We start from the raw sequence: 144,179 nt of genomic DNA on the forward strand, positions 1-144,179 counted from the left end.
TGGCTATATGCAAATTAGTCTGTTCCTGTCCCAGTGCATGATGGGAACAGGGCAAACCAAACTACCAAGCCAATTCTTACACTGGGAAGGAAACAAGCTTCCGGGGACCGGTTTCTGGCATTTCAGCCGTCGTCGGCCCGGCATGCTTGAATCCTGATGGTGCAATGAGCAAGGGACTCACATCTGAGTATACCCTTCCATGCTTAGGGTGGACAAAATATTTAACAACAAGGGGTGGTGATGGACAGAGTTTCTGAATTAGGCAGAATACTCTCACCCAGTCAAGAGATCAGGGCTAGATCCAACACCGTTTTTTAGCTCACTGCACCATCCCAGTTCAGAACCTGGCTATATGCAAATTAGTCTGTTCCTGTCCCAGTGCATGATGGGAACAGGGCAAACCAAACTACCAAGCCAATTCTTACACTGGGAAGGAAACAAGCTTCCGGGGAACGGTTTCTGGCATTTCAGCCGTCGTCGGCCCGGCTTGCTTGAATCCTGATGGTGCAATGAGCAAGGGACTCACATCTGAGTATACCCTTCCACGCTTAGGGTGGACAAAATATTTAACAACAAGGGGTTGTGATGGACAGAGTTTCTGAATAAAGCAGAATACTCTCACCCAGTCAAGAGATCAGGGCTAGATCCAACACCGTTTTTTAGCTCACTGCACCATCCCAGTTCAGAACCTGGCTATATACAAATTAGTCTGTTCCTGTCCCAGTGCATGATGGGTACAGGGCAAACCAAACTACCAAGCCAATTCTTACACTGGGAAGGAAACAAGCTTCCGGGGACCGGTTTCTGGCATTTCAGCCGTCGTCGGCCCGGCTTGCTTGAATCCTAATGGTGTAATGAGCAAGGGACTCACATCTGAGTATACCCTTCCACGCTTAGGGTGGACAAAATATTTAACAACAAGGGGTGGTGATGGACAGAGTTTCTGAATTAAGCAGAATACTCTCACCCAGTCAAGAGATCAGGGCTAGATCCAACACCGTTTTTTTAGCTCACTGCACCATCCCAGTTCAGAACCTGGCTATATGCAAATTAGTCTGTTCCTGTCCCAGTGCATGATGGGAACAGTGCAAACTAAACTACCAAGCCAATTCTTACACTGGGAAGGAAACAAGCTTCCGGGGACCGGTTTCTGGCATTTCAGCCGTCGTCGGCCCGGCTTGCTTGAATCCTGATGGTGCAATGAGCAAGGGACTCACATCTGAGTATACCCTTCCACGCTAAGGGTGGACAAAATATTTAACAACAAGGGGTGGTGATGGACAGAGTTTCTGAATTAAGCAGAATACTCTCACCCAGTCAAGAGATCAGGGCTAGATCCAACACCGTTTTTTAGCTCACTGCACCATCCCAGTTCAGAACCTGGCTATATGCAAATTAGTCTGTTCCTGTCCCAGTGCATGATGGGAACAGGGCAAACCAAACTACCAAGCCAATCCTTCACTTGGAAGGAAACAGGCTTCCGAGGACCGGTTTCTGGCATTTCAGTCGTCGTCGGCCTGGCTTGCTTGAATCCTGATGGTGCAATGAGCAAGGGACTCACATCTGAGTATACCCTTCCACGCTTAGGGTGGACAAAATATTTAACAACAAGGGGTAGTGATGGACAGAGTTTCTGAATTAAGCAGAATACTCTCACCCAGTCAAGAGATCAGGGCTAGATCCAACACCGTTTTTTAGCTCACTGCACCATCCCAGTTCAGAACCTGGCTATATGCAAATTAGTCTGTTCCTGTCCTAGTGCATGAGGGGAGCAGGGCAAACCAAACTACCAAGCCAATTCTTACACTGGGAAGGAAACAAGCTTCCGGGGACCGGTTTCTGGCATTTCAGCCGTCGTCGGCCCGGCTTGCTTGAATCCTGATGGTGCAATGAGCAAGGGACTCACATCTGAGTATACCCTTCCACGCTGAGGGTGGACAAAATATTTAACAACAAGGGGTGATGATGGACAGAGTTTCTGAATTAAGCAGAATACTCTCACCCAGTCAAGAGATCAGGGCTAGATCCAACACCGTTTTTTAGCTCACTGCACCATCCCAGTTCAGAACCTGGCTATATGCAAATTAGTCTGTTCCTGTCCCAGTGCATGATGGGAACAGGGCAAACCAAACTACAAAGCCAATTCTTACACTGGGAAGGAAACAAGCTTCCGGGGACCGGTTTCTGGCATTTCAGCCGTCGTCGGCCCGGCTTGCTTGAATCCTGATGGTGCAATGAGCAAGGGACTCACATCTGAGTATACCCTTCCACGCTTAGGGTGGACAAAATATTTAACAACATGGGGTGGTGATGGACAGAGTTTCTGAATTAAGCAGAATACTCTCACCCAGTCAAGAGATCAGGGTTAGATCCAACACCGTTTTTTAGCTCACTGCACCATCCCAGTTCAGAACCTGGCTATATGCAAATTAGTCTGTTCCTGTCCCAGTGCATGATGGGAACAGGGCAAACCAAACTACCAAGCCAATTCTTACACTGGGAAGGAAACAAGCTTCCGGGGACCAGTTTCTGGCATTTCAGCCGTCGTCGGCCCGGCTTGCTTGAATCCTGATGGTGCAATGAGCAATGGACTCACATCTGAGTATACCCTTCCACGCTTAGGGTGGACAAAATATTTAACAACAAGGGGTGGTGATGGACAGAGTTTCTGAATTAAGCAGAATACTCTCACCCAGTCAAGAGATCAGGGCTAGATCCAACACCGTTTTTTAGCTCACTGCACCATCCCAGTTCAGAACCTGGCTATATGCAAATTAGTCTGTTCCTGTCCCAGTGCATGATGGGAACAGGGCAAACCAAACTACCAAGCCAATTCTTACACTGGGAAGGAAACAAGCTTCCGGGGACCGGTTTCTGGCATTTCAGCCGTCGTCAGCCCGGCTTGCTTGAATCCTGATGGTGCAATGAGCAAGGGACTCACATCTGAGTATACCCTTCCACGCTTAGGGTGGACAAAATATTTAACAACAAGGGGTGGTGATGGACAGAGTTTCTGAATTAAGCAGAATACTCTCACCCAGTCAAGAGATCAGGGCTAGATCCAACACCGTTTTTTTAGCTCACTGCACCATCCCAGTTCAGAACCTGGCTATATGCAAATTAGTCTGTTCCTGTCCCAGTGCATGATGGGAACAGGGCAAACCAAACTACCAAGCCAATTCTTACACTGGGAAGGAAACAAGCTTACGGGGACCGGTTTCTGGCATTTCAGCCGTCGTCGGCCCGGCTTGCTTGAATCCTGATGGTGCAATGAGCAAGGGACTCACATCTGAGTATACCCTTTCACGCTTAGGGTGGACAAAATATTTAACAACAAGGGGTGGTGATGGACAGAGTTTCTGAATTAAGCAGAATACTCTCACCCAGTCAAGAGATCAGGGCTAGATTCAACACCGTTTTTTAGCTCACTGCACCATCCCAGTTCAGAACCTGGCTATATGCAAATTAGTCTGTTCCTGTCCCAGTGCATGATGGGAACAGGGCAAACCAAACTACCAAGCCAATTCTTACACTGGGAAGGAAACAAGCTTCCGGGGACCGGTTTCTGGCATTTCAGCCGTCGTCGGCCTGGCTTGCTTGAATCCTGATGGTGCAATGAGCAAGGGACTCACATCTGAGTATACCCTTCCACGCTTAGGGTGGACAAAATATTTAACAACAAGGGGTGGTGATGGACAGAGTTTCTGAATTAAGCAGAATACTCTCACCCAGTCTAGAGATCAGGGCTAGATCCACCACCGTTTTTTAGCTCACTGCACCATCCCAGTTCAGAACCTGGCTATATGCAAATTAGTCTGTTCCTGTCCCAGTGCATGATGGGAACAGGGCAAACCAAACTACCAAGCCAATTCTTACACTGGGAAGGAAACAAGCTTCCTGGGACCGGTTTAAGGCATTTCAGCCGTCGTCGGCCCGGCTTGCTTGAATCCTGATGGTGCAATGAGCAAGGGACTCACATCTGAGTATACCCTTCCACGCTTAGGGTGGACAAAATATTTAACAACAAGGGGTGGTGATGGACAGAGTTTCTGAATTAAGCAGAATACTCTCACCCAGTCAAGAGATCAGGGCTAGATCCAACACCGTTTTTTAGCTCACTGCACCATCCCAGTTCAGAACCTGGCTATATGCAAATTAGTCTGTTCCTGTCCCAGTGCATGATGGGAACAGGGTAAACCAAACTACCAAGCCAATTCTTACACTGGGAAGGAAACAAGCTTCCGGGGACCGGTTTCTGGCATTTCAGCCGTCGTCGGCCCGGCTTGCTTGAATCCTGATGGTGCAATGAGCAAGGGACTCACATCTGAGTTTACCCTTCCACGCTTAGGGTGGACAAAATATTTAACAACAAGGGGTGGTGATGGACAGAGTTTCTGAATTAAGCAGAATACTCTCACCCAGTCAAGAGATCAGGGCTAGATCCAACACCGTTTTTAGCTCACTGCACCATCCCAGTTCAGAACCTGGCTATATGCAAATTAGTCTGTTCCTGTCCCAGTGCATGATGGGAACAGGGCAAACCAAACTACCAAGCCAATTCTTACACTGGGAAGGAAACAAGCTTCCGGGGACCGGTTTCTGGCATTTCAGCCGTCGTCGGCCCGGCTTGCTTGAATCCTGATGGTGCAATGAGCAAGGGACTCACATCTGAGTATACCCTTCCACGCTTAGGGTGGACAAAATATTTAACAACAAGGGGTGGTGATGGACAGAGTTTCTGAATTAAGCAGAATACTCTCACCCAGTCAAGAGATCAGGGCTAGATCCAACACCGTTTTTTAGCTCACTGCACCCTCCCAGTTCAGAACCTGGCTATATGCAAATTAGTCTGTTCCTGTCCCAGTGCATGATGGGAACAGGGCAAACCAAACTACCAAGCCAATTCTTACACTGGGAAGGAAACAAGCTTCCGGGGACCGGTTTCTGGCATTTCAGCCGTCGTCTGCCCGGCTTGCTTGAATCCTGATGGTGCAATGAGCAAGGGACTCACATCTGAGTATACCCTTCCACGCTTAGGGTGGACAAAATATTTAACAACAAGGGGTGGTGATGGACAGAGTTTCTGAATTAAGCAGAATACTCTCACCCAGTCAAGAGATCAGGGCTAGATCCAACACCTTTTTTTAGCTCACTGCAACCTCCCAGTTCAGAACCTGGCTATATGCAAATTAGTCTGTTCCTGTCCCAGTGCATGATGGGAACAGGGCAAACCAAACTACCAAGCCAATTCTTACACTGGGAAGGAAACAAGCTTCCGGGGACCGGTTTCTGGCATTTCAGCCGTCGTCGGCCCGGCTTGCTTGAATCCTGATGGTGCAATGAGCAAGGGACTCACATCTGAGTATACCCTTCCACGCTTAGGGTGGACAAAATATTTAACAACAAGGGGTGGTGATGGACAGAGTTTCTGAATTAAGCAGAATACTCTCACCCAGTCAAGAGATCAGGGCTAGATCCAACACCGTTTTTTAGCTCACTGCACCATCCCAGTTCAGAACCTGGCTATATGCAAATTAGTCTGTTCATGTCCCAGTGCATGATGGGAACAGGGCAAACCAAACTACCTAGCCAATTCTTACACTGGGAAGGAAACAAGCTTCCGGGGACCGGTTTCTGGCATTTCAGCCGTCGTCGGCCCGGATTGCTTGAATCCTGATGGTGCAATGAGCAAGGGACTCACATCTGAGTATACCCTTCCACGCTTAGGGTGGACAAAATATTTAACAACAAGGGGTGGTGATGGACAGAGCAGGGCAAACCAAACTATCAAGCCAATTCTTACACTGGGAAGGGAACAAGCTTCCGGGGACCGGTTTCTGGCATTTCAGCCGTCTTCGGCCCGGCTTGCTTGAATCCTGATGATGCAATGAGCAAGGGACTCACATCTGAGTATACCCTTCCACGCTTAGGGTGGACAAAATATTTAACAACAAGGGGTGGTGATGGACAGAGTTTCTGAATTAAGCAGAATACTCTCACCCAGTCAAGAGATCAGGGCTAGATCCAACACCGTTTTTTAGCTCACTGCACCATCCCAGTTCAGAACCTGGCTATATGCAAATTAGTCTGTTCATGTCCCAGTGCATGATGGGAACAGGGCAAACCAAACTACCTAGCCAATTCTTACACTGGGAAGGAAACAAGCTTCCGGGGACCGGTTTCTGGCATTTCAGCCGTCGTCGGCCCGGATTGCTTGAATCCTGATGGTGCAATGAGCAAGGGACTCACATCTGAGTATACCCTTCCAGGCTTAGGGTGGACAAAATATTTAACAACAAGGGGTGGTGATGGACAGAGTTTCTGAATTAAGCAGAATACTCTCACCCAGTCAAGAGATCAGGGCTAGATCCAACACCGTTTTTTAGCTCACTGCACCATCCCAGTTCAGAACCTGGCTATATGCAAATTAGTATGTTCCTGTCCCAGTGCATGATGGGAACAGGGCAAACCAAACTACCAAGCCAATCCTTCACTTGGAAGGAAACAAGCTTCCGGGGACCGGTTTCTGGCATTTCAGCCGTCGTCGGCCCGGCTTGCTTGAATCCTGATGGTGCAATGAGCAAGGGACTCACATCTGAGTATACCCTTCCACGCTTAGGGTGGACAAAATATTTAACAACAAGGGGTGGTGATGGACAGAGTTTCTGAATTAAGCAGAATACTCTCACCCAGTCAAGAGATCAGGGCTAGATCCAACACCGTTTTTTAGCTCACTGCACCATCCCAGTTCAGAACCTGGCTATATGCAAATTAGTCTGTTCCTGTCCCAGTGCATGATGGGAACAGGGCAAACCAAACTACCAAGCCAATCTTACACTGGGAAGGAAACAAGCTTCCGGGGACCGGTTTCTGGCATTTCAGCCGTCGTCGGCCCGGCTTGCTTGAATCCTGATGGTGCAATGAGCAAGGGACTCACATCTGAGTATACCCTTCCACGCTTAGGGTGGACAAAATATTTAACAACAAGGGGTGGTGATGGACAGAGTTTCTGAATTAAGCAGAATACTCTCACCCAGTCAAGAGATCAGGGCTAGATCCAACACCGTTTTTTAGCTCACTGCACCATCCCAGTTCAGAACCTGGCTATATGCAAATTAGTCTGTTCCTGTCCCAGTGCATGATGGGAACAGGGCAAACCAAACTACCAAGCCAATTCTTACACTGGGAAGGAAACAAGCTTCCAGGGACCGGTTTCTGGCATTTCAGCCGTCGTCGGCCCGGCTTGCTTGAATCCTGATGGTGCAATGAGCAAGGGACTCACATTTGAGTATACCCTTCCACGCTTAGGGTGGACAAAATATTTAACAACAAGGGGTGGTGATGGACAGAGTTTCTGAATTAAGCAGAATACTCTCACCCAGTCAAGAGATCAGGGCTAGATCCAACACCGTTTTTTAGCTCACTGCACCATCCCAGTTCAGAACCTGGCTATATGCAAATTAGTCTGTTCCTGTCCCAGTGCATGATGGGAACAGGGCAAACCAAACTACCAAGCCAATTCTTACACTGGGAAGGAAACAAGCTTCTGGGGACCGGTTTCTGGCATTTCAGCCGTCGTCGGCCCGGCTTGCTTGAATCCTGATGGTGCAATGAGCAAGGGACTCACATCTGAGTTAAGGGTGGGCGTAGTGGGCGTAGTGGGGCTCCGCCGAGCTACGCGGAGAGGGCGAGAAGCTACGCCCACTCCCGCACTCCGCGTAGCCCCACTACGCACCTCCCTCCCGCTCTCCCCCGCATACATTATTTAAGCAATTAGCCTTATTAAAACAATATTAAAGCACCTACCTTGTCCGGGGCTCCTCCGGGGCTCCCTCTTGAATAGCGTCCTTTTCCTGGATACCAATGCGCATGCGCAGAAATGCGCATGCGCGGCCGCCCGCGCATGCGCATTGGTATCCAGGAAAAGGACGCTATTCAAGAGGGAGCCCCGGACGAGCCCCGGACAAGGTAAGTGCTTTAATATTGTTTTAATAAGGCTAATTGCTCAAATAATGTATCTAGGGGAGGGCGGGAGGGAGGCGGGTGGCGGCCGACTCGGCTACGCACACGGAGTGGGCGTAGTGTTGCCGGCTACGCTGTCTACGCAAAATGCGTAGAAGGCAACACTACGCCTACTCCGTGGGCGTAGCCGAATCGGGTGCCCAGGGTTAATCTGAGTATACCCTTCCACGCTTAGGGTGGACAAAATATTTAACAACAAGGGGTGGTGATGGACAGAGTTTTTGAATTAAGCAGAATACTCTCACCCAGTCAAGAGATCAGGGCTAGATCCAACACCGTTTTTTAGCTCACTGCACCATCCCAGTTCAGAACCTGGCTATATGCAAATTAGTCTGTTCCTGTCCCAGTGCATGATGGGAACAGGGCAAACCAAACTACCAAGCCAATTCTTACACTGGGAAGGAAACAAGCTTCCGGGGACCGGTTTCTGGCATTTCAGCCGTCGTCGGCCCGGCTTGCTTGAATCCTGATGGTGCAATGAGCAAGGGACTCACATCTGAGTATACCCTTCCACGCTTAGGGTGGACAAAATATTTAACAACAAGGGGTGGTGATGGACAGAGTTTCTGAATTAAGCAGAATACTCTCACCCAGTCAAGAGATCAGGGCTAGATCCAACACCGTTTTTTAGCTCACTGCACCATCCCAGTTCAGAACCTGGCTATATGCAAATTAGTCTGTTCCTGTCCCAGTGCATGATGGGAACAGGGCAAACCAAACTACCAAGCCAATTCTTACACTGGGAAGGAAACAAGCTTCCGGGGACCGGTTTCTGGCATTTCAGCCGTCGTCGGCCCGGCTTGCTTGAATCCTGATGGTGCAATGAGCAAGGGACTCACATCTGAGTATACCCTTCCACGCTTAGGGTGGACAAAATATTTAACAACAAGGGGTGGTGATGGACAGAGTTTCTGAATTAAGCAGAATACTCTCACCCAGTCAAGAGATCAGGGCTAGATCCAACACCGTTTTTTTTAGCTCACTGCACCCTCCCAGTTCAGAACCTGGCTATATGCAAATTAGTCTGTTCCTGTCCCAGTGCATGATGGGAACAGGGCAAACCAAACTACCAAGCCAATTCTTACACTGGGAAGGAAACAAGCTTCCGGGGACCGGTTTCTGGCATTTCAGCCGTCGTCGGCCCGGCTTGCTTGAATCCTGATGGTGCAATGAGCAAGGGACTCACATCTGAGTATACCCTTCCACGCTTAGGGTGGACAAAATATTTAACAACAAGGGGTGGTGATGGACAGAGTTTCTGAATTAAGCAGAATACTCTCACCCAGTCAAGAGATCAGGGCTAGGTCCAACACCGTTTTTTAGCTCACTGCACCATCCCAGTTCAGAACCTGGCTATATGCAAATTAGTCTGTTCCTGTCCCAGTGCATGATGGGAACAGGGCAAACCAAACTACCAAGCCAATTCTTACACTGGGAAGGAAACAAGCTTCCGGGGACCGGTTTCTGTTATTTCAGCCGTCGTCGGCCCGGCTTGCTTGAATCCTGATGGTGCAATGAGCAAGGGACTCACATCTGAGTATACCCTTCCACGCTTAGGGTGGACAAAATATTTAACAACAAGGGGTGGTGATGGACAGAGTTTCTGAATTAAGCAGAATACTCTCACCCAGTCAAGAGATCAGGGCTAGATCCAACACCGTTTTTTTAGCTCACTGCACCATCCCAGTTCAGAACCTGGCTATATGCAAATTAGTCTGTTCCTGTCCTAGTGCATGATGGGAACAGGGCAAACCAAACTACCAAGCCAATTCTTACACTGGGAAGGAAACAAGCTTCCGGGGACCGGTTTCTGGCATTTCAGCCGTCGTCGGCCCGGCTTGCTTGAATCCTGATGGTGCAATGAGCAAGGGACTCACATCTGAGTATACCCTTCCACGCTTAGGGTGGACAAAATATTGAACAACAAGGGGTGGTGATGGACAGAGTTTCTGAATTAAGCAGAATACTCTCACCCAGTCAAGAGATCAGGGCTAGATCCAACACCGTTTTTTAGCTCACTGCACCCTCCCAGTTCAGAACCTGGCTATATGCAAATTAGTCTGTTCTTGTCCCAGTGCATGATGGGAACAGGGCAAACCAAACTACCAAGCCAATTCTTACACTGGGAAGGAAACAAGCTTCCGGGGACCAGTTTCTGGCATTTCAGCCGTCGTCGGCCCGGCTTGCTTGAATCCTGATGGTGCAATGAGCAAGGGACTCACATCTGAGTATACCCTTCCACGCTTAGGGTGGAAAAAATATTTAACAACAAGGGGTGGTGATGGACAGAGTTTCTGAATTAAGCAGAATACTCTCACCCAGTCAAGAGATCAGGGCTAGATCCAACACCGTTTTTTAGCTCACTGCACCATCCCAGTTCAGAACCTGGCTATATGCAAATTAGTCTGTTCCTGTCCCAGTGCATGATGGGAACAGGGCAAACCAAACTACCAAGCCAATTCTTACACTGGGAAGGAAACAAGCTTCCGGGGACCGGTTTCTGGCATTTCAGCCGTCGTCGGCCCGGCTTGCTTGAATCCTGATGGTGCAATGAGCAAGGGACTCACATCTGAGTATACCCTTCCACGCTTAGGGTGGACAAAATATTTAACAACAAGGGGTGGTGATGGACAGAGTTTCTGAATTAAGCAGAATACTCTCACCCAGTCAAGAGATCAGGGCTAGATCCAACACCGTTTTTTTAGCTCACTGCACCATCCCAGTTCAGAACCTGGCTATATGCAAATTAGTCTGTTCCTATCCCAGTGCATGATGGGAACAGGGCAAACCAAACTACCAAGCCAATTCTTACACTGGGAAGGAAACAAGCTTCCGGGGACCGGTTTCTGGCATTTCAGCCGTCGTCGGCCCGGCTTGCTTGAATCCTGATGGTGCAATGAGCAAGGGACTCACATCTGAGTATACCCTTCCACGCTTAGGGTGGACAAAATATTTAACAACAAGGGGTGGTGATGGACAGAGTTTCTGAATTAAGCAGAATACTCTCACCCAGTCAAGAGATCAGGGCTAGATCCAACACCGTTTTTTAGCTCACTGCACCATCCCAGTTCAGAACCTGGCTATATGCAAATTAGTCTGTTCCTGTCCCAGTGCATGATGGGAACAGGGCAAACCAAACTACCGAGCCAATTCTTACACTGGGAAGGAAACAAGCTTCCGGGGACCGGTTTCTGGCATTTCAGCCGTCGTCGGCCCGTCTTGCTTGAATCCTGATGGTGCAATGAGCAAGGGACTCACATCTGAGTATACCCTTCCACGCTTAGGGTGGACAAAATATTTAACAACAAGGGCTGGTGATGGACAGAGTTTCTGAATTAAGCAGAATACTCTCACCGAATCAAGAGATCAGGGCTAGATCCAACACCGTTTTTTAGCTCACTGCACCCTCCCAGTTCAGAACCTGGCTATATGCAAATTAGTCTGTTCCTGTCCCAGTGCATGATGGGAACAGGGCAAACCAAACTACCAAGCCAATTCTTACACTGGGAAGGAAACAAGCTTCCGGGGACCGGTTTCTGGCATTTCAGCCGTCGTCGGCCCGGCTTGCTTGAATCCTGATGGTGCAATGAGCAAGGGACTCACATCTGAGTATACCCTTCCACGCTTAGGGTGGACAAAATATTTAACAACAAGGGGTGGTGATGGACAGAGTTTCTGAATTAAGCAGAATACTCTCACCCAGTCAAGAGATCAGGGCTAGATCCAACACCGTTTTTTAGCTCACTGCACCATCCCAGTTCAGAACCTGGCTATATGCAAATTAGTCTGTTCCTGTCCCAGTGCATGATGGGAACAGGGCAAACCAAACTACCAAGCCGATTCTTACACTGGGAAGGAAACAAGCTTCCGGGGACCGGTTCCTGGCATTTCAGCCGTCGTCGGCCCGGCATGCTTGAATCCTGATGGTGCAATGAGCAAGGGACTCACATCTGAGTATACCCTTCCACGCTTAGGGTGGACAAAATATTTAACAACATGGGGTGGTGATGGACAGAGTTTCTGAATTAAGCAGAATACTCTCACCCAGTCAAGAGATCAGGGTTAGATCCAACACCGTTTTTTAGCTCACTGCACCATCCCAGTTCAGAACCTGGCTATATGCAAATTAGTCTGTTCCTGTCCCAGTGCATGATGGGAACAGGGCAAACCAAACTACCAAGCCAATTCTTACACTGGGAAGGAAACAAGCTTCCGGGGACCAGTTTCTGGCATTTCAGCTGTCGTCGGCCCGGCTTGCTTGAATCCTGATGGTGCAATGAGCAAGGGACTCACATCTGAGTATACCCTTCCACGCTTAGGGTGGACAAAATATTTAACAACAAGGGGTGGTGATGGACAGAGTTTCTGAATTAAGCAGAATACTCTCACCCAGTCAAGAGATCAGGGCTAGATCCAACACCGTTTTTTAGCTCACTGCACCATCCCAGTTCAGAACCTGGCTATATGCAAATTAGTCTGTTCCTGTCCCAGTGCATGATGGGAACAGGGCAAACCAAACTACCAAGCCAATTCTTACACTGGGAAGGAAACAAGCTTCCGGGGACCGGTTTCTGGCATTTCAGCCGTCGTCAGCCCGGCTTGCTTGAATCCTGATGGTGCAATGAGCAAGGGACTCACATCTGAGTATACCCTTCCACGCTTAGGGTGGACAAAATATTTAACAACAAGGGGTGGTGATGGACAGAGTTTCTGAATTAAGCAGAATACTCTCACCCAGTCAAGAGATCAGGGCTAGATCCAACACCGTTTTTTTAGCTCACTGCACCATCCCAGTTCAGAACCTGGCTATATGCAAATTAGTCTGTTCCTGTCCCAGTGCATGATGGGAACAGGGCAAACCAAACTACCAAGCCAATTCTTACACTGGGAAGGAAACAAGCTTCCGGGGACCGGTTTCAGGCATTTCAGCCGTCGTCGGCCCGGCTTGCTTGAATCCTGATGGTGCAATGAGCAAGGGACTCACATCTGAGTATACCCTTCCAGGCTTAGGGTGGACAAAATATTTAACAACAAGGGGTGGTGATGGACAGAGTTTCTGGATTAAGCAGAATACTCTCACCCAGTCAAGAGATCAGGGCTAGATCCAACACTGTTTTTTAGCTCACTGCACCATCCCAGTTCAGAACCTGGCTATATGCAAATTAGTCTGTTCCTGTCCCAGTGCATGATGGGAACAGGGCAAACCAAACTACCAAGCCAATCCTTCACTTGGAAGGAAACAAGCTTCCGGGGACCGGTTTCTGGCATTTCAGCCGTCGTCGGCCCAGCTTGCTTGAATCCTGATGGTGCAATGAGCAAGGGACTCACATCTGAGTATACCCTTCCACGCTTAGGGTGGACAAAATATTTAACAACAAGGGGTGGTGATGGACAGAGTTTCTGAATTAAGCAGAATACTCTCACCCAGTCAAGAGATCAGGGCTAGATCCAACACCGTTTTTTAGCTCACTGCACCATCCCAGTTCAGAACCTGGCTATATGCAAATTAGTCTGTTCCTGTCCCAGTGCATGATGGTAACAGGGCAAACCAAACTACCAAGCCAATCTTACACTGGGAAGGAAACAAGCTTCCGGGGACCGGTTTCTGGCATTTCAGCCGTCGTCGGCCCGGCTTGCTTAAATCCTGATGGTGCAATGAGCAAGGGACTCACATCTGAGTATACCCTTCCACGCTTAGGGTGGACAAAATATTTAACAACAAGGGGTGGTGATGGACAGAGTTTCTGAATTAAGCAGAATACTCTCACCCAGTCAAGAGATCAGGGCAAGATCCAACACCGTTTTTTAGCTCACTGTACCATCCCAGTTCAGAACCTGGCTATATGCAAATTAGTCTGTTCCTGTCCCAGTGCATGATGGGAACAGGGCAAACCAAACTACCAAGCCAATTCTTACACTGGGAAGGAAACAAGCTTCCGGGGACCGGTTTCTGGCATTTCAGCCGTCGTCGGCTTGGCTTGCTTGAATCCTGATGGTGCAAGGAGCAAGGGACTCACATCTGAGTATACCCTTCCACGCTTAGGGTGGACAAAATATTTAACAACAAGGGGTGGTGATGGACAGAGTTTCTGAATTAAGCAGAATACTCTCACCCAGTCAAGAGATCAGGGCTAGATCCAACACCGTTTTTTAGCTCACTGCACCATCCCAGTTCAGAACCTGGCTATATGCAAATTAGTCTGTTCCTGTCCCAGTGCATGATGGGAACAGGGCAAACCAAACTACCAAGCCGATTCTTACACTGGGAAGGAAACAAGCTTCCGGGGACCGGTTTCTGGCATTTCAGCCGTCGTCGGCCCGGCTTGCTTGAATCCTGATGGTGCAATGAGCAAGGGACTAACATCTGAGTATACCCTTCCACGGTTAGGGTGGACAAAATATTTAACAACAAGGGGTGGGGATGGACAGAGTTTCTGAATTAAGCAGAATACTCTCACCCAGTCAAGAGATCAGGGCTAGATCCAACACCGTTTTTAAGCTCACTGCACCATCCCAGTTCAGAACCTGGCAATATGCAAATTAGTCTGTTCCTGTCCCAGTGCATGATGGGAACAGGGCAAACCAAACTACCAAGCCAATTCTTACACTGGGAAGGAAACAAGCTTCCGGGGACCGGTTTCTGGCATTTCAGCCGTCGTCGGCCCGGCTTGCTTGAATCCTGATGGTGCAATGAGCAAGGGACTCACATCTGAGTATACCCTTCCACGCTTAGGGTGGACAAAATATTTAACAACAAGGGGTGGTGATGGACAGAGTTTCTGAATTAACCAGAATACTCTCACCCAGTCTAGAGATCAGGGCTAGATCCACCACCGTTTTTTAGCTCACTGCACCATCCCAGTTCAGAACCTGGCTATATGCAAATTAGTCTGTTCCTGTCCCAGTGCATGATGGGAACAGGGCAAACCAAACTACCAAGCCAATTCTTACACTGGGAAGGAAACAAGCTTCCTGGGACCGGTTTCTGGCATTTCAGCCGTCGTCGGCCCGGCTTGCTTGAATCCTGATGGTGCAATGAGCAAGGGACTCACATCTGAGTATACCCTTCCACGCTTAGGGTGGACAAAATATTTAACAACAAGGGGTGGTGATGGACAGAGTTTCTGAATTAAGCAGAATACTCTCACCCAGTCAAGAGATCAGGGCTATATCCAACACCGTTTTTTAGCTCACTGCACCCTCCCAGTTCAGAACCTGGCTATATGCAAATTAGTCTGTTCCTGTCCCAGTGCATGATGGGAACAGGGCAAACCAAACTACCAAGCCAATTCTTACACTGGGAAGGAAACAAGCTTCCGGGGACCGGTTTCTGGCATTTCAGCCGTCGTCGGCCAGGCTTGCTTGAATCCTGATGGTGCAATGAGCAAGGGACTCACATCTGAGTATACCCTTCCACGCTTAGGGTGGACACAATATTTAACAACAAGGGGTGGTGATGGACAGAGTTTCTGAATTAAGCAGAATACTCTCACCCAGTCAAGAGATCAGGGCTAGATCCAACACCGTTTTTTAGCTCACTGCACCCTCCCAGTTCAGAACCTGGCTATATGCAAATTAGTCTGTTCCTGTCCCAGTGCATGATGGGAACAGGGCAAACCAAACTACCAAGCCAATTCTTACACTGGGAAGGAAACAAGCTTCCGGGGACCGGTTTCTGGCATTTCAGCCGTCGTCGGCCCGGCTTGCTTGAATCCTGATGGTGCAATGAGCAAGGGACTCACATCTGAGTATACCCTTCCACGCTTAGGGTGGACAAAATATTTAACAACAAGGGGTGGTGATGGACAGAGTTTCTGAATTAAGCAGAATACTCTCACCCAGTCAAGAGATCAGGGCTAGATCCAACACCGTTTTTTAGCTCACTGCACCATCCCAGTTCAGAACCTGGCTATATGCAAATTAGTCTGTTCCTGTCCTAGTGCATGATGGGAACAGGGCAAACCAAACTACCAAGCCAATTCTTACACTGGGAAGGAAACAAGCTTCCGGGGACCGGTTTCTGGCATTTCAGCCATCGTCGGCCCGGCTTGCTTGAATCCTGATGGTGCAATGAGCAAGGGACTCACATCTGAGTATACCCTTCCACGCTCAGGGTGGACAAAATATTTAACAACAAGGGGTGGTGATGGACAGAGTTTCTGAATTAATCAGAATACTCTCACCCAGTCAAGAGATCAGGGCTAGATCCAACACCGTTTTTTTAGCTCACTGCACCCTCCCAGTTCAGAACCTGGCTATATGCAAATTAGTCTGTTCCTGTCCCAGTGCATGATGGGAACAGGGCAAACCAAACTACCAAGCCAATTCTTACACTGGGAAGGAAACAAGCTTCCTGGGACCGGTTTCTGGCATTTCAGCCGTCGTCGGCCCGGCTTGCTTGAATCCTGATGGTGCAATGAGCAAGGGACTCACATCTGAGTATACCCTTCCACGCTTAGGGTGGACAAAATATTTAACAACAAGGGGTGGTGATGGACAGAGTTTCTGAATTAAGCAGAATACTCTCACCCAGTCAAGAGATCAGGGCTATATCCAACACCGTTTTTTAGCTCACTGCACCCTCCCAGTTCAGAACCTGGCTATATGCAAATTAGTCTGTTCCTGTCCCAGTGCATGATGGGAACAGGGCAAACCAAACTACCAAGCCAATTCTTACACTGGGAAGGAAACAAGCTTCCGGGGACCGGTTTCTGGCATTTCAGCCGTCGTCGGCCAGGCTTGCTTGAATCCTGATGGTGCAATGAGCAAGGGACTCACATCTGAGTATACCCTTCCACGCTTAGGGTGGACACAATATTTAACAACAAGGGGTGGTGATGGACAGAGTTTCTGAATTAAGCAGAATACTCTCACCCAGTCAAGAGATCAGGGCTAGATCCAACACCGTTTTTTAGCTCACTGCACCCTCCCAGTTCAGAACCTGGCTATATGCAAATTAGTCTGTTCCTGTCCCAGTGCATGATGGGAACAGGGCAAACCAAACTACCAAGCCAATTCTTACACTGGGAAGGAAACAAGCTTCCGGGGACCGGTTTCTGGCATTTCAGCCGTCGTCGGCCCGGCTTGCTTGAATCCTGATGGTGCAATGAGCAAGGGACTCACATCTGAGTATACCCTTCCACGCTTAGGGTGGACAAAATATTTAACAACAAGGGGTGGTGATGGACAGAGTTTCTGAATTAAGCAGAATACTCTCACCCAGTCAAGAGATCAGGGCTAGATCCAACACCGTTTTTTAGCTCACTGCACCATCCCAGTTCAGAACCTGGCTATATGCAAATTAGTCTGTTCCTGTCCTAGTGCATGATGGGAACAGGGCAAACCAAACTACCAAGCCAATTCTTACACTGGGAAGGAAACAAGCTTCCGGGGACCGGTTTCTGGCATTTCAGCCATCGTCGGCCCGGCTTGCTTGAATCCTGATGGTGCAATGAGCAAGGGACTCACATCTGAGTATACCCTTCCACGCTCAGGGTGGACAAAATATTTAACAACAAGGGGTGGTGATGGACAGAGTTTCTGAATTAATCAGAATACTCTCACCCAGTCAAGAGATCAGGGCTAGATCCAACACCGTTTTTTTAGCTCACTGCACCCTCCCAGTTCAGAACCTGGCTATATGCAAATTAGTCTGTTCCTGTCCCAGTGCATGATGGGAACAGGGCAAACCAAACTACCAAGCCAATTCTTACACTGGGAAGGAAACAAGCTTCCGGGGACCGGTTTCTGGCATTTCAGCCGTCGTCGGCCCGGCTTGCTTGAATCCTGATGGTGCAATGAGCAAGGGACTCACATCTGAGTATACCCTTCCACGCTTAGGGTGGACAAAATATTTAACAACAAGGGGTGGTGATGGACAGAGTTTCTGAATTAAGCAGAATACTCTCACCCAGTCAATAGATCAGGGCTAGATCCAACACCGTTTTTTAGCTCACTGCACCATCCCAGTTCAGAACCTGGCTATATGCAAATTAGTCTGTTCCTGTCCCAGTGCATGATGGGAACAGGGCAAACCAAACTACCAAGCCAATTCTTACACTGGGAAGGAAACAAGCTTCCGGGGACCGGTTTCTGGCATTTCAGCCGTCGTCGGCCCGGCTTGCTTGAATCCTGATGGTGCAATGAGCAAGGGACTCACATCTGAGTATACCCTTCCACGCTTAGGGTGGACAAAATATTTAACAACAAGGGGTGGTGATGGACAGAGTTTCTGAATTAAGCAGAATACTCTCACCCAGTCAAGAGATCAGGGCTAGATCCAACACCGTTTTTTTAGCTCACTGCACCATCCCAGTTCAGAACCTGGCTATATGCAAATTAGTCTGTTCCTGTCCCAGTGCATGATGGGAACAGGGCAAACCAAACTACCAAGCCAATTCTTACACTGGGAAGGAAACAAGCTTCCGGGGACCGGTTTCTGGCATTTCAGCCGTCGTCGGCCCGTCTTGCTTGAATCCTGATGGTGCAATGAGCAAGGGACTCACATCTGAGTATACCCTTCCACGCTTAGGGTGGACAAAATATTTAACAACAAGGGCTGGTGATGGACAGAGTTTCTGAATTAAGCAGAATACTCTCACCGAATCAAGAGATCAGGGCTAGATCCAACACCGTTTTTTAGCTCACTGCACCCTCCCAGTTCAGAACCTGGCTATATGCAAATTAGTCTGTTCCTGTCCCAGTGCATGATGGGAACAGGGCAAACCAAACTACCAAGCCAATTCTTACACTGGGAAGGAAACAAGCTTCCGGGGACCGGTTTCTGGCATTTCAGCCGTCGTCGGCCCGGCTTGCTTGAATCCTGATGGTGCAATGAGCAAGGGACTCACATCTGAGTATACCCTTCCACGCTTAGGGTGGACAAAATATTTAACAACAAGGGGTGGTGATGGACAGAGTTTCTGAATTAAGCAGAATACTCTCACCCAGTCAAGAGATCAGGGCTAGATCCAACACCGTTTTTTAGCTCACTGCACCATCCCAGTTCAGAACCTGGCTATATGCAAATTAGTCTGTTCCTGTCCCAGTGCATGATGGGAACAGGGCAAACCAAACTACCAAGCCGATTCTTACACTGGGAAGCAAACAAGCTTCCGGGGACCGGTTTCTGGCATTTCAGCCGTCGTCGGCCCGGCATGCTTGAATCCTGATGGTGCAATGAGCAAGGGACTCACATCTGAGTATACCCTTCCACGCTTAGGGTGGACAAAATATTTAACAACATGGGGTGGTGATGGACAGAGTTTCTGAATTAAGCAGAATACTCTCACCCAGTCAAGAGATCAGGGTTAGATCCAACACCGTTTTTTAGCTCACTGCACCATCCCAGTTCAGAACCTGGCTATATGCAAATTAGTCTGTTCCTGTCCCAGTGCATGATGGGAACAGGGCAAACCAAACTACCAAGCCAATTCTTACACTGGGAAGGAAACAAGCTTCCGGGGACCAGTTTCTGGCATTTCAGCCGTCGTCGGCCCGGCTTGCTTGAATCCTGATGGTGCAATGAGCAAGGGACTCACATCTGAGTATACCCTTCCACGCTTAGGGTGGACAAAATATTTAACAACAAGGGGTGGTGATGGACAGAGTTTCTGAATTAAGCAGAATACTCTCACCCAGTCAAGAGATCAGGGCTAGATCCAACACCGTTTTTTAGCTCACTGCACCATCCCAGTTCAGAACCTGGCTATATGCAAATTAGTCTGTTCCTGTCCCAGTGCATGATGGGAACAGGGCAAACCAAACTACCAAGCCAATTCTTACACTGGGAAGGAAACAAGCTTCCGGGGACCGGTTTCTGGCATTTCAGCCGTCGTCAGCCCGGCTTGCTTGAATCCTGATGGTGCAATGAGCAAGGGACTCACATCTGAGTATACCCTTCCACGCTTAGGGTGGACAAAATATTTAACAACAAGGGGTGGTGATGGACAGAGTTTCTGAATTAAGCAGAATACTCTCACCCAGTCAAGAGATCAGGGCTAGATCCAACACCGTTTTTTTAGCTCACTGCACCATCCCAGTTCAGAACCTGGCTATATGCAAATTAGTCTGTTCCTGTCCCAGTGCATGATGGGAACAGGGCAAACCAAACTACCAAGCCAATTCTTACACTGGGAAGGAAACAAGCTTCCGGGGACCGGTTTCAGGCATTTCAGCCATCGTCGGCCCGGCTTGCTTGAATCCTGATGGTGCAATGAGCAAGGGACTCACATCTGAGTATACCCTTCCAGGCTTAGGGTGGACAAAATATTTAACAACAAGGGGTGGTGATGGACAGAGTTTCTGAATTAAGCAGAATACTCTCACCCAGTCAAGAGATCAGGGCTAGATCCAACACCGTTTTTTAGCTCACTGCACCATCCCAGTTCAGAACCTGGCTATATGCAAATTAGTCTGTTCCTGTCCCAGTGCATGATGGGAACAGGGCAAACCAAACTACCAAGCCAATCCTTCACTTGGAAGGAAACAAGCTTCCGGGGACCGGTTTCTGGCATTTCAGCCGTCGTCGGCCCAGCTTGCTTGAATCCTGATGGTGCAATGAGCAAGGGACTCACATCTGAGTATACCCTTCCACGCTTAGGGTGGACAAAATATTTAACAACAAGGGGTGGTGATGGACAGAGTTTCTGAATTAAGCAGAATACTCTCACCCAGTCAAGAGATCAGGGCTAGATCCAACACCGTTTTTTAGCTCACTGCACCATCCCAGTTCAGAACCTGGCTATATGCAAATTAGTCTGTTCCTGTCCCAGTGCATGATGGGAACAGGGCAAACCAAACTACCAAGCCAATCTTACACTGGGAAGGAAACAAGCTTCCGGGGACCGGTTTCTGGCATTTCAGCCGGCGTCGGCCCGGCTTGCTTGAATCCTGATGGTGCAATGAGCAAGGGACTCACATCTGAGTATACCCTTCCACGCTTAGGGTGGACAAAATATTTAACAACAAGGGGTGGTGATGGACAGAGTTTCTGAATTAAGCAGAATACTCTCACCCAGTCAAGAGATCAGGGCTAGATCCAACACCGTTTTTTAGCTCACTGTACCATCCCAGTTCAGAACCTGGCTATATGCAAATTAGTCTGTTCCTGTCCCAGTGCATGATGGGAACAGGGCAAACCAAACTACCAAGCCAATTCTTACACTGGGAAGGAAACAAGCTTCCGGGGACCGGTTTCTGGCATTTCAGCCGTCGTCGGCTTGGCTTGCTTAAATCCTGATGGTGCAAGGAGCAAGGGACTCACATCTGAGTATACCCTTCCACGCTTAGGGTGGACAAAATATTTAACAACAAGGGGTGGTGCTGGACAGAGTTTCTGAATTAAGCAGAATACTCTCACCCAGTCAAGAGATCAGGGCTAGATCCAACACCGTTTTTTAGCTCACTGCACCATCCCAGTTCAGAACCTGGCTATATGCAAATTAGTCTGTTCCTGTCCCAGTGCATGATGGGAACAGGGCAAACCAAACTACCAAGCCAATTCTTACACTGGGAAGGAAACAAGCTTCCGGGGACCGGTTTCTGGCATTTCAGCCGTCGTCGGCCCGGCTTGCTTGAATCCTGATGGTGCAATGAGCAAGGGACTCACATCTGAGTATACCCTTCCACGCTTAGGGTGGACAAAATATTTAACAACAAGGGGTGGTGATGGACAGAGTTTCTGAATTAAGCAGAATACTCTCACCCAGTCAAGAGATCAGGGCTAGATCCAACACCGTTTTTTAGCTCACTGCACCATCCCAGTTCAGAACCTGGCTATATGCAAATTAGTCTGTTCCTGTCCCAGTGCATGATGGGAACAGGGCAAACCAAACTACCAAGCCAATTCTTACACTGGGAAGGAAACAAGCTTCCGGGGACCGGTTTCTGGCATTTCAGCCGTCGTCGGCCCGGCTTGCTTGAATCCTGATGGTGCAATGAGCAAGGGACTCACATCTGAGTATACCCTTCCACGCTTAGGGTGGACAAAATATTTAACAACAAGGGGTGGTGATGGACAGAGTTTCTGAATTAAGCAGAATACTCTCACCCAGTCAAGAGATCAGGGCTAGATCCAACACCGTTTTTTTAGCTCACTGCACCCTCCCAGTTCAGAACCTGGCTATATGCAAATTAGTCTGTTCCTGTCCCAGTGCATGATGGGAACAGGGCAAACCAAACTACCAAGCCAATTCTTACACTGGGAAGGAAACAAGCTTCCGGGGACCGGTTTCTGGCATTTCAGCCGTCGTCGGCCCGGCTTGCTTGAATCCTGATGGTGCAATGAGCAAGGGACTCACATCTGAGTATACCCTTCCACGCTTAGGGTGGACAAAATATTTAACAACAAGGGGTGGTGATGGACAGAGTTTCTGAATTAAGCAGAATACTCTCACCCAGTCAAGAGATCAGGGCTAGATCCAACACCGTTTTTTAGCTCACTGCACCATCCCAGTTCAGAACCTGGCTATATGCAAATTAGTCTGTTCCTGTCCCAGTGCATGATGGGAACAGGGCAAACCAAACTACCAAGCCGATTCTTACACTGGGAAGCAAACAAGCTTCCGGGGACCGGTTTCTGGCATTTCAGCCGTCGTCGGCCCGGCATGCTTGAATCCTGATGGTGCAATGAGCAAGGGACTCACATCTGAGTATACCCTTCCACGCTTAGGGTGGACAAAATATTTAATAACATGGGGTGGTGATGGACAGAGTTTCTGAATTAAGCAGAATACTCTCACCCAGTCAAGAGATCAGGGTTAGATCCAACACCGTTTTTTAGCTCACTGCACCATCCCAGTTCAGAACCTGGCTATATGCAAATTAGTCTGTTCCTGTCCCAGTGCATGATGGGAACAGGGCAAACCAAACTACCAAGCCAATTCTTACACTGGGAAGGAAACAAGCTTCCGGGGACCAGTTTCTGGCATTTCAGCCGTCGTCGGCCCGGCTTGCTTGAATCCTGATGGTGCAATGAGCAAGGGACTCACATCTGAGTATACCCTTCCACGCTTAGGGTGGACAAAATATTTAACAACAAGGGGTGGTGATGGACAGAGTTTCTGAATTAAGCAGAATACTCTCACCCAGTCAAGAGATCAGGGCTAGATCCAACACCGTTTTTTAGCTCACTGCACCATCCCAGTTCAGAACCTGGCTATATGCAAATTAGTCTGTTCCTGTCCCAGTGCATGATGGGAACAGGGCAAACCAAACTACCAAGCCAATTCTTACACTGGGAAGGAAACAAGCTTCCGGGGACCGGTTTCTGGCATTTCAGCCGTCGTCAGCCCGGCTTGCTTGAATCCTGATGGTGCAATGAGCAAGGGACTCACATCTGAGTATACCCTTCCACGCTTAGGGTGGACAAAATATTTAACAACAAGGGGTGGTGATGGACAGAGTTTCTGAATTAAGCAGAATACTCTCACCCAGTCAAGAGATCAGGGCTCGATCCAACACCGTTTTTTTAGCTCACTGCACCATCCCAGTTCAGAACCTGGCTATATGCAAATTAGTCTGTTCCTGTCCCAGTGCATGATGGGAACAGGGCAAACCAAACTACCAAGCCAATTCTTACACTGGGAAGGAAACAAGCTTCCGGGGACCGGTTTCAGGCATTTCAGCCGTCGTCGGCCCGGCTTGCTTGAATCCTGATGGTGCAATGAGCAAGGGACTCACATCTGAGTATACCCTTCCAGGCTTAGGGTGGACAAAATATTTAACAACAAGGGGTGGTGATGGACAGAGTTTCTGAATTAAGCAGAATACTCTCACCCAGTCAAGAGATCAGGGCTAGATCCAACACCGTTTTTTAGCTCACTGCACCATCCCAGTTCAGAACCTGGCTATATGCAAATTAGTCTGTTCCTGTCCCAGTGCATGATGGGAACAGGGCAAACCAAACTACCAAGCCAATCCTTCACTTGGAAGGAAACAAGCTTCCGGGGACCGGTTTCTGGCATTTCAGCCGTCGTCGGCCCAGCTTGCTTGAATCCTGATGGTGCAATGAGCAAGGGACTCACATCTGAGTATACCCTTCCACGCTTAGGGTGGACAAAATATTTAACAACAAGGGGTGGTGATGGACAGAGTTTCTGAATTAAGCAGAATACTCTCACCCAGTCAAGAGATCAGGGCTAGATCCAACACCGTTTTTTAGCTCACTGCACCATCCCAGTTCAGAACCTGGCTATATGCAAATTAGTCTGTTCCTGTCCCAGTGCATGATGGGAACAGGGCAAACCAAACTACCAAGCCAATCTTACACTGGGAAGGAAACAAGCTTCCGGGGACCGGTTTCTGGCATTTCAGCCGGCGTCGGCCCGGCTTGCTTGAATCCTGATGGTGCAATGAGCAAGGGACTCACATCTGAGTATACCCTTCCACGCTTAGGGTGGACAAAATATTTAACAACAAGGGGTGGTGATGGACAGAGTTTCTGAATTAAGCAGAATACTCTCACCCAGTCAAGAGATCAGGGCTAGATCCAACACCGTTTTTTAGCTCACTGCACCATCCCAGTTCAGAACCTGGCTATATGCAAATTAGTCTGTTCCTGTCCCAGTGCATGATGGGAACAGGGCAAACCAAACTACCAAGCCAATTCTTACACTGGGAAGGAAACAAGCTTCCGGGGACCGGTTTCTGGCATTTCAGCCGTCGTCAGCCCGGCTTGCTTGAATCCTGATGGTGCAATGAGCAAGGGACTCACATCTGAGTATACCCTTCCACGCTTAGGGTGGACAAAATATTTAACAACAAGGGGTGGTGATGGACAGAGTTTCTGAATTAAGCAGAATACTCTCACCCAGTCAAGAGATCAGGGCTCGATCCAACACCGTTTTTTTAGCTCACTGCACCATCCCAGTTCAGAACCTGGCTATATGCAAATTAGTCTGTTCCTGTCCCAGTGCATGATGGGAACAGGGCAAACCAAACTACCAAGCCAATTCTTACACTGGGAAGGAAACAAGCTTCCGGGGACCGGTTTCAGGCATTTCAGCCGTCGTCGGCCCGGCTTGCTTGAATCCTGATGGTGCAATGAGCAAGGGACTCACATCTGAGTATACCCTTCCAGGCTTAGGGTGGACAAAATATTTAACAACAAGGGGTGGTGATGGACAGAGTTTCTGAATTAAGCAGAATACTCTCACCCAGTCAAGAGATCAGGGCTAGATCCAACACCGTTTTTTAGCTCACTGCACCATCCCAGTTCAGAACCTGGCTATATGCAAATTAGTCTGTTCCTGTCCCAGTGCATGATGGGAACAGGGCAAACCAAACTACCAAGCCAATCCTTCACTTGGAAGGAAACAAGCTTCCGGGGACCGGTTTCTGGCATTTCAGCCGTCGTCGGCCCAGCTTGCTTGAATCCTGATGGTGCAATGAGCAAGGGACTCACATCTGAGTATACCCTTCCACGCTTAGGGTGGACAAAATATTTAACAACAAGGGGTGGTGATGGACAGAGTTTCTGAATTAAGCAGAATACTCTCACCCAGTCAAGAGATCAGGGCTAGATCCAACACCGTTTTTTAGCTCACTGCACCATCCCAGTTCAGAACCTGGCTATATGCAAATTAGTCTGTTCCTGTCCCAGTGCATGATGGGAACAGGGCAAACCAAACTACCAAGCCAATCTTACACTGGGAAGGAAACAAGCTTCCGGGGACCGGTTTCTGGCATTTCAGCCGGCGTCGGCCCGGCTTGCTTGAATCCTGATGGTGCAATGAGCAAGGGACTCACATCTGAGTATACCCTTCCACGCTTAGGGTGGACAAAATATTTAACAACAAGGGGTGGTGATGGACAGAGTTTCTGAATTAAGCAGAATACTCTCACCCAGTCAAGAGATCAGGGCTAGATCCAACACCGTTTTTTAGCTCACTGTACCATCCCAGTTCAGAACCTGGCTATATGCAAATTAGTCTGTTCCTGTCCCAGTGCATGATGGGAACAGGGCAAACCAAACTACCAAGCCAATTCTTACACTGGGAAGGAAACAAGCTTCCGGGGACCGGTTTCTGGCATTTCAGCCGTCGTCGGCTTGGCTTGCTTGAATCCTGATGGTGCAAGGAGCAAGGGACTCACATCTGAGTATACCCTTCCACGCTTAGGGTGGACAAAATATTTAACAACAAGGGGTGGTGATGGACAGAGTTTCTGAATTAAGCAGAATACTCTCACCCAGTCAAGAGATCAGGGCTAGATCCAACACCGTTTTTTAGCTCACTGCACCATCCCAGTTCAGAACCTGGCTATATGCAAATTAGTCTGTTCCTGTCCCAGTGCATGATGGGAACAGGGCAAACCAAACTACCAAGCCGATTCTTACACTGGGAAGGAAACAAGCTTCCGGGGACCGGTTTCTAGCATTTCAGCCGTCGTCGGCCCGGCTTGCTTGAATCCTGATGGTGCAATGAGCAAGGGACTAACATCTGAGTATACCCTTCCACGGTTAGGGTGGACAAAATATTTAACAACAAGGGGTGGGGATGGACAGAGTTTCTGAATTAAGCAGAATACTCTCACCCAGTCAAGAGATCAGGGCTAGATCCAACACCGTTTTTTAGCTCACTGCACCATCCCAGTTCAGAACCTGGCAATATGCAAATTAGTCTGTTCCTGTCCCAGTGCATGATGGGAACAGGGCAAACCAAACTACCAAGCCAATTCTTACACTGGGAAGGAAACAAGCTTCCGGGGACCGGTTTCTGGCATTTCAGCCGTCGTCGGCCCGGCTTGCTTGAATCCTGATGGTGCAATGAGCAAGGGACTCACATCTGAGTATACCCTTTCACGCTTAGGGTGGACAAAATATTTAACAACAAGGGGTGGTGATGGACAGAGTTTCTGAATTAAGCAGAATACTCTCACCCAGTCAAGAGATCAGGGCTAGATCCAACACCGTTTTTTAGCTCACTGCACCATCCCAGTTCAGAACCTGGCTATATGCAAATTAGTCTGTTCCTGTCCCAGTGCATGATGGGAACAGGGCAAACCAAACTATCAAGCCAATTCTTACACTGGGAAGGAAACAAGCTTCCGGGGACAGGTTTCTGGCATTTCAGCCGTCGTCGGCCCGGCTTGCTTGAATCCTGATGGTGCAATGAGCAAGGGACTCACATCTGAGTATACCCTTCCACGCTTAGGGTGGACAAAATATTTAACAACAAGGGGTGGTGATGGACAGAGTTTCTGAATTAAGCAGAATACTCTCACCCAGTCAAGAGATCAGGGCTATATCCAACACCGTTTTTTAGCTCACTGCACCATCCCAGTTCAGAACCTGGCTATATGCAAATTAGTCTGTTCCTGTCCCAGTGCATGATGGGAACAGGGCAAACCAAACTACCAAGCCAATTCTTACACTGGGAAGAAAACAAGCTTCCGGGGACCGGTTTCTGGCATTTCAGCCGTCGTCGGCCAGGCTTGCTTGAATCCTGATGGTGCAATGAGCAAGGGACTCACATCTGAGTATACCCTTCCATGCTTAGGGTGGACAAAATATTTAACAACAAGGGGTGGTGATGGACAGAGTTTCTGAATTAAGCAGAATACTCTCACCCAGTCTAGAGATCAGGGCTAGATCCACCACCGTTTTTTAGCTCACTGCATCATCCCAGTTCAGAACCTGGCTATATGCAAATTAGTCTGTTCCTGTCCCAGTGCATGATGGGAACAGGGCAAACCAAACTACCAAGCCAATTCTTACACTGGGAAGGAAACAAGCTTCCTGGGACCGGTTTCTGGCATTTCAGCCGTCGTCGGCCCGGCTTGCTTGAATCCTGATGGTGCAATGAGCAAGGGACTCACATCTGAGTATACCCTTCCACGCTTAGGGTGGACAAAATATTTAACAACAAGGGGTGGTGATGGACAGAGTTTCTGAATTAAGCAGAATACTCTCACCCAGTCAAGAGATCAGGGCTAGATCCAACACCGTTTTTTAGCTCACTGCACCATCCCAGTTCAGAACCTGGCTATATGCAAATTAGTCTGTTCCTGTCCCAGTGCATGATGGGAACAGGGCAAACCAAACTACCAAGCCAATCTTACACTGGGAAGGAAACAAGCTTCCGGGGACCGGTTTCTGGCATTTCAGCCGTTGTCGGCCCGGCTTGCTTGAATCCTGATGGTGCAATGAGCAAGGGACTCACATCTGAGTATACCCTTCCACGCTTAGGGTGGACAAAATATTTAACAACAAGGGGTGGTGATGGACAGAGTTTCTGAATTAAGCAGAATACTCTCACCCAGTCAAGAGATCAGGGCTAGATCCAACACCGTTTTTTTAGCTCACTGCACCATCCCAGTTCAGAACCTGGCTATATGCAAATTAGTCTGTTCCTGTCCCAGTGCATGATGGGAACAGGGCAAACCAAACTACCAAGCCAATTCTTACACTGGGAAGGAAACAAGCTTCCAGGGACCGGTTTCTGGCATTTCAGCCGTCGTCGGCCCGGCTTGCTTGAATCCTGATGGTGCAATGAGCAAGGGACTCACATTTGAGTATACCCTTCCACGCTTAGGGTGGACAAAATATTTAACAACAAGGGGTGGTGATGGACAGAGTTTCTGAATTAAGCAGAATACTCTCACCCAGTCAAGAGATCAGGGCTAGATCCAACACCGTTTTTTAGCTCACTGCACCATCCCAGTTCAGAACCTGGCTATATGCAAATTAGTCTGTTCCTGTCCCAGTGCATGATGGGAACAGGGCAAACCAAACTACCAAACCAATTCTTACACTGGGAAGGAAACAAGCTTCTGGGGACCGGTTTCTGGCATTTCAGCCGTCGTCGGCCCGGCTTGCTTGAATCCTGATGGTGCAATGAGCAAGGGACTCACATCTGAGTTAAGGGTGGGCGTAGTGGGCGTAGTGGGGCTCCGCGGAGCTACGCGGAGCTACGCGGAGAGGGCGAGAAGCTACGCCCACTCCCGCACTCCACGTAGCCCCACTCCGCACCTCCCTCCCGCTCTCCCCCGCATACATTATTTAAGCAATTAGCCTTATTAAAACAATATTAAAGCACCTACCTTGTCCGGGGCTCCTCCGGGGCTCCCTCTTGAATAGCGTCCTTTTCCTGGATACCAATGCGCATGCGCAGAAATGCGCATGCGCGGCCGCCCGCGCATGCGCATTGGTATCCAGGAAAAGGACGCTATTCAAGAGGGAGCCCCGGACGAGCCCCGGACAAGGTAAGTGCTTTAATATTGTTTTAATAAGGCTAATTGCTCAAATAATGTATCTAGGGGAGGGCGGGAGGGAGGCGGGTGGCGGCCGACTCGGCTACGCACACGGAGTGGGCGTAGTGTTGCCGGCTACGCTGTCTACGCAAAATGCGTAGAAGGCAACACTACGCCTACTCCGTGGGCGTAGCCGAATCGGGTGCCCAGGGTTAATCTGAGTATACCCTTCCACGCTTAGGGTGGACAAAATATTTAACAACAAGGGGTGGTGATGGACAGAGTTTCTGAATTAAGCAGAATACTCTCACCCAGTCAAGAGATCAGGGCTAGATCCAACACCGTTTTTTAGCTCACTGCACCATCCCAGTTCAGAACCTGGCTATATGCAAATTAGTCTGTTCCTGTCCCAGTGCATGATGGGAACAGGGCAAACCAAACTACCAAGCCGATTCTTACACTGGGAAGGAAACAAGCTTCCGGGGACCGGTTTCTAGCATTTCAGCCGTCGTCGGCCCGGCTTGCTTGAATCCTGATGGTGCAATGAGCAAGGGACTAACATCTGAGTATACCCTTCCACGGTTAGGGTGGACAAAATATTTAACAACAAGGGGTGGGGATGGACAGAGTTTCTGAATTAAGCAGAATACTCTCACCCAGTCAAGAGATCAGGGCTAGATCCAACACCGTTTTTTAGCTCACTGCACCATCCCAGTTCAGAACCTGGCAATATGCAAATTAGTCTGTTCCTGTCCCAGTGCATGATGGGAACAGGGCAAACCAAACTACCAAGCCAATTCTTACACTGGGAAGGAAACAAGCTTCCGGGGACCGGTTTCTGGCATTTCAGCCGTCGTCGGCCCGGCTTGCTTGAATCCTGATGGTGCAATGAGCAAGGGACTCACATCTGAGTATACCCTTTCACGCTTAGGGTGGACAAAATATTTAACAACAAGGGGTGGTGATGGACAGAGTTTCTGAATTAAGCAGAATACTCTCACCCAGTCAAGAGATCAGGGCTAGATCCAACACCGTTTTTTAGCTCACTGCACCATCCCAGTTCAGAACCTGGCTATATGCAAATTAGTCTGTTCCTGTCCCAGTGCATGATGGGAACAGGGCAAACCAAACTATCAAGCCAATTCTTACACTGGGAAGGAAACAAGCTTCCGGGGACAGGTTTCTGGCATTTCAGCCGTCGTCGGCCCGGCTTGCTTGAATCCTGATGGTGCAATGAGCAAGGGACTCACATCTGAGTATACCCTTCCACGCTTAGGGTGGACAAAATATTTAACAACAAGGGGTGGTGATGGACAGAGTTTCTGAATTAAGCAGAATACTCTCACCCAGTCAAGAGATCAGGGCTATATCCAACACCGTTTTTTAGCTCACTGCACCATCCCAGTTCAGAACCTGGCTATATGCAAATTAGTCTGTTCCTGTCCCAGTGCATGATGGGAACAGGGCAAACCAAACTACCAAGCCAATTCTTACACTGGGAAGAAAACAAGCTTCCGGGGACCGGTTTCTGGCATTTCAGCCGTCGTCGGCCAGGCTTGCTTGAATCCTGATGGTGCAATGAGCAAGGGACTCACATCTGAGTATACCCTTCCATGCTTAGGGTGGACAAAATATTTAACAACAAGGGGTGGTGATGGACAGAGTTTCTGAATTAAGCAGAATACTCTCACCCAGTCTAGAGATCAGGGCTAGATCCACCACCGTTTTTTAGCTCACTGCATCATCCCAGTTCAGAACCTGGCTATATGCAAATTAGTCTGTTCCTGTCCCAGTGCATGATGGGAACAGGGCAAACCAAACTACCAAGCCAATTCTTACACTGGGAAGGAAACAAGCTTCCTGGGACCGGTTTCTGGCATTTCAGCCGTCGTCGGCCCGGCTTGCTTGAATCCTGATGGTGCAATGAGCAAGGGACTCACATCTGAGTATACCCTTCCACGCTTAGGGTGGACAAAATATTTAACAACAAGGGGTGGTGATGGACAGAGTTTCTGAATTAAGCAGAATACTCTCACCCAGTCAAGAGATCAGGGCTAGATCCAACACCGTTTTTTAGCTCACTGCACCATCCCAGTTCAGAACCTGGCTATATGCAAATTAGTCTGTTCCTGTCCCAGTGCATGATGGGAACAGGGCAAACCAAACTACCAAGCCAATCTTACACTGGGAAGGAAACAAGCTTCCGGGGACCGGTTTCTGGCATTTCAGCCGTTGTCGGCCCGGCTTGCTTGAATCCTGATGGTGCAATGAGCAAGGGACTCACATCTGAGTATACCCTTCCACGCTTAGGGTGGACAAAATATTTAACAACAAGGGGTGGTGATGGACAGAGTTTCTGAATTAAGCAGAATACTCTCACCCAGTCAAGAGATCAGGGCTAGATCCAACACCGTTTTTTTAGCTCACTGCACCATCCCAGTTCAGAACCTGGCTATATGCAAATTAGTCTGTTCCTGTCCCAGTGCATGATGGGAACAGGGCAAACCAAACTACCAAGCCAATTCTTACACTGGGAAGGAAACAAGCTTCCAGGGACCGGTTTCTGGCATTTCAGCCGTCGTCGGCCCGGCTTGCTTGAATCCTGATGGTGCAATGAGCAAGGGACTCACATTTGAGTATACCCTTCCACGCTTAGGGTGGACAAAATATTTAACAACAAGGGGTGGTGATGGACAGAGTTTCTGAATTAAGCAGAATACTCTCACCCAGTCAAGAGATCAGGGCTAGATCCAACACCGTTTTTTAGCTCACTGCACCATCCCAGTTCAGAACCTGGCTATATGCAAATTAGTCTGTTCCTGTCCCAGTGCATGATGGGAACAGGGCAAACCAAACTACCAAACCAATTCTTACACTGGGAAGGAAACAAGCTTCTGGGGACCGGTTTCTGGCATTTCAGCCGTCGTCGGCCCGGCTTGCTTGAATCCTGATGGTGCAATGAGCAAGGGACTCACATCTGAGTTAAGGGTGGGCGTAGTGGGCGTAGTGGGGCTCCGCGGAGCTACGCGGAGCTACGCGGAGAGGGCGAGAAGCTACGCCCACTCCCGCACTCCACGTAGCCCCACTCCGCACCTCCCTCCCGCTCTCCCCCGCATACATTATTTAAGCAATTAGCCTTATTAAAACAATATTAAAGCACCTACCTTGTCCGGGGCTCCTCCGGGGCTCCCTCTTGAATAGCGTCCTTTTCCTGGATACCAATGCGCATGCGCAGAAATGCGCATGCGCGGCCGCCCGCGCATGCGCATTGGTATCCAGGAAAAGGACGCTATTCAAGAGGGAGCCCCGGACGAGCCCCGGACAAGGTAAGTGCTTTAATATTGTTTTAATAAGGCTAATTGCTCAAATAATGTATCTAGGGGAGGGCGGGAGGGAGGCGGGTGGCGGCCGACTCGGCTACGCACACGGAGTGGGCGTAGTGTTGCCGGCTACGCTGTCTACGCAAAATGCGTAGAAGGCAACACTACGCCTACTCCGTGGGCGTAGCCGAATCGGGTGCCCAGGGTTAATCTGAGTATACCCTTCCACGCTTAGGGTGGACAAAATATTTAACAACAAGGGGTGGTGATGGACAGAGTTTCTGAATTAAGCAGAATACTCTCACCCAGTCAAGAGATCAGGGCTAGATCCAACACCGTTTTTTAGCTCACTGCACCATCCCAGTTCAGAACCTGGCTATATGCAAATTAGTCTGTTCCTGTCCCAGTGCATGATGGGAACAGGGCAAACCAAACTACCAAGCCGATTCTTACACTGGGAAGGAAACAAGCTTCCGGGGACCGGTTTCTAGCATTTCAGCCGTCGTCGGCCCGGCTTGCTTGAATCCTGATGGTGCAATGAGCAAGGGACTAACATCTGAGTATACCCTTCCACGGTTAGGGTGGACAAAATATTTAACAACAAGGGGTGGGGATGGACAGAGTTTCTGAATTAAGCAGAATACTCTCACCCAGTCAAGAGATCAGGGCTAGATCCAACACCGTTTTTTAGCTCACTGCACCATCCCAGTTCAGAACCTGGCAATATGCAAATTAGTCTGTTCCTGTCCCAGTGCATGATGGGAACAGGGCAAACCAAACTACCAAGCCAATTCTTACACTGGGAAGGAAACAAGCTTCCGGGGACCGGTTTCTGGCATTTCAGCCGTCGTCGGCCCGGCTTGCTTGAATCCTGATGGTGCAATGAGCAAGGGACTCACATCTGAGTATACCCTTTCACGCTTAGGGTGGACAAAATATTTAACAACAAGGGGTGGTGATGGACAGAGTTTCTGAATTAAGCAGAATACTCTCACCCAGTCAAGAGATCAGGGCTAGATCCAACACCGTTTTTTAGCTCACTGCACCATCCCAGTTCAGAACCTGGCTATATGCAAATTAGTCTGTTCCTGTCCCAGTGCATGATGGGAACAGGGCAAACCAAACTATCAAGCCAATTCTTACACTGGGAAGGAAACAAGCTTCCGGGGACAGGTTTCTGGCATTTCAGCCGTCGTCGGCCCGGCTTGCTTGAATCCTGATGGTGCAATGAGCAAGGGACTCACATCTGAGTATACCCTTCCACGCTTAGGGTGGACAAAATATTTAACAACAAGGGGTGGTGATGGACAGAGTTTCTGAATTAAGCAGAATACTCTCACCCAGTCAAGAGATCAGGGCTATATCCAACACCGTTTTTTAGCTCACTGCACCATCCCAGTTCAGAACCTGGCTATATGCAAATTAGTCTGTTCCTGTCCCAGTGCATGATGGGAACAGGGCAAACCAAACTACCAAGCCAATTCTTACACTGGGAAGAAAACAAGCTTCCGGGGACCGGTTTCTGGCATTTCAGCCGTCGTCGGCCAGGCTTGCTTGAATCCTGATGGTGCAATGAGCAAGGGACTCACATCTGAGTATACCCTTCCATGCTTAGGGTGGACAAAATATTTAACAACAAGGGGTGGTGATGGACAGAGTTTCTGAATTAAGCAGAATACTCTCACCCAGTCTAGAGATCAGGGCTAGATCCACCACCGTTTTTTAGCTCACTGCATCATCCCAGTTCAGAACCTGGCTATATGCAAATTAGTCTGTTCCTGTCCCAGTGCATGATGGGAACAGGGCAAACCAAACTACCAAGCCAATTCTTACACTGGGAAGGAAACAAGCTTCCTGGGACCGGTTTCTGGCATTTCAGCCGTCGTCGGCCCGGCTTGCTTGAATCCTGATGGTGCAATGAGCAAGGGACTCACATCTGAGTATACCCTTCCACGCTTAGGGTGGACAAAATATTTAACAACAAGGGGTGGTGATGGACAGAGTTTCTGAATTAAGCAGAATACTCTCACCCAGTCAAGAGATCAGGGCTAGATCCAACACCGTTTTTTAGCTCACTGCACCATCCCAGTTCAGAACCTGGCTATATGCAAATTAGTCTGTTCCTGTCCCAGTGCATGATGGGAACAGGGCAAACCAAACTACCAAGCCAATCTTACACTGGGAAGGAAACAAGCTTCCGGGGACCGGTTTCTGGCATTTCAGCCGTTGTCGGCCCGGCTTGCTTGAATCCTGATGGTGCAATGAGCAAGGGACTCACATCTGAGTATACCCTTCCACGCTTAGGGTGGACAAAATATTTAACAACAAGGGGTGGTGATGGACAGAGTTTCTGAATTAAGCAGAATACTCTCACCCAGTCAAGAGATCAGGGCTAGATCCAACACCGTTTTTTTAGCTCACTGCACCATCCCAGTTCAGAACCTGGCTATATGCAAATTAGTCTGTTCCTGTCCCAGTGCATGATGGGAACAGGGCAAACCAAACTACCAAGCCAATTCTTACACTGGGAAGGAAACAAGCTTCCAGGGACCGGTTTCTGGCATTTCAGCCGTCGTCGGCCCGGCTTGCTTGAATCCTGATGGTGCAATGAGCAAGGGACTCACATTTGAGTATACCCTTCCACGCTTAGGGTGGACAAAATATTTAACAACAAGGGGTGGTGATGGACAGAGTTTCTGAATTAAGCAGAATACTCTCACCCAGTCAAGAGATCAGGGCTAGATCCAACACCGTTTTTTAGCTCACTGCACCATCCCAGTTCAGAACCTGGCTATATGCAAATTAGTCTGTTCCTGTCCCAGTGCATGATGGGAACAGGGCAAACCAAACTACCAAACCAATTCTTACACTGGGAAGGAAACAAGCTTCTGGGGACCGGTTTCTGGCATTTCAGCCGTCGTCGGCCCGGCTTGCTTGAATCCTGATGGTGCAATGAGCAAGGGACTCACATCTGAGTTAAGGGTGGGCGTAGTGGGCGTAGTGGGGCTCCGCGGAGCTACGCGGAGCTACGCGGAGAGGGCGAGAAGCTATGCCCACTCCCGCACTCCACGTAGCCCCACTCCGCACCTCCCTCCCGCTCTCCCCCGCATACATTATTTAAGCAATTAGCCTTATTAAAACAATATTAAAGCACCTACCTTGTCCGGGGCTCCTCCGGGGCTCCCTCTTGAATAGCGTCCTTTTCCTGGATACCAATGCGCATGAGCAGAAATGCGCATGCGCGGCCGCCCGCGCATGCGCATTGGTATCCAGGAAAAGGACGCTATTCAAGAGGGAGCCCCGGACGAGCCCCGGACAAGGTAAGTGCTTTAATATTGTTTTAATAAGGCTAATTGCTCAAATAATGTATCTAGGGGAGGGCGGGAGGGAGGCGGGTGGCGGCCGACTCGGCTACGCACACGGAGTGGGCGTAGTGTTGCCGGCTACGCTGTCTACGCAAAATGCGTAGAAGGCAACACTACGCCTACTCCGTGGGCGTAGCCGAATCGGGTGCCCAGGGTTAATCTGAGTATACCCTTCCACGCTTAGGGTGGACAAAATATTTAACAACAAGGGGTGGTGATGGACAGAGTTTCTGAATTAAGCAGAATACTCTCACCCAGTCAAGAGATCAGGGCTAGATCCAACACCGTTTTTTAGCTCACTGCACCATCCCAGTTCAGAACCTGGCTATATGCAAATTAGTCTGTTCCTGTCCCAGTGCATGATGGGAACAGGGCAAACCAAACTACCAAGCCAATTCTTACACTGGGAAGGAAACAAGCTTCCGGGGACCGGTTTCTGGCATTTCAGCCGTCGTCGGCCCGGCTTGCTTGAATCCTGATGGTGCAATGAGCAAGGGACTCACATCTGAGTATACCCTTCCACGCTTAGGGTGGACAAAATATTTAACAACAAGGGGTGGTGATGGACAGAGTTTCTGAATTAAGCAGAATACTCTCACCCAGTCAAGAGATCAGGGCTAGATCCAACACCGTTTTTTAGCTCACTGCACCCTCCCAGTTCAGAACCTGGCTATATGCAAATTAGTCTGTTCCTGTCCCAGTGCATGATGGGAACAGGGCAAACCAAACTACCAAGCCAATTCTTACACTGGGAAGGAAACAAGCTTCCGGGGACCGGTTTCTGGCATTTCAGCCGTCGTCGGCCCGGCTTGCTTGAATCCTGATGGTGCAATGAGCAAGGGACTCACATCTGAGTATACCCTTCCACGCTTAGGGTGGACAAAATATTTAACAACAAGGGGTGGTGATGGACAGAGTTTCTGAATTAAGCAGAATACTCTCACCCAGTCAAGAGATCAGGGCTAGATCCAACACCGTTTTTTAGCTCACTGCACCATCCCAGTTCAGAACCTGGCTATATGCAAATTAGTCTGTTCCTGTCCCAGTGCATGATGGGAACAGGGCAAACCAAACTACCAAGCCAATTCTTACACTGGGAAGGAAACAAGCTTCCGGGGACCGGTTTCTGGCATTTCAGCCGTCGTCGGCCCGGCTTGCTTGAATCCTGATGGTGCAATGAGCAAGGGACTCACATCTGAGTATACCCTTCCACGCTTAGGGTGGACAAAATATTTAACAACAAGGGGTGGTGATGGACAGAGTTTCTGAATTAAGCAGAATACTCTCACCCAGTCAAGAGATCAGGGCTAGATCCAACACCGTTTTTTTTAGCTCACTGCACCCTCCCAGTTCAGAACCTGGCTATATGCAAATTAGTCTGTTCCTGTCCCAGTGCATGATGGGAACAGGGCAAACCAAACTACCAAGCCAATTCTTACACTGGGAAGGAAACAAGCTTCCGGGGACCGGTTTCTGGCATTTCAGCCGTCGTCGGCCCGGCTTGCTTGAATCCTGATGGTGCAATGAGCAAGGGACTCACATCTGAGTATACCCTTCCACGCTTAGGGTGGACAAAATATTTAACAACAAGGGGTGGTGATGGACAGAGTTTCTGAATTAAGCAGAATACTCTCACCCAGTCAAGAGATCAGGGCTAGATCCAACACCGTTTTTTTAGCTCACTGCACCATCCCAGTTCAGAAGCTGGCTATATGCAAATTAGTCTGTTCCTGTCCCAGTGCATGATGGGAACAGGGCAAACCAAACTACCAAGCCAATTCTTACACTGGGAAGGAAACAAGCTTCCGGGGACCGGTTTCTGGCATTTCAGCCGTCGTCGGCCCGTCTTGCTTGAATCCTGATGGTGCAATGAGCAAGGGACTCACATCTGAGTATACCCTTCCACGCTTAGGGTGGACAAAATATTTAACAACAAGGGCTGGTGATGGACAGAGTTTCTGAATTAAGCAGAATACTCTCACCGAATCAAGAGATCAGGGCTAGATCCAACACCGTTTTTTAGCTCACTGCACCCTCCCAGTTCAGAACCTGGCTATATGCAAATTAGTCTGTTCCTGTCCCAGTGCATGATGGGAACAGGGCAAACCAAACTACCAAGCCAATTCTTACACTGGGAAGGAAACAAGCTTCCGGGGACCGGTTTCTGGCATTTCAGCCGTCGTCGGCCCGGCTTGCTTGAATCCTGATGGTGCAATGAGCAAGGGACTCACATCTGAGTATACCCTTCCACGCTTAGGGTGGACAAAATATTTAACAACAAGGGGTGGTGATGGACAGAGTTTCTGAATTAAGCAGAATACTCTCACCCAGTCAAGAGATCAGGGCTAGATCCAACACCGTTTTTTAGCTCACTGCACCATCCCAGTTCAGAACCTGGCTATATGCAAATTAGTCTGTTCCTGTCCCAGTGCATGATGGGAACAGGGCAAACCAAACTACCAAGCCGATTCTTACACTGGGAAGGAAACAAGCTTCCGGGGACCGGTTTCTGGCATTTCAGCCGTCGTCGGCCCGGCATGCTTGAATCCTGATGGTGCAATGAGCAAGGGACTCACATCTGAGTATACCCTTCCACGCTTAGGGTGGACAAAATATTTAACAACATGGGGTGGTGATGGACAGAGTTTCTGAATTAAGCAGAATACTCTCACCCAGTCAAGAGATCAGGGTTAGATCCAACACCGTTTTTTAGCTCACTGCACCATCCCAGTTCAGAACCTGGCTATATGCAAATTAGTCTGTTCCTGTCCCAGTGCATGATGGGAACAGGGCAAACCAAACTACCAAGCCAATTCTTACACTGGGAAGGAAACAAGCTTCCGGGGACCAGTTTCTGGCATTTCAGCCGTCGTCGGCCCGGCTTGCTTGAATCCTGATGGTGCAATGAGCAAGGGACTCACATCTGAGTATACCCTTCCACGCTTAGGGTGGACAAAATATTTAACAACAAGGGGTGGTGATGGACAGAGTTTCTGAATTAAGCAGAATACTCTCACCCAGTCAAGAGATCAGGGCTAGATCCAACACCGTTTTTTAGCTCACTGCACCATCCCAGTTCAGAACCTGGCTATATGCAAATTAGTCTGTTCCTGTCCCAGTGCATGATGGGAACAGGGCAAACCAAACTACCAAGCCAATTCTTACACTGGGAAGGAAACAAGCTTCCGGGGACCGGTTTCTGGCATTTCAGCCGTCGTCAGCCCGGCTTGCTTGAATCCTGATGGTGCAATGAGCAAGGGACTCACATCTGAGTATACCCTTCCACGCTTAGGGTGGACAAAATATTTAACAACAAGGGGTGGTGATGGACAGAGTTTCTGAATTAAGCAGAATACTCTCACCCAGTCAAGAGATCAGGGCTAGATCCAACACCGTTTTTTTAGCTCACTGCACCATCCCAGTTCAGAACCTGGCTATATGCAAATTAGTCTGTTCCTGTCCCAGTGCATGATGGGAACAGGGCAAACCAAACTACCAAGCCAATTCTTACACTGGGAAGGAAACAAGCTTCCGGGGACCGGTTTCAGGCATTTCAGCCGTCGTCGGCCCGGCTTGCTTGAATCCTGATGGTGCAATGAGCAAGGGACTCACATCTGAGTATACCCTTCCAGGCTTAGGGTGGACAAAATATTTAACAACAAGGGGTGGTGATGGACAGAGTTTCTGAATTAAGCAGAATACTCTCACCCAGTCAAGAGATCAGGGCTAGATCCAACACCGTTTTTTAGCTCACTGCACCATCCCAGTTCAGAACCTGGCTATATGCAAATTAGCCTGTTCCTGTCCCAGTGCATGATGGGAACAGGGCAAACCAAACTACAAGCCAATCCTTCACTTGGAAGGAAACAAGCTTCCGGGGACCGGTTTCTGGTATTTCAGCCGTCGTCGGCCCAGCTTGCTTGAATCCTGATGGTGCAATGAGCAAGGGACTCACATCTGAGTATACCCTTCCACGCTTAGGGTGGACAAAATATTTAACAACAAGGGGTGGTGATGGACAGAGTTTCTGAATTAAGCAGAATACTCTCACCCAGTCAAGAGATCAGGGCTAGATCCAACACCGTTTTTTAGCTCACTGCACCATCCCAGTTCAGAACCTGGCTATATGCAAATTAGTCTGTTCCTGTCCCAGTGCATGATGGGAACAGGGCAAACCAAACTACCAAGCCAATTCTTACACTGGGAAGGAAACAAGCTTCCGGGGACCAGTTTCTGGCATTTCAGCCGTCGTCGGCCCGGCTTGCTTGAATCCTGATGGTGCAATGAGCAAGGGACTCACATCTGAGTATACCCTTCCACGCTTAGGGTGGACAAAATATTTAACAACAAGGGGTGGTGATGGACAGAGTTTCTGAATTAAGCAGAATACTCTCACCCAGTCAAGAGATCAGGGCTAGATCCAACACCGTTTATTAGCTCACTGCACCATCCCAGTTCAGAACCTGGCTATATGCAAATTAGTCTGTTCCTGTCCCAGTGCATGATGGGAACAGGGCAAACCAAACTACCAAGCCAATTCTTACACTGGGAAGGAAACAAGCTTCCGGGGACCGGTTTCTGGCATTTCAGCCGTCGTCAGCCCGGCTTGCTTGAATCCTGATGGTGCAATGAGCAAGGGACTCACATCTGAGTATACCCTTCCACGCTTAGGGTGGACAAAATATTTAACAACAAGGGGTGGTGATGGACAGAGTTTCTGAATTAAGCAGAATACTCTCACCCAGTCAAGAGATCAGGGCTAGATCCAACACCGTTTTTTTAGCTCACTGCACCATCCCAGTTCAGAACCTGGCTATATGCAAATTAGTCTGTTCCTGTCCCAGTGCATGATGGGAACAGGGCAAACCAAACTACCAAGCCAATTCTTACACTGGGAAGGAAACAAGCTTCCGGGGACCGGTTTCAGGCATTTCAGCCGTCGTCGGCCCGGCTTGCTTGAATCCTGATGGTGCAATGAGCAAGGGACTCACATCTGAGTATACCCTTCCAGGCTTAGGGTGGACAAAATATTTAACAACAAGGGGTGGTGATGGACAGAGTTTCTGAATTAAGCAGAATACTCTCACCCAGTCAAGAGATCAGGGCTAGATCCAACACCGTTTTTTAGCTCACTGCACCATCCCAGTTCAGAACCTGGCTATATGCAAATTAGCCTGTTCCTGTCCCAGTGCATGATGGGAACAGGGCAAACCAAACTACCAAGCCAATCCTTCACTTGGAAGGAAACAAGCTTCCGGGGACCGGTTTCTGGCATTTCAGCCGTCGTCGGCCCAGCTTGCTTGAATCCTGATGGTGCAATGAGCAAGGGACTCACATCTGAGTATACCCTTCCACGCTTAGGGTGGACAAAATATTTAACAACAAGGGGTGGTGATGGACAGAGTTTCTGAATTAAGCAGAATACTCTCACCCAGTCAAGAGATCAGGGCTAGATCCAACACCGTTTTTTAGCTCACTGCACCATCCCAGTTCAGAACCTGGCTATATGCAAATTAGTCTGTTCCTGTCCCAGTGCATGATGGGAACAGGGCAAACCAAACTACCAAGCCAATCTTACACTGGGAAGGAAACAAGCTTCCGGGGACCGGTTTCTGGCATTTCAGCCGTCGTCGGCCCGGCTTGCTTGAATCCTGATGGTGCAATGAGCAAGGGACTCACATCTGAGTATACCCTTCCACGCTTAGGGTGGACAAAATATTTAACAACAAGGGGTGGTGATGGACAGAGTTTCTGAATTAAGCAGAATACTCTCACCCAGTCAAGAGATCAGGGCTAGATCCAACACCGTTTTTTAGCTCACTGTACCATCCCAGTTCAGAACCTGGCTATATGCAAATTAGTCTGTTCCTGTCCCAGTGCATGATGGGAACAGGGCAAACCAAACTACCAAGCCAATTCTTACACTGGGAAGGAAACAAGCTTCCGGGGACCGGTTTCTGGCATTTCAGCCGTCGTCGGCTTGGCTTGCTTGAATCCTGATGGTGCAAGGAGCAAGGAACTCACATCTGAGTATACCCTTCCACGCTTAGGGTGGACAAAATATTTAACAACAAGGGGTGGTGATGGTCAGAGTTTCTGAATTAAGCAGAATACTCTCACCCAGTCAAGAGATCAGGGCTAGATCCAACACCGTTTTTTAGCTCACTGCACCATCCCAGTTCAGAAGTAAACAAGCTTCCGGGGACCGGTTTCTGGCATTTCAGCCGTCGTCGGCCCGGCTTGCTTGAATCCTGATGGTGCAATGAGCAAGGGACTCACATCTGAGTATACCCTTCCACGCTTAGGGTGGACAAAATATTTAACAACAAGGGGTGGTGATGGACAGAGTTTCTGAATTAAGCAGAATACTCTCACCCAGTCTAGAGATCAGGGCTAGATCCACCACTGTTTTTTAGCTCACTGCACCATCCCAGTTCAGAACCTGGCTATATGCAAATTAGTCTGTTCCTGTCCCAGTGCATGATGGGAACAGGGCAAACCAAACTACCAAGCCAATTCTTACACTGGGAAGGAAACAAGCTTCCGGGGACCGGTTTCTGGCATTTCAGCCGTCGTCGGCCCGGCTTGCTTGAATCCTGATGGTGCAATGAGCAAGGGACTCACATCTGAGTATACCCTTCCACGCTTAGGGTGGACAAAATATTTAACAACAAGGGGTGGTGATGGACAGAGTTTCTGAATTAAGCAGAATACTCTCACCCAGTCAAGAGATCAGGGCTATATCCAACACTGTTTTTTTAGCTCACTGCACCCTCCCAGTTCAGAACCTGGCTATATGCAAATTAGTCTGTTCCTGTCCCAGTGCATGATGGGAACAGGGCAAACCAAACTACCAAGCCAATTCTTACACTGGGAAGGAAACAAGCTTCCGGGGACCGGTTTCTGGCATTTCAGCCGTCGTCAGCCCGGCTTGCTTGAATCCTGATGGTGCAATGAGCAAGGGACTCACATCTGAGTATACCCTTCCACGCTTAGGGTGGACAAAATATTTAACAACAAGGGGTGGTGATGGACAGAGTTTCTGAATTAAGCAGAATACTCTCACCCAGTCAAGAGATCAGGGCTCGATCCAACACCGTTTTTTTAGCTCACTGCACCATCCCAGTTCAGAACCTGGCTATATGCAAATTAGTCTGTTCCTGTCCCAGTGCATGATGGGAACAGGGCAAACCAAACTACCAAGCCAATTCTTACACTGGGAAGGAAACAAGCTTCCGGGGACCGATTTCAGGCATTTCAGCCGTCGTCGGCCCGGCTTGCTTGAATCCTGATGGTGCAATGAGCAAGGGACTCACATCTGAGTATACCCTTCCAGGCTTAGGGTGGACAAAATATTTAACAACAAGGGGTGGTGATGGACAGAGTTTCTGAATTAAGCAGAATACTCTCACCCAGTCAAGAGATCAGGGCTAGATCCAACACCGTTTTTTAGCTCACTGCACCATCCCAGTTCAGAACCTGGCTATATGCAAATTAGTCTGTTCCTGTCCCAGTGCATGATGGGAACAGGGCAAACCAAACTACCAAGCCAATCCTTCACTTGGAAGGAAACAAGCTTCCGGGGACCGGTTTCTGGCATTTCAGCCGTCGTCGGCCCAGCTTGCTTGAATCCTGATGGTGCAATGAGCAAGGGACTCACATCTGAGTATACCCTTCCACGCTTAGGGTGGACAAAATATTTAACAACAAGGGGTGGTGATGGACAGAGTTTCTGAATTAAGCAGAATACTCTCACCCAGTCAAGAGATCAGGGCTAGATCCAACACCGTTTTTTAGCTCACTGCACCATCCCAGTTCAGAACCTGGCTATATGCAAATTAGTCTGTTCCTGTCCCAGTGCATGATGGGAACAGGGCAAACCAAACTACCAAGCCAATCTTACACTGGGAAGGAAACAAGCTTCCGGGGACCGGTTTCTGGCATTTCAGCCGGCGTCGGCCCGGCTTGCTTGAATCCTGATGGTGCAATGAGCAAGGGACTCACATCTGAGTATACCCTTCCACGCTTAGGGTGGACAAAATATTTAACAACAAGGGGTGGTGATGGACAGAGTTTCTGAATTAAGCAGAATACTCTCACCCAGTCAAGAGATCAGGGCTAGATCCAACACCGTTTTTTAGCTCACTGTACCATCCCAGTTCAGAACCTGGCTATATGCAAATTAGTCTGTTCCTGTCCCAGTGCATGATGGGAACAGGGCAAACCAAACTACCAAGCCAATTCTTACACTGGGAAGGAAACAAGCTTCCGGGGACCGGTTTCTGGCATTTCAGCCGTCGTCGGCTTGGCTTGCTTGAATCCTGATGGTGCAAGGAGCAAGGGACTCACATCTGAGTATACCCTTCCACGCTTAGGGTGGACAAAATATTTAACAACAAGGGGTGGTGATGGACAGAGTTTCTGAATTAAGCAGAATACTCTCACCCAGTCAAGAGATCAGGGCTAGATCCAACACCGTTTTTTAGCTCACTGCACCATCCCAGTTCAGAACCTGGCTATATGCAAATTAGTCTGTTCCTGTCCCAGTGCATGATGGGAACAGGGCAAACCAAACTACCAAGCCGATTCTTACACTGGGAAGGAAACAAGCTTCCGGGGACCGGTTTCTAGCATTTCAGCCGTCGTCGGCCCGGCTTGCTTGAATCCTGATGGTGCAATGAGCAAGGGACTAACATCTGAGTATACCCTTCCACGGTTAGGGTGGACAAAATATTTAACAACAAGGGGTGGGGATGGACAGAGTTTCTGAATTAAGCAGAATACTCTCACCCAGTCAAGAGATCAGGGCTAGATCCAACACCGTTTTTTAGCTCACTGCACCATCCCAGTTCAGAACCTGGCAATATGCAAATTAGTCTGTTCCTGTCCCAGTGCATGATGGGAACAGGGCAAACCAAACTACCAAGCCAATTCTTACACTGGGAAGGAAACAAGCTTCCGGGGACCGGTTTCTGGCATTTCAGCCGTCGTCGGCCCGGCTTGCTTGAATCCTGATGGTGCAATGAGCAAGGGACTCACATCTGAGTATACCCTTTCACGCTTAGGGTGGACAAAATATTTAACAACAAGGGGTGGTGATGGACAGAGTTTCTGAATTAAGCAGAATACTCTCACCCAGTCAAGAGATCAGGGCTAGATCCAACACCGTTTTTTAGCTCACTGCACCATCCCAGTTCAGAACCTGGCTATATGCAAATTAGTCTGTTCCTGTCCCAGTGCATGATGGGAACAGGGCAAACCAAACTATCAAGCCAATTCTTACACTGGGAAGGAAACAAGCTTCCGGGGACAGGTTTCTGGCATTTCAGCCGTCGTCGGCCCGGCTTGCTTGAATCCTGATGGTGCAATGAGCAAGGGACTCACATCTGAGTATACCCTTCCACGCTTAGGGTGGACAAAATATTTAACAACAAGGGGTGGTGATGGACAGAGTTTCTGAATTAAGCAGAATACTCTCACCCAGTCAAGAGATCAGGGCTATATCCAACACCGTTTTTTAGCTCACTGCACCATCCCAGTTCAGAACCTGGCTATATGCAAATTAGTCTGTTCCTGTCCCAGTGCATGATGGGAACAGGGCAAACCAAACTACCAAGCCAATTCTTACACTGGGAAGAAAACAAGCTTCCGGGGACCGGTTTCTGGCATTTCAGCCGTCGTCGGCCAGGCTTGCTTGAATCCTGATGGTGCAATGAGCAAGGGACTCACATCTGAGTATACCCTTCCATGCTTAGGGTGGACAAAATATTTAACAACAAGGGGTGGTGATGGACAGAGTTTCTGAATTAAGCAGAATACTCTCACCCAGTCTAGAGATCAGGGCTAGATCCACCACCGTTTTTTAGCTCACTGCACCATCCCAGTTCAGAACCTGGCTATATGCAAATTAGTCTGTTCCTGTCCCAGTGCATGATGGGAACAGGGCAAACCAAACTACCAAGCCAATTCTTACACTGGGAAGGAAACAAGCTTCCTGGGACCGGTTTCTGGCATTTCAGCCGTCGTCGGCCCGGCTTGCTTGAATCCTGATGGTGCAATGAGCAAGGGACTCACATCTGAGTATACCCTTCCACGCTTAGGGTGGACAAAATATTTAACAACAAGGGGTGGTGATGGACAGAGTTTCTGAATTAAGCAGAATACTCTCACCCAGTCAAGAGATCAGGGCTAGATCCAACACCGTTTTTTAGCTCACTGCACCATCCCAGTTCAGAACCTGGCTATATGCAAATTAGTCTGTTCCTGTCCCAGTGCATGATGGGAACAGGGCAAACCAAACTACCAAGCCAATCTTACACTGGGAAGGAAACAAGCTTCCGGGGACCGGTTTCTGGCATTTCAGCCGTTGTCGGCCCGGCTTGCTTGAATCCTGATGGTGCAATGAGCAAGGGACTCACATCTGAGTATACCCTTCCACGCTTAGGGTGGACAAAATATTTAACAACAAGGGGTGGTGATGGACAGAGTTTCTGAATTAAGCAGAATACTCTCACCCAGTCAAGAGATCAGGGCTAGATCCAACACCGTTTTTTAGCTCACTGCACCATCCCAGTTCAGAACCTGGCTATATGCAAATTAGTCTGTTCCTGTCCCAGTGCATGATGGGAACAGGGCAAACCAAACTACCAAGCCAATTCTTACACTGGGAAGGAAACAAGCTTCCAGGGACCGGTTTCTGGCATTTCAGCCGTCGTCGGCCTGGCTTGCTTGAATCCTGATGGTGCAATGAGCAAGGGACTCACATTTGAGTATACCCTTCCACGCTTAGGGTGGACAAAATATTTAACAACAAGGGGTGGTGATGGACAGAGTTTCTGAATTAAGCAGAATACTCTCACCCAGTCAAGAGATCAGGGCTAGATCCAACACCGTTTTTTAGCTCACTGCACCATCCCAGTTCAGAACCTGGCTATATGCAAATTAGTCTGTTCCTGTCCCAGTGCATGATGGGAACAGGGCAAACCAAACTACCAAACCAATTCTTACACTGGGAAGGAAACAAGCTTCTGGGGACCGGTTTCTGGCATTTCAGCCGTCGTCGGCCCGGCTTGCTTGAATCCTGATGGTGCAATGAGCAAGGGACTCACATCTGAGTTAAGGGTGGGCGTAGTGGGCGTAGTGGGGCTCCGCGGAGCTACGCGGAGCTACGCGGAGAGGGCGAGAAGCTACGCCCACTCCCGCACTCCACGTAGCCCCACTCCGCACCTCCCTCCCGCTCTCCCCCGCATACATTATTTAAGCAATTAGCCTTATTAAAACAATATTAAAGCACCTACCTTGTCCGGGGCTCCTCCGGGGCTCCCTCTTGAATAGCGTCCTTTTCCTGGATACCAATGCGCATGCGCAGAAATGCGCATGCGCGGCCGCCCGCGCATGCGCATTGGTATCCAGGAAAAGGACGCTATTCAAGAGGGAGCCCCGGACGAGCCCCGGACAAGGTAAGTGCTTTAATATTGTTTTAATAAGGCTAATTGCTCAAATAATGTATCTAGGGGAGGGCGGGAGGGAGGCGGGTGGCGGCCGACTCGGCTACGCACACGGAGTGGGCGTAGTGTTGCCGGCTACGCTGTCTACGCAAAATGCGTAGAAGGCAACACTACGCCTACTCCGTGGGCGTAGCCGAATCGGGTGCCCAGGGTTAATCTGAGTATACCCTTCCACGCTTAGGGTGGACAAAATATTTAACAACAAGGGGTGGTGATGGACAGAGTTTCTGAATTAAGCAGAATACTCTCACCCAGTCAAGAGATCAGGGCTAGATCCAACACCGTTTTTTAGCTCACTGCACCATCCCAGTTCAGAACCTGGCTATATGCAAATTAGTCTGTTCCTGTCCCAGTGCATGATGGGAACAGGGCAAACCAAACTACCAAGCCAATTCTTACACTGGGAAGGAAACAAGCTTCCGGGGACCGGTTTCTGGCATTTCAGCCGTCGTCGGCCCGGCTTGCTTGAATCCTGATGGTGCAATGAGCAAGGGACTCACATCTGAGTATACCCTTCCACGCTTAGGGTGGACAAAATATTTAACAACAAGGGGTGGTGATGGACAGAGTTTCTGAATTAAGCAGAATACTCTCACCCAGTCAAGAGATCAGGGCTAGATCCAACACCGTTTTTTAGCTCACTGCACCCTCCCAGTTCAGAACCTGGCTATATGCAAATTAGTCTGTTCCTGTCCCAGTGCATGATGGGAACAGGGCAAACCAAACTACCAAGCCAATTCTTACACTGGGAAGGAAACAAGCTTCCGGGGACCGGTTTCTGGCATTTCAGCCGTCGTCGGCCCGGCTTGCTTGAATCCTGATGGTGCAATGAGCAAGGGACTCACATCTGAGTATACCCTTCCACGCTTAGGGTGGACAAAATATTTAACAACAAGGGGTGGTGATGGACAGAGTTTCTGAATTAAGCAGAATACTCTCACCCAGTCAAGAGATCAGGGCTAGATCCAACACCGTTTTTTAGCTCACTGCACCATCCCAGTTCAGAACCTGGCTATATGCAAATTAGTCTGTTCCTGTCCCAGTGCATGATGGGAACAGGGCAAACCAAACTACCAAGCCAATTCTTACACTGGGAAGGAAACAAGCTTCCGGGGACCGGTTTCTGGCATTTCAGCCGTCGTCGGCCCGGCTTGCTTGAATCCTGATGGTGCAATGAGCAAGGGACTCACATCTGAGTATACCCTTCCACGCTTAGGGTGGACAAAATATTTAACAACAAGGGGTGGTGATGGACAGAGTTTCTGAATTAAGCAGAATACTCTCACCCAGTCAAGAGATCAGGGCTAGATCCAACACCGTTTTTTTTAGCTCACTGCACCCTCCCAGTTCAGAACCTGGCTATATGCAAATTAGTCTGTTCCTGTCCCAGTGCATGATGGGAACAGGGCAAACCAAACTACCAAGCCAATTCTTACACTGGGAAGGAAACAAGCTTCCGGGGACCGGTTTCTGGCATTTCAGCCGTCGTCGGCCCGGCTTGCTTGAATCCTGATGGTGCAATGAGCAAGGGACTCACATCTGAGTATACCCTTCCACGCTTAGGGTGGACAAAATATTTAACAACAAGGGGTGGTGATGGACAGAGTTTCTGAATTAAGCAGAATACTCTCACCCAGTCAAGAGATCAGGGCTAGATCCAACACCGTTTTTTTAGCTCACTGCACCATCCCAGTTCAGAAGCTGGCTATATGCAAATTAGTCTGTTCCTGTCCCAGTGCATGATGGGAACAGGGCAAACCAAACTACCAAGCCAATTCTTACACTGGGAAGGAAACAAGCTTCCGGGGACCGGTTTCTGGCATTTCAGCCGTCGTCGGCCCGTCTTGCTTGAATCCTGATGGTGCAATGAGCAAGGGACTCACATCTGAGTATACCCTTCCACGCTTAGGGTGGACAAAATATTTAACAACAAGGGCTGGTGATGGACAGAGTTTCTGAATTAAGCAGAATACTCTCACCGAATCAAGAGATCAGGGCTAGATCCAACACCGTTTTTTAGCTCACTGCACCCTCCCAGTTCAGAACCTGGCTATATGCAAATTAGTCTGTTCCTGTCCCAGTGCATGATGGGAACAGGGCAAACCAAACTACCAAGCCAATTCTTACACTGGGAAGGAAACAAGCTTCCGGGGACCGGTTTCTGGCATTTCAGCCGTCGTCGGCCCGGCTTGCTTGAATCCTGATGGTGCAATGAGCAAGGGACTCACATCTGAGTATACCCTTCCACGCTTAGGGTGGACAAAATATTTAACAACAAGGGGTGGTGATGGACAGAGTTTCTGAATTAAGCAGAATACTCTCACCCAGTCAAGAGATCAGGGCTAGATCCAACACCGTTTTTTAGCTCACTGCACCATCCCAGTTCAGAACCTGGCTATATGCAAATTAGTCTGTTCCTGTCCCAGTGCATGATGGGAACAGGGCAAACCAAACTACCAAGCCGATTCTTACACTGGGAAGGAAACAAGCTTCCGGGGACCGGTTTCTGGCATTTCAGCCGTCGTCGGCCCGGCATGCTTGAATCCTGATGGTGCAATGAGCAAGGGACTCACATCTGAGTATACCCTTCCACGCTTAGGGTGGACAAAATATTTAACAACATGGGGTGGTGATGGACAGAGTTTCTGAATTAAGCAGAATACTCTCACCCAGTCAAGAGATCAGGGTTAGATCCAACACCGTTTTTTAGCTCACTGCACCATCCCAGTTCAGAACCTGGCTATATGCAAATTAGTCTGTTCCTGTCCCAGTGCATGATGGGAACAGGGCAAACCAAACTACCAAGCCAATTCTTACACTGGGAAGGAAACAAGCTTCCGGGGACCAGTTTCTGGCATTTCAGCCGTCGTCGGCCCGGCTTGCTTGAATCCTGATGGTGCAATGAGCAAGGGACTCACATCTGAGAATACCCTCCCACGCTTAGGGTGGACAAAATATTTAACAACAAGGGGTGGTGATGGACAGAGTTTCTGAATTAAGCAGAATACTCTCACCCAGTCAAGAGATCAGGGCTAGATCCAACACCGTTTTTTAGCTCACTGCACCATCCCAGTTCAGAACCTGGCTATATGCAAATTAGTCTGTTCCTGTCCCAGTGCATGATGGGAACAGGGCAAACCAAACTACCAAGCCAATTCTTACACTGGGAAGGAAACAAGCTTCCGGGGACCGGTTTCTGGCATTTCAGCCGTCGTCAGCCCGGCTTGCTTGAATCCTGATGGTGCAATGAGCAAGGGACTCACATCTGAGTATACCCTTCCACGCTTAGGGTGGACAAAATATTTAACAACAAGGGGTGGTGATGGACAGAGTTTCTGAATTAAGCAGAATACTCTCACCCAGTCAAGAGATCAGGGCTAGATCCAACACCGTTTTTTTAGCTCACTGCACCATCCCAGTTCAGAACCTGGCTATATGCAAATTAGTCTGTTCCTGTCCCAGTGCATGATGGGAACAGGGCAAACCAAACTACCAAGCCAATTCTTACACTGGGAAGGAAACAAGCTTCCGGGGACCGGTTTCAGGCATTTCAGCCGTCGTCGGCCCGGCTTGCTTGAATCCTGATGGTGCAATGAGCAAGGGACTCACATCTGAGTATACCCTTCCAGGCTTAGGGTGGACAAAATATTTAACAACAAGGGGTGGTGATGGACAGAGTTTCTGAATTAAGCAGAATACTCTCACCCAGTCAAGAGATCAGGGCTAGATCCAACAACGTTTTTTAGCTCACTGCACCATCCCAGTTCAGAACCTGGCTATATGCAAATTAGCCTGTTCCTGTCCCAGTGCATGATGGGAACAGGGCAAACCAAACTACAAGCCAATCCTTCACTTGGAAGGAAACAAGCTTCCGGGGACCGGTTTCTGGCATTTCAGCCGTCGTCGGCCCAGCTTGCTTGAATCCTGATGCTGCAATGAGCAAGGGACTCACATCTGAGTATACCCTTCCACGCTTAGGGTGGACAAAATATTTAACAACAAGGGGTGGTGATGGACAGAGTTTCTGAATTAAGCAGAATACTCTCACCCAGTCAAGAGATCAGGGCTAGGTCCAACACCGTTTTTTAGCTCACTGCACCATCCCAGTTCAGAACCTGGCTATATGCAAATTAGTCTGTTCCTGTCCCAGTGCATGATGGGAACAGGGCAAACCAAACTACCAAGCCAATTCTTACACTGGGAAGGAAACAAGCTTCCGGGGACCAGTTTCTGGCATTTCAGCCGTCGTCGGCCCGGCTTGCTTGAATCCTGATGGTGCAATGAGCAAGGGACTCACATCTGAGTATACCCTTCCACGCTTAGGGTGGACAAAATATTTAACAACAAGGGGTGGTGATGGACAGAGTTTCTGAATTAAGCAGAATACTCTCACCCAGTCAAGAGATCAGGGCTAGATCCAACACCGTTTTTTAGCTCACTGCACCATCCCAGTTCAGAACCTGGCTATATGCAAATTAGTCTGTTCCTGTCCCAGTGCATGATGGGAACAGGGCAAACCAAACTACCAAGCCAATTCTTACACTGGGAAGGAAACAAGCTTCCGGGGACCGGTTTCTGGCATTTCAGCCGTCGTCAGCCCGGCTTGCTTGAATCCTGATGGTGCAATGAGCAAGGGACTCACATCTGAGTATACCCTTCCACGCTTAGGGTGGACAAAATATTTAACAACAAGGGGTGGTGATGGACAGAGTTTCTGAATTAAGCAGAATACTCTCACCCAGTCAAGAGATCAGGGCTAGATCCAACACCGTTTTTTTAGCTCACTGCACCATCCCAGTTCAGAACCTGGCTATATGCAAATTAGTCTGTTCCTGTCCCAGTGCATGATGGGAACAGGGCAAACCAAACTACCAAGCCAATTCTTACACTGGGAAGGAAACAAGCTTCCGGGGACCGGTTTCAGGCATTTCAGCCGTCGTCGGCCCGGCTTGCTTGAATCCTGATGGTGCAATGAGCAAGGGACTCACATCTGAGTATACCCTTCCAGGCTTAGGGTGGACAAAATATTTAACAACAAGGGGTGGTGATGGACAGAGTTTCTGAATTAAGCAGAATACTCTCACCCAGTCAAGAGATCAGGGCTAGATCCAACACCGTTTTTTAGCTCACTGCACCATCCCAGTTCAGAACCTGGCTATATGCAAATTAGCCTGTTCCTGTCCCAGTGCATGATGGGAACAGGGCAAACCAAACTACCAAGCCAATCCTTCACTTGGAAGGAAACAAGCTTCCGGGGACCGGTTTCTGGCATTTCAGCCGTCGTCGGCCCAGCTTGCTTGAATCCTGATGGTGCAATGAGCAAGGGACTCACATCTGAGTATACCCTTCCACGCTTAGGGTGGACAAAATATTTAACAACAAGGGGTGGTGATGGACAGAGTTTCTGAATTAAGCAGAATACTCTCACCCAGTCAAGAGATCAGGGCTAGATCCAACACCGTTTTTTAGCTCACTGCACCATCCCAGTTCAGAACCTGGCTATATGCAAATTAGTCTGTTCCTGTCCCAGTGCATGATGGGAACAGGGCAAACCAAACTACCAAGCCAATCTTACACTGGGAAGGAAACAAGCTTCCGGGGACCGGTTTCTGGCATTTCAGCCGTCGTCGGCCCGGCTTGCTTGAATCCTGATGGTGCAATGAGCAAGGGACTCACATCTGAGTATACCCTTCCACGCTTAGGGTGGACAAAATATTTAACAACAAGGGGTGGTGATGGACAGAGTTTCTGAATTAAGCAGAATACTCTCACCCAGTCAAGAGATCAGGGCTAGATCCAACACCGTTTTTTAGCTCACTGTACCATCCCAGTTCAGAACCTGGCTATATGCAAATTAGTCTGTTCCTGTCCCAGTGCATGATGGGAACAGGGCAAACCAAACTACCAAGCCAATTCTTACACTGGGAAGGAAACAAGCTTCCGGGGACCGGTTTCTGGCATTTCAGCCGTCGTCGGCTTGGCTTGCTTGAATCCTGATGGTGCAAGGAGCAAGGAACTCACATCTGAGTATACCCTTCCACGCTTAGGGTGGACAAAATATTTAACAACAAGGGGTGGTGATGGTCAGAGTTTCTGAATTAAGCAGAATACTCTCACCCAGTCAAGAGATCAGGGCTAGATCCAACACCGTTTTTTAGCTCACTGCACCATCCCAGTTCAGAAGTAAACAAGCTTCCGGGGACCGGTTTCTGGCATTTCAGCCGTCGTCGGCCCGGCTTGCTTGAATCCTGATGGTGCAATGAGCAAGGGACTCACATCTGAGTATACCCTTCCACGCTTAGGGTGGACAAAATATTTAACAACAAGGGGTGGTGATGGACAGAGTTTCTGAATTAAGCAGAATACTCTCACCCAGTCTAGAGATCAGGGCTAGATCCACCACCGTTTTTTAGCTCACTGCACCATCCCAGTTCAGAACCTGGCTATATGCAAATTAGTCTGTTCCTGTCCCAGTGCATGATGGGAACAGGGCAAACCAAACTACCAAGCCAATTCTTACACTGGGAAGGAAACAAGCTTCCGGGGACCGGTTTCTGGCATTTCAGCCGTCGTCGGCCCGGCTTGCTTGAATCCTGATGGTGCAATGAGCAAGGGACTCACATCTGAGTATACCCTTCCACGCTTAGGGTGGACAAAATATTTAACAACAAGGGGTGGTGATGGACAGAGTTTCTGAATTAAGCAGAATACTCTCACCCAGTCAAGAGATCAGGGCTATATCCAACACTGTTTTTTAGCTCACTGCACCCTCCCAGTTCAGAACCTGGCTATATGCAAATTAGTCTGTTCCTGTCCCAGTGCATGATGGGAACAGGGCAAACCAAACTACCAAGCCAATTCTTACACTGGGAAGGAAACAAGCTTCCGGGGACCGGTTTCTGGCATTTCAGCCGTCGTCGGCCAGGCTTGCTTGAATCCTGATGGTGCAATGAGCAAGGGCCTCACATCTGAGTATACCCTTCCATGCTTAGGGTGGACAAAATATTTAACAACAAGGGGTGGTGATGGACAGAGTTTCTGAATTAAGCAGAATACTCTCACCCAGTCAAGAGATCAGGGCTAGATCCAACACCGTTTTTTAGCTCACTGCACCATCCCAGTTCAGAACCTGGCTATATGCAAATTAGTCTGTTCCTGTCCCAGTGCATGATGGGAACAGGGCAAACCAAACTACCAAGCCAATTCTTACACTGGGAAGGAAACAAGCTTCCGGGGACCGGTTTCTGGCATTTCAGCCGTCGTCGGCCCGGCTTGCTTGAATCCTGATGGTGCAATGAGCAAGGGACTCACATCTGAGTATACCCTTCCACGCTTAGGGTGGACAAAATATTTAACAACAAGGGGTGGTGATGGACAGAGTTTCTGAATTAAGCAGAATACTCTCACCCAGTCAAGAGATCAGGGCTAGATCCAACACAGTTTTTTTAGCTCACTGCACCCTCCCAGTTCAGAACCTGGCTATATGCAAATTAGTCTGTTCCTGTCCCAGTGCATGATGGGAACAGGGCAAACCAAACTACCAAGCCAATTCTTACACTGGGAAGGAAACAAGCTTCCGGGGACCGGTTTCTGGCATTTCAGCCGTCTTCGGCCCGGCTTGCTTGAATCCTGATGGTGCAATGAGCAAGGGACTTACATCTGAGTATACCCTTCCACGCTTAGGGTGGACAAAATATTTAACAACAAGGGGTGGTGATGGACAGAGTTTCTGAATTAAGCAGAATACTCTCACCCAGTCAAGAGATCAGGGCTAGATCCAACACCGTTTTTTAGCTCACTGCACCATCCCAGTTCAGAACCTGGCTATATGCAAATTAGTCTGTTCCTGTCCCAGTGCATGATGGGAACAGGGCAAACCAAACTACCAAGCCAATTCTTACACTGGGAAGGAAACAAGCTTCCGGGGACCGGTTTCTGGCATTTCAGCCGTCGTCGGCCCGGCTTGCTTGAATCCTGATGGTGCAATGAGCAAGGGACTCACATCTGAGTATACCCTTCCACGCTTAGGGTGGACAAAATATTTAACAACAAGGGGTGGTGATGGACAGAGTTTCTGAATTAAGCAGAATACTCTCACCCAGTCAAGAGATCAGGGCTAGATCCAACACCGTTTTTTTAGCTCACTGCACCATCCCAGTTCAGAACCTGGCTATATGCAAATTAGTCTGTTCCTGTCCCAGTGCATGATGGGAACAGGGCAAACCAAACTACCAAGCCAATTCTTACACTGGGAAGGAAACAAGCTTCCGGGGACCGGTTTCTGGCATTTCAGCCGTCGTTGGCCCGGCTTGCTTGAATCCTGATGGTGCAATGAGCAAGGGACTCACATCTGAGTATACCCTTCCACGCTTAGGGTGGACAAAATATTTAACAACAAGGGGTAGTGATGGACAGAGTTTCTGAATTAAGCAGAATACTCTCACCCAGTCAAGAGATCAGGGCTAGATCCAACACCGTTTTTTAGCTCACTGCACCATCCCAGTTCAGAACCTGGCTATATGCAAATTAGTCTGTTCCTGTCCCAGTGCATGATGGGAACAGGGCAAACCAAACTACCAAGCCAATCCTTCACTTGGAAGGAAACAAGCTTCCGGGGACCGGTTTCTGGCATTTCAGTCGTCGTCGGCCTGGCTTGCTTGAATCCTGATGGTGCAATGAGCAAGGGACTCACATCTGAGTATACCCTTCCACGCTTAGGGTGGACAAAATATTTAACAACAAGGGGTAGTGATGGACAGAGTTTCTGAATTAAGCAGAATACTCTCACCCAGTCAAGAGATCAGGGCTAGATCCAACACCGTTTTTTAGCTCACTGCACCATCCCAGTTCAGAACCTGGCTATATGCAAATTAGTCTGTTCCTGTCCTAGTGCATGAGGGGAACAGGGCAAACCAAACTACCAAGCCAATTCTTACACTGGGAAGGAAACAAGCTTCCGGGGACCGGTTTCTGGCATTTCAGCCGTCGTCGGCCCGGCTTGCTTGAATCCTGATGGTGCAATGAGCAAGGGACTCACATCTGAGTATACCCTTCCACGCTTAGGGTGGACAAAATATTTAACAACAAGGGGTGGTGATGGACAGAGTTTCTGAATTAAGCAGAATACTCTCACCCAGTCAAGAGATCAGGGCTAGATCCAACACCGTTTTTTAGCTCACTGCACCATCCCAGTTCAGAACCTGGCTATATGCAAATTAGTCTGTTCCTGTCCCAGTGCATGATGGGAACAGGGCAAACCAAACTACAAAGCCAATTCTTACACTGGGAAGGAAACAAGCTTCCGGGGACCGGTTTCTGGCATTTCAGCCGTCGTCGGCCCGGCTTGCTTGAATCCTGATGGTGCAATGAGCAAGGGACTCACATCTGAGTATACCCTTCCACGCTTAGGGTGGACAAAATATTTAACAACATGGGGTGGTGATGGACAGAGTTTCTGAATTAAGCAGAATACTCTCACCCAGTCAAGAGATCAGGGTTAGATCCAACACCGTTTTTTAGCTCACTGCACCATCCCAGTTCAGAACCTGGCTATATGCAAATTAGTCTGTTCCTGTCCCAGTGCATGATGGGAACAGGGCAAACCAAACTACCAAGCCAATTCTTACACTGGGAAGGAAACAAGCTTCCGGGGACCAGTTTCTGGCATTTCAGCCGTCGTCGGCCCGGCTTGCTTGAATCCTGATGGTGCAATGAGCAAGGGACTCACATCTGAGTATACCCTTCCACGCTTAGGGTGGACAAAATATTTAACAACAAGGGGTGGTGATGGACAGAGTTTCTGAATTAAGCAGAATACTCTCACCCAGTCAAGAGATCAGGGCTAGATCCAACACCGTTTTTTAGCTCACTGCACCATCCCAGTTCAGAACCTGGCTATATGCAAATTAGTCTGTTCCTGTCCCAGTGCATGATGGGAACAGGGCAAACCAAACTACCAAGCCAATTCTTACACTGGGAAGGAAACAAGCTTCCGGGGACCGGTTTCTGGCATTTCAGCCGTCGTCAGCCCGGCTTGCTTGAATCCTGATGGTGCAATGAGCAAGGAACTCACATCTGAGTATACCCTTCCACGCTTAGGGTGGACAAAATATTTAACAACAAGGGGTGGTGATGGACAGAGTTTCTGAATTAAGCAGAATACTCTCACCCAGTCAAGAGATCAGGGCTAGATCCAACACCGTTTTTTTAGCTCACTGCACCATCCCAGTTCAGAACCTGGCTATATGCAAATTAGTCTGTTCCTGTCCCAGTGCATGATGGGAACAGGGCAAACCAAACTACCAAGCCAATTCTTACACTGGGAAGGAAACAAGCTTACGGGGACCGGTTTCTGGCATTTCAGCCGTCGTCGGCCCGGCTTGCTTGAATCCTGATGGTGCAATGAGCAAGGGACTCACATCTGAGTATACCCTTTCACGCTTAGGGTAGACAAAATATTTAACAACAAGGGGTGGTGATGGACAGAGTTTCTGAATTAAGCAGAATACTCTCACCCAGTCAAGAGATCAGGGCTAGATTCAACACCGTTTTTTAGCTCACTGCACCATCCCAGTTCAGAACCTGGCTATATGCAAATTAGTCTGTTCCTGTCCCAGTGCATGATGGGAACAGGGCAAACCAAACTACCAAGCCAATTCTTACACTGGGAAGGAAACAAGCTTCCGGGGACCGGTTTCTGGCATTTCAGCCGTCGTCGGCCCGGCTTGCTTGAATCCTGATGGTGCAATGAGCAAGGGACTCACATCTGAGTATACCCTTCCACGCTTAGGGTGGACAAAATATTTAACAACAAGGGGTGGTGATGGACAGAGTTTCTGAATTAAGCAGAATACTCTCACCCAGTCTAGAGATCAGGGCTAGATCCACCACCGTTTTTTAGCTCACTGCACCATCCCAGTTCAGAACCTGGCTATATGCAAATTAGTCTGTTCCTGTCCCAGTGCATGATGGGAACAGGGCAAACCAAACTACCAAGCCAATTCTTACACTGGGAAGGAAACAAGCTTCCTGGGACCGGTTTCTGGCATTTCAGCCGTCGTCGGCCCGGCTTGCTTGAATCCTGATGGTGCAATGAGCAAGGGACTCACATCTGAGTATACCCTTCCACGCTTAGGGTGGACAAAATATTTAACAACAAGGGGTGGTGATGGACAGAGTTTCTGAATTAAGCAGAATACTCTCACCCAGTCAAGAGATCAGGGCTAGATCCAACACCGTTTTTTAGCTCACTGCACCATCCCAGTTCAGAACCTGGCTATATGCAAATTAGTCTGTTCCTGTCCCAGTGCATGATGGGAACAGGGTAAACCAAACTACCAAGCAAATTCTTACACTGGGAAGGAAACAAGCTTCCGGGGACCGGTTTCTGGCATTTCAGCCGTCGTCGGCCCGGCTTGCTTGAATCCTGATGGTGCAATGAGCAAGGGACTCACATCTGAGTTTACCCTTCCACGCTTAGGGTGGACAAAATATTTAACAACAAGGGGTGGTGATGGACAGAGTTTCTGAATTAAGCAGAATACTCTCACCCAGTCAAGAGATCAGGGCTAGATCCAACACCGTTTTTTAGCTCACTGCACCATCCCAGTTCAGAACCTGGCTATATGCAAATTAGTCTGTTCCTGTCCCAGTGCATGATGGGAACAGGGCAAACCAAACTACCAAGCCAATTCTTACACTGGGAAGGAAACAAGCTTCCGGGGACCGGTTTCTGGCATTTCAGCCGTCGTCGGCCCGGCTTGCTTGAATCCTGATGGTGCAATGAGCAAGGGACTCACATCTGAGTATACCCTTCCACGCTTAGGGTGGACAAAATATTTAACAACAAGGGGTGGTGATGGACAGAGTTTCTGAATTAAGCAGAATACTCTCACCCAGTCAAGAGATCAAGGCTAGATCCAACACCGTTTTTTAGCTCACTGCACCCTCCCAGTTCAGAACCTGGCTATATGCAAATTAGTCTGTTCCTGTCCCAGTGCATGATGGGAACAGGGCAAACCAAACTACCAAGCCAATTCTTACACTGGGAAGGAAACAAGCTTCCGGGGACCGGTTTCTGGCATTTCAGCCGTCGTCGGCCCGGCTTGCTTGAATCCTGATGGTGCAATGAGCAAGGGACTCACATCTGAGTATACCCTTCCACGCTTCGGGTGGACAAAATATTTAACAACAAGGGGTGGTGATGGACAGAGTTTCTGAATTAAGCAGAATACTCTCACCCAGTCAAGAGATCAGGGCTAGATCCAACACCGTTTTTTAGCTCACTGCACCCTCCCAGTTCAGAACCTGGCTATATGCAAATTAGTCTGTTCCTGTCCCAGTGCATGATGGGAACAGGGCAAACCAAACTACCAAGCCAATTCTTACACTGGGAAGGAAACAAGCTTCCGGGGACCGGTTTCTGGCATTTCAGCCGTCGTCGGCCCGGCTTGCTTGAATCCTGATGGTGCAATGAGCAAGGGACTCACATCTGAGTATACCCTTCCACGCTTAGGGTGGACAAAATATTTAACAACAAGGGGTGGTGATGGACAGAGTTTCTGAATTAAGCAGAATACTCTCACCCAGTCAAGAGATCAGGGCTAGATCCAACACCATTTTTTAGCTCACTGCACCATCCCAGTTCAGAACCTGGCTATATGCAAATTAGTCTGTTCCTGTCCCAGTGCATGATGGGAACAGGGCAAACCAAACTACCAAGCCAATTCTTACACTGGGAAGGAAACAAGCTTCCGGGGACCGGTTTCTGGCATTTCAGCCGTCGTCGGCCCGGCTTGCTTGAATCCTGATGGTGCAATGAGCAAGGGACTCACATCTGAGTATACCCTTCCACGCTTAGGGTGGACAAAATATTTAACAACAAGGGGTGGTGATGGATAGAGTTTCTGAATTAAGCAGAATACTCTCACCCAGTCAAGAGATCAGGGCTAGATCCAACACCGTTTTTTTAGCTCACTGCACCCTCCCAGTTCAGAACCTGGCTATATGCAAATTAGTCTGTTCCTGTCCCAGTGCATGATGGGAACAGGGCAAACCAAACTACCAAGCCAATTCTTACACTGGGAAGGAAACAAGCTTCCGGGGACCGGTTTCTGGCATTTCAGCCGTCTTCGGCCCGGCTTGCTTGAATCCTGATGATACAATGAGCAAGGGACTCACATCTGAGTATACCCTTCCACGCTTAGGGTGGACAAAATATTTAACAACAAGGGGTGGTGATGGACAGAGTTTCTGAATTAAGCAGAATACTCTCACCCAGTCAAGAGATCAGGGCTAGATCCAACACCGTTTTTTAGCTCACTGCACCATCCCAGTTCAGAACCTGGCTATATGCAAATTAGTCTGTTCCTGTCCCAGTGCATGATGGGAACAGGGCAAACCAAACTACCTAGCCAATTCTTACACTGGGAAGGAAACAAGCTTCCGGGGACCGGTTTCTGGCATTTCAGCCGTCGTCGGCCCGGATTGCTTGAATCCTGATGGTGCAATGAGTAAGGGACTCACATCTGAGTATACCCTTCCAGGCTTAGGGTGGACAAAATATTTAACAACAAGGGGTGGTGATGGACAGAGTTTCTGAATTAAGCAGAATACTCTCACCCAGTCAAGAGATCAGGGCTAGATCCAACACCGTTTTTTAGCTCACTGCACCACCCCAGTTCAGAACCTGGCTATATGCAAATTAGTCTGTTCCTGTCCCAGTGCATGATGGGAACAGGGCAAACCAAACTACCAAGCCAATCCTTCACTTGGAAGGAAACAAGCTTCCGGGGACCGGTTTCTGGCATTTCAGCCGTCGTCGGCCCGGCTTGCTTGAATCCTGATGGTGCAATGAGCAAGGGACTCACATCTGAGTATACCCTTCCACGCTTAGGGTGGACAAAATATTTAACAACAAGGGGTGGTGATGGACAGAGTTTCTGAATTAAGCAGAATACTCTCACCCAGTCAAGAGATCAGGGCTAGATCCAACACCGTTTTTTAGCTCACTGCACCATCCCAGTTCAGAACCTGGCTATATGCAAATTAGTCTGTTCCTGTCCCAGTGCATGATGGGAACAGGGCAAACCAAACTACCAAGCCAATCTTACACTGGGAAGGAAACAAGCTTCCGGGGACCGGTTTCTGGCATTTCAGCCGTCGTCGGCCCGGCTTGCTTGAATCCTGATGGTGCAATGAGCAAGGGACTCACATTTGAGTATACCCTTCCACGCTTAGGGTGGACAAAATATTTAACAACAAGGGGTGGTGATGGACAGAGTTTCTGAATTAAGCAGAATACTCTCACCCAGTCAAGAGATCAGGGCTAGATCCAACACCGTTTTTTAGCTCACTGCACCATCCCAGTTCAGAACCTGGCTATATGCAAATTAGTCTGTTCCTGTCCCAGTGCATGATGGGAACAGGGCAAACCAAACTACCAAGCCAATTCTTACACTGGGAAGGAAACAAGCTTCTGGGGACCGGTTTCTGGCATTTCAGCCGTCGTCGGCCCGGCTTGCTTGAATCCTGATGGTGCAATGAGCAAGGGACTCACATCTGAGTTAAGGGTGGGCGTAGTGGGCGTAGTGGGGCTCCGCGGAGCTACGCGGAGAGGGCGAGAAGCTACGCCCACTCCCGCACTCCGCGTAGCCCCACTACGCACCTCCCTCCCGCTCTCCCCCGCATACATTATTTAAGCAATTAGCCTTATTAAAACAATATTAAAGCACCTACCTTGTCCGGGGCTCCTCCGGGGCTCCCTCTTGAATAGCGTCCTTTTCCTGGATACCAATGCGCATGCGCAGAAATGCGCATGCGCGGCCGCCCGGACATGCGCATTAGTATCCAGGAAAAGGACGCTATTCAAGAGGGAGCCCCGGACGAGCCCCGGACAAGGTAAGTGCTTTAATATTGTTTTAATAAGGCTAATTGCTCAAATAATGTATCTAGGGGAGGGCGGGAGGGAGGCGGGTGGCGGCCGACTCGGCTACGCTGCCGGCTACGCTGTCTACGCAAAATGCGTAGAAGGCAACACTACGCCTACTCCGTGGGCGTAGCCGAATCGGGTGCCCAGGGTTAATCTGAGTATACCCTTCCACGCTTAGGGTGGACAAAATATTTAACAACAAGGGGTGGTGATGGACAGAGTTTCTGAATTAAGCAGAATACTCTCACCCAGTCAAGAGATCAGGGCTAGATCCAACACCGTTTTTTAGCTCACTGCACCATCCCAGTTCAGAACCTGGCTATATGCAAATTAGTCTGTTCCTGTCCCAGTGCATGATGGGAACAGGGCAAACCAAACTACCAAGCCAATTCTTACACTGGGAAGGAAACAAGCTTCCGGGGACCGGTTTCTGGCATTTCAGCCGTCGTCGGCCCGGCTTGCTTGAATCCTGATGGTGCAATGAGCAAGGGACTCACATCTGAGTATACCCTTCCACGCTTAGGGTGGACAAAATGTTTAACAACAAGGGGTGGTGATGGATAGAGTTTCTGAATTAAGCAGAATACTCTCACCCAGTCAAGAGATCAGGGCTAGATCCAACACCGTTTTTTAGCTCACTGCACCCTCCCAGTTCAGAACCTGGCTATATGCAAATTAGTCTGTTCCTGTCCCAGTGCATGATGAGAATAGGGCAAACCAAACTACCAAGCCAATTCTTACACTGGGAAGGAAACAAGCTTCCGGGGACCGGTTTCTGGCATTTCAGCCGTCGTCGGCCCGGCTTGCTTGAATCCTGATGGTGCAATGAGCAAGGGACTCACATCTGAGTATACCCTTCCACGCTTAGGGTGGACAAAATATTTAACAACAAGGGGTGGTGATGGACAGAGTTTCTGAATTAAGCAGAATACTCTCACCCAGTCAAGAGATCAGGGCTAGATCCAACACCGTTTTTTAGCTCACTGCACCATCCCAGTTCAGAACCTGGCTATATGCAAATTAGTCTGTTCCTGTCCCAGTGCATGATGGGAACAGGGCAAACCAAACTACCAAGCCAATTCTTACACTGGGAAGGAAACAAGCTTCCGGGGACCGGTTTCTGGCATTTCAGCCGTCGTCGGCCCGGCTTGCTTGAATCCTGATGGTGCAATGAGCAAGGGACTCACATCTGAGTATACCCTTCCACGCTTAGGGGCCGATTAGGATGGCGGACGGAAATGGGTACTGTCCGCCATGGTGGGGGAAATTTTACTCCCAGCTGCGCCGCGGAGAAACCGCGGTTGGGATTAGGATATTCATGTCACGAAACTCCGACCGCGGCGGACGGATCACAACCAACATCGTCCGCGGTGGACGGAACACAACCAAGTCCGTCCGCGGCGGACGGAGTCCAATGAACAACCACTGCCGCGGACGGAAATGACCGCGGAAAATAAAACATGTACCGCCATCCCTGAGAAAACTCCGTGGCCGCAATTAGGATAAATCCGCCCGTACAACGGAACTCACAGCCATCCACGTCCGCGGCGGAAACAATGCAACGAGAACCACAGCATCAGGGCGGAAGGCCAACACGCACAACATCCCTAGCGCCTAACAAATGTATGAAAGTGCACCGCAAGTCATAAGCAAACATACGAACATTGACAAGGCCCCCCCCCCCCAGCCCAAGCCACCATGACACGTCCCAATTATCCAATAATGCACACAAGTCAACACGCCCACCTACCACCTGACTCGCAACAACCATTGAGACACGACTACAAAAAGACACCCCCACACAACCACAATCCCTTGCACCACAGCATTGCTGCCAGCAAGAGGGCCATTCGAGACACTGCTAACTCACATAAAATCACATAGAAGACACCCACCCACCACCCTACCACACAAACACCCACCACACAAATCCTACACATCACACACCACACACCTGCACCTCCCAACTCACTCAACTCACACACTGAGCACCACACACCATGGCACCCAAAAAAAAACCCAAATTCACGGAGACAGAGTTGCGGGTAATGGTAGATGAAATTATCCGTGTGGAGCCCAACATCTTCGGGGCCCAAGTCCAGCAGACGACCGTGGCGCAAAAGAACCACATGTGGGACAGGATCGTCACTCGTGTGAATGCGTCGGGGACTGTGCCGAGGACCAAGCACGACATTCAGAGGCGGTGGCATGACCTTAAGACCAGGGTCAAGGGCATCCGAGCGAAAAACCACGCCAGAGCCAATCTTACTGGCGGTGGCACACCCCCGGAGCCCATACCCTACACCGATTGGGAGGAGAAGGTGCTGGTGATACTACACCCAGAGAGCCTAGACGGCCTTGACGAAGGAGAAGAGACTGGTGAGTACAAACCAAGCACCACGATCAGCACGACATGGTCAGGCTCACACAACTGAGATTAAACATCCCCCACGCCCCAACCCATGCACGTCGGACACCAACACACTAACATGTCCATGGCTCCCAACAGGCCCCCATGTGCACGGGGAGGGTGGTGGTGGTGGTGGCGGTGGTGGAGGGTGGGGTGTGTGAGAGGCCCAAACTACAACTCCCAACAGGCCCCCATGTGCACGGGGAGGGTGGTGGTGGTGGTGGCGGTGGTGGAGGGTGGGGTGTGTGAGAGGCCCAAACTACAACTCCCAACAGGCCCCCATGTGCACGGGGAGGGTGGTGGTGGTGGTGGCGGTGGTGGAGGGTGGGGTGTGTGAGAGGCCCAAACTACAACTCCCAACAGGCCCCCATGTGCACGGGGAGGGTGGTGGTGGTGGTGGCGGTGGTGGAGGGTGGGGTGTGTGAGAGGCCCAAACTACAACTCCCAACAGACCCCCATGTGCACGGGGAGGGTGGTGGTGGTGGAGGGTGGGGTGTGTGAGAGGCCCAAACTACAACTCCCAACAGGCCCCCATGTGCACGGGGAGGGTGGTGGTGGTGGTGGCGGTGGTGGAGGGTGGGGTGTGTGAGAGGCCCAAACTACAACTCCCAACAGACCCCCATGTGCACGGGGAGGGTGGTGGTGGTGGAGGGTGGGGTGTGTGAGAGGCCCAAACTACAACTCCCAACAGGCCCCCATGTGCACGGGGAGGGTGGTGGTGGTGGTGGAGGGTGGGGTGTGTGCGACAGGAAACAGAAATGTCTACAAATCAATGTAACCATGTACTGTCCACATTACTGACCAGCTCGATCTTGTCCCTCAGGTGATCGTCAACTGACTGGGGAAAGCAGTACCCGGCCGCCAGCCTCGCCTCCCACACCTACAGGACTCTCTGCCGACGACGACACAGGCAGCTCCGGGGCGGAGGATGGAGCGGGACCAAGCACGCAGCCAGGGCCATCTGGCTCACAGGGACTCCCGGGACCGACCAATGTCGCATGTGTGACTCCCGCGGCACCCGTCTCTGTGATCTGCACAGTCCCCACCACCACCAGTACCACCAGTACCACCAGTACCACCAGTACCACCACTACCACCAGCACCACGACTCCTGCCGGTGCCAGCCAGCATGACCCAGCGCGCAACGCTGGTCCAACGGCCCCACACACAAGCAGGGTGAGTGGGCCACAAACACAGGCAACGGGACAACTGCCAATCAGGCGACCCACACACCGCCGGTCAGAGGAGGGACAGCTACCCGAGCCAGTGGCACAGTCCCTACAAGCTCTTGCCAGGTGCCAGGCCTCATACGACCGGTCCCAGGCAAACGCTGATCGTGTTCACCAGGACTCAGTGGACAACACCAACAGCCTGCGCGAGATCTCTGGCATCCTTGGCCAGATGTTGGTGATCATGGGCCAGCAGGCAACGATGTGGAGGGAATGGGTTGCCCGGAACAACCCCCCCCCCTCCACCATGTGTGTCAGCGCCACCGCCACCGTCACCTCCGCCTCCCCCGTCACCTCCGCCTCCGCCTCCACCGCCGCCACCACCACCTGAGCCCCTGGCGACGGATGTGGCCCATCACCAACCTGCCCTCCCAGCTGCCTCTGTACCACCTCCGAGACGGAGGGGGCGGCCGAGGCAGGAAGTTGCTGAGAGCAGTGTTGGAGCGCCAGGCACACGCTCCAAGAGGGAACGACCTTGACAATGCCACTGCCTGTGCCAGACATTCACCCTGCAAACCATCCTGTCCCACATAGACAATCATTGCCACTGGTCTGCTGGACTAGCCTGACACCCCCCAATGTGGTGTCAGCACGGACATTTCATCTGCCATTACCTTCAACTCCAACTCCCTCCCCCCCACTTACTTGTAAATATTCACCAGCACAAAAGCACAACCTGTCAATAAATTGCATTTACTCACACAATGATGTTTTGCCTCCATGTTTATTCACATGATTGCCATCAGATACAGATGTAAACAGGTACAGGGATCATAGTCGCACATGATCATGGCGCTGCGGGAGTGACCTAGAGAAAACCAGAGACAGCAAACACACGTCAGTAAAGAGATTCACACACATCACAACACAATGCACAGCAACATTACACAAACGACAACCATCACACAAGCATGGGATGGGAGCACACACATCATGGACACTCCTATGTCCAAAGACATGAAGACACACATGTGCAACCATCACAAACCACACCCAGCTGATTAACCCCATATCCACACAACACCAGAAAACATACATGAGGCATTGTCATCCGCCACTAGAGGTAGATACTCACATTCAAGGGAAGTAGCGATCAATGAGCTGGCGCCTCTGGTCCACACCTTCCTCCTCACCACTATCCTCATCAGTCGACATGGGTGGGATGGGAGGCCGAGGAACTCCTTCGTCTTCAGGGTCCAACAGCAGTTCAATGTTATTGCGTACTGCCAGGTTGTGGAGCATGCAGCAGGCAATCACGATCTTGCATACTTTTCCTGGTGAGTAAGGCAGGGCCCCTCCGGTCTTATCGAGGCACCGAAACCTAGACTTGAGCAGTCCAAAGGTACGTTCGATGACTCTCCGTGTCCTTCCATGTGCCTCATTGTACCGCATTTCACCCGCCGTCCTCGGATTACGTAGGGGACTGAGGAGCCAGGGCCGGTTTGGGTAAGCCGAGTCGCCTATGTAGGGGGATGACAGAGACAAACATCAGAACAAGATATGGTGGGTACCCCATGCAACACAGAGATCACAAGAGTCCCCACTGCACACTCACCAACAAGCCACGCTTGACCGGGTGGCAGATTTGCCATGAGTCGTGGGACATTGCTGGTTCGCATGATGTGGGCGTCATGTGCGGATCCAGGAAATCTTGCACACACATGGGAGATGATGTTGCTCGCCAGGCACAACACCTGCACGTTCAGCGAATGAAAGTGTTTGCGATTCCTGAACACTTGTTCGCGTGCCCGTGGTGGAATGAGCGCGATGTGCGTGCCATCAATTGAGCCCACATCGTGAGGTATGTGGCCCAGTGCATAGAAACCAGCTTTGACAGCTGGCAACTCTTCCGGACGTGGGAAATGTATGTACTCATCCTTGTACAGCATCATAGCTGTTAACACATCCCGAAGAACCGTGCTGAACATTGCCTGTGACATACCCCCGGCACCTCCAACTGTATACTGAAATGTGCCAGTAGCGAAGAAATGTAGTACCGCCATGACCTTTGCAGTGGGTGTAAACGAGCCAGGATACGTTCTACGTGGCTGCAGATGAGGAGACAATTGAGCCACAAGCTCCAGCAACCGACGTCGATCCAGCCTGAATTTCCGAATCACCTCCTCGTCTACCATATCCTCCAGCTGAGTGTATGGGCGATGCACATTTGGAGCCCTCCTGTGTGGGAGAGAGATGTAACTTAGGTCAACGTACAAACGACGCATACGTGTACAACTCCATCACATGTGTACCTTACTGACAAAACTCCAGTCGTCACCCTAATGTATCGTAGACACATCACAGACACTCATGCAACTGCATGCACACAAACGATAAGTTTACACACGCCATGTCATCAAGCACAAATGCCACCACCAATGATGATGTGCATACGGTAATGACATGCATGGTGACAGAACGTATAAATCACATACACGGAATGCATGTGTACCACCACCACTGTAGTCACCTCGACACAACAAGAAACTGACAACAGATGCATTAATTGGCCACACAGCCGTGATGTACTGTGTAGTTGTGAAGATGTAACAACGTCTATTGGGTCAAACCCGACGTCAACACGTACGAATGCACATCTGTTGGCCATTGTGTGCCGACCGATGTCCATTGTATGGACACACATGCTATATTGTATGACATATGACCTTTCACAATCACGCTCACATCCCTCATGACGCAACTGCACACAACACATCACGGTGCAGCGTCTGACAAGATCACATATTTGGCGCCGCCATGGCGGTGCTCAACTTCCGCTACTTCCCAAAGGCCGAATGCGGCCTGCGTCCCTCTTCCCATTGGCTGCATGTGCAGGGACCGTCACGGGCACACATCGGCAACCGCACGTGCAAGCTTCAGGCACGGATGCTTCAGTTGCAACAATGTACTATCACTGGCGCCTCCATGGCGGGGCACGTACACAGCGGGGGAGGTGCAGGCCTATACACCCTGCAGATGTACTCAATGGACATGCCAGTTCATGACCCCCCTTACAGTCACCTTGCATCATCCACCGTACACCGGCCGGAGCGGCCGGCCCATGAACAACCGCCGTGCCCGGCCATGAACAACCGCCGTGCCCGGCCATGAACAACCGCCGTGCCCGGCCATGAACAACCGCCGTGCCCGGCCATGAACAACCGCCGTGCCCGGCCATGAACAACCGCCGTGCCCGGCCATGAACAACCGCCGTGCCCGGCCATGAACAACCGCCGGTCCCGGCCATGGCGGTTGTGTTCATGGCCGGGCACGGCGGTTGTTCATGGGCCGGCCGCTCCGGCCGGTGTACGGTGGATGATGCAAGGTGACTGTAAGGGGGGTCATGAACTGGCATGTCCATTGAGTACATCTGCAGGGTGTATAGGCCTGCACCTCCCCCGCTGTGTACGTGCCCCGCCATGGAGGCGCCAGTGATAGTACATTGTTGCAACTGAAGCATCCGTGCCTGAAGCTTGCACGTGCGGTTGCCGATGTGTGCCCGTGACGGTCCCTGCACATGCAGCCAATGGGAAGAGGGACGCTGGCCGCATACGGCCAATCGCAAGTAGCGGAAGCTGTGCACCGCAACAACAGGGCCAGTCATTGGCCCATTTCACGATCACGCTTCCAGGGCTGACCAATTGCTGGCGACGTATGCCACTGACACGTGCTGAGGGCCCTATATATGTGTCTTGGCCAAAATGAAACTTCCTACCCTGGGGACCAGTGCTGCCTGTGACCATCACCTCGACCTGCTGCTGCTGCTGCTGAGCTGACCACCGACTGCTGCCTGTGACCATCACCTCGACCTGCTGCTGCTGCTGCTGAGCTGACCACCGACTGCTGCCTGTGACCATCACCTCGACCTGCTGCTGCTGCTGCTGAGCTGACCACCGACTGCTGCTCTAGTGCCATACTCCGTGATCTTGCCATGTCGAGTGGCAAAGAGATCCGGTCTCGACCCTTCACCGCCGCGGAGCTTGATGTCCTCGTGGACGGTGTACTCCGCAACTATGGACGCCTCTACGGCGCACCGGGACGGGTGGTAAGTGCAGTGTGGGACATGTTGGTGTGCATGAGGGGGCCAAATGATCAGGCCTATTTATATCTTAGCTGTGTAGTGTGGGCTAGACATATGTTCCTGATTGTGCATGGCTGCTGACAGTAACGTCTTGCCCCTATGTGTGTGACAGGCCACCTGTCCACTGACTTAAACCCTTTTGTCTCCCATCATGGTAGGTCAAGCTGCACCTTCGCAAGGACCTGTGGAGGACCATAGCACGGGAAGTACGGGCATTGGGGGTGTGCAACAGACGACATACACACTGCCACAAACGCTGGGACGACATTTCCAGGCTGAGCAAGAATGTAGCGGAAGTAACACTGGGCCTGATTCCAAGGACGCCCCGTCTGGCCCGACGCTCCATGACCCCTCTCATGCACCGTATCATTGCAGTGACGCATCCTGAACTGGCCGAACGTCTGAGTGCCGATCAACAGCAAACTAGCGGTGAGCATACTGTCTGTGTAGGAAACTTGTGAGTGCTATGCATGTATTGGTGCACAGACACACTATTGAGTTCCGTGTTGCGTATGTATGCCTGTGATGGCATTTTGGTCCCATTGGGTGGTACTCATTTGACATCCAGGTCCGCCATGTTGACATGCCACTTGCTTAGTAGTTGAGTGTTAAAGCACATCCCCTAGTGGTCCATGTCCCCATGGCAGAAAATGTGAGGATGACTGGTAGGGGTGGGCCATGTGCAGGATGAGGGCTCATGAACCTTTGTCTGCTATGTGATTTGGCTATCCTGTTCCTTCTGTACGTGAGTGTGCCCATGACTCACACATCTTTTCTGTGCATTTCAGCTTTGACAGAGGACACTCAGCCACAGACGGTGGAGAGTAGCCGAGGAAATGAGTCCGGCTCAGACTTCGCACACACGCAGACTGACACGGAGGAGGCCAGCGCCGGAGAGGGGGACAGGACCGTCCCTGAGGACTCGCATGTGGAGACACCATCGTCCTCCTCGTCGGACACTCTTGGTGAGCCTGCACTGTTGTCACAGACTGGGAGTGGGCACTCATCACCTTCTGTCGGAAGACAGCACACAGGGCCCACACTTCCGCCAACTGCACCATGTATTGTTCGTGGCCGAAGGAGTAGGGGGAGCAGAGTGGCGTTCGGTGCAGGCACCGCTGCCCCTGCCACGGTGAGCCAAAATGCACTGTGTGCTGAGGCCGTTGATCTGCTGCGACAGCTGTGTGTGGGTCAGACCAATATGACAAATGCTTTCCAGGATCATGATAGGAAGTTGGGGCAGGTGGTGGCATTCATGGAAGGGATGCATGGCGATCTTGCAGATCTACACAGGACAGTGCAGTCATTGGCAAGCAGTGTGTCGTCTGCAATAGTACAGTCGAATGAACAGGGTGCTACTTCTGTTTCCCCATCTACACCGCTGGATGTCTCAGGGGGTAGTGATTATTCAGAGCAGGACTCAAATACAGGTTATTGCACTAGAAGCAGCGTCAGACAGCACGTCAGGGCACGCAGGGCACAGACCCCATCCCCTAGATCAGCTAAATCTGTTCACGTAGACGACGTCAGATGCACTGGAGTACACACACAGGATCCACAAGTGTTGTTGGGGGACATGCCTTCCGGAGCTACACAGGCATTCAACACGAAAGGTACTCCGAAGGCAAGGGATACTCACATGTCCATGGACTGTTCCTTGGACAAGGCCAGTCAGAAGACAAAGGCACCTACTAAGAGCAGGGAGACTCCCAAGAGCAGGCCCACAGCAGAGGTAAGGGACACTCCCAAGGACAGTGAGAAGACTAAGGCACCTACTGAGAGCAGGGAGACTCCCAAGAGCAGGCCCACAGCAGAGGTAAGGGACACTCCCAAGGACAGTGAGAAGACTAAGGCACCTACTGAGAGCAGGGAGACTCCCAAGAGCAGGCCCACAGCAGTGGATAGGAACACTCCCAAGGACAGTGAGAAGACTAAGGCACCTACTAAGAGCAGGGAGACTCCCAAGAGCAGGCCCACAGCAGTGGATAGGAACACTCCCAAGGACAGTGAGAAGACTAAGGCACCTACTGAGAGCAGGGAGACTCCCAAGAGCAGGCCCACAGCAGTGGATAGGAACACTCCCAAGGACAGTGAGAAGACTAAGGCACCTACTAAGAGCAGGGAGACTCCCAAGAGCACGCCCACAGCAGTGGATAGGAACACTCCCAAGGGCAGGGACACACACAGGGAGCAGGTGTCTGCTGGAGGCAGGTGCACCACAGACGACAAGTCTGCTGGCAGGAACAGGGCGGCGAGCAGGGCACAGGCTACATCCAGAGACAACACTCCACCTAAGGATAAGGCACATCCTACGGACAAGGCATCTAGCATGGACAATGGCGCAATCAAGGACAGGCATACTTCACCCCTGGCTGCACTGAGGCTGATGTTTTCTACTAAACGCCAAACTGATGTCTCCGCGGCGGAGTCCCCCCATACCTCCACTCCCATCCAGGCCAGTCAGAAGCAGAGGAGGGTGTCCCCTGTTGTTGCATCCCCCATTACACATCATTCCGAGTCCAGGCGGCAGGCACAGAGCAAACGACAAGCAGGCTCCAGCACGTCCCCCGAAACCAGATCCCCGGCAGCAGTTGCTCCACCTATGCTGGGTGGTGATTCTTTGGAGTCCCCACCACTTGGCAGTCCTGTCCTGTCCAGGGTGCACTCACACCTCCCTAAGAAACGCAGACACACACCATTGACACCTGCAAACCCCGATTTGGCTCTAGGTGAGCTATCCCCAGCTCCCAGGCCCACCCTGCCTCCTGGCCCATACAGCCCTGTGGCTCATCATTTCAGTTGTCCCAGTGGCGCTGGTGCAGTTGACTCTCATGTATCAGATGGTGGCACAGTGTCAGTTGTGCCCTCTCCTGTTGCAGGTCCTGGCAGTATATCTGGGTCTATGGCTCACGTGTCAGTTAGAAGATCTGTGGCTGTGTTGCACACTCCTGTTTCTGGTGCTGGCAGTCTGTCTGGGTCAGTGGCTCACGTGTCAGTGACTACATCTGTGGCTGTGTCTCACACTCCTGTTGCTGGTGCTGCCAGTGTGTCTGGGTCCGTGGCCCATGTGTGTGTCACTCGGGCTGTGGCTGTGTCTCACACTCCTGTTGCTGGTGCTGCCAGTGTGTCTGGGTCCGTGGCCCATGTGTGTGTCACTCGGGCTGTGGCTGTGTCTCACACTCCTGTTGCTGGTGCTGCCAGTGTGTCTGGGTCCGTGGCCCATGTGTGTGTCACTCGGGCTGTGGCTGTGTCTCACACTCCTGTTGCTGGTGCTGCCAGTGTGTCTGGGTCCGTGGCCCATGTGTGTGTCACTCGGGCTGTGGCTGTGTCTCACACTCCTGTTGCTGGTGCTGCCAGTGTGTCCGAGGCAGGTAGTTCACGCAGTCCCCCTGAATCTGTGATGTGAGGTGCTGTACACTTCACTCAAATGTTAATTCACATGGTGTGTCCATTGAGAACTGCGTGGCACTCTTGTGGTCCCTGTGAAGGGTTGGTAGGGACACGTAGTTGTGCTGCCTCTGATGTACCTGCTCTGTAATGCACAATGCCCTGTTGATGCTCTGATACTGCATGCTGCCCTCTCGTTACCTGCCTATGATGTACCTGCTCTGTAATGCACAATGCCCTGTTGATGCTCTGATACTGCATGCTGCCCTCTCGTTGCCTGCTATGTTGTACCTGCTCTGGTGCCCACTTTGCCCATGCTCACGCATACACTGTGATTTGACCCCTATTTTGGACAATAAAGGTAGTCTATCAAGTCTCGTGGTCTGTCGTTGTCATTCCTGCTTGCGTACTGCAAATGTGTATTCGTATATGCTTCTCATCAGTGGTTTCGGTAACATGACACTCCCCCTCCCTACGTCACGTCCCTTGCTGGTATTCCCCTCCAGACAGCCAATGGTTTGTACCTTACCTGCGTCGTCGTCCATAGTAGGCCATGACTAGGACGTGGTGGATCGCGAAGACCATCGGGAAAGCGTGTAGCGCAGGGTCCATGGTGGTGGTCAGCTTGCGGTGGGTATCTCGGCTGTGTCACCTATGTTCGCTGTGGGGATTCCGCCGTGTTAAGACAGGTTGTTTTTCCGCTGCGGTTTTATGTGTGTTTTCCGCCATCTTGATTTGGGGGACGGTCTTCGACGTCAGTGCGTACGGCGGAGCGTCCGGATGTGTTCCGTCCGCCGCGTGGTCGTGTGTAGTTGGCCGGCGGAGCGTGTTTTTCCGTCGCGGACGGAAATTTGACACGTTTTCCTATCCTGATATGGCGGACGGAGTATCCGCGGCAGGCGGACACGGAAAAGGCTTTTTCCGCCTACTCCAGGGCCGCGGTGGCTCTTCCGTCCGCCATCCTGATCGACCCCTTAGGGTGGACAAAATATTTAACAACAAGGGGTGGTGATGGACAGAGTTTCTGAATTAAGCAGAATACTCTCACCCAGTCAAGAGATCAGGGCTAGATCCAACACCGTTTTTTTAGCTCACTGCACCCTCCCAGTTCAGAACCTGGCTATATGCAAATTAGTCTGTTCCTGTCCCAGTGCATGATGGGAACAGGGCAAACCAAACTACCAAGCCAATTCTTACACTGGGAAGGAAACAAGCTTCCGGGGACCGGTTTCTGGCATTTCAGCCGTCGTCGGCCCGGCTTGCTTGAATCCTGATGGTGCAATGAGCAAGGGACTCACATCTGAGTATACCCTTCCACGCTTAGGGTGGACAAAATATTTAACAACAAGGGGTGGTGATGGACAGAGTTTCTGAATTAAGCAGAATACTCTCACCCAGTCAAGAGATCAGGGCTAGATCCAACACCGTTTTTTAGCTCACTGCACCATCCCAGTTCAGAACCTGGCTATATGCAAATTAGTCTGTTCCTGTCCCAGTGCATGATGGGAACAGGGCACACCAAACTACCAAGCCAATTCTTACACTGGGAAGGAAACAAGCTTCCGGGGACCGGTTTCTGGCATTTCAGCCGTCGTCGGCCCGGCTTGCTTGAATCCTGATGGTGCAATGAGCAAGGGACTCACATCTGAGTATACCCTTCCACGCTTAGGGTGGACAAAATATTTAACAACAAGGGGTGGTGATGGACAGAGTTTCTGAATTAAGCAGAATACTCTCACCCAGTCAAGAGATCAGGGCTAGATCCAACACCGTTTTTTTAGCTCACTGCACCATCCCAGTTCAGAACCTGGCTATATGCAAATTAGTCTGTTCCTGTCCCAGTGCATGATGGGAACAGGGAAAACCAAACTACCAAGCCAATTCTTACACTGGGAAGGAAACAAGCTTCCGGGGACCGGTTTCTGGCATTTCAGCCGTCGTCGGCCCGTCTTGCTTGAATCCTGATGGTGCAATGAGCAAGGGACTCACATCTGAGTATACCCTTCCACGCTTAGGGTGGACAAAATATTTAACAACAAGGGCTGGTGATGGACAGAGTTTCTGAATTAAGCAGAATACTCTCACCGAATCAAGAGATCAGGGCTAGATCCAACACCGTTTTTTAGCTCACTGCACCCACCCAGTTCAGAACCTGGCTATATGCAAATTAGTCTGTTCCTGTCCCAGTGCATGATGGGAACAGGGCAAACCAAACTACCAAGCCAATTCTTACACTGGGAAGGAAACAAGCTTCCGGGGACCGGTTTCTGGCATTTCAGCCGTCGTCGGCCCGGCTTGCTTGAATCCTGATGGTGCAATGAGCAAGGGACTCACATCTGAGTATACCCTTCCACGCTTAGGGTGGACAAAATTTTTAACAACAAGGGGTGGTGATGGACAGAGTTTCTGAATTAAGCAGAATACTCTCACCCAGTCAAGAGATCAGGGCTAGATCCAACACCGTTTTTTTAGCTCACTGCACCATCCCAGTTCAGAACCTGGCTATATGCAAATTAGTCTGATCCTGTCCCAGTGCATGATGGGAACAGGGCAAACCAAACTACCAAGCCAATTCTTACACTGGGAAGGAAACAAGCTTCCGGGGACCGGTTTCTGGCATTTCAGCCGTCGTCGGCCCGTCTTGCTTGAATCCTGATGGTGCAATGAGCAAGGGACTCACATCTGAGTATACCCTTCCACGCTTAGGGTGGACAAAATATTTAACAACAAGGGCTGGTGATGGACAGAGTTTCTGAATTAAGCAGAATACTCTCACCGAATCAAGAGATCAGGGCTAGATCCAACACCGTTTTTTAGCTCACTGCACCCTCCCAGTTCAGAACCTGGCTATATGCAAATTAGTCTGTTCCTGTCCCAGTGCATGATGGGAACAGGGCAAACCAAACTACCAAGCCAATTCTTATACTGGGAAGGAAACAAGCTTCCGGGGACCGGTTTCTGGCATTTCAGCCGTCGTCGGCCCGGCTTGCTTGAATCCTGATGGGGCAATGAGCAAGGGACTCACATCTGAGTATACCCTTCCACGCTTAGGGTGGACAAAATATTTAACAACAAGGGGTGGTGATGGACAGAGTTTCTGAATTAAGCAGAATACTCTCACCCAGTCAAGAGATCAGGGCTAGATCCAACACCGTTTTTTAGCTCACTGCACCATCCCAGTTCAGAACCTGGCTATATGCAAATTAGTCTGTTCCTGTCCCAGTGCATGATGGGAACAGGGCAAACCAAACTACCAAGCCGATTCTTACACTGGGAAGGAAACAAGCTTCCGGGGACCGGTTTCTGGCATTTCAGCCGTCGTCGGCCCGGCATGCTTGAATCCTGATGGTGCAATGAGCAAGGGACTCACATCTGAGTATACCCTTCCACGCTTAGGGTGGGCAAAATATTTAACAACATGGGGTGGTGATGGACAGAGTTTCTGAATTAAGCAGAATACTCTCACCCAGTCAAGAGATCAGGGTTAGATCCAACACCGTTTTTTAGCTCACTGCACCATCCCAGTTCAGAACCTGGCTATATGCAAATTAGTCTGTTCCTGTCCCAGTGCATGATGGGAACAGGGCAAACCAAACTACCAAGCCAATTCTTACACTGGGAAGGAAACAAGCTTCCGAGGACCAGTTTCTGGCATTTCAGCCGTCGTCGGCCCGGCTTGCTTGAATCCTGATGGTGCAATGAGCAAGGGACTCACATCTGAGTATACCCTTCCACGCTTAGGGTGGACAAAATATTTAACAACAAGGGGTGGTGATGGACAGAGTTTCTGAATTAAGCAGAATACTCTCACCCAGTCAAGAGATCAGGGCTAGATCCAACACCGTTTTTTAGCTCACTGCACCATCCCAGTTCAGAACCTGGCTATATGCAAATTAGTCTGTTCCTGTCCCAGTGCATGATGGGAACAGGGCAAACCAAACTACCAAGCCAATTCTTACACTGGGAAGGAAACAAGCTTCCGGGGACCGGTTTCTGGCATTTCAGCCGTCGTCAGCCCGGCTTGCTTGAATCCTGATGGTGCAATGAGCAAGGGACTCACATCTGAGTATACCCTTCCACGCTTAGGGTGGACAAAATATTTAACAACAAGGGGTGGTGATGGACAGAGTTTCTGAATTAAGCAGAATACTCTCACCCAGTCAAGAGATCAGGGCTAGATCCAACACCGTTTTTTTAGCTCACTGCACCATCCCAGTTCAGAACCTGGCTATATGCAAATTAGTCTGTTCCTGTCCCAGTGCATGATGGGAACAGGGCAAACCAAACTACCAATCCAATTCTTACACTGGGAAGGAAACAAGCTTCCGGGGACCGGTTTCAGGCATTTCAGCCGTCGTCGGCCCGGCTTGCTTGAATCCTGATGGTGCAATGAGCAAGGGACTCACATCTGAGTATACCCTTCCAGGCTTAGGGTGGACAAAATATTTAACAACAAGGGGTGGTGATGGACAGAGTTTCTGAATTAAGCAGAATACTCTCACCCAGTCAAGAGATCAGGGCTAGATCCAACGCCGTTTTTTAGCTCACTGCACCATCCCAGTTCAGAACCTGGCTATATGCAAATTAGTCTGTTCCTGTCCCAGTGCATGATGGGAACAGGGCAAACCAAACTACCAAGCCAATTCTTACACTGGGAAGGAAACAAGCTTCCGGGGACCGGTTTCTGGCATTTCAGCCGTCGTCGGTCCGGCTTGCTTGAATCCTGATGGTGCAATGAGCAAGGGACTCACATCTGAGTATACCCTTCCACGCTTAGGGTGGACAAAATATTTAACAACAAGGGGTGGTGATAGATAGAGTTTCTGAATTAAGCAGAATACTCTCACCCAGTCAAGAGATCAGGGCTAGATCCAACACCGTTTTTTAGCTCACTGCACCCTCCCAGTTCAGAACCTGGCTACATGCAAATTAGTCTGTTCCTGTCCCAGTGCATGATGGGAACAGGGCAAACCAAACTACCAAGCCAATTCTTACACTGGGAAGGAAACAAGCTTCCGGGGACCGGTTTCTGGCATTTCAGCCGTCGTCGGCCCGGCTTGCTTGAATCCTGATGGTGCAATGAGCAAGGGACTCACATCTGAGTATACCCTTCCACGCTTATGGTGGACAAAATATTTAACAACAAGGGGTGGTGATGGACAGAGTTTCTGAATTAAGCAGAATACTCTCACCCAGTCAAGAGATCAGGGCTAGATCCAACACCGTTTTTTAGCTCACTGCACCATCCCAGTTCAGAACCTGGCTATATGCAAATTAGTCTGTTCCTGTCCCAGTGCATGATGGGAACAGGGCAAACCAAACTACCAAGCCAATTCTTACACTGGGAAGGAAACAAGCTTCCGGGGACCGGTTTCTGGCATTTCAGCCGTCGTCGGCCCGGCTTGCTTGAATCCTGATGGTGCAATGAGCAAGGGACTCACATCTGAGTATACCCTTCCACGCTTAGGGTGGACAAAATATTTAACAACAAGGGGTGGTGATGGACAGAGTTTCTGAATTAAGCAGAATACTCTCACCCAGTCAAGAGATCAGGGCTAGATCCAACACCGTTTTTTTAGCTCACTGCACCATCCCAGTTCAGAACCTGGCTATATGCAAATTAGTCTGTTCCTGTCCCAGTGCATGATGGGAACAGGGAAAACCAAACTACCAAGCCAATTCTTACACTGGGAAGGAAACAAGCTTCCGGGGACCGGTTTCTGGCATTTCAGCCGTCGTCGGCCCGTCTTGCTTGAATCCTGATGGTGCAATGAGCAAGGGACTCACATCTGAGTATACCCTTCCACGCTTAGGGTGGACAAAATATTTAACAACAAGGGCTGGTGATGGACAGAGTTTCTGAATTAAGCAGAATACTCTCACCGAATCAAGAGATCAGGGCTAGATCCAACACCGTTTTTTTAGCTCACTGCACCCTCCCAGTTCAGAACCTGGCTATATGCAAATTAGTCTGTTCCTGTCCCAGTGCATGATGGGAACAGGGCAAACCAAACTACCAAGCCAATTCTTACACTGGGAAGGAAACAAGCTTCCGGGGACCGGTTTCTGGCATTTCAGCCGTCGTCGGCCCGGCTTGCTTGAATCCTGATGGTGCAATGAGCAAGGGACTCACATCTGAGTATACCCTTCCACGCTTAGGGTGGACAAAATATTTAACAACAAGGGGTGGTGATGGACAGAGTTTCTGAATTAAGCAGAATACTCTCACCCAGTCAAGAGATCAGGGCTAGATCCAACACCGTTTTTTTAGCTCACTGCACCATCCCAGTTCAGAACCTGGCTATATGCAAATTAGTCTGATCCTGTCCCAGAGCATGATGGGAACAGGGCAAACCAAACTACCAAGCCAATTCTTACACTGAGAAGGAAACAAGCTTCCGGGGACCGGTTTCTGGCATTTCAGCCGTCGTCGGCCCGTCTTGCTTGAATCCTGATGGTGCAATGAGCAAGGGACTCACATCTGAGTATACCCTTCCACGCTTAGGGTGGACAAAATATTTAACAACAAGGGCTGGTGATGGACAGAGTTTCTGAATTAAGCAGAATACTCTCACCGAATCAAGAGATCAGGGCTAGATCCAACACCGTTTTTTAGCTCACTGCACCCTCCCAGTTCAGAACCTGGCTATATGCAAATTAGTCTGTTCCTGTCCCAGTGCATGATGGGAACAGGGCAAACCAAACTACCAAGCCAATTCTTATACTGGGAAGGAAACAAGCTTCCGGGGACCGGTTTCTGGCATTTCAGCCGTCGTCGGCCCGGCTTGCTTGAATCCTGATGGTGCAATGAGCAAGGGACTCACATCTGAGTATACCCTTCCATGCTTAGGGTGGACAAAATATTTAACAACAAGGGGTGGTGATGGACAGAGTTTCTGAATTAAGCAGAATACTCTCACCCAGTCAAGAGATCAGGGCTAGATCCAACACCGTTTTTTAGCTCACTGCACCATCCCAGTTCAGAACCTGGCTATATGCAAATTAGTCTGTTCCTGTCCCAGTGCATGATGGGAACAGGGCAAACCAAACTACCAAGCCGATTCTTACACTGGGAAGGAAACAAGCTTCCGGGGACCGGTTTCTGGCATTTCAGCCGTCGTCGGCCCGGCATGCTTGAATCCTGATGGTGCAATGAGCAAGGGACTCACATCTGAGTATACCCTTCCACGCTTAGGGTGGGCAAAATATTTAACAACATGGGGTGGTGATGGACAGAGTTTCTGAATTAAGCAGAATACTCTCACCCAGTCAAGAGATCAGGGTTAGATCCAACACCGTTTTTTAGCTCACTGCACCATCCCAGTTCAGAACCTGGCTATATGCAAATTAGTCTGTTCCTGTCCCAGTGCATGATGGGAACAGGGCAAACCAAACTACCAAGCCAATTCTTACACTGGGAAGGAAACAAGCTTCCGAGGACCAGTTTCTGGCATTTCAGCCGTCGTCGGCCCGGCTTGCTTGAATCCTGATGGTGCAATGAGCAAGGGACTCACATCTGAGTATACCCTTCCACGCTTAGGGTGGACAAAATATTTAACAACAAGGGGTGGTGATGGACAGAGTTTCTGAATTAAGCAGAATACTCTCACCCAGTCAAGAGATCAGGGCTAGATCCAACACCGTTTTTTAGCTCACTGCACCATCCCAGTTCAGAACCTGGCTATATGCAAATTAGTCTGTTCCTGTCCCAGTGCATGATGGGAACAGGGCAAACCAAACTACCAAGCCAATTCTTACACTGGGAAGGAAACAAGCTTCCGGGGACCGGTTTCTGGCATTTCAGCCGTCGTCAGCCCGGCTTGCTTTAATCCTGATGGTGCAATGAGCAAGGGACTCACATCTGAGTATACCCTTCCACGCTTAGGGTGGACAAAATATTTAACAACAAGGGGTGGTGATGGACAGAGTTTCTGAATTAAGCAGAATACTCTCACCCAGTCAAGAGATCAGGGCTAGATCCAACACCGTTTTTTTAGCTCACTGCACCATCCCAGTTCAGAACCTGGCTATATGCAAATTAGTCTGTTCCTGTCCCAGTGCATGATGGGAACAGGGCAAACCAAACTACCAAGCCAATCCTTCACTTGGAAGGAAACAAGCTTCCGGGGACCGGTTTCTGGCATTTCAGCCGTCGTCGGCCCAGCTTGCTTGAATCCTGATGGTGCAATGAGCAAGGGACTCACATCTGAGTATACCCTTCCACGCTTAGGGTGGACAAAATATTTAACAACAAGGGGTGGTGATGGACAGAGTTTCTGAATTAAGCAGAATACTCTCACCCAGTCAAGAGATCAGGGCTAGATCCAACACCGTTTTTTAGCTCACTGCACCATCCCAGTTCAGAACCTGGCTATATGCAAATTAGTCTGTTCCTGTCCCAGTGCATGATGGGAACAGGGCAAACCAAACTACCAAGCCAATCTTACACTGGGAAGGAAACAAGCTTCCGGGGACCGGTTTCTGGCATTTCAGCCGTCGTCGGCCCGGCTTGCTTGAATCCTGATGGTGCAATGAGCAAGGGACTCACATCTGAGTATACCCTTCCACGCTTAGGGTGGACAAAATATTTAACAACAAGGGGTGGTGATGGACAGAGTTTTTGTGAATTAAGCAGAATACTCTCACCCTGTCAAGAGATCAGGGCTAGATCCAACACCGTTTTTTAGCTCACTGTACCATCCCAGTTCAGAACCTGGCTATATGCAAATTAGTCTTTTCCTGTCCCAGTGCATGATGGGAACAGGGCAAACCAAACTACCAAGCCAATTCTTACACTGGGAAGGAAACAAGCTTCCGGGGACCGGTTTCTGGCATTTCAGCCGTCGTCGGCTTGGCTTGCTTGAATCCTGATGGTGCAAGTGGCAAGGGACTCACATCTGAGTATACCCTTCCACGCTTAGGGTGGACAAAATATTTAACAACAAGGGGTGGTGATGGACAGAGTTTCTGAATTAAGCAGAATACTCTCACCCAGTCAAGAGATCAGGGCTAGATCCAACACCGTTTTTTAGCTCACTGCACCATCCCAGTTCAGAACCTGGCTATATGCAAATTAGTCTGTTCCTGTCCCAGTGCATGATGGGAACAGGGCAAACCAAACTACCAAGCCAATTCTTACACTGGGAAGGAAACAAGCTTCCGGGGACCGGTTTCTGGCATTTCAGCCGTCGTCGGCCCGGCTTGCTTGAATCCTGATGGTGCAATGAGCAAGGGACTCACATCTGAGTATACCCTTTCACGCTTAGGGTGGACAAAATATTTAACAACAAGGGGTGGTGATGGACAGAGTTTCTGAATTAAGCAGAATAATCTCACCCAGTCAAGAGATCAGGGCTAGATCCAACACCGTTTTTTAGCTCACTGCACCATCCCAGTTCAGAACCTGGCTATATGCAAATTAGTCTGTTCCTGTCCCAGTGCATGATGGGAACAGGGCAAACCAAACTACCAAGCCAATTCTTACACTGGGAAGGAAACAAGCTTCCTGGGACCGGTTTCTGGCATTTCAGCCGTCGTCGGCCCAGCTTGCTTGAATCCTGATGGTGCAATGAGCAAGGGACTCACATCTGAGTATACCCTTCCACGCTTAGGGTGGACAAAATATTTAACAACAAGGGGTGGTGATGGACAGAGTTTCTGAATTAAGCAGAATACTCTCACCCAGTCAAGAGATCAGGGCTATATCCAACACCGTTTTTTAGCTCACTGCACCCTCCCAGTTCAGAACCTGGCTATATGCAAATTAGTCTGTTCCTGTCCCAGTGCATGATGGGAACAGGGCAAACCAAACTACCAAGCCAATTCTTACACTGGGAAGGAAACAAGCTTCCGGGGACCGGTTTCTGGCATTTCAGCCGTCGTCGGCCCGGCTTGCTTGAATCCTGATGGTGCAATGAGCAAGGGACTCACATCTGAGTATACCCTTCCACGCTTAGGGTGGACAAAATATTTAACAACAAGGGGTGGTGATGGACAGAGTTTCTGAATTAAGCAGAATACTCTCACCCAGTCAAGAGATCAGCGCTAGATCCAACACCGTTTTTTAGCTCACTGCACCATCCCAGTTCAGAACCTGGCTATATGCAAATTAGTCTGTTCCTGTCCCAGTGCATGATGGGAACAGGGCAAACCAAACTACCAAGCCAATTCTTACACTGGGAAGGAAACAAGCTTCCGGGGACCGGTTTCTGGCATTTCAGCCGTCGTCGGCCCGGCTTGCTTGAATCCTGATGGTGCAATGAGCAAGGGACTCACATCTGAGTATACCCTTCCACGCTTAGGGTGGACAAAATATTTAACAACAAGGGGTGGTGATGGACAGAGTTTCTGAATTAAGCAGAATACTCTCACCCAGTCAAGAGATCAGGGCTAGATCCAACACCGTTTTTTTAGCTCACTGCACCATCCCAGTTCAGAACCTGGCTATATGCAAATTAGTCTGTTCCTGTCCCAGTGCATGATGGGAACAGGGCAAACCAAACTACCAAGCCAATTCTTACACTGGGAAGGAAACAAGCTTCCGGGGACCGGTTTCTGGCATTTCAGCCGTCGTCGGCCCGGCTTGCTTGAATCCTGATGGTGCAATGAGCAAGGGACTCACATCTGAGTATACCCTTCCACGCTTAGGGTGGACAAAATATTTAACAACAAGGGGTGGTGATGGACAGAGTTTCTGAATTAAGCAGAATACTCTCACCCAGTCAAGAGATCAGGGCTAGATCCAACACGTTTTTTTAGCTCACTGCATCATCCCAGTTCAGACCCTGGCTATATGCAAATTAGTCTGTTCCTGTCCCAGTGCATGATGGGACCAGGGCAAACCAAACTACCAAGCCAATTCTTACACTGGGAAGGAAACAAGCTTCCGGGGACCGGTTTCTGGCATTTCAGCCGTCGTCGGCCCGGATTGCTTGAATCCTGATGGTGCAATGAGCAAGGGACTCACATCTGAGTATACCCTTCCAGGCTTAGGGTGGACAAAATATTTAACAACAAGGGGTGGTGATGGACAGAGTTTCTGAATTAAGCAGAATACTCTCACCCAGTCAAGAGATCAGGGCTATATCCAACACCGTTTTTTAGCTCACTGCACCCTCCCAGTTCAGAACCTGGCTATATGCAAATTAGTCTGTTCCTGTCCCAGTGCATGATGGGAACAGGGCAAACCAAACTATCAAGCCAATTCTTACACTGGGAAGGAAACAAGCTTCCGGGGACCGGTTTCTGGCATTTCAGCCGTCATCGGCCCGGCTTGCTTGAATCCTGATGGTGCAATGAGCAAGGGACTCACATCTGAGTATACCCTTCCACGCTTAGGGTGGACAAAATATTTAACAACAAGGGGTGGTGATGGACAGATTTTCTGAATTAAGCAGAATACTCTCACCCAGTCAAGAGATCAGGGCTAGATCCAACACCGTTTTTTAGCTCACTGCACCATCCCAGTTCAGAACCTGGCTATATGCAAATTAGTCTGTTCCTGTCCCAGTGCATGATGGGAACAGGGCAAACCAAACTACCAAGCCAATTCTTACACTGGGAAGGAAACAAGCTTCCGGGGACCGGTTTCTGGCATTTCAGCCGTCGTCGGCCCGGCTTGCTTGAATCCTGATGGTGCAATGAGCAAGGGACTCACATCTGAGTATACCCTTCCACGCTTAGGGTGGACAAAATATTTAACAACAAGGGGTGGTGATGGACAGAGTTTCTGAATTAAGCAGAATACTCTCACCCAGTCAAGAGATCAGGGCTAGATCCAACACCGTTTTTTTAGCTCACTGCACCCTCCCAGTTCAGAACCTGGCTATATGCAAATTAGACTGTTCCTGACCCAGTGCATGATGGGAACAGGGCAAACCAAACTACCAAGCCAATTCTTACACTGGGAAGGAAACAAGCTTCCGGGGACCGGTTTCTGGCATTTCAGCCGTCTTCGGCCCGGCTTGCTTGAATCCTGATGGTGCAATGAGCAAGGGACTCACATCTGAGTATACCCTTCCACGCTTAGGGTGGACAAAATATTTAACAACAAGGGGTGGTGATGGACAGAGTTTCTGAATTAAGCAGAATACTCTCACCCAGTCAAGAGATCAGGGCTAGATCCAACACCGTTTTTTAGCTCACTGCACCATCCCAGTTCAGAACCTGGTTATATGCAAATTAGTCTGTTCCTGTCCCAGTGCATGATGGGAACAGGGCAAACCAAACTACCAAGCCAATTCTTACACTGGGAAGGAAACAAGCTTCCGGGGACCGGTTTCTGGCATTTCAGCCGTCGTCGGCCCGGCTTGCTTGAATCCTGATGGTGCAATGAGCAAGGGACTCACATCTGAGTATACCCTTCCACGCTTAGGGTGGACAAAATATTTAACAACAAGGGGTGGTGATGGACAGAGTTTCTGAATTAAGCAGAATACTCTCACCCAGTCAAGAGATCAGGGCTAGATCCAACACCGTTTTTTTTAGCTCACTGCACCATCCCAGTTCAGAACCTGGCTATATGCAAATTAGTCTGTTCCTGTCCCAGTGCATGATGGGAACAGGGCAAACCAAACTACCAAGCCAATTCTTACACTGGGAAGGAAACAAGCTTCCGGGGACCGGTTTCTGGCATTTCAGCCGTCGTCGGCCCGGCTGGCTTGAATCCTGATGGTGCAATGAGCAAGGGACTCACATCTGAGTATACCCTTCCACGCTTAGGGTGGACAAAATATTTAACAACAAGGGGTGGTGATGGACAGAGTTTCTGAATTAAGCAGAATACTCTCACCCAGTCAAGAGATCAGGGCTAGATCCAACACGGTTTTTTTAGCTCACTGCACCATCCCAGTTCAGACCCTGGCTATATGCAAATTAGTCTGTTCCTGTCCCAGTGCATGATGGGAACAGGGCAAACCAAACTACCAAGCCAATTCTTACACTGGGAAGGAAACAAGCTTCCGGGGACCGGTTTCTGGCATTTCAGCCGTCGTCGGCCCGGATTGCTTGAATCCTGATGGTGCAATGAGCAAGGGACTCACATCTGAGTATACCCTTCCAGGCTTAGGGTGGACAAAATATTTAACAACAAGGGGTGGTGATGGACAGAGTTTCTGAATTAAGCAGAATACTCTCACCCAGTCAAGAGATCAGGGCTAGATCCAACACCGTTTTTTAGCTCACTGCACCATCCCAGTTCAGAACCTGGCTATATGCAAATTAGTCTGTTCCTGTCCCAGTGCATCAAGGGAACAGGGCAAACCAAACTACCAAGCCAATCCTTCACTTGGAAGGAAACAAGCTTCCGGGGACCGGTTTCTGGCATTTCAGCCGTCGTCGGCCCGGCTTGCTTGAATCCTGATGGTGCAATGAGCAAGGGACTCACATCTGAGTATACCCTTCCACGCTTAGGGTGGACAAAATATTTAACAACAAGGGGTGGTGATGGACAGAGTTTCTGAATTAAGCAGAATACTCTCACCCAGTCAAGAGATCAGGGCTAGATCCAACACCGTTTTTTTAGCTCACTGCACCATCCCAGTTCAGAACCTGGCTATATGCAAATTAGTCTGTTCCTGTCCCAGTGCATGATGGGAACAGGGCAAACCAAACTACCAAGCCAATCTTACACTGGGAAGGAAACAAGCTTCCGGGGACCGGTTTCTGGCATTTCAGCCGTCGTCGGCCCGGCTTGCTTGAATCCTGATGGTGCAATGAGCAAGGGACTCACATCTGAGTATACCCTTCCACGCTTAGGGTGGACAAAATATTTAACAACAAGGGGTGGTGATGGACAGAGTTTCTGAATTAAGCAGAATACTCTCACCCAGTCAAGAGATCAGGGCTAGATCCAACACCGTTTTTTAGCTCACTGCACCATCCCAGTTCAGAACCTGGCTATATGCAAATTAGTCTGTTCCTGTCCCAGTGCATGATGGGAACAGGGCAAACCAAGCTACCAAGCCAATTCTTACACTGGGAAGGAAACAAGCTTCCAGGGACCGGTTTCTGGCATTTCAGCCGTCGTCGGCCCGGCTTGCTTGAATCCTGATGGTGCAATGAGCAAGGGACTCACATCTGAGTATACCCTTCCACGCTTAGGGTGGACAAAATATTTAACAACAAGGGGTGGTGATGGACAGAGTTTCTGAATTAAGCAGAATACTCTCACCCAGTCAAGAGATCAGGGCTAGATCCAACACCGTTTTTTAGCTCACTGCACCATCCCAGTTCAGAACCTGGCTATATGCAAATTAGTCTGTTCCTGTCCCAGTGCATGATGGGAACAGGGCAAACCAAACTACCAAGCCAATTCTTACACTGGGAAGGAAACAAGCTTCTGGGGATCGGTTTCTGGCATTTCAGCCGTCGTCGGCCCGGCTTGCTTGAATCCTGATTGTGCAATGAGCAAGGGACTCACATCTGAGTTAAGGGTGGGCGTAGTGGGCATAGTGGGGCTCCGCGGAGCTACGCGGAGAGGGCGAGAAGCTACGCCCACTCCCGCACTCCGCGTAGCCCCACTACGCACCTCCCTCCCGCTCTCCCCCGCATACATTATTTAAGCAATTAGCCTTATTAAAACAATATTAAAGCACCTACCTTGTCCGGGGCTCGTCCGGGGCTCCCTCTTGAATAGCGTCCTTTTCCTGGATACCAATGCGCATGCGCAGAAATGCGCATGCGCGCGGCCGCCCGCGCATGCGCATTGGTATCCAGGAAAAGGACGCTATTCAAGAGGGTGCCCCGGACGAGCCCCGGACAAGGTAAGTGCTTTAATATTGTTTTAATAAGGCTAATTGCTCAAATAATGTATCTAGGGGAGGGCGGGAGGGAGGCGGGTGGCGGCCGACTCGGCTACGCACACGGAGTGGGCGTAGTGTTGCCGGCTACGCTGTCTACGCAAAATGCGTAGAAGGCAACACTACGCCTACTCCGTGGGCGTAGCCGAATCGGGTGCCCAGGGTTAATCTGAGTATACCCTTCCACGCTTAGGGTGGACAAAATATTTAACAACAAGGGGTGGTGATGGACAGAGTTTCTGAATTAAGCAGAATACTCTCACCCAGTCAAGAGATCAGGGCTAGATCCAACACCGTTTTTTAGCTCACTGCACCATCCCAGTTCAGAACCTGGCTATATGCAAATTAGTCTGTTCCTGTCCCAGTGCATGATGGGAACAGGGCAAACCAAACTACCAAGCCAATTCTTACACTGGGAAGGAAACAAGCTACCGGTGACCGGTTTCTGGCATTTCAGCCGTCGTCGGCCCGGCTTGCTTGAATCCTGATGGTGCAATGAGCAAGGGACTCACATCTGAGTATACCCTTCCACGCTTAGGGTGGACAAAATATTTAACAACAAGGGGTGGTGATGGACAGAGTTTCTGAATTAAGCAGAATACTCTCACCCAGTCAAGAGATCAGGGCTAGATCCAACACCGTTTTTTAGCTCACTGCACCATCCCAGTTCAGAACCTGGCTATATGCAAATTAGTCTGTTCCTGTCCCAGTGCATGATGGGAACAGGGCAAACCAAACTACCAAGCCAATTCTTACACTGGGAAGGAAACAAGCTTCCGGGGACCGGTTTCTGGCATTTCAGCCGTCGTCGGCCCGGCTTGCTTGAATCCTGATGGTGCAATGAGCAAGGGACTCACATCTGAGTATACCCTTTCACGCTTAGGGTGGACAAAATATTTAACAACAAGGGGTGGTGATGGACAGAGTTTCTGAATTAAGCAGAATAATCTCACCCAGTCAAGAGATCAGGGCTAGATCCAACACCGTTTTTTAGCTCACTGCACCATCCCAGTTCAGAACCTGGCTATATGCAAATTAGTCTGTTCCTGTCCCAGTGCATGATGGGAACAGGGCAAACCAAACTACCAAGCCAATTCTTACACTGGGAAGGAAACAAGCTTCCTGGGACCGGTTTCTGGCATTTCAGCCGTCGTCGGCCCGGCTTGCTTGAATCCTGATGGTGCAATGAGCAAGGGACTCACATCTGAGTATACCCTTCCACGCTTAGGGTGGACAAAATATTTAGCAACAAGGGGTGGTGATGGACAGAGTTTCTGAATTAAGCAGAATACTCTCACCCAGTCAAGAGATCAGGGCTATATCCAACACCGTTTTTTAGCTCACTGCACCCTCCCAGTTCAGAACCTGGCTATATGCAAATTAGTCTGTTCCTGTCCCAGTGCATGATGGGAACAGGGCAAACCAAACTACCAAGCCAATTCTTACACTGGGAAGGAAACAAGCTTCCGGGGACCGGTTTCTGGCATTTCAGCCGTCGTCGGCCCGGCTTGCTTGAATCCTGATGGTGCAATGAGCAAGGGACTCACATCTGAGTATACCCTTCCACGCTTAGGGTGGACAAAATATTTAACAACAAGGGGTGGTGATGGACAGAGTTTCTGAATTAAGCAGAATACTCTCACCCAGTCAAGAGATCAGCGCTAGATCCAACACCGTTTTTTAGCTCACTGCACCATCCCAGTTCAGAACCTGGCTATATGCAAATTAGTCTGTTCCTGTCCCAGTGCATGATGGGAACAGGGCAAACCAAACTACCAAGCCAATTCTTACACTGGGAAGGAAACAAGCTTCCGGGGACCGGTTTCTGGCATTTCAGCCGTCGTCGGCCCGGCTTGCTTGAATCCTGATGGTGCAATGAGCAAGGGACTCACATCTGAGTATACCCTTCCACGCTTAGGGTGGACAAAATATTTAACAACAAGGGGTGGTGATGGACAGAGTTTCTGAATTAAGCAGAATACTCTCACCCAGTCAAGAGATCAGGGCTAGATCCAACACCGTTTTTTTAGCTCACTGCACCATCCCAGTTCAGAACCTGGCTATATGCAAATTAGTCTGTTCCTGTCCCAGTGCATGATGGGAACAGGGCAAACCAAACTACCAAGCCAATTCTTACACTGGGAAGGAAACAAGCTTCCGGGGACCGGTTTCTGGCATTTCAGCCGTCGTCGGCCCGGCTTGCTTGAATCCTGATGGTGCAATGAGCAAGGGACTCACATCTGAGTATACCCTTCCACGCTTAGGGTGGACAAAATATTTAACAACAAGGGGTGGTGATGGACAGAGTTTCTGAATTAAGCAGAATACTCTCACCCAGTCAAGAGATCAGGGCTAGATCCAACATGTTTTTTTAGCTCACTGCACCATCCCAGTTCAGACCCTGGCTATATGCAAATTAGTCTGTTCCTGTCCCAGTGCATGATGGGACCAGGGCAAACCAAACTACCAAGCCAATTCTTACACTGGGAAGGAAACAAGCTTCCGGGGACCGGTTTCTGGCATTTCAGCCGTCGTCGGCCCGGATTGCTTGAATCCTGATGGTGCAATGAGCAAGGGACTCACATCTGAGTATACCCTTCCAGGCTTAGGGTGGACAAAATATTTAACAACAAGGGGTGGTGATGGACAGAGTTTCTGAATTAAGCAGAATACTCTCACCCAGTCAAGAGATCAGGGCTATATCCAACACCGTTTTTTAGCTCACTGCACCCTCCCAGTTCAGAACCTGGCTATATGCAAATTAGTCTGTTCCTGTCCCAGTGCATGATGGGAACAGGGCAAACCAAACTACCAAGCCAATTCTTACACTGGGAAGGAAACAAGCTTCCGGGGACCGGTTTCTGGCATTTCAGCCGTCGTCGGCCCGGCTTGCTTGAATCCTGATGGTGCAATGAGCAAGGGACTCACATCTGAGTATACCCTTCCACGCTTAGGGTGGACAAAATATTTAACAACAAGGGGTGGTGATGGACAGATTTTCTGAATTAAGCAGAATACTCTCACCCAGTCAAGAGATCAGGGCTAGATCCAACACCATTTTTTAGCTCACTGCACCATCCCAGTTCAGAACCTGGCTATATGCAAATTAGTCTGTTCCTGTCCCAGTGCATGATGGGAACAGGGCAAACCAAACTACCAAGCCAATTCTTACACTGGGAAGGAAACAAGCTTCCGGGGACCGGTTTCTGGCATTTCAGCCGTCGTCGGCCCGGCTTGCTTGAATCCTGATGGTGCAATGAGCAAGGGACTCACATCTGAGTATACCCTTCCACGCTTAGGGTGGACAAAATATTTAACAACAAGGGGTGGTGATGGACAGAGTTTCTGAATTAAGCAGAATACTCTCACCCAGTCAAGAGATCAGGGCTAGATCCAACACCGTTTTTTTAGTTCACTGCACCCTCCCAGTTCAGAACCTGGCTATATGCAAATTAGTCTGTTCCTGACCCAGTGCATGATGGGAACAGGGCAAACCAAACTACCAAGCCAATTCTTACACTGGGAAGGAAACAAGCTTCCGGGGACCGGTTTCTGGCATTTCAGCCGTCTTCGGCCCGGCTTGCTTGAATCCTGATGGTGCAATGAGCAAGGGACTCACATCTGAGTATACCCTTCCACGCTTAGGGTGGACAAAATATTTAACAACAAGGGGTGGTGATGGACAGAGTTTCTGAATTAAGCAGAATACTCTCACCCAGTCAAGAGATCAGGGCTAGATCCAACACCGTTTTTTAGCTCACTGCACCATCCCAGTTCAGAACCTGGTTATATGCAAATTAGTCTGTTCCTGTCCCAGTGCATGATGGGAACAGGGCAAACCAAACTACCAAGCCAATTCTTACACTGGGAAGGAAACAAGCTTCCGGGGACCGGTTTCTGGCATTTCAGCCGTCGTCGGCCCGGCTTGCTTGAATCCTGATGGTGCAATGAGCAAGGGACTCACATCTGAGTATACCCTTCCACGCTTAGGGTGGACAAAATATTTAACAACAAGGGGTGGTGATGGACAGAGTTTCTGAATTAAGCAGAATACTCTCACCCAGTCAAGAGATCAGGGCTAGATCCAACACCGTTTTTTTAGCTCACTGCACCATCCCAGTTCAGAACCTGGCTATATGCAAATTAGTCTGTTCCTGTCCCAGTGCATGATGGGAACAGGGCAAACCAAACTACCAAGCCAATTCTTACACTGGGAAGGAAACAAGCTTCCGGGGACCGGTTTCTGGCATTTCAGCCGTCGTCGGCCCGGCTTGCTTGAATCCTGATGGTGCAATGAGCAAGGGACTCACATCTGAGTATACCCTTCCACGCTTAGGGTGGACAAAATATTTAACAACAAGGGGTGGTGATGGACAGAGTTTCTGAATTAAGCAGAATACTCTCACCCAGTCAAGAGATCAGGGCTAGATCCAACACGGTTTTTTTAGCTCACTGCACCATCCCAGTTCAGACCCTGGCTATATGCAAATTAGTCTGTTCCTGTCCCAGTGCATGATGGGAACAGGGCAAACCAAACTACCAAGCCAATTCTTACACTGGGAAGGAAACAAGCTTCCGGGGACCGGTTTCTGGCATTTCAGCCGTCGTCGGCCCGGATTGCTTGAATCCTGATGGTGCAATGAGCAAGGGACTCACATCTGAGTATACCCTTCCAGGCTTAGGGTGGACAAAATATTTAACAACAAGGGGTGGTGATGGACAGAGTTTCTGAATTAAGCAGAATACTCTCACCCAGTCAAGAGATCAGGGCTAGATCCAACACCGTTTTTTAGCTCACTGCACCATCCCAGTTCAGAACCTGGCTATATGCAAATTAGTCTGTTCCTGTCCCAGTGCATGATGGGAACAGGGCAAACCAAACTACCAAGCCAATCCTTCACTTGGAAGGAAACAAGCTTCCGGGGACCGGTTTCTGGCATTTCAGCCGTCGTCGGCCCGGCTTGCTTGAATCCTGATGGTGCAATGAGCAAGGGACTCACATCTGAGTATACCCTTCCACGCTTAGGGTGGACAAAATATTTAACAACAAGGGGTGGTGATGGACAGAGTTTCTGAATTAAGCAGAATACTCTCACCCAGTCAAGAGATCAGGGCTAGATCCAACACCATTTTTTTAGCTCACTGCACCATCCCAGTTCAGAACCTGGCTATATGCAAATTAGTCTGTTCCTGTCCCAGTGCATGATGGGAACAGGGCAAACCAAACTACCAAGCCAATCTTACACTGGGAAGGAAACAAGCTTCCGGGGACCGGTTTCTGGCATTTCAGCCGTCGTCGGCCCGGCTTGCTTGAATCCTGATGGTGCAATGAGCAAGGGACTCACATCTGAGTATACCCTTCCACGCTTAGGGTGGACAAAATATTTAACAACAAGGGGTGGTGATGGACAGAGTTTCTGAATTAAGCAGAATACTCTCACCCAGTCAAGAGATCAGGGCTAGATCCAACACCGTTTTTTAGCTCACTGCACCATCCCAGTTCAGAACCTGGCTATATGCAAATTAGCCTGTTCCTGTCCCAGTGCATGATGGGAACAGGGCAAACCAAGCTACCAAGCCAATTCTTACACTGGGAAGGAAACAAGCTTCCAGGGACCGGTTTCTGGCATTTCAGCCGTCGTCGGCCCGGCTTGCTTGAATCCTGATGGTGCAATGAGCAAGGGACTCACATCTGAGTATACCCTTCCACGCTTAGGGTGGACAAAATATTTAACAACAAGGGGTGGTGATGGACAGAGTTTCTGAATTAAGCAGAATACTCTCACCCAGTCAAGAGATCAGGGCTAGATCCAACACCGTTTTTTAGCTCACTGCACCATCCCAGTTCAGAACCTGGCTATATGCAAATTAGTCTGTTCCTGTCCCAGTGCATGATGGGAACAGGGCAAACCAAACTACCAAGCCAATTCTTACACTGGGAAGGAAACAAGCTTCTGGGGACCGGTTTCTGGCATTTCAGCCGTCGTCGGCCCGGCTTGCTTGAATCCTGATAGTGCAATGAGCAAGGGACTCACATCTGAGTTAAGGGTGGGCGTAGTGGGCATAGTGGGGCTCCGCGGAGCTACGCGGAGAGGGCGAGAAGCTACGCCCACTCCCGCACTCCGCGTAGCCCCACTACGCACCTCCCTCCCGCTCTCCCCCGCATACATTATTTAAGCAATTAGCCTTATTAAAACAATATTAAAGCACCTACCTTGTCCGGGGCTCGTCCGGGGCTCCCTCTTGAATAGCGTCCTTTTCCTGGATACCAATGCGCATGCGCAGAAATGCGCATTCGCGCGGCCGCCCGCGCATGCGCATTGGTATCCAGGAAAAGGACGCTATTCAAGAGGGTGCCCCGGACGAGCCCCGGACAAGGTAAGTGCTTTAATATTGTTTTAATAAGGCTAATTGCTCAAATAATGTATCTAGGGGAGGGCGGGAGGGAGGCGGGTGGCGGCCGACTCGGCTACGCACACGGAGTGGGCGTAGTGTTGCCGGCTACGCTGTCTACGCAAAATGCGTAGAAGGCAACACTACGCCTACTCCGTGGGCGTAGCCGAATCGGGTGCCCAGGGTTAATCTGAGTATACCCTTCCACGCTTAGGGTGGACAAAATATTTAACAACAAGGGGTGGTGATGGACAGAGTTTCTGAATTAAGCAGAATACTCTCACCCAGTCAAGAGATCAGGGCTAGATCCAACACCGTTTTTTAGCTCACTGCACCATCCCAGTTCAGAACCTGGCTATATGCAAATTAGTCTGTTCCTGTCCCAGTGCATGATGGGAACAGGGCAAACCAAACTACCAAGCCAATTCTTACACTGGGAAGGAAACAAGCTTCCGGGGACCGGTTTCTGGCATTTCAGCCGTCGTCGGCCCGGCTTGCTTGAATCCTGATGGTGCAATGAGCAAGAGACTCACATCTGAGTATACCCTTCCACGCTTAGGGTGGACAAAATATTTAACAACAAGGGGTGGTGATGGACAGAGTTTCTGAATTAAGCAGAATACTCTCACCCAGTCAAGAGATCAGGGCTAGATCCAACACCGTTTTTTTAGCTCACGGCACCCTCCCAGTTCAGAACCTGGCTATATGCAAATTAGTCTGTTCCTGTCCCAGTGCATGATGGGAACAGGGCAAACCAAACTACCAAGCCAATTCTTACACTGGGAAGGAAACAAGCTTCCGGGGACCGGTTTCTGGCATTTCAGCCGTCGTCGGCCCGGCTTGCTTGAATCCTGATGGTGCAATGAGCAAGGGACTCACATCTGAGTATACCCTTCCACGCTTAGGGTGGACAAAATATTTAACAACAAGGGGTGGTGATGGACAGAGTTTCTGAATTAAGCAGAATACTCTCACCCAGTCAAGAGATCAGGGCTAGATCCAACACCGTTTTTTTAGCTCACTGCACCATCCCAGTTCAGAACCTGGCTATATGCAAATTAGTCTGTTCCTGTCCCAGTGCATGATGGGAACAGGGCAAACCAAACTACCAAGCCAATTCTTACACTGGGAAGGAAACAAGCTTCCGGGGACCGGTTTCTGGCATTTCAGCCGTCGTCGGCCCGGCTTGCTTGAATCCTGATGGTGCAATGAGCAAGGGACTCACATCTGAGTATACCCTTCCACGCTTAGGGTGGACAAAATATTTAACAACAAGGGGTGGTGATGGACAGAGTTTCTGAATTAAGCAGAATACTCTCACCCAGTCAAGAGATCAGGGCTAGATCCAACACGGTTTTTTTAGCTCACTGCACCATCCCAGTTCAGACCCTGGCTATATGCAAATTAGTCTGTTCCTGTCCCAGTGCATTATGGGAACAGGGCAAACCAAACTACCAAGCCAATTCTTACACTGGGAAGGAAACAAGCTTCCGGGGACCGGTTTCTGGCATTTCAGCCGTCGTCGGCCCGGATTGCTTGAATCCTGATGGTGCAATGAGCAAGGGACTCACATCTGAGTATACCCTTCCAGGCTTAGGGTGGACAAAATATTTAACAACAAGGGGTGGTGATGGACAGAGTTTCTGAATTAAGCAGAATACTCTCACCCAGTCAAGAGATCAGGGCTAGATCCAACACCGTTTTTAGCTCACTGCACCATCCCAGTTCAGAACCTGGCTATATGCAAATTAGTCTGTTCCTGTCCCAGTGCATGATGGGAACAGGGCAAACCAAACTACCAAGCCAATCCTTCACTTGGAAGGAAACAAGCTTCCGGGGACCGGTTTCTGGCATTTCAGCCGTCGTCGGCCCGGCTTGCTTGAATCCTGATGGTGCAATGAGCAAGGGACTCACATCTGAGTATACCCTTCCACGCTTAGGGTGGACAAAATATTTAACAACAAGGGGTGGTGATGGACAGAGTTTCTGAATTAAGCAGAATACTCTCACCCAGTCAAGAGATCAGGGCTAGATCCAACACCGTTTTTTTAGCTCACTGCACCATCCCAGTTCAGAACCTGGCTATATGCAAATTAGTCTGTTCCTGTCCCAGTGCATGATGGGAACAGGGCAAACCAAACTACCAAGCCAATCTTACACTGGGAAGGAAACAAGCTTCCGGGGACCGGTTTCTGGCATTTCAGCCGTCGTCGGCCCGGCTTGCTTGAATCCTGATGGTGCAATGAGCAAGGGACTCACATCTGAGTATACCCTTCCACGCTTAGGGTGGACAAAATATTTAACAACAAGGGGTGGTGATGGACAGAGTTTCTGAATTAAGCAGAATACTCTCACCCAGTCAAGAGATCAGGGCTAGATCCAACACCGTTTTTTAGCTCACTGCACCATCCCAGTTCAGAACCTGGCTATATGCAAATTAGTCTGTTCCTGTCCCAGTGCATGATGGGAACAGGGCAAACCAAGCTACCAAGCCAATTCTTACACTGGGAAGGAAACAAGCTTCCAGGGACCGGTTTCTGGCATTTCAGCCGTCGTCGGCCCGGCTTGCTTGAATCCTGATGGTGCAATGAGCAAGGGACTCACATCTGAGTATACCCTTCCACGCTTAGGGTGGACAAAATATTTAACAACAAGGGGTGGTGATGGACAGAGTTTCTGAATTAAGCAGAATACTCTCACCCAGTCAAGAGATCAGGGCTAGATCCAACACCGTTTTTTAGCTCACTGCACCATCCCAGTTCAGAACCTGGCTATATGCAAATTAGTCTGTTCCTGTCCCAGTGCATGATGGGAACAGGGCAAACCAAACTACCAAGCCAATTCTTACACTGGGAAGGAAACAAGCTTCTGGGGACCGGTTTCTGGCATTTCAGCCGTCGTCGGCCCGGCTTGCTTGAATCCTGATAGTGCAATGAGCAAGGGACTCACATCTGAGTTAAGGGTGGGCGTAGTGGGCATAGTGGGGCTCCGCGGAGCTACGCGGAGAGGGCGAGAAGCTACGCCCACTCCCGCACTCCGCGTAGCCCCACTACGCACCTCCCTCCCGCTCTCCCCCGCATACATTATTTAAGCAATTAGCCTTATTAAAACAATATTAAAGCACCTACCTTGTCCGGGGCTCGTCCGGGGCTCCCTCTTGAATAGCGTCCTTTTCCTGGATACCAATGCGCATGCGCAGAAATGCGCATTCGCGCGGCCGCCCGCGCATGCGCATTGGTATCCAGGAAAAGGACGCTATTCAAGAGGGTGCCCCGGACGAGCCCCGGACAAGGTAAGTGCTTTAATATTGTTTTAATAAGGCTAATTGCTCAAATAATGTATCTAGGGGAGGGCGGGAGGGAGGCGGGTGGCGGCCGACTCGGCTACGCACACGGAGTGGGCGTAGTGTTGCCGGCTACGCTGTCTACGCAAAATGCGTAGAAGGCAACACTACGCCTACTCCGTGGGCGTAGCCGAATCGGGTGCCCAGGGTTAATCTGAGTATACCCTTCCACGCTTAGGGTGGACAAAATATTTAACAACAAGGGGTGGTGATGGACAGAGTTTCTGAATTAAGCAGAATACTCTCACCCAGTCAAGAGATCAGGGCTAGATCCAACACCGTTTTTTAGCTCACTGCACCATCCCAGTTCAGAACCTGGCTATATGCAAATTAGTCTGTTCCTGTCCCAGTGCATGATGGGAACAGGGCAAACCAAACTACCAAGCCAATTCTTACACTGGGAAGGAAACAAGCTTCCGGGGACCGGTTTCTGGCATTTCAGCCGTCGTCGGCCCGGCTTGCTTGAATCCTGATGGTGCAATGAGCAAGAGACTCACATCTGAGTATACCCTTCCACGCTTAGGGTGGACAAAATATTTAACAACAAGGGGTGGTGATGGACAGAGTTTCTGAATTAAGCAGAATACTCTCACCCAGTCAAGAGATCAGGGCTAGATCCAACACCGTTTTTTTAGCTCACGGCACCCTCCCAGTTCAGAACCTGGCTATATGCAAATTAGTCTGTTCCTGTCCCAGTGCATGATGGGAACAGGGCAAACCAAACTACCAAGCCAATTCTTACACTGGGAAGGAAACAAGCTTCCGGGGACCGGTTTCTGGCATTTCAGCCGTCGTCGGCCCGGCTTGCTTGAATCCTGATGGTGCAATGAGCAAGGGACTCACATCTGAGTATACCCTTCCACGCTTAGGGTGGACAAAATATTTAACAACAAGGGGTGGTGATGGACAGAGTTTCTGAATTAAGCAGAATACTCTCACCCAGTCAAGAGATCAGGGCTAGATCCAACACCGTTTTTTAGCTCACTGCACCATCCCAGTTCAGAACCTGGCTATATGCAAATTAGTCTGTTCCTGTCCCAGTGCATGATGGGAACAGGGCAAACCAAACTACCAAGCCAATTCTTACACTGGGAAGGAAACAAGCTTCCGGGGACCGGTTTCTGGCATTTCAGCCGTCGTCGGCCCGGCTTGCTTGAATCCTGATGGTGCAATGAGCAAGGGACTCACATCTGAGTATACCCTTCCACGCTTAGGGTGGACAAAATATTTAACAACAAGGGGTGGTGATGGACAGAGTTTCTGAATTAAGCAGAATACTCTCACCCGGTCAAGAGATCAGGGCTAGATCCAACACCGTTTTTTTAGCTCACTGCACCCTCCCAGTTCAGAACCTGGCTATATGCAAATTAGTCTGTTCCTGTCCCAGTGCATGATGGGAACAGGGCAAACCAAACTACCAAGCCAATTCTTACACTGGGAAGGAAACAAGCTTCCGGGGACCGGTTTCTGGCATTTCAGCCGTCTTCGGCCCGGCTTGCTTGAATCCTGATGGTGCAATGAGCAAGGGACTCACATCTGAGTATACCCTTCCACGCTTAGGGTGGACAAAATATTTAACAACAAGGGGTGGTGATGGACAGAGTTTCTGAATTAAGCAGAATACTCTCACCCAGTCAAGAGATCAGGGCTAGATCCAACACCGTTTTTTAGCTCACTGCACCATCCCAGTTCAGAACCTGGCTATATGCAAATTAGTCTGTTCCTGTACCAGTGCATGATGGGAACAGGGCAAACCAAACTACCAAGCCAATTCTTACACTGGGAAGGAAACAAGCTTCCGGGGACCGGTTTCTGGCATTTCAGCCGTCGTCGGCCCGGCTTGCTTGAATCCTGATGGTGCAATGAGCAAGGGACTCACATCTGAGTATACCCTTCCACGCTTAGGGTGGACAAAATATTTAACAACAAGGGGTGGTGATGGACAGAGTTTCTGAATTAAGCAGAATACTCTCACCCAGTCAAGAAATCAGGGCTAGATCCAACACGGTTTTTTTAGCTCACTGCACCATCCCAGTTCAGACCCTGGCTATATGCAAATTAGTCTGTTCCTGTCCCAGTGCATGATGGGAACAGGGCAAACCAAACTACCAAGCCAATTCTTACACTGGGAAGGAAACAAGCTTCCGGGGACCGGTTTCTGGCATTTCAGCCGTCGTCGGCCCGGATTGCTTGAATCCTGATGGTGCAATGAGCAAGGGATTCACATCTGAGTATACCCTTCCAGGCTTAGGGTGGACAAAATATTTAACAACAAGGGGTGGTGATGGACAGAGTTTCTGAATTAAGCAGAATACTCTCACCCAGTCAAGAGATCAGGGCTAGATCCAACACCGTTTTTTAGCTCACTGCACCATCCCAGTTCAGAACCTGGCTATATGCAAATTAGTCTGTTCCTGTCCCAGTGCATGATGGGAACAGGGCAAACCAAACTACCAAGCCAATCCTTCACTTGGAAGGGAACAAGCTTCCGGGGACCGGTTTCTGGCATTTCAGCCGTCGTCGGCCCGGCTTGCTTGAATCCTGATGGTGCAATGAGCAAGGGACTCACATCTGAGTATACCCTTCCACGCTTAGGGTGGACAAAATATTTAACAACAAGGGGTGGTGATGGACAGAGTTTCTGAATTAAGCAGAATACTCTCACCCAGTCAAGAGATCAGGGCTAGATCCAACACCGTTTTTTTAGCTCCCTGCACCATCCCAGTTCAGAACCTGGCTATATGCAAATTAGTCTGTTCCTGTCCCAGTGCATGATGGGAACAGGGCAAACCAAACTACCAAGCCAATCTTACACTGGGAAGGAAACAAGCTTCCGGGGACCGGTTTCTGGCATTTCAGCCGTCGTCGGCCCGGCTTGCTTGAATCCTGATGGTGCAATGAGCAAGGGACTCACATCTGAGTATACCCTTCCACGCTTAGGGTGGACAAAATATTTAACAACAAGGGGTGGTGATGGACAGAGTTTCTGAATTAAGCAGAATACTCTCACCCAGTCAAGAGATCAGGGCTAGATCCAACACCGTTTTTTAGCTCACTGCACCATCCCAGTTCAGAACCTGGCTATATGCAAATTAGTCTGTTCCTGTCCCAGTGCATGATGGGAACAGGGCAAACCAAGCTACCAAGCCAATTCTTACACTGGGAAGGAAACAAGCTTCCAGGGACCGGTTTCTGGCATTTCAGCCGTCGTCGGCCCGGCTTGCTTGTAATCCTGATGGTGCAATGAGCAAGGGACTCACATCTGAGTATACCCTTCCACGCTTAGGGTGGACAAAATATTTAACAACAAGGGGTGGTGATGGACAGAGTTTCTGAATTAAGCAGAATACTCTCACCCAGTCAAGAGATCAGGGCTAGATCCAACACCGTTTTTTAGCTCACTGCACCATCCCAGTTCAGAACCTGGCTATATGCAAATTAGTCTGTTCCTGTCCCAGTGCATGATGGGAACAGGGCAAACCAAACTACCAAGCCAATTCTTACACTGGGAAGGAAACAAGCTTCTGGGGACCGGTTTCTGGCATTTCAGCCGTCGTCGGCCCGGCTTGCTTGAATCCTGATGGTGCAATGAGCAAGGGACTCACATCTGAGTTAAGGGTGGGCGTAGTGGGCATAGTGGGGCTCCGCGGAGCTACGCGGAGAGGGCGAGAAGCTACGCCCACTCCCGCACTCCGCGTAGCCCCACTACGCACCTCCCTCCCGCTCTCCCCCGCATACATTATTTAAGCAATTAGCCTTATTAAAACAATATTAAAGCACCTACCTTGTCCGGGGCTCGTCCGGGGCTCCCTCTTGAATAGCGTCCTTTTCCTGGATACCAATGCGCATGCGCAGAAATGCGCATTCGCGCGGCCGCCCGCGCATGCGCATTGGTATCCAGGAAAAGGACGCTATTCAAGAGGGTGCCCCGGACGAGCCCCGGACAAGGTAAGTGCTTTAATATTGTTTTAATAAGGCTAATTGCTCAAATAATGTATCTAGGGGAGGGCGGGAGGGAGGCGGGTGGCGGCCGACTCGGCTACGCACACGGAGTGGGCGTAGTGTTGCCGGCTACGCTGTCTACGCAAAATGCGTAGAAGGCAACACTACGCCTACTCCGTGGGCGTAGCCGAATCGGGTGCCCAGGGTTAATCTGAGTATACCCTTCCACGCTTAGGGTGGACAAAATATTTAACAACAAGGGGTGGTGATGGACAGAGTTTCTGAATTAAGCAGAATACTCTCACCCAGTCAAGAGATCAGGGCTAGATCCAACACCGTTTTTTAGCTCACTGCACCATCCCAGTTCAGAACCTGGCTATATGCAAATTAGTCTGTTCCTGTCCCAGTGCATGATGGGAACAGGGCAAACCAAACTACCAAGCCAATTCTTACACTTGGAAGGAAACAAGCTTCCGGGGACCGGTTTCTGGCATTTCAGCCGTCGTCGGCCCGGCTTGCTTGAATCCTGATGGTGCAATGAGCAAGGGACTCACATCTGAGTATACCCTTCCACGCTTAGGGTGGACAAAATATTTAACAACAAGGGGTGGTGATGGACAGAGTTTCTGAATTAAGCAGAATACTCTCACCCAGTCAAGAGATCAGGGCTAGATCCAACACCGTTTTTTAGCTCACTGCACCATCCCAGTTCAGAACCTGGCTATATGCAAATTAGTCTGTTCCTGTCCCAGTGCATGATGGGAACAGGGCAAACCAAACTACCAAGCCAATTCTTACACTGGGAAGGAAACAAGCTTCCGGGGACCGGTTTCTGGCATTTCAGCCGTCGTCGGCCCGGCTTGCTTGAATCCTGATGGTGCAATGAGCAAGGGACTCACATCTGAGTATACCCTTCCACGCTTAGGGTGGACAAAATATTTAACAACAAGGGGTGGTGATGGACAGAGTTTCTGAATTAAGCAGAATACTCTCACCCAGTCAAGAGATCAGGGCTAGATCCAACACCGTTTTTTAGCTCACTGCACCATCCCAGTTCAGAACCTGGCTATATGCAAATTAGTCTGTTCCTGTCCCAGTGCATGATGGGAACAGGGCAAACCAAGCTACCAAGCCAATTCTTACACTGGGAAGGAAACAAGCTTCCAGGGACCGGTTTCTGGCATTTCAGCCGTCGTCGGCCCGGCTTGCTTGTAATCCTGATGGTGCAATGAGCAAGGGACTCACATCTGAGTATACCCTTCCACGCTTAGGGTGGACAAAATATTTAACAACAAGGGGTGGTGATGGACAGAGTTTCTGAATTAAGCAGAATACTCTCACCCAGTCAAGAGATCAGGGCTAGATCCAACACCGTTTTTTTAGCTCCCTGCACCATCCCAGTTCAGAACCTGGCTATATGCAAATTAGTCTGTTCCTGTCCCAGTGCATGATGGGAACAGGGCAAACCAAACTACCAAGCCAATCTTACACTGGGAAGGAAACAAGCTTCCGGGGACCGGTTTCTGGCATTTCAGCCGTCGTCGGCCCGGCTTGCTTGAATCCTGATGGTGCAATGAGCAAGGGACTCACATCTGAGTATACCCTTCCACGCTTAGGGTGGACAAAATATTTAACAACAAGGGGTGGTGATGGACAGAGTTTCTGAATTAAGCAGAATACTCTCACCCAGTCAAGAGATCAGGGCTAGATCCAACACCGTTTTTTAGCTCACTGCACCATCCCAGTTCAGAACCTGGCTATATGCAAATTAGTCTGTTCCTGTCCCAGTGCATGATGGGAACAGGGCAAACCAAGCTACCAAGCCAATTCTTACACTGGGAAGGAAACAAGCTTCCAGGGACCGGTTTCTGGCATTTCAGCCGTCGTCGGCCCGGCTTGCTTGTAATCCTGATGGTGCAATGAGCAAGGGACTCACATCTGAGTATACCCTTCCACGCTTAGGGTGGACAAAATATTTAACAACAAGGGGTGGTGATGGACAGAGTTTCTGAATTAAGCAGAATACTCTCACCCAGTCAAGAGATCAGGGCTAGATCCAACACCGTTTTTTAGCTCACTGCACCATCCCAGTTCAGAACCTGGCTATATGCAAATTAGTCTGTTCCTGTCCCAGTGCATGATGGGAACAGGGCAAACCAAACTACCAAGCCAATTCTTACACTGGGAAGGAAACAAGCTTCTGGGGACCGGTTTCTGGCATTTCAGCCGTCGTCTGCCCGGCTTGCTTGAATCCTGATGGTGCAATGAGCAAGGGACTCACATCTGAGTTAAGGGTGGGCGTAGTGGGCATAGTGGGGCTCCGCGGAGCTACGCGGAGAGGGCGAGAAGCTACGCCCACTCCCGCACTCCGCGTAGCCCCACTACGCACCTCCCTCCCGCTCTCCCCCGCATACATTATTTAAGCAATTAGCCTTATTAAAACAATATTAAAGCACCTACCTTGTCCGGGGCTCGTCCGGGGCTCCCTCTTGAATAGCGTCCTTTTCCTGGATACCAATGCGCATGCGCAGAAATGCGCATTCGCGCGGCCGCCCGCGCATGCGCATTGGTATCCAGGAAAAGGACGCTATTCAAGAGGGTGCCCCGGACGAGCCCCGGACAAGGTAAGTGCTTTAATATTGTTTTAATAAGGCTAATTGCTCAAATAATGTATCTAGGGGAGGGCGGGAGGGAGGCGGGTGGCGGCCGACTCGGCTACGCACACGGAGTGGGCGTAGTGTTGCCGGCTACGCTGTCTACGCAAAATGCGTAGAAGGCAACACTACGCCTACTCCGTGGGCGTAGCCGAATCGGGTGCCCAGGGTTAATCTGAGTATACCCTTCCACGCTTAGGGTGGACAAAATATTTAACAACAAGGGGTGGTGATGGACAGAGTTTCTGAATTAAGCAGAATACTCTCACCCAGTCAAGAGATCAGGGCTAGATCCAACACCGTTTTTTAGCTCACTGCACCATCCCAGTTCAGAACCTGGCTATATGCAAATTAGTCTGTTCCTGTCCCAGTGCATGATGGGAACAGGGCAAACCAAACTACCAAGCCAATTCTTACACTTGGAAGGAAACAAGCTTCCGGGGACCGGTTTCTGGCATTTCAGCCGTCGTCGGCCCGGCTTGCTTGAATCCTGATGGTGCAATGAGCAAGGGACTCACATCTGAGTATACCCTTCCACGCTTAGGGTGGACAAAATATTTAACAACAAGGGGTGGTGATGGACAGAGTTTCTGAATTAAGCAGAATACTCTCACCCAGTCAAGAGATCAGGGCTAGATCCAACACCGTTTTTTAGCTCACTGCACCATCCCAGTTCAGAACCTGGCTATATGCAAATTAGTCTGTTCCTGTCCCAGTGCATGATGGGAACAGGGCAAACCAAACTACCAAGCCAATTCTTACACTGGGAAGGAAACAAGCTTCCGGGGACCGGTTTCTGGCATTTCAGCCGTCGTCGGCCCGGCTTGCTTGAATCCTGATGTTGCAATGAGCAAGAGTCTCATATCTGAGTATACCCTTCCACGCTTAGGGTGGACAAAATATTTAACAACAAGGGGTGGTGATGGACAGAGTTTCTGAATTAAGCAGAATACTCTCACCCAGTCAAGAGATCAGGGCTAGATCCAACACCGTTTTTTTAGCTCACGGCACCCTCCCAGTTCAGAACCTGGCTATATGCAAATTAGTCTGTTCCTGTCCCAGTGCATGATGGGAACAGGGCAAACCAAACTACCAAGCCAATTCTTACACTGGGAAGGAAACAAGCTTCCGGGGACCGGTTTCTGGCATTTCAGCCGTCGTCGGCCCGGCTTGCTTGAATCCTGATGGTGCAATGAGCAAGGGACTCACATCTGAGTATACCCTTCCACGCTTAGGGTGGACAAAATATTTAACAACAAGGGGTGGTGATGGACAGAGTTTCTGAATTAAGCAGAATACTCTCACCCAGTCAAGAGATCAGGGCTAGATCCAACACCGTTTTTTAGCTCACTGCACCATCCCAGTTCAGAACCTGGCTATATGCAAATTAGTCTGTTCCTGTCCCAGTGCATGATGGGAACAGGGCAAACCAAACTACATAGCCAATTCTTACACTGGGAAGGAAACAAGCTTCCGGGGACCGGTTTCTGGCATTTCAGCCGTCGTCGGCCCGGCTTGCTTGCTTGAATCCTGATTGTGCAATGAGCAAGGGACTCACATCTGAGTATACCCTTCCACGCTTAGGGTGGACAAAATATTTAACAACAAGGGGTGGTGATGGACAGAGTTTCTAAATTAAGCAGAATACTCTCACCCAGTCAAGAGATCAGGGCTAGATCCAACACCGTTTTTTTAGCTCACTGCACCCTCCCAGTTCAGAACCTGGCTATATGCAAATTAGTCTGTTCCTGTCCCAGTGCATGATGGGAACAGGGCAAACCAAACTACCAAGCCAATTCTTACACTGGGAATGAAACAAGCTTCCGGGGACCGGTTTCTGGCATTTCAGCCGTCTTCGGCCCGGCTTGCTTGAATCCTGATGGTGCAATGAGCAAGGGACTCACATCTGAGTATACCCTTCCACGCTTAGGGTGGACAAAATATTTAACAACAAGGGGTGGTGATGGACAGAGTTTCTGAATTAAGCAGAATACTCTCACCCAGTCAAGAGATCAGGGCTAGATCCAACACCGTTTTTTAGCTCACTGCACCATCCCAGTTCAGAACCTGGCTATATGCAAATTAGTCTGTTCCTGTCCCAGTGCATGATGGGAACAGGGCAAACCAAACTACCAAGCCAATTCTTACACTGGGAAGGAAACAAGCTTCCGGGGACCGGTTTCTGGCATTTCTGCCGTCGTCGGCCCGGCTTGCTTGAATCCTGATGGTGCAATGAGCAAGGGACTCACATCTGAGTATACCCTTCCACGCTTAGGGTGGACAAAATATTTAACAACAAGGGGTGGTGATGGACAGAGTTTCTGAATTAAGCAGAATACTCTCACCCAGTCAAGAGATCAGGGCTAGATCCAACACCGTTTTTTTAGCTCACTGCACCCTCCCAGTTCAGAACCTGGCTATATGCAAATTAGTCTGTTCCTGTCCCAGTGCATGATGGGAACAGGGCAAACCAAACTACCAAGCCAATTCTTACACTGGGAAGGAAACAAGCTTCCGGGGACCGGTTTCTGGCATTTCAGCCGTCTTCGGCCCGGCTTGCTTGAATCCTGATGGTGCAATGAGCAAGGGACTCACATCTGAGTATACCCTTCCACGCTTAGGGTGGACAAAATATTTAACAACAAGGGGTGGTGATGGACAGAGTTTCTGAATTAGGCAGAATACTCTCACCCAGTCAAGAGATCAGGGCTAGATCCAACACCGTTTTTTAGCTCACTGCACCATCCCAGTTCAGAACCTGGCTATATGCAAATTAGTCTGTTCCTGTCCCAGTGCATGATGGGAACAGGGCAAACCAAACTACCAAGCCAATTCTTACACTGGGAAGGAAACAAGCTTCCGGGGACCGGTTTCTGGCATTTCAGCCGTCGTCGGCCCGGCTTGCTTGAATCCTGATGGTGCAATGAGCAAGGGACTCACATCTGAGTATACCCTTCCACGCTTAGGGTGGACAAAATATTTAACAACAAGGGGTGGTGATGGACAGAGTTTCTGAATTAAGCAGAATACTCTCACCCAGTCAAGAGATCAGGGCTAGATCCAACACCGTTTTTTTAGCTCACTGCACCATCCCAGTTCAGAACCTGGCTATATGCAAATTAGTCTGTTCCTGTCCCAGTGCATGATGGGAACAGGGCAAACCAAACTACCAAGCCAATTCTTACACTGGGAAGGAAACAAGCTTCCGGGGACCGGTTTCTGGCATTTCAGCCGTCGTCGGCCCGGCTTGCTTGAATCCTGATGGTGCAATGAGCAAGGGACTCACATCTGAGTATACCCTTCCACGCTTAGGGTGGACAAAATATTTAACAACAAGGGGTGGTGATGGACAGAGTTTCTGAATTAAGCAGAATACTCTCACCCAGTCAAGAGATCAGGGCTAGATCCAACACGTTTTTTTTAGCTCACTGCACCATCCCAGTTCAGACCCTGGCTATATGCAAATTAGTCTGTTCCTGTCCCAGTGCATGATGGGAACAGGGCAAACCAAACTACCAAGCCAATTCTTACACTGGGAAGGAAACAAGCTTCCGGGGACCGGTTTCTGGCATTTCAGCCGTCGTCGGCCCGGATTGCTTGAATCCTGATGGTGCAATGAGCAAGGGACTCACATCTGAGTATACCCTTCCAGGCTTAGGGTGGACAAAATATTTAACAACAAGGGGTGGTGATGGACAGAGTTTCTGAATTAAGCAGAATACTCTCACCCAGTCAAGAGATCAGGGCTAGATCCAACACCGTTTTTTAGCTCACTGCACCATCCCAGTTCAGAACCTGGCTATATGCAAATTAGTCTGTTCCTGTCCCAGTGCATGATGGGAACAGGGCAAACCAAACTACCAAGCCAATCCTTCACTTGGAAGGAAACAAGCTTCCGGGGACCGGTTTCTGGCATTTCAGCCGTCGTCGGCCCGGCTTGCTTGAATCCTGATGGTGCAATGAGCAAGGGACTCACATCTGAGTATACCCTTCCACGCTTAGGGTGGACAAAATATTTAACAACAAGGGGTGGTGATGGACAGAGTTTCTGAATTAAGCAGAATACTCTCACCCAGTCAAGAGATCAGGGCTAGATCCAACACCGTTTTTTTAGCTCACTGCACCATCCCAGTTCAGAACCTGGCTATATGCAAATTAGTCTGTTCCTGTCCCAGTGCATGATGGGAACAGGGCAAACCAAACTACCAAGCCAATCTTACACTGGGAAGGAAACAAGCTTCCGGGGACCGGTTTCTGGCATTTCAGCCGTCGTCGGCCCGGCTTGCTTGAATCCTGATGGTGCAATGAGCAAGGGACTCACATCTGAGTATACCCTTCCACGCTTAGGGTGGACAAAATATTTAACAACAAGGGGTGGTGATGGACAGAGTTTCTGAATTAAGCAGAATACTCTCACCCAGTCAAGAGATCAGGGCTAGATCCAACACCGTTTTTTAGCTCACTGCACCATCCCAGTTCAGAACCTGGCTATATGCAAATTAGTCTGTTCCTGTCCCAGTGCATGATGGGAACAGGGCAAACCAAGCTACCAAGCCAATTCTTACACTGGGAAGGAAACAAGCTTCCAGGGACCGGTTTCTGGCATTTCAGCCGTCGTCGGCCCGGCTTGCTTGAATCCTGATGGTGCAATGAGCAAGGGACTCACATCTGAGTATACCCTTCCACGCTTAGGGTGGACAAAATATTTAACAACAAGGGGTGGTGATGGACAGAGTTTCTGAATTAAGCAGAATACTCTCACCCAGTCAAGAGATCAGGGCTAGATCCAACACCGTTTTTTAGCTCACTGCACCATCCCAGTTCAGAACCTGGCTATATGCAAATTAGTCTGTTCCTGTCCCAGTGCATGATGGGAACAGGGCAAACCAAACTACCAAGCCAATTCTTACACTGGGAAGGAAACAAGCTTCTGGGGACCGGTTTCTGGCATTTCAGCCGTCGTCGGCCCGGCTTGCTTGAATCCTGATAGTGCAATGAGCAAGGGACTCACATCTGAGTTAAGGGTGGGCGTAGTGGGCATAGTGGGGCTCCGCGGAGCTACGCGGAGAGGGCGAGAAGCTACGCCCACTCCCGCACTCCGCGTAGCCCCACTACGCACCTCCCTCCCGCTCTCCCCCGCATACATTATTTAAGCAATTAGCCTTATTAAAACAATATTAAAGCACCTACCTTGTCCGGGGCTCGTCCGGGGCTCCCTCTTCAATAGCGTCCTTTTCCTGGATACCAATGCGCATGCGCAGAAATGCGCATTCGCGCGGCCGCCCGCGCATGCTCATTGGTATCCAGGAAAAGGACGCTATTCAAGAGGGTGCCCCGGACGAGCCCCGGACAAGGTAAGTGCTTTAATATTGTTTCAATAAGGCTAATTGCTCAAATAATGTATCTAGGGGAGGGCGGGAGGGAGGCGGGTGGCGGCCGACTCGGCTACGCACACGGAGTGGGCGTAGTGTTGCCGGCTACGCTGTCTACGCAAAATGCGTAGAAGGCAACACTACGCCTACTCCGTGGGCGTAGCCGAATCGGGTGCCCAGGGTTAATCTGAGTATACCCTTCCACGCTTAGGGTGGACAAAATATTTAACAACAAGGGGTGGTGATGGACAGAGTTTCTGAATTAAGCAGAATACTCTCACCCAGTCAAGAGATCAGGGCTAGATCCAACACCGTTTTTTAGCTCACTGCACCATCCCAGTTCAGAACCTGGCTATATGCAAATTAGTCTGTTCCTGTCCCAGTGCATGATGGGAACAGGGCAAACCAAACTACCAAGCCAATTCTTACACTGGGAAGGAAACAAGCTTCCGGGGACCGGTTTCTGGCATTTCAGCCGTCGTCGGCCCGGCTTGCTTGAATCCTGATGGTGCAATGAGCAAGAGACTCACATCTGAGTATACCCTTCCACGCTTAGGGTGGATAAAATATTTAACAACAAGGGGTGGTGATGGACAGAGTTTCTGAATTAAGCAGAATACTCTCACCCAGTCAAGAGATCAGGGCTAGATCCAACACCGTTTTTTTAGCTCACGGCACCCTCCCAGTTCAGAACCTGGCTATATGCAAATTAGTCTGTTCCTGTCCCAGTGCATGATGGGAACAGGGCAAACCAAACTACCAAGCCAATTCTTACACTGGGAAGGAAACAAGCTTCCGGGGACCGGTTTCTGGCATTTCAGCCGTCGTCGGCCCGGCTTGCTTGAATCCTGATGGTGCAATGAGCAAGGGACTCACATCTGAGTATACCCTTCCACGCTTAGGGTGGACAAAATATTTAACAACAAGGGGTGGTGATGGACAGAGTTTCTGAATTAAGCAGAATACTCTCACCCAGTCAAGAGATCAGGGCTAGATCCAACACCGTTTTTTAGCTCACTGCACCATCCCAGTTCAGAACCTGGCTATATGCAAATTAGTCTGTTCCTGTCCCAGTGCATGATGGGAACAGGGCAAACCAAACTACCAAGCCAATTCTTACACTGGGAAGGAAACAAGCTTCCGGGGACCGGTTTCTGGCATTTCAGCCGTCGTCGGCCCGGCTTGCTTGAATCCTGATGGTGCAATGAGCAAGGGACTCACATCTGAGTATACCCTTCCACGCTTAGGGTGGACAAAATATTTAACAACAAGGGGTGGTGATGGACAGAGTTTCTGAATTAAGCAGAATACTCTCACCCAGTCAAGAGATCAGGGCTAGATCCAACACCGTTTTTTTAGCTCACTGCACCCTCCCAGTTCAGAACCTGGCTATATGCAAATTAGTCTGTTCCTGTCCCAGTGCATGATGGGAACAGGGCAAACCAAACTACCAAGCTAATTCTTACACTGGGAAGGAAACAAGCTTCCGGGGACCGGTTTCTGGCATTTCAGCCGTCTTCGGCCCGGCTTGCTTGAATCCTGATGGTGCAATGAGCAAGGGACTCACATCTGAGTATACCCTTCCACGCTTAGGGTGGACAAAATATTTAACAACAAGGGGTGGTGATGGACAGAGTTTCTGAATTAAGCAGAATACTCTCACCCAGTCAAGAGATCAGGGCTAGATCCAACACCGTTTTTTAGCTCACTGCACCATCCCAGTTCAGAACCTGGCTATATGCAAATTAGTCTGTTCCTGTCCCAGTGCATGATGGGAACAGGGCAAACCAAACTACCAAGCCAATTCTTACACTGGGAAGGAAACAAGCTTCCGGGGACCGGTTTCTGGCATTTCAGCCGTCGTCGGCCCGGCTTGCTTGAATCCTGATGGTGCAATGAGCAAGGGACTCACATCTGAGTATACCCTTCCACGCTTAGGGTGGACAAAATATTTAACAACAAGGGGTGGTGATGGACAGAGTTTCTGAATTAAGCAGAATACTCTCACCCAGTCAAGAGATCAGGGCTAGATCCAACACGGTTTTTTTAGCTCACTGCACCATCCCAGTTCAGACCCTGGCTATATGCAAATTAGTCTGTTCCTGTCCCAGTGCATGATGGGAACAGGGCAAACCAAACTACCAAGCCAATTCTTACACTGGGAAGGAAACAAGCTTCCGGGGACCGGTTTCTGGCATTTCAGCCGTCGTCGGCCCGGATTGCTTGAATCCTGATGGTGCAATGAGCAAGGGACTCACATCTGAGTATACCCTTCCAGGCTTAGGGTGGACAAAATATTTAACAACAAGGGGTGGTGATGGACAGAGTTTCTGAATTAAGCAGAATACTCTCACCCAGTCAAGAGATCAGGGCTAGATCCAACACCGTTTTTTAGCTCACTGCACCATCCCAGTTCAGAACTTGGCTATATGCAAATTAGTCTGTTCCTGTCCCAGTGCATGATGGGAACAGGGCAAACCAAACTACCAAGCCAATCCTTCACTTGGAAGGAAACAAGCTTCCGGGGACCGGTTTCTGGCATTTCAGCCGTCGTCGGCCCGGCTTGCTTGAATCCTGATGGTGCAATGAGCAAGGGACTCACATCTGAGTATACCCTTCCACGCTTAGGGTGGACAAAATATTTAACAACAAGGGGTGGTGATGGACAGAGTTTCTGAATTAAGCAGAATACTCTCACCCAGTCAAGAGATCAGGGCTAGATCCAACACCGTTTTTTTAGCTCCCTGCACCATCCCAGTTCAGAACCTGGCTATATGCAAATTAGTCTGTTCCTGTCCCAGTGCATGATGGGAACAGGGCAAACCAAACTACCAAGCCAATCTTACACTGGGAAGGAAACAAGCTTCCGGGGACCGGTTTCTGGCATTTCAGCCGTCGTCGGCCCGGCTTGCTTGAATCCTGATGGTGCAATGAGCAAGGGACTCACATCTGAGTATACCCTTCCACGCTTAGGGTGGACAAAATATTTAACAACAAGGGGTGGTGATGGACAGAGTTTCTGAATTAAGCAGAATACTCTCACCCAGTCAAGAGATCAGGGCTAGATCCAACACCGTTTTTTAGCTCACTGCACCATCCCAGTTCAGAACCTGGCTATATGCAAATTAGTCTGTTCCTGTCCCAGTGCATGATGGGAACAGGGCAAACCAAGCTACCAAGCCAATTCTTACACTGGGAAGGAAACAAGCTTCCAGGGACCGGTTTCTGGCATTTCAGCCGTCGTCGGCCCGGCTTGCTTGTAATCCTGATGGTGCAATGAGCAAGGGACTCACATCTGAGTATACCCTTCCACGCTTAGGGTGGACAAAATATTTAACAACAAGGGGTGGTGATGGACAGAGTTTCTGAATTAAGCAGAATACTCTCACCCAGTCAAGAGATCAGGGCTAGATCCAACACCGTTTTTTAGCTCACTGCACCATCCCAGTTCAGAACCTGGCTATATGCAAATTAGTCTGTTCCTGTCCCAGTGCATGATGGGAACAGGGCAAACCAAACTACCAAGCCAATTCTTACACTGGGAAGGAAACAAGCTTCTGGGGACCGGTTTGTGGCATTTCAGCCGTCGTCGGCCCGGCTTGCTTGAATCCTGATGGTGCAATGAGCAAGGGACTCACATCTGAGTATACCCTTCCACGCTTAGGGTGGACAAAATATTTAACAACAAGGGGTGGTGATGGACAGAGTTTCTGAATTAAGCAGAATACTCTCACCCAGTCAAGAGATCAGGGCTAGATCCAACACGGTTTTTTTAGCTCACTGCACCATCCCAGTTCAGACCCTGGCTATATGCAAATTAGTCTGTTCCTGTCCCAGTGCATGATGGGAACAGGGCAAACCAAACTACCAAGCCAATTCTTACACTGGGAAGGAAACAAGCTTCCGGGGACCGGTTTCTGGCATTTCAGCCGTCGTCGGCCCGGATTGCTTGAATCCTGATGGTGCAATGAGCAAGGGACTCACATCTGAGTATACCCTTCCAGGCTTAGGGTGGACAAAATATTTAACAACAAGGGGTGGTGATGGACAGAGTTTCTGAATTAAGCAGAATACTCTCACCCAGTCAAGAGATCAGGGCTAGATCCAACACCGTTTTTTAGCTCACTGCACCATCCCAGTTCAGAACCTGGCTATATGCAAATTAGTCTGTTCCTGTCCCAGTGCATGATGGGAACAGGGCAAACCAAACTACCAAGCCAATCCTTCACTTGGAAGGAAACAAGCTTCCGGGGACCGGTTTCTGGCATTTCAGCCGTCGTCGGCCCGGCTTGCTTGAATCCTGATGGTGCAATGAGCAAGGGACTCACATCTGAGTATACCCTTCCACGCTTAGGGTGGACAAAATATTTAACAACAAGGGGTGGTGATGGACAGAGTTTCTGAATTAAGCAGAATACTCTCACCCAGTCAAGAGATCAGGGCTAGATCCAACACCGTTTTTTTAGCTCCCTGCACCATCCCAGTTCAGAACCTGGCTATATGCAAATTAGTCTGTTCCTGTCCCAGTGCATGATGGGAACAGGGCAAACCAAACTACCAAGCCAATCTTACACTGGGAAGGAAACAAGCTTCCGGGGACCGGTTTCTGGCATTTCAGCCGTCGTCGGCCCGGCTTGCTTGAATCCTGATGGTGCAATGAGCAAGGGACTCACATCTGAGTATACCCTTCCACGCTTAGGGTGGACAAAATATTTAACAACAAGGGGTGGTGATGGACAGAGTTTCTGAATTAAGCAGAATACTCTCACCCAGTCAAGAGATCAGGGCTAGATCCAACACCGTTTTTTAGCTCACTGCACCATCCCAGTTCAGAACCTGGCTATATGCAAATTAGTCTGTTCCTGTCCCAGTGCATGATGGGAACAGGGCAAACCAAGCTACCAAGCCAATTCTTACACTGGGAAGGAAACAAGCTTCCAGGGACCGGTTTCTGGCATTTCAGCCGTCGTCGGCCCGGCTTGCTTGTAATCCTGATGGTGCAATGAGCAAGGGACTCACATCTGAGTATACCCTTCCACGCTTAGGGTGGACAAAATATTTAACAACAAGGGGTGGTGATGGACAGAGTTTCTGAATTAAGCAGAATACTCTCACCCAGTCAAGAGATCAGGGCTAGATCCAACACCGTTTTTTAGCTCACTGCACCATCCCAGTTCAGAACCTGGCTATATGCAAATTAGTCTGTTCCTGTCCCAGTGCATGATGGGAACAGGGCAAACCAAACTACCAAGCCAATTCTTACACTGGGAAGGAAACAAGCTTCTGGGGACCGGTTTGTGGCATTTCAGCCGTCGTCGGCCCGGCTTGCTTGAATCCTGATGGTGCAATGAGCAAGGGACTCACATCTGAGTTAAGGGTGGGCGTAGTGGGCATAGTGGGGCTCCGCGGAGCTACGCGGAGAGGGCGAGAAGCTACGCCCACTCCCGCACTCCGCGTAGCCCCACTACGCACCTCCCTCCCGCTCTCCCCCGCATACATTATTTAAGCAATTAGCCTTATTAAAACAATATTAAAGCACCTACCTTGTCCGGGGCTCGTCCGGGGCTCCGACTTGAATAGCGTCCTTTTCCTGGATACCAATGCGCATGCGCAGAAATGCGCATTCGCGCGGCCGCCCGCGCATGCGCATTGGTATCCAGGAAAAGGACGCTATTCAAAAGGGTGCCCCGGACGAGCCCCGGACAAGGTAAGTGCTTTAATATTGTTTTAATAAGGCTAATTGCTCAAATAATGTATCTAGGGGAGGGCGGGAGGGAGGCGGGTGGCGGCCGACTCGGCTACGCACACGGAGTGGGCGTAGTGTTGCCGGCTACGCTGTCTACGCAAAATGCGTAGAAGGCAACACTACGCCTACTCCGTGGGCGTAGCCGAATCGGGTGCCCAGGGTTAATCTGAGTATACCCTTCCACGCTTAGGGTGGACAAAATATTTAACAACAAGGGGTGGTGATGGACAGAGTTTCTGAATTAAGCAGAATACTCTCACCCAGTCAAGAGATCAGGGCTAGATCCAACACCGTTTTTTAGCTCACTGCACCATCCCAGTTCAGAACCGGCTATATGCAAATTAGTCTGTTCCTGTCCCAGTGCATGATGGGAACAGGGCAAACCAAACTACCAAGCCAATTCTTACACTTGGAAGGAAACAAGCTTCCGGGGACCGGTTTCTGGCATTTCAGCCGTCGTCGGCCCGGCTTGCTTGAATCCTGATGGTGCAATGAGCAAGGGACTCACATCTGAGTATACCCTTCCACGCTTAGGGTGGACAAAATATTTAACAACAAGGGGTGGTGATGGACAGAGTTTCTGAATTAAGCAGAATACTCTCACCCAGTCAAGAGATCAGGGCTAGATCCAACACCGTTTTTTAGCTCACTGCACCATCCCAGTTCAGAACCTGGCTATATGCAAATTAGTCTGTTCCTGTCCCAGTGCATGATGGGAACAGGGCAAACCAAACTACCAAGCCAATTCTTACACTGGGAAGGAAACAAGCTTCCGGGGACCGGTTTCTGGCATTTCAGCCGTCGTCGGCCCGGCTTGCTTGAATCCTGATGGTGCAATGAGCAAGAGACTCACATCTGAGTATACCCTTCCACGCTTAGGGTGGACAAAATATTTAACAACAAGGGGTGGTGATGGACAGAGTTTCTGAATTAAGCAGAATACTCTCACCCAGTCAAGAGATCAGGGCTAGATCCAACACCGTTTTTTTAGCTCACGGCACCCTCCCAGTTCAGAACCTGGCTATATGCAAATTAGTCTGTTCCTGTCCCAGTGCATGATGGGAACAGGGCAAACCAAACTACCAAGCCAATTCTTACACTGGGAAGGAAACAAGCTTCCGGGGACCGGTTTCTGGCATTTCAGCCGTCGTCGGCCCGGCTTGCTTGAATCCTGATGGTGCAATGAGCAAGGGACTCACATCTGAGTATACCCTTCCACGCTTAGGGTGGACAAAATATTTAACAACAAGGGGTGGTGATGGACAGAGTTTCTGAATTAAGCAGAATACTCTCACCCAGTCAAGAGATCAGGGCTAGATCCAACACCGTTTTTTAGCTCACTGCACCATCCCAGTTCAGAACCTGGCTATATGCAAATTAGTCTGTTCCTGTCCCAGTGCATGATGGGAACAGGGCAAACCAAACTACATAGCCAATTCTTACACTGGGAAGGAAACAAGCTTCCGGGGACCGGTTTCTGGCATTTCAGCCGTCGTCGGCCCGGCTTGCTTGCTTGAATCCTGATTGTGCAATGAGCAAGGGACTCACATCTGAGTATACCCTTCCACGCTTAGGGTGGACAAAATATTTAACAACAAGGGGTGGTGATGGACAGAGTTTCTGAATTAAGCAGAATACTCTCACCCAGTCAAGAGATCAGGGCTAGATCCAACACCGTTTTTTTAGCTCACTGCACCCTCCCAGTTCAGAACCTGGCTATATGCAAATTAGTCTGTTCCTGTCCCAGTGCATGATGGGAACAGGGCAAACCAAACTACCAAGCCAATTCTTACACTGGGAATGAAACAAGCTTCCGGGGACCGGTTTCTGGCATTTCAGCCGTCTTCGGCCCGGCTTGCTTGAATCCTGATGGTGCAATGAGCAAGGGACTCACATCTGAGTATACCCTTCCACGCTTAGGGTGGACAAAATATTTAACAACAAGGGGTGGTGATGGACAGAGTTTCTGAATTAAGCAGAATAATCTCACCCAGTCAAGAGATCAGGGCTAGATCCAACACCGTTTTTTAGCTCACTGCACCATCCCAGTTCAGAACCTGGCTATATGCAAATTAGTCTGTTCCTGTCCCAGTGCATGATGGGAACAGGGCAAACCAAACTACCAAGCCAATTCTTACACTGGGAAGGAAACAAGCTTCCGGGGACCGGTTTCTGGCATTTCAGCCGTCGTCGGCCCGGCTTGCTTGAATCCTGATGGTGCAATGAGCAAGGGACTCACATCTGAGTATACCCTTCCACGCTTAGGGTGGACAAAATATTTAACAACAAGGGGTGGTGATGGACAGAGTTTTTGAATTAAGCAGAATACTCTCACCCAGTCAAGAGATCAGGGCTAGATCCAACACCGTTTTTTTAGCTCACTGCACCATCCCAGTTCAGAACCTGGCTATATGCAAATTAGTCTGTTCCTGTCCCAGTGCATGATGGGAACAGGGCAAACCAAACTACCAAGCCAATTCTTACACTGGGAAGGAAACAAGCTTCCGGGGACCGGTTTCTGGCATTTCAGCCGTCGTCGGCCCGGCTTGCTTGAATCCTGATGGTGCAATGAGCAAGGGACTCACATCTGAGTATACCCTTCCACGCTTAGGGTGGACAAAATATTTAACAACAAGGGGTGGTGATGGACAGAGTTTCTGAATTAAGCAGAATACTCTCACCCAGTCAAGAGATCAGGGCTAGATCCAACACGGTTTTTTTAGCTCACTGCACCATCCCAGTTCAGACCCTGACTATATGCAAATTAGTCTGTTCCTGTCCCAGTGCATGATGGGACCAGGGCAAACCAAACTACCAAGCCAATTCTTACACTGGGAAGGAAACAAGCTTCCGGGGACCGGTTTCTGGCATTTCAGCCGTCGTCGGCCCGGATTGCTTGAATCCTGATGGTGCAATGAGCAAGGGACTCACATCTGAGTATACCCTTCCAGACTTAGGGTGGACAAAATATTTAACAACAAGGGGTGGTGATGGACAGAGTTTCTGAATTAAGCAGAATACTCTCACCCAGTCAAGAGATCAGGGCTAGATCCAACACCGTTTTTTTAGCTCACTGCACCCTCCCAGTTCAGAACCTGGCTATATGCAAATTAGTCTGTTCCTGTCCCAGTGCATGATGGGAACAGGGCAAACCAAACTACCAAGCCAATTCTTACACTGGGAAGGAAACAAGCTTCCGGGGACCGGTTTCTGGCATTTCAGCCGTCGTCGGCCCGGCTTGCTTGAATCCTGATGGTGCAATGAGCAAGGGACTCACATCTGAGTATACCCTTCCACGCTTAGGGTGGACAAAATATTTAACAACAAGGGGTGGTGATGGACAGAGTTTCTGAATTAAGCAGAATAATCTCACCCAGTCAAGAGATCAGGGCTAGATCCAACACCGTTTTTTAGCTCACTGCACCATCCCAGTTCAGAACCTGGCTATATGCAAATTAGTCTGTTCCTGTCCCAGTGCATGATGGGAACAGGGCAAACCAAACTACCAAGCCAATTCTTACACTGGGAAGGAAACAAGCTTCCGGGGACCGGTTTCTGGCATTTCAGCCGTCGTCGGCCCGGCTTGCTTGAATCCTGATGGTGCAATGAGCAAGGGACTCACATCTGAGTATACCCTTCCACGCTTAGGGTGGACAAAATATTTAACAACAAGGGGTGGTGATGGACAGAGTTTTTGAATTAAGCAGAATACTCTCACCCAGTCAAGAGATCAGGGCTAGATCCAACACCGTTTTTTTAGCTCACTGCACCATCCCAGTTCAGAACCTGGCTATATGCAAATTAGTCTGTTCCTGTCCCAGTGCATGATGGGAACAGGGCAAACCAAACTACCAAGCCAATTCTTACACTGGGAAGGAAACAAGCTTCCGGGGACCGGTTTCTGGCATTTCAGCCGTCGTCGGCCCGGCTTGCTTGAATCCTGATGGTGCAATGAGCAAGGGACTCACATCTGAGTATACCCTTCCACGCTTAGGGTGGACAAAATATTTAACAACAAGGGGTGGTGATGGACAGAGTTTCTGAATTAAGCAGAATACTCTCACCCAGTCAAGAGATCAGGGCTAGATCCAACACGGTTTTTTTAGCTCACTGCACCATCCCAGTTCAGACCCTGACTATATGCAAATTAGTCTGTTCCTGTCCCAGTGCATGATGGGACCAGGGCAAACCAAACTACCAAGCCAATTCTTACACTGGGAAGGAAACAAGCTTCCGGGGACCGGTTTCTGGCATTTCAGCCGTCGTCGGCCCGGATTGCTTGAATCCTGATGGTGCAATGAGCAAGGGACTCACATCTGAGTATACCCTTCCAGACTTAGGGTGGACAAAATATTTAACAACAAGGGGTGGTGATGGACAGAGTTTCTGAATTAAGCAGAATACTCTCACCCAGTCAAGAGATCAGGGCTAGATCCAACACCGTTTTTTTAGCTCACTGCACCCTCCCAGTTCAGAACCTGGCTATATGCAAATTAGTCTGTTCCTGTCCCAGTGCATGATGGGAACAGGGCAAACCAAACTACCAAGCCAATTCTTACACTGGGAAGGAAACAAGCTTCCGGGGACCGGTTTCTGGCATTTCAGCCGTCGTCGGCCCGGCTTGCTTGAATCCTGATGGTGCAATGAGCAAGGGACTCACATCTGAGTATACCCTTCCACGCTTAGGGTGAACAAAATATTTAACAACAAGGGGTGGTGATGGACAGAGTTTCTGAATTAAGCAGAATACTCTCACCCAGTCAAGAGATCAGGGCTAGATCCAACACCGTTTTTTAGCTCACTGCACCATCCCAGTTCAGAACCTGGCTATATGCAAATTAGTCTGTTCCTGTCCCAGTGCATGATGGGAACAGGGCAAACCAAACTACCAAGCCAATTCTTACACTGGGAAGGAAACAAGCTTCCGGGGACCGGTTTCTGGCATTTCAGCCGTCGTCGGCCCGGATTGCTTGAATCCTGATGGTGCAATGAGCAAGGGACTCACATCTGAGTATACCCTTCCAGGCTTAGGGTGGACAAAATATTTAACAACAAGGGGTGGTGATGGACAGAGTTTCTGAATTAAGCAGAATACTCTCACCCAGTCAAGAGATCAGGGCTAGATCCAACACCGTTTTTTAGCTCACTGCATCATCCCAGTTCAGAACCTGGCTATATGCAAATTAGTCTGTTCCTGTCCCAGTGCATGATGGGAACAGGGCAAACCAAACTACCAAGCCAATTCTTACACTGGGAAGGAAACAAGCTTCCGGGGACCGGTTTCTGGCATTTCAGCCGTCGTCGGCCCGGCTTGCTTGAATCCTGATGGTGCAATGAGCAAGAGACTCACATCTGAGTATACCCTTCCACGCTTAGGGTGGACAAAATATTTAACAACAAGGGGTGGTGATGGACAGAGTTTCTGAATTAAGCAGAATACTCTCACCCAGTCAAGAGATCAGGGCTAGATCCACCACCGTTTTTTTAGCTCACGGCACCCTCCCAGTTCAGAACCTGGCTATATGCAAATTAGTCTGTTCCTGTCCCAGTGCATGATGGGAACAGGGCAAACCAAACTACCAAGCCAATTCTTACACTGGGAAGGAAACAAGCTTCCGGGGACCGGTTTCTGGCATTTCAGCCGTCGTCGGCCCGGCTTGCTTGAATCCTGATGGTGCAATGAGCAAGGGACTCACATCTGAGTATACCCTTCCACGCTTAGGGTGGACAAAATATTTAACAACAAGGGGTGGTGATGGACAGAGTTTCTGAATTAAGCAGAATACTCTCACCCAGTCAAGAGATCAGGGCTAGATCCAACACCGTTTTTTAGCTCACTGCACCATCCCAGTTCAGAACCTGGCTATATGCAAATTAGTCTGTTCCTGTCCCAGTGCATGATGGGAACAGGGCAAACCAAACTACCAAGCCAATTCTTACACTGGGAAGGAAACAAGCTTCCGGGGACCGGTTTCTGGCATTTCAGCCGTCGTCGGCCCGGCTTGCTTGAATCCTGATGGTGCAATGAGCAAGGGACTCACATCTGAGTATACCCTTCCACGCTTAGGGTGGACAAAATATTTAACAACAAGGGGTGGTGATGGACAGAGTTTCTGAATTAAGCAGAATACTCTCACCCAGTCAAGAGATCAGGGCTAGATCCAACACCGTTTTTTTAGCTCACTGCACCCTCCCAGTTCAGAACCTGGCTATATGCAAATTAGTCTGTTCCTGTCCCAGTGCATGATGGGAACAGGGCAAACCAAACTACCAAGCCAATTCTTACACTGGGAAGGAAACAAGCTTCCGGGGACCGGTTTCTGGCATTTCAGCCGTCTTCGGCCCGGCTTGCTTGAATCCTGATGGTGCAATGAGCAAGGGACTCACATCTGAGTATACCCTTCCACGCTTAAGGTGGACAAAATATTTAACAACAAGGGGTGGTGATGGACAGAGTTTCTGAATTAAGCAGAATACTCTCACCCAGTCAAGAGATCAGGGCTAGATCCAACACCTATTTTTAGCTCACTGCACCATCCCAGTTCAGAACCTGGCTATATGCAAATTAGTCTGTTCCTGTTCCAGTGCATGATGGGAACAGGGCAAACCAAACTACCAAGCCAATTCTTACACTGGGAAGGAAACAAGCTTCCGGGGACCGGTTTCTGGCATTTCAGCCGTCGTCGGCCCGGCTTGCTTGAATCCTGATGGTGCAATGAGCAAGGGACTCACATCTGAGTATACCCTTCCACGCTTAGGGTGGACAAAATATTTAACAACAAGGGGTGGTGATGGACAGAGTTTCTGAATTAAGCAGAATACTCTCACCCAGTCAAGAGATCAGGGCTAGATCCAACACGGTTTTTTTAGCTCACTGCACCATCCCAGTTCAGACCCTGGCTATATGCAAATTAGTCTGTTCCTGTCCCAGTGCATGATGGGAACAGGGCAAACCAAACTACCAAGCCAATTCTTACACTGGGAAGGAAACAAGCTTCCGGGGACCGGTTTCTGGCATTTCAGCCGTCGTCGGCCCGGATTGCTTGAATCCTGATGGTGCAATGAGCAAGGGACTCACATCTGAGTATACCCTTCCAGGCTTAGGGTGGACAAAATATTTAACAACAAGGGGTGGTGATGGACAGAGTTTCTGAATTAAGCAGAATACTCTCACCCAGTCAAGAGATCAGGGCTAGATCCAACACCGTTTTTTAGCTCACTGCACCATCCCAGTTCAGAACCTGGCTATATGCAAATTAGTCTGTTCCTGTCCCAGTGCATGATGGGAACAGGGCAAACCAAACTACCAAGCCAATCCTTCACTTGGAAGGAAACAAGCTTCCGGGGACCGGTTTCTGGCATTTCAGCCGTCGTCGGCCCGGCTTGCTTGAATCCTGATGGTGCAATGAGCAAGGGACTCACATCTGAGTATACCCTTCCACGCTTAGGGTGGACAAAATATTTAACAACAAGGGGTGGTGATGGACAGAGTTTCTGAATTAAGCAGAATACTCTCACCCAGTCAAGAGATCAGGGCTAGATCCAACACCGTTTTTTTAGCTCCCTGCACCATCCCAGTTCAGAACCTGGCTATATGCAAATTAGTCTGTTCCTGTCCCAGTGCATGATGGGAACAGGGCAAACCAAACTACCAAGCCAATCTTACACTGGGAAGGAAACAAGCTTCCGGGGACCGGTTTCTGGCATTTCAGCCGTCGTCGGCCCGGCTTGCTTGAATCCTGATGGTGCAATGAGCAAGGGACTCACATCTGAGTATACCCTTCCACGCTTAGGGTGGACAAAATATTTAACAACAAGGGGTGGTGATGGACAGAGTTTCTGAATTAAGCAGAATACTCTCACCCAGTCAAGAGATCAGGGCTAGATCCAACACCGTTTTTTAGCTCACTGCACCATCCCAGTTCAGAACCTGGCTATATGCAAATTAGTCTGTTCCTGTCCCAGTGCATGATGGGAACAGGGCAAACCAAGCTACCAAGCCAATTCTTACACTGGGAAGGAAACAAGCTTCCAGGGACCGGTTTCTGGCATTTCAGCCGTCGTCGGCCCGGCTTGCTTGAATCCTGATGGTGCAATGAGCAAGGGACTCACATCTGAGTATACCCTTCCACGCTTAGGGTGGACAAAATATTTAACAACAAGGGGTGGTGATGGACAGAGTTTCTGAATTAAGCAGAATACTCTCACCCAGTCAAGAGATCAGGGCTAGATCCAACACCGTTTTTTAGCTCACTGCACCATCCCAGTTCAGAACCTGGCTATATGCAAATTAGTCTGTTCCTGTCCCAGTGCATGATGGGAACAGGGAAAACCAAACTACCAAGCCAATTCTTACACTGGGAAGGAAACAAGCTTCTGGGGACCGGTTTCTGGCATTTCAGCCGTCGTCGGCCCGGCTTGCTTGAATCCTGATGGTGCAATGAGCAAGGGACTCACATCTGAGTTAAGGGTGGGCGTAGTGGGCATAGTGGGGCTCCGCGGAGCTACGCGGAGAGAGCGAGAAGCTACGCCCACTCCCGCACTCCGCGTAGCCCCACTACGCACCTCCCTCCCGCTCTCCCCCGCATACATTATTTAAGCAATTAGCCTTATTAAAACAATATTAAAGCACCTACCTTGTCCGGGGCTCATCCGGGGCTCCCTCTTGAATAGCGTCCTTTTCCTGGATACCAATGCGCATGCGCAGAAATGCGCATTCGCGCGGCCGCCCGCGCATGCGCATTGGTATCCAGGAAAAGGACGCTATTCAAGAGGGTGCCCCGGACGAGCCCCGGACAAGGTAAGTGCTTTAATATTGTTTTAATAAGGCTAATTGCTCAAATAATGTATCTAGGGGAGGGCGGGAGGGAGGCGGGTGGCGGCCGACTCGGCTACGCACACGGAGTGGGCGTAGTGTTGCCGGCTACGCTGTCTACGCAAAATGCGTAGAAGGCAACACTACGCCTACTCCGTGGGCGTAGCCGAATCGGGTGCCCAGGGTTAATCTGAGTATACCCTTCCACGCTTAGGGTGGACAAAATATTTAACAACAAGGGGTGGTGATGGACAGAGTTTCTGAATTAAGCAGAATACTCTCACCCAGTCAAGAGATCAGGGCTAGATCCAACACCGTTTTTTAGCTCACTGCACCATCCCAGTTCAGAACCTGGCTATATGCAAATTAGTCTGTTCCTGTCCCAGTGCATGATGGGAACAGGGCAAACCAAACTACCAAGCCAATTCTTACACTTGGAAGGAAACAAGCTTCCGGGGACCGGTTTCTGGCATTTCAGCCGTCGTCGGCCCGGCTTGCTTGAATCCTGATGGTGCAATGAGCAAGGGACTCACATCTGAGTATACCCTTCCACGCTTAGGGTGGACAAAATATTTAACAACAAGGGGTGGTGATGGACAGAGTTTCTGAATTAAGCAGAATACTCTCACCCAGTCAAGAGATCAGGGCTAGATCCAACACCGTTTTTTAGCTCACTGCACCATCCCAGTTCAGAACCTGGCTATATGCAAATTAGTCTGTTCCTGTCCCAGTGCATGATGGGAACAGGGCAAACCAAACTACCAAGCCAATTCTTACACTGGGAAGGAAACAAGCTTCCGGGGACCGGTTTCTGGCATTTCAGCCGTCGTCGGCCCGGCTTGCTTGAATCCTGATGGTGCAATGAGCAAGAGACTCACATCTGAGTATACCCTTCCACGCTTAGGGTGGACAAAATATTTAACAACAAGGGGTGGTGATGGACAGAGTTTCTGAATTAAGCAGAATACTCTCACCCAGTCAAGAGATCAGGGCTAGATCCAACACCGTTTTTTTAGCTCACGGCACCCTCCCAGTTCAGAACCTGGCTATATGCAAATTAGTCTGTTCCTGTCCCAGTGCATGATGGGAACAGGGCAAACCAAACTACCAAGCCAATTCTTACACTGGGAAGGAAACAAGCTTCCGGGGACCGGTTTCTGGCATTTCAGCTGTCGTCGGCCCGGCTTGCTTGAATCCTGATTGTGCAATGAGCAAGGGACTCACATCTGAGTATACCCTTCCACGCTTAGGGTGGACAAAATATTTAACAACAAGGGGTGGTGATGGACAGAGTTTCTGAATTAAGCAGAATACTCTCACCCAGTCAAGAGATCAGGGCTAGATCCAACACCGTTTTTTTAGCTCACTGCACCCTCCCAGTTCAGAACCTGGCTATATGCAAATTAGTCTGTTCCTGTCCCAGTGCATGATGGGAACAGGGCAAACCAAACTACCAAGCCAATTCTTACACTGGGAATGAAACAAGCTTCCGGGGACCGGTTTCTGGCATTTCAGCCGTCTTCGGCCCGGCTTGCTTGAATCCTGATGGTGCAATGAGCAAGGGACTCACATCTGAGTATACCCTTCCACGCTTAGGGTGGACAAAATATTTAACAACAAGGGGTGGTGATGGACAGAGTTTCTGAATTAAGCAGAATACTCTCACCCAGTCAAGAGATCAGGGCTAGATCCAACACCGTTTTTTAGCTCACTGCACCATCCCAGTTCAGAACCTGGCTATATGCAAATTAGTCTGTTCCTGTCCCAGTGCATGATGGGAACAGGGCAAACCAAACTACCAAGCCAATTCTTACACTGGGAAGGAAACAAGCTTCCGGGGACCGGTTTCTGGCATTTCAGCCGTCGTCGGCCCGGCTTGCTTGAATCCTGATGGTGCAATGAGCAAGGGACTCACATCTGAGTATACCCTTCCACGCTTAGGGTGGACAAAATATTTAACAACAAGGGGTGGTGATGGACAGAGTTTTTGAATTAAGCAGAATACTCTCACCCAGTCAAGAGATCAGGGCTAGATCCAACACCGTTTTTTTAGCTCACTGCACCATCCCAGTTCAGACCCTGACTATATGCAAATTAGTCTGTTCCTGTCCCAGTGCATGATGGGACCAGGGCAAACCAAACTACCAAGCCAATTCTTACACTGGGAAGGAAACAAGCTTCCGGGGACCGGTTTCTGGCATTTCAGCCGTCGTCGGCCCGGATTGCTTGAATCCTGATGGTGCAATGAGCAAGGGACTCACATCTGAGTATACCCTTCCAGGCTTAGGGTGGACAAAATATTTAACAACAAGGGGTGGTGATGGACAGAGTTTCTGAATTAAGCAGAATACTCTCACCCAGTCAAGAGATCAGGGCTAGATCCAACACCGTTTTTTAGCTCACTGCACCCTCCCAGTTCAGAACCTGGCTATATGCAAATTAGTCTGTTCCTGTCCCAGTGCATGATGGGAACAGGGCAAACCAAACTACCAAGCCAATTCTTACACTGGGAAGGAAACAAGCTTCCGGGGACCGGTTTCTGGCATTTCAGCCGTCGTCGGCCCGGCTTGCTTGAATCCTGATGGTGCAATGAGCAAGGGACTCACATCTGAGTATACCCTTCCACGCTTAGGGTGGACAAAATATTTAACAACAAGGGGTGGTGATGGACAGAGTTTCTGAATTAAGCAGAATACTCTCACCCAGTCAAGAGATCAGGGCTAGATCCAACACCGTTTTTTAGCTCACTGCACCATCCCAGTTCAGAACCTGGCTATATGCAAATTAGTCTGTTCCTGTCCCAGTGCATGATGGGAACAGGGCAAACCAAACTACCAAGCCAATTCTTACACTGGGAAGGAAACAAGCTTCCGGGGACCGGTTTCTGGCATTTCAGCCGTCTTCGGCCCGGCTTGCTTGAATCCTGATGGTGCAATGAGCAAGGGACTCACATCTGAGTATACCCTTCCACGCTTAGGGTGGACAAAATATTTAACAACAAGGGGTGGTGATGGACAGAGTTTCTGAATTAAGCAGAATACTCTCACCCAGTCAAGAGATCAGGGCTAGATCCAACACCGTTTTTTACCTCACTGCACCATCCCAGTTCAGAACCTGGCTATATGCAAATTAGTCTGTTCCTGTCCCAGTGCATGATGGGAACAGGGCAAACCAAACTACCAAGCCAATTCTTACACTGGGAAGGAAACAAGCTTCTGGGGACCGGTTTCTGGCATTTCAGCCGTCGTCGGCCCGGCTTGCTTGAATCCTGATGGTGCAATGAGCAAGGGACTCACATCTGAGTATACCCTTCCACGCTTAGGGTGGACAAAATATTTAACAACAAGGGGTGGTGATGGACAGAGTTTCTGAATTAAGCAGAATACTCTCACCCAGTCAAGAGATCAGGGCTAGATCCAACACCGTTTTTTAGCTCACTGCACCATCCCAGTTCAGAACCTGGCTATATGCAAATTAGTCTGTTCCTGTCCCAGTGCATGATGGGAACAGGGCAAACCAAACTACCAAGCCAATTCTTACACTGGGAAGGAAACAAGCTTCCGGGGACCGGTTTCTGGCATTTCAGCCGTCGTCGGCCCGGCTTGCTTGAATCCTGATGGTGCAATGAGCAAGGGACTCACATCTGAGTATACCCTTCCACGCTTAGGGTGGACAAAATATTTAACAACAAGGGGTGGTGATGGACAGAGTTTCTGAATTAAGCAGAATACTCTCACCCAGTCAAGAGATCAGGGCTAGATCCAACACCGTTTTTTAGCTCACTGCACCATCCCAGTTCAGAACCTGGCTATATGCAAATTAGTCTGTTCCTGTCCCAGTGCATGATGGGAACAGGGCAAACCAAACTACCAAGCCAATTCTTACACTGGGAAGGAAACAAGCTTCCAGGGACCGGTTTCTGGCATTTCAGCCGTCGTCGGCCTGGCATGCTTGAATCCTGATGGTGCAATGAGCAAGGGACTCACATCTGAGTATACCCTTCCACGCTTAGGGTGGACAAAATATTTAACAACAAGGGGTTGTGATGGACAGAGTTTCTGAATAAAGCAGAATACTCTCACCCAGTCAAGAGATCAGGGCTAGATCCAACACCGTTTTTTAGCTCACTGCACCATCCCAGTTCAGAACCTGGCTATATGCAAATTAGTCTGTTCCTGTCCCAGTGCATGATGGGTACAGGGCAAACCAAACTACCAAGCCAATTCTTACACTGGGAAGGAAACAAGCTTCTGGGGACCGGTTTCTGGCATTTCAGCCGTCGTCGGCCCGGCTTGCTTGAATCCTGATGGTGCAATGAGCAAGGGACTCACATCTGAGTATACCCTTCCACGCTTAGGGTGGACAAAATATTTAACAACAAGGGGTGGTGATGGACAGAGTTTCTGAATTAAGCAGAATACTCTCACCCAGTCAAGAGATCAGGGCTAGATCCAACACCTTTTTTTAGCTCACTGCACCATCCCAGTTCAGAACCTGGCTATATGCAAATTAGTCTGTTCCTGTCCCAGTGCATGATGGGAACAGGGCAAACCAAACTACCAAGCCAATTCTTACACTGGGAAGGAAACAAGCTTCCGGGGACCGGTTTCTGGCATTTCAGCCGTCGTCGGCCCGGCTTGCTTGAATCCTGATTGTGCAATGAGCAAGGGACTCACATCTGAGTATACCCTTCCACGCTTAGGGTGGACAAAATATTTAACAACAAGGGGTGGTGATGGACAGAGTTTCTGAATTAAGCAGAATACTCTCACCCAGTCAAGAGATCAGGGCTAGATCCAACACCGTTTTTTAGCTCACTGCACCATCCCAGTTCAGAACCTGGCTATATGCAAATTAGTCTGTTCCTGTCCCAGTGCATGATGGGAACAGGGCAAACCAAACTACCAAGCCAATTCTTACACTTGGAAGGAAACAAGCTTCCGGGGACCGGTTTCTGGCATTTCAGCCGTCATCGGCCCGGCTTGCTTGAATCCTGATGGTGCAATGAGCAAGGGACTCACATCTGAGTATACCCTTCCACGCTTAGGGTGGACAAAATATTTAACAACAAGGGGTGGTGATGGACAGAGTTTCTGAATTAAGCAGAATACTCTCACCCAGTCAAGAGATCAGGGCTAGATCCAACACCTTTTTTTAGCTCACTGCACCATCCCAGTTCAGAACCTGGCTATATGCAAATTAGTCTGTTCCTGTCCCAGTGCATGATGGGAACAGGGCAAACCAAACTACCAAGCCAATTCTTACACTGGGAAGGAAACAAGCTTCCGGGGACCGGTTTCTGGCATTTCAGCCGTCGTCGGCCCGGCTTGCTTGAATCCTGATGGTGCAATGAGCAAGGGACTCACATCTGAGTATACCCTTCCACGCTAAGGGTGGACAAAATATTTAACAACAAGGGGTGGTGATGGACAGAGTTTCTGAATTAAGCAGAATACTCTCACCCAGTCAAGAGATCAGGGCTAGATCCATCACCGTTTTTTAGCTCACTGCACCATCCCAGTTCAGAACCTGGCTATATGCAAATTAGTCTGTTCCTGTCCCAGTGCATGATGGGAACAGGTCAAACCAAACTACCAAGCCAATTCTTACACTGGGAAGGAAACAAGCTTCTGGGGACCGGTTTCTGGCATTTCAGCCGTCGTCGGCCCGGCTTGCTTGAATCCTGATGGTGCAATGAGCAAGGGACTCACATCTGAGTTAAGGGTGGGCGTAGTGGGCATAGTGGGGCTCCGCGGAGCTACGCGGAGAGGGCGAGAAGCTACGCCCACTCCCGCACTCCGCGTAGCCCCACTACGCACCTCCCTCCCGCTCTCCCCCGCATACATTATTTAAGCAATTAGCCTTATTAAAACAATATTAAAGCACCTACCTTGTCCGGGGCTCGTCCGGGGCTCCCTCTTGAATAGCGTCCTTTTCCTGGATACCAATGCGCATGCGCAGAAATGCGCATTCGCGCGGCCGCCCGCGCATGCGCATTGGTATCCAGGAAAAGGACGCTATTCAAGAGGGTGCCCCGGACGAGCCCCGGACAAGGTAAGTGCTTTAATATTGTTTTAATAAGGCTAATTGCTCAAATAATGTATCTAGGGGAGGGCGGGAGGGAGGCGGGTGGCGGCCGACTCGGCTACGCACACGGAGTGGGCGTAGTGTTGCCGGCTACGCTGTCTACGCAAAATGCGTAGAAGGCAACACTACGCCTACTCCGTGGGCGTAGCCGAATCGGGTGCCCAGGGTTAATCTGAGTATACCCTTCCACGCTTAGGGTGGACAAAATATTTAACAACAAGGGGTGGTGATGGACAGAGTTTCTGAATTAAGCAGAATACTCTCACCCAGTCAAGAGATCAGGGCTAGATCCAACACCGTTTTTTAGCTCACTGCACCATCCCAGTTCAGAACCTGGCTATATGCAAATTAGTCTGTTCCTGTCCCAGTGCATGATGGGAACAGGGCAAACCAAACTACCAAGCCAATTCTTACACTTGGAAGGAAACAAGCTTCCGGGGACCGGTTTCTGGCATTTCAGCCGTCATCGGCCCGGCTTGCTTGAATCCTGATGGTGCAATGAGCAAGGGACTCACATCTGAGTATACCCTTCCACGCTTAGGGTGGACAAAATATTTAACAACAAGGGGTGGTGATGGACAGAGTTTCTGAATTAAGCAGAATACTCTCACCCAGTCAAGAGATCAGGGCTAGATCCAACACCGTTTTTTAGCTCACTGCACCATCCCAGTTCAGAACCTGGCTATATGCAAATTAGTCTGTTCCTGTCCCAGTGCATGATGGGAACAGGGCAAACCAAACTACCAAGCCAATTCTTACACTGGGAAGGAAACAAGCTTCCGGGGACCGGTTTCTGGCATTTCAGCCGTCGTCGGCCCGGCTTGCTTGAATCCTGATGGTGCAATGAGCAAGAGACTCACATCTGAGTATACCCTTCCACGCTTAGGGTGGACAAAATATTTAACAACAAGGGGTGGTGATGGACAGAGTTTCTGAATTAAGCAGAATACTCTCACCCAGTCAAGAGATCAGGGCTAGATCCAACACCGTTTTTTTAGCTCACGGCACCCTCCCAGTTCAGAACCTGGCTATATGATTCAGATTCAAAATCTTTATTCGATTGTAGGTTTTACAATCATAAAAGTACAATTTATAAGCACACAATAAAAATAACGTTACAAACAATTCACTTCAATTGGCAAATAAAGACACAGTATACAGTACAATATATTAGACAGTATGAGCATGGGCAACATATGATTAAAAATATAAATAACTGTAATATTAAAATCACCTAAAAAAAATTTGCAGTGTAATTAGCCATCCATGCTTTTCCTAAAGCAGATGGCTTTTTTAAGAAAATTACATACAAATAAAGTGCAATCGCTATTCAGTAGTTGTAAATAATAAAGTGCAGGTTTAATTTGTGTAAAACTCAGCTTTTTGAGGCACGGTTTGAGGTATAATTTCCGTGGGATAGAATAATAGGGGCAAATGAAAAGGAAGTGTGCCAGGTCTTGTGGAGACTTTCCGTCGCAGCCACAAGCTGGCAACACTTCTCCCCGTTGAACCCCACTGGGGACTGCCAGTAGAAGATGGAAGAGGTCAAAGCGGAACCTTGTTAACAAAAATCTTTCATAGCTAGACATAGGCCATGTCAGGTAAGGTTCCATTTGCAAGCAGGTTTTTAATAAAAGATGTTTCCTAACACTGACCTTCTGTATCTCAACCTCTTCTCTGTCGGTACCTCTTAACAGTAGTATAGCATTCTTAACCAAGCTCACATCTGATTTTGTAATTAAATTTGGGGTATAAAACAGATCCTGTCGATCGATTGCCGTTAGGCTGTCCTTTATGTACTTCACCCACGGTATTTTAAACCTCCCATCTAGCTGTAAGGCTTCTTTCATTATAGCATGTGTTAATGGGATGTCATTGTTCAGCCAGCAATTCAGCCAACATATAACAGGGCTTACTGCTATTCTGTCACCTAGGTGGGGGATCCCCAGCTCCTCGTGAACCGAGTAGTTCCCAATACCCCTGGGGAGTCTCAGAATCTTTTTTAGGAAGTTATTTTCTGTGACCTCTAGGTCTTTACTCTTACGATAGCCCCAGAGCTCACTCCCATAGCAGGCACCAGCCACGCTTTTTGCCTGGTACAGTTTAAGCAATGCGGCCGTCGGGCAGTTGCCGATTTTTTTTGCAAAGCCGAGAATGGCAGCATTAACCCTTACTGTTTCTCCCTTCTTCTTGGAGACTGCAGGGCCCCATGACAATTTATGATCAAGCAGGACCCCGAGGTAAGAAAAGGAATTGGTTGATGGAATTTTCTCACCATTTATACTAAAATGGTCAGTTTTCAAGCCACCCTTGCCTACTTTCATGACGAAGGACTTGGCATTGTTTATGCTTAAACCACGTGACTCCATGAATTTGTGGAAGGAGTTTAAAAGTTTCTGGAGACCGATTGCTGTTCTTGAAATAAGAACAGCATCGTCTGCGTAGAGTAATACGGGTACCCCTCTACGCTCAACTAAGGGGTAATCTGCTTCTACGTTAAGGAGAAAATCCTCCAGTTCGTTAATGTACAGGTTAAATAAAAATGGGGCCAAGATGCAGCCCTGTCGGACACCTCAATTTATTTTAAATTCGTCCGTTACATTAAGGTCTTGGGAGTAACGGACGTTCGCTCTAGTGTCTGTATGCAGATCAGCGAGGAAGTAGACAAGGTTACTCTCTACACCCATTCTCAGCAAAGCAGCCCAGAGTAGGCTTCTGTCTACACAGTCAAATGCGGACGACAAGTCCATAAATGCCAGGTAGACAGTGCCTTGTCTCGCCAGTGTATACTTGCTTAGGATAAAGTATAGGTTCAGGCACTGCGTAATGGTCGAATGACCTGGTCTGAACCCATATTGTATGGGTGAAAGGATGTTATTATCTTTAGCCCAAGTGGATAACCTGTTGAGAATTACACCCCCCACCACTTTAACTACTGAATTTAATAAAGAAATTGGCCTGTAACATAACGGGCTACTGCGATCGCCCTTCTTAAAAATGGGGACTATGGTGGAAAGACCCCAGGTTTTAGGGCACCCAGTTGTCGCCGCTGCATTGATTACAGCGGTAAGAACCGGAGCCCAGAAAGGGGTGCTAGACTTAAACAGGTCCGGTGGCAATCCGTCCGGACCTGGGGCCTTGTTGGTGGTTAGACCCTGTATTCCCCTAACAGTCTCTTGTACTGTGAAACACAGTGGAGTCACAGTTGAAGATAAAACATCAAAGTCTACCCGATGCTCGTTACTCTTAAAAATTGCACTGAAGTGGGACACCCACTCCCCCTCTGAAATGTTTGTTCCAAGGGCTGTGTCGTTTGGATTGTCAAACAAGGGTTTGTTAATTATTTGCCAGAACTTGCTGCTGTTCCCCAACACTGAGGGGTCTAAAAGGGATTCAATAACATTAGCCTTGATTTCCTTTTTTCTGGTAGCTATGGCTTTCCTATAGGCCATGCGGAGATTTCTTATCAGATCACAATCTCTGGGTTTGGATTTTAATGCCTGTTTCAGATCCCTACTTGCCTTTGAGCAATTATGATCGAACCATTTGGAATTATTCTCACTATGTCCCTTTGTGGGCGCTGTGAGCATGGAGCCAATTTTAGTGACCAGCCCCTCGAACCTGGACAAAATGTTCACAGGGCTTGATTCAGGCAATAAGCAAACAGATAGCTCCTCTTCACATGCACTGGTTATTTTCGTGTACAGGGTATCTTGGTTAATCATTGACCATCTGATGCGACGCCTACCATTTACACACCTTAGCGTGCCATGGTCAGTGCGTGACTGTCGTTTTGCTAATAATGGTCCACCCAACTTTAAAAGAAGGGGGTTATGATCACTGTAAACACTAGTGAGAATAGTGAAATGCGAGACCCAATAAACAACGTCTGGAGACATTAGTATATGGTCAATAAAGGTTCCCTGCCCGTGTCCTTTAAAGGTTGGGGTCTCAAACATTTTTGTATCGGGGACCAACGACATGGCTGCAGTCAGATTGTATTCGTTCACTAAGTCGTTTAAGTTCTTACCGCCCCTACTATGAGAGAAGTGAAAACCTTCCTCGATATTACACCCTAAAGACCCCATTGGCGTCTTCGCTGGGTTTCCACATGGTTGGACATTAAAGTCACCTGCTAACAACAGGTATCGTGATACAGTGTAGACATTTTTACTCAATATATCAAGTAGGGAGGCAATGTTACAAACTTCGTTACTACTATTTGCATTATAAAAGTTGACCAATGTCAGCACATTCTTACCATTTTTTATATCAATCATCTGTGTATTCAAGTTAACATTGTGGCAGTTGCTTATATTGCAGCACAGACCTAGGTTAATAAAAATGGCCAAGCCGCCCTTAGCTCTGCCCCTAGTCGAAGCAACCGCTGGGTTGATAAAGCTTAGAAAACCCTCAATGTGGACATTTTTGTTCTCCATCCAAGTTTCTTGAAGACATACAATGCTAAATTTACTAATGAATGTTAACCATACTGGGTCTCGTAACTTATTTGCCAAACCTGCGATATTCCATGAAATTAAATTGACACATTCCTCAGGTACAGGGCAAATAACAGGCTCTCTAGTAAATGGGGTAGATATTAGGGTAGGCAACACTTCGCCAGTTACCACCAAATCCATGGTGCTCGTTACAATTGACTCCCTATGCTCAAATATAGGGACAGATGCCCCATACTGGGTGTGAGAGTTCACGATTTTAAATAAAGAATCCGTTGTTAACAGTAGTGTATTGGGGTGGTTTTCATGGTTACCTACTGTACATTCTGTCTTATTGGCGCCACATTCAGAGACACCATTTACTGTCCTTACATCATCCAGTAATGTTGAAGGCACCTCAATTTCCCCAAAGAACACTGGAGGGGACACTTTAGGAGAACTACTAATTATATCACCAGTTATAGGAGCAATGTACATGTCTTTTCCGCTGCAACAACGCCCCAGCTTCACAGGTGACCTTATGGGACATGAAGCTCTTTCCCCACCCCCCGTGGCTTCAGCACTCCTTGAACATCAGTCGCAATCCTCCAGGCCGCTAAACGCCTCAAACCTGTTAGAGAGCTCCAGAGGCGTAAATGGTAACAAACTTGACATGTTCCCGAATTAACCTGTTTTGTGGTGAAAAGGTATAGTATTCCACCCATGTATAACTGGTAAAGGAGCCGGTTGGTACATGTATGCGGGGTTCAAAGCAGACTCAACATTATGGAATTGGGAAGTGGTGAAAAGGTTGTTATTGAGATGTTGTTGGGGGAGGACCGTAGATCTGGGGTAGAAGTACGTCAGGGGGCGTGGTACTATACAGTTCTTTTCATTGCCATATGGCCAGTTCAAGATGTGATATACAGCTTTTCTGTCTCTGAAATAAATTTATAACTACGACATCACCGCCGATGTCCTTCGCTCTACCCCCCAACCAGGACAGGCGCCGGACATGGACTATCTCTCCATTTATTGCAGTGGGTTTAGGTCTATAGAGGGAGAGCCAATGCGTTATTTTGTTTTTTAATTGTGAGTAACCCTCTCGTTTGCCATTAGGCAGTTCCGGGACCCCAGTAAGTATAACCACATACGGTAATGCTTCTGGGGGGAGTTCTGTAGGAGGTATCCTAGGCTGGCCCCCACTGCCCCAATTATTCTCCTTCCCTTCAGGTCTGGGGAGTCCGTCCGGGAAAATACTAGATTCCCTAGATGGAATGGTGATTGTGTTACTAGGTGGTATTGAAGTAGTAGGTCTACCCTGGCCAATAGAAGGGGCTGTTGGTAAGGATTTATTACTGGTATTGCCAGCATGAACTTTCGGGGCCACATTTAGGGGGTTAGGGGCAGCTGGGATTACAGCAGCTGCCTGGCTATTACTTGTACTAGGTTTCGATGATATAAGGCCCACAGTATTTTTTAGGAGGGGTTGGGTAGTTGTAATGACTTGTTGGTGTTGTGCTTTAGGTTGACCCTGTAAACGTACAAAATTCCCTAACACAGTCAAATCCCCCTCAATTTTACCTAGTCTTAGCTCCATCCCCTTAAATCTTTCTGCCAATGCAAGCATATAGCTACGTATAATCAGTTCAATACTGTCCAGAAGTGACTTAGGAGTGGCGGATTGCGGGTCCACCTCCATCTGGATATGGGAAATGTCTGATTCTATGATTACTTGAGCTGGAGATGTCGGAGGAGTAGAGCTAACAATTATGGCTTGATTGGTGTCTAGGGCTCCCGTTGATGTTGTAGTAGCAGTGTTCATCTTTTTACCAAACTCGGAGTGACTTATCTTGGGCTTATTCACAGTTGTTGTTTTCCTTCTTCTTTTAGGTGGAGGGGGCCCAAGCGTTTTTTGTGTCACTAGCCTCGAGTTTTTGCCTCTTACAACTTTACCCGGCCTTATAGTAGGAGATATCAGGGACTTAGGAGTGTTATTAGCAGCAATAGTCACTATTGGAGTAGCTAGTTGGATTTGGGAGGGTGACACTGCCGGAGCTAAACAATCTTGAAGAAGTAAATGTACACTGGGGGTCAATGAGGTGTTGACTGCTGAAGGGCTAATCAAATCGTCGACCAAAGAAACAGACATTATAGGTTCTGAGAGGGTTCTGTTTTTTATACGTTCAATAGACCGGCGGCGGTCGGCCCTCCTCTCAGCTAACGTGAGCTCCTTGTTGCCTTCTACGGCTGGTTTAAAAAAATAGTCATCCAGTGTTCGGTTAGTAATGTTTTTGTCCAACCCCACTGGAGCAGGGCTTGTAGCCGCAGTAGCCATACAGTAAAGGGGAGTGATGGCAAGGTAAATACAAAACAAAACAGGGACTTACGAAAACCTTATGCCAGGACCTCTGGCCCAGCCCAGCCTCTTCCGGCCGATGAGGGCCGTAGAGGGCCCGCCCTTTGCCCGGGCTTTGCCCGGCGTCCCGCGAGACGGGGGTGATGCGCTATTTGAGCGCCTCCAGGCGCGCTGATGACGCTGGTGACGCGGCGTGCGCCGCTTGGCCTTCTGGGAAATGTAGTTCCCTCGACCGCACTCCTCTCGGCCACCTCGTACTCCCAGATGGCAGTGGAGTCGGGCAACACACGGCGGGAGGCGGGAGGGCAAAGCAGCAGCAGATAAAGGCACTCCACAGGTCTCCCACTTGTCTGGGCAGCGGCAGCAACAGGGTTTCGCCAGAAAAGAATCCCCCCCCCCCTCGACCGGGGTGATGCGCTATTTGAGCGCCTCCAGGCGCGCTGATGACGCTGGTGACGCGGCGTGCGCCGCTTGGCCTTCTGGGAAATGTAGTTCCCTCGACCGCACTCCTCTCGGCCACCTCGTACTCCCAGATGGCAGTGGAGTCGGGCAACACACGGCGGGAGGCGGGAGGGCAAAGCAGCAGCAGATAAAGGCACTCCACAGGTCTCCCACTTGTCTGGGCAGCGGCAGCAACAGGGTTTCGCCAGAAAAGAATCCCCCCCCTCGACCGGGGTGATGCGCTATTTGAGCGCCTCCAGGCGCGCTGATGACGCTGGTGACGCGGCGTGCGCCGCTTGGCCTTCTGGGAAATGTAGTTCCCTCGACCGCACTCCTCTCGGCCACCTCGTACTCCCAGATGGCAGTGGAGTCGGGCAACACACGGCGGGAGGCGGGAGGGCAAAGCAGCAGCAGATAAAGGCACTCCACAGGTCTCCCACTTGTCTGGGCAGCGGCAGCAACAAGCTTCCGGGGACCGGTTTCTGGCATTTCAGCCGTCGTCGGCCCGGCTTGCTTGAATCCTGATGGTGCAATGAGCAAGGGACTCACATCTGAGTATACCCTTCCACGCTTAGGGTGGACAAAATATTTAACAACAAGGGGTGGTGATGGACAGAGTTTCTGAATTAAGCAGAATACTCTCACCCAGTCAAGAGATCAGGGCTAGATCCAACACCGTTTTTTAGCTCACTGCACCATCCCAGTTCAGAACCTGGCTATATGCAAATTAGTCTGTTCCTGTCCCAGTGCATGATGGGAACAGGGCAAACCAAACTACCAAGCCAATCTTACACTGGGAAGGAAACAAGCTTCCGGGGACCGGTTTCTGGCATTTCAGCCGTCGTCGGCCCGGCTTGCTTGAATCCTGATGGTGCAATGAGCAAGGGACTCACATCTGAGTATACCCTTCCACGCTTAGGGTGGACAAAATATTTAACAACAAGGGGTGGTGATGGACAGAGTTTCTGAATTAAGCAGAATACTCTCACCCAGTCAAGAGATCAGGGCTAGATCCAACACCGTTTTTTAGCTCACTGCACCATCCCAGTTCAGAACCTGGCTATATGCAAATTAGTCTGTTCCTGTCCCAGTGCATGATGGGAACAGGGCAAACCAAACTACATAGCCAATTCTTACACTGGGAAGGAAACAAGCTTCCGGGGACCGGTTTCTGGCATTTCAGCCGTCGTCGGCCCGGCTTGCTTGAATCCTGATGGTGCAATGAGCAAGGGACTCACATCTGAGTATACCCTTCCACGCTTAGGGTGGACAAAATATTTAACAACAAGGGGTGGTGATGGACAGAGTTTCTGAATTAAGCAGAATACTCTCACCCAGTCAAGAGATCAGGGCTAGATCCAACACCGTTTTTTAGCTCACTGCACCATCCCAGTTCAGAACCTGGCTATATGCAAATTAGTCTGTTCCTGTCCCAGTGCATGATGGGAACAGGGCAAACCAAACTACCAAGCCAATTCTTACACTGGGAAGGAAACAAGCTTCCGGGGACCGGTTTCTGGCATTTCAGCCGTCGTCGGCCCGGCTTGCTTGAATCCTGATGGTGCAATGAGCAAGGGACTCACATCTGAGTATACCCTTCCACGCTTAGGGTGGACAAAATATTTAACAACAAGGGGTGGTGATGGACAGAGTTTCTGAATTAAGCAGAATACTCTCACCCAGTCAAGAGATCAGGGCTAGATCCAACACCGTTTTTTAGCTCACTGCACCATCCCAGTTCAGAACCTGGCTATATGCAAATTAGTCTGTTCCTGTCCCAGTGCATGATGGGAACAGGGCAAACCAAACTACCAAGCCAATTCTTACACTGGGAAGGAAACAAGCTTCCAGGGACCGGTTTCTGGCATTTCAGCCGTCGTCGGCCTGGCATGCTTGAATCCTGATGGTGCAATGAGCAAGGGACTCACATCTGAGTATACCCTTCCACGCTTAGGGTGGACAAAATATTTAACAACAAGGGGTTGTGATGGACAGAGTTTCTGAATAAAGCAGAATACTCTCACCCAGTCAAGAGATCAGGGCTAGATCCAACACCGTTTTTTAGCTCACTGCACCATCCCAGTTCAGAACCTGGCTATATGCAAATTAGTCTGTTCCTGTCCCAGTGCATGATGGGTACAGGGCAAACCAAACTACCAAGCCAATTCTTACACTGGGAAGGAAACAAGCTTCCGGGGACCGGTTTCTGGCATTTCAGCCGTCGTCGGCCCGGCTTGCTTGAATCCTGATGGTGCAATGAGCAAGGGACTCACATCTGAGTATACCCTTCCACGCTTAGGGTGGACAAAATATTTAACAACAAGGGGTGGTGATGGACAGAGTTTCTGAATTAAGCAGAATACTCTCACCCAGTCAAGAGATCAGGGCTAGATCCAACACCTTTTTTTAGCTCACTGCACCATCCCAGTTCAGAACCTGGCTATATGCAAATTAGTCTGTTCCTGTCCCAGTGCATGATGGGAACAGGGCAAACCAAACTACCAAGCCAATTCTTACACTGGGAAGGAAACAAGCTTCCGGGGACCGGTTTCTGGCATTTCAGCCGTCGTCGGCCCGGCTTGCTTGAATCCTGATGGTGCAATGAGCAAGGGACTCACATCTGAGTATACCCTTCCACGCTAAGGGTGGACAAAATATTTAACAACAAGGGGTGGTGATGGACAGAGTTTCTGAATTAAGCAGAATACTCTCACCCAGTCAAGAGATCAGGGCTAGATCCATCACCGTTTTTTAGCTCACTGCACCATCCCAGTTCAGAACCTGGCTATATGCAAATTAGTCTGTTCCTGTCCCAGTGCATGATGGGAACAGGTCAAACCAAACTACCAAGCCAATTCTTACACTGGGAAGGAAACAAGCTTCTGGGGACCGGTTTCTGGCATTTCAGCCGTCGTCGGCCCGGCTTGCTTGAATCCTGATGGTGCAATGAGCAAGGGACTCACATCTGAGTTAAGGGTGGGCGTAGTGGGCATAGTGGGGCTCCGCGGAGCTACGCGGAGAGGGCGAGAAGCTACGCCCACTCCCGCACTCCGCGTAGCCCCACTACGCACCTCCCTCCCGCTCTCCCCCGCATACATTATTTAAGCAATTAGCCTTATTAAAACAATATTAAATCACCTACCTTGTCCGGGGCTCGTCCGGGGCTCCCTCTTGAATAGCGTCCTTTTCCTGGATACCAATGCGCATGCGCAGAAATGCGCATTCGCGCGGCCGCCCGCGCATGCGCATTGGTATCCAGGAAAAGGACGCTATTCAAGAGGGTGCCCCGGACGAGCCCCGGACAAGGTAAGTGCTTTAATATTGTTTTAATAAGGCTAATTGCTCAAATAATGTATCTAGGGGAGGGCGGGAGGGAGGCGGGTGGCGGCCGACTCGGCTACGCACACGGAGTGGGCGTAGTGTTGCCGGCTACGCTGTCTACGCAAAATGCGTAGAAGGCAACACTACGCCTACTCCGTGGGCGTAGCCGAATCGGGTGCCCAGGGTTAATCTGAGTATACCCTTCCACGCTTAGGGTGGACAAAATATTTAACAACAAGGGGTGGTGATGGACAGAGTTTCTGAATTAAGCAGAATACTCTCACCCAGTCAAGAGATCAGGGCTAGATCCAACACCGTTTTTTAGCTCACTGCACCATCCCAGTTCAGAACCTGGCTATATGCAAATTAGTCTGTTCCTGTCCCAGTGCATGATGGGAACAGGGCAAACCAAACTACCAAGCCAATTCTTACACTTGGAAGGAAACAAGCTTCCGGGGACCGGTTTCTGGCATTTCAGCCGTCGTCGGCCCGGCTTGCTTGAATCCTGATGGTGCAATGAGCAAGGGACTCACATCTGAGTATACCCTTCCACGCTTAGGGTGGACAAAATATTTAACAACAAGGGGTGGTGATGGACAGAGTTTCTGAATTAAGCAGAATACTCTCACCCAGTCAAGAGATCAGGGCTAGATCCAACACCGTTTTTTAGCTCACTGCACCATCCCAGTTCAGAACCTGGCTATATGCAAATTAGTCTGTTCCTGTCCCAGTGCATGATGGGAACAGGGCAAACCAAACTACCAAGCCAATTCTTACACTGGGAAGGAAACAAGCTTCCGGGGACCGGTTTCTGGCATTTCAGCCGTCGTCGGCCCGGCTTGCTTGAATCCTGATGGTGCAATGAGCAAGAGACTCACATCTGAGTATACCCTTCCACGCTTAGGGTGGACAAAATATTTAACAACAAGGGGTGGTGATGGACAGAGTTTCTGAATTAAGCAGAATACTCTCACCCAGTCAAGAGATCAGGGCTAGATCCAACACCGTTTTTTTAGCTCACGGCACCCTCCCAGTTCAGAACCTGGCTATATGATTCAGATTCAAAATCTTTATTTGATTGTAGGTTTTACAATCATAAAAGTACAATTTATAAGCACACAATAAAAATAACGTTACAAACAATTCACTTCAATTGGCAAATAAAGACACAGTATACAGTACGATATATTAGACAGTATGAGCATGGGCAACATATGATTAAAAATATAAATAACTGTAATATTAAAATCACCTAAAAAAAATTTGCAGTGTAATTAGCCATCCATGCTTTTCCTAAAGCAGATGGCTTTTTTAAGAAAATTACATACAAATAAAGTGCAATCGCTATTCAGTAGTTGTAAATAATAAAGTGCAGGTTTAATTTGTGTAAAACTCAGCTTTTTGAGGCACGGTTTGAGGTATAATTTCCGTGGGATAGAATAATAGGGGCAAATGAAAAGGAAGTGTGCCAGGTCTTGTGGAGACTTTCCGTCGCAGCCACAAGCTGGCAACACTTCTCCCCGTTGAACCCCACTGGGGACTGCCAGTAGAAGATGGAAGAGGTCAAAGCGGAACCTTGTTAACAAAAATCTTTCATAGCTAGACATAGGCCATGTCAGGTAAGGTTCCATTTGCAAGCAGGTTTTTAATAAAAGATGTTTCCTAACACTGACCTTCTGTATCTCAACCTCTTCTCTGTCGGTACCTCTTAACAGTAGTATAGCATTCTTAACCAAGCTCACATCTGATTTTGTAATTAAATTTGGGGTATAAAACAGATCCTGTCGATCGATTGCCGTTAGGCTGTCCTTTATGTACTTCACCCACGGTATTTTAAACCTCCCATCTAGCTGTAAGGCTTCTTTCATTATAGCATGTGTTAATGGGATGTCATTGTTCAGCCAGCAATTCAGCCAACATATAACAGGGCTTACTGCTATTCTGTCACCTAGGTGGGGGATCCCCAGCTCCTCGTGAACCGAGTAGTTCCCAATACCCCTGGGGAGTCTCAGAATCTTTTTTAGGAAGTTATTTTCTGTGACCTCTAGGTCTTTACTCTTACGATAGCCCCAGAGCTCACTCCCATAGCAGGCACCAGCCACGCTTTTTGCCTGGTACAGTTTAAGCAATGCGGCCGTCGGGCAGTTGCCGATTTTTTTTGCAAAGCCGAGAATGGCCGCATTAACCCTTACTGTTTCTCCCTTCTTCTTGGAGACTGCAGGGCCCCATGACAATTTATGATCAAGCAGGACCCCGAGGTAAGAAAAGGAATTGGTTGATGGAATTTTCTCACCATTTATACTAAAATGGTCAGTTTTCAAGCCACCCTTGCCTACTTTCATGACGAAGGACTTGGCATTGTTTATGCTTAAACCACGTGACTCCATGAATTTGTGGAAGGAGTTTAAAAGTTTCTGGAGACCGATTGCTGTTCTTGAAATAAGAACAGCATTGTCTGCGTAGAGTAATACGGGTACCCCTCTACGCTCAACTAAGGGGTAATCTGCTTCTACGTTAAGGAGAAAATCCTCCAGTTCGTTAATGTACAGGTTAAATAAAAATGGGGCCAAGATGCAGCCCTGTCGGACACCTCAATTTATTTTAAATTCGTCCGTTACATTAAGGTCTTGGGAGTAACGGACGTTCGCTCTAGTGTCTGTATGCAGATCAGCGAGGAAGTAGACAAGGTTACTCTCTACACCCATTCTCAGCAAAGCAGCCCAGAGTAGGCTTCTGTCTACACAGTCAAATGCGGACGACAAGTCCATAAATGCCAGGTAGACAGTGCCTTGTCTCGCCAGTGTATACTTGCTTAGGATAAAGTATAGGTTCAGGCACTGCGTAATGGTCGAATGACCTGGTCTGAACCCATATTGTATGGGTGAAAGGATGTTATTATCTTTAGCCCAAGTGGATAACCTGTTGAGAATTACACCCCCCACCACTTTAACTACTGAATTTAATAAAGAAATTGGCCTGTAACATAACGGGCTACTGCGATCGCCCTTCTTAAAAATGGGGACTATGGTG

Source organism: Lissotriton helveticus, chromosome 3_2 (assembly GCF_964261635.1).
Source record: "Lissotriton helveticus chromosome 3_2, aLisHel1.1, whole genome shotgun sequence".
Taxonomy (NCBI): Eukaryota; Metazoa; Chordata; class Amphibia; order Caudata; family Salamandridae; genus Lissotriton; species Lissotriton helveticus.